At 36.9% G+C, this 144,179-nt stretch overlaps 1 non-coding gene across 1 annotated transcript; it reads left to right on the top strand.

The window, feature by feature from the left end:
- Window positions 1–112,149: 112,149 nt before the first annotated feature.
- Window positions 112,150–112,290, top strand: LOC142870242 (U4 spliceosomal RNA). Its single transcript, XR_012918679.1, has one exon. It is a non-coding gene; the product is annotated as a U4 spliceosomal RNA (small nuclear RNA).
- The last annotated feature ends 31,889 nt before the right edge of the window (window positions 112,291–144,179 follow it).

The raw sequence follows: 144,179 nt of genomic DNA, 5'->3' as shown, positions 1-144,179 counted from the left end.
CACTGAGACCTTGGTTGTGGCCTCATTTTTTTTTTAAATCTCCACAGAAACAAAAGGGTGACTTTCATGTTGTTACTAGTCCATGAATATTTGTTTATAAATTGATAGTATGCACTCAGTGTGTTACTAAGTAGTTTTTAAGAACTGAGGTTTTAGCTTACTTTAGTCCCAGTATTTATCTTTAGTTTTGTTGTGTTTGCTTTTGGGGTCTTAATCATAAGTTCTTTGTCTAGGCCATTGTCCAGAAGACTTTTTCCTAAGTTTTCTTCTAGTAATAACTAGTCAACAGAAAAGGAGAAAATATTCACAAACTATACATCCAGCAACTGACTAATATCTACAAACTATGAGGAACTTAAACAAATCAGCAAGAAAAACTCAAACGACCCCATTAAAAAGTGAGCAAAGACATGAACAGACATTGTTCACAATAATATATACAAAGAGCCAACAAACATATGAAAAAAATGCTCAATATCTCTAATCATCAGGGAAATGCAAATTACAATCACAATAAGATACCACCTTATGCTGTCACAATGGCCATTTTTTAAAATTTCATCATATTAGGGGGTACAAAATATTTAGGTTACATATATTGCCTTTGCTTCACCCAAATCAGAGCTTCAAGCTTGTCCAACCCCCAGACAGTGCACACTGTACCCATTAAGTGTGTATATATCCATTCCCTCCTCCCCTCCTACCTACCCAACACACAATGAATGTTACTACTATATGTTCACTAAAGTGTTGGTCACTTAGTACCAATTTGATGGTGAGTACATGTGGTGCTTGTTTTTCCATTCTTGGGATATTTCACTTGGTAGAATGGGCTCAAGCTCTATCCAGGATAATACAAGAGGTGTTATATCACCATTGTTTTTTGTGGATGAGTATAACTGTATGTTATACATAGACCACATTTTATTAATTCACTTCATGGATTGATGGGCACTTGGGTTGTTTCCATATCTTTACAATTGTGAATTGTGCTGCTATAAACATTCTACTGCAGATGTCTTTTTTTATACAATATCTTTTGTTCTTTTGGGTAGATGTCCAGTAATGGAATTGCTGAATCAAATGGTAGTTCTACTTGTAGCTCTTTGAGGAATCTCCATATTACTTTCCACAGAAGTTGTACTAGTTTGCAGTACCACCAGCAGTAAATGAGTGTTCCTATCTCTCTGTATCCACACCAACATTTATTGTTTTGGGAATTTTTGATAAAGGCCATTCTCACTGGAAATAAATGATACCTCATTGTGGTTTTGATTTGCATTTCTCTGATGATTAAAGATGTTGAACATTTTTTCATATGTTTGTTGGCCATGAGTCTATCTTCTTTTGAAATGTTTCTGTTCATGTCCTTTACCCACATTTTGATAGGGTTGTTTGATTTTCTCTTGCTGATTTTCCTGAATTTTATATAGATTTTAATTATCAGCCCTTTATTGGATTTGTAACGTGAATATTTTCTCCTATTCTGTAGGTTACCTGTTTGCTCTCATGATACTTTCCTTGGCTGTGCAGAAGCATTTTAATTTGATCAGGTCCCATTTATTTATTTTTGTTGTTGCTGCGATTGCCTTTGGGGTTTTCTTCATAAATTCTTGGAGTAGGCCATTATTAAAAAATCAAAAAAACAGTAGATGTTGGTACAGATGTAGTAAAAAGGAAATGCTTATACACTGTTGGTGAGAATGCAAATTAGTACAATTCTATAGAAAACAGTGTGGAGATTCCTCACAGAACTGAAAGTGGACCTACCATTTGATCCAGTAATGCCACTACTGGGCATCTACCCAAAGGGAAGAAATCTTTATATTGAAAAGACTCATGCACTCTTATGTTTATCAAAGCATAGTTTGCAATTGCAGATATAGAATCAACCTAAATGTCCATCAACTGATTAGTGGATAAAGAAAATATGCTATATATGTATCCTATGGAATACTACTCAGCCATAAAAAAGAATGAAATTATACCTTTTGCAGAACTTGGATGGACCTGGAAGCCATTATCCTAAGTGAAGTATCTCAGGAATTGAAAAATAAGTACTGTATTACTCACTAATAAGTGAGAGCTAAGCAATGGTATATATACTCATACAGAGTGGTATGGTAGACTTGAAGATTAGAAAGGGGGAGGTTGGACGGGAGGGTGAGAAGAGGGTGAGGGACAAAAAATTACCTATTGGAGACAATGTACACTATTTGAGTGATAGCTATACTAAAAATACCTGACTTCACCATTATGCAATTCATCCTTGTATCAAAAAACCACTTGTGCCCCTTAAATCTATTGAAATTAAAAGTGCAATAAGTTTGAATGAGCATATTATGTTTTATTTTTTTCTCAGTTTTTTCCTAATGAATTTATGTTGCTTTCAGTTTGGGTTAGGGGAAAATGCAATGTGTTAGTGAACATCCTTGGACAAGCTTTCTTGTATATATACAATACTTTTGGATGTATTTTGTTTCCTTCCCCCTGCATTGGCTGGTCCTTCTCCTATGCTCACTATACCTCCTCTTCAAGACTATAAATAGTCAATTGCCTCAGGTTTGTTACTGGATCTTTCTTCTACATCTCTATCCACTCCCTAAATAAGATCATACAACACTAGAGCTTTAAATATCATTTATATGCTGAAATTACTCCAAATTTGTCTTCCACCTTGACCTATCCAATTGTCTACTTGACATCTTCACATGGAAATCTAATAAGTGCATCAAATTTAATTATGAAAGTAATGTTAATTGAAACACTCTTCCAAACTTGTTCTTCCATAGTCCTCTCTTTGTCAGGGAACATGACCATCACACACCTAGTCACTCAAGGTAGAAACCTAAGAGTAGAGCAACCTCCTAGGAGTAGGGAGCCTATTTCTCTCAAATACCCTTTCTTTTCTTTCTTTTTTTCTTTCTTTCTTTCTCTTTCTTTCTTTCTTTCTTTCTTTCTTTCTTTCTTTTCTCTTTCTTTCTTTCTTTCTTTCTTTTCTCTTTCTTTCTTTCTTTCTTTTTCTTTCTTTTCTTTCTTTTTCTGTTTTCTTAAATTTCAAAATATTAAGGGAGTACTAATGTTTTTGACACATGGCTTGAACCAGGGCTATAAATGCTCCCATTACCCAAATACTGTTCATTGTACCCATTGGGTGGGTTTTTGCCTTTCCCCTCAGCCGGCTTGATTTTCAATGAATTTTACTTTTCTCTGTGTACTTGTGTGCCCATTAGTTAGTTTCAATATATTAGAGAGTACATGTGGTGTTTGTTTTCTATTCTTTAGATACTTTGCTTAGAATAATAGTCTCCAGTTCCTTCCAAATTGCTGCAAAAGGGAGAACAGTGAGGAAAATTCTGTATTTTATTTAGGTGGAAGATGATGACTGTGAGCTCTAGGACTCTAAGCGTAGTAGAGATGGAGAGGATTGCTAATATATTTTGAAGGTATTTTCTATGGCTTTCTGAATGATTAGAGATGATATTTTTAAAATAGATTAATTTGGCAAGAGTTGACATTATTAAACCAGAGACACATTACATTTAAAAAAAAATGATAAATATGGTCTTTGAGACCAAAATCTATAAATAATCTTTTAGGATACTCAGGAAAGACCTGTTTTTTCATAGAAATATCAATTTTTAAGGTTGAATTGGACCCTAACTCACTGGTCCTCCAAACCATGTTCATAAACATATTTCTCTTCAATTTGATTAAGGCTAAAAGAAACAGACACATTTATATTCATCCTCCAGCAGCTACGAGGGGATATTTATGGAGAAAGACCGAAGAGAAGGTCTCAGTATCTATCCAATTATCTCAAGCACTGAATATATATTGACCTATGTAAGCAGTTAATTACTGCAGAGCCAGACAAGCAGGCTTCATCTTTATTTTCTACCATCTATTAATAGTTCATTCTTGATAATGTAGAGAGGTTTACTGATGTTCTCTGTGTAAAGCCTTAACTTGAGGCTTAATTTTTGTCTGGAGAACTATGTCCATAAATTCATGCAATAAAGCAATGTTCTCTAATCTCCTGACCTCTTGGCTCCAAAACACGAGAAGATGCGTATTCAGCTTTTCCCCAGGGGGCTAGCGACCTGCGGAAACACCTGGAGACAATAATCACAGAGTCAAGTTGAAGGTTTTAACAAGTTGTGTCCGCAACACACAGAACAGTGAAGTATGGAATATAAAACATTCAATTCTCAGGAGTTGAGTTTTCATTGCAGATGTTGTGAAGAGATAAAGTCCCTCCCTGATGGTACATTCTTGTCATTGTGGGAGAAATATGAAAATGATATTAAAGCATCTCTAGAACTTTATATTATTTCTATGGACGACGGGGAAATCTCACGTTTCATTCTTTGAAATAAATTGGTTCCTTTAATTTTCTTTTCCACCAGTAGTGACAGATTATTACAAATTTGATCACACATACACTGGGCTGACTTTAAATTATAGCATTGCAAGGAAAATAGAAATGCATTCTTTTTCTTCCCCCAAGGCAATTTTAGAAAACAAATCATTGGCAGGAGTTCACTAATTTTATAGAGAAATGCTAACATTTTTCAATTAAATTACAACAATCTGTGTGTTTTTAAATCTTTAATAAACACTTAAAACTGTATCTCATAATAGCATTATAACATAACATAGACAAACAGAACAAGGATCTGAATGAAATGGAATTTTCTTTAAAAGGAAGCTGCCAGGGAATGAATAAAATAGGTGATAAAATTGAGAAAAAAGTGCAACGCAAATAAGTAATATTTATTATTCTGCTTCAGGTTACTGATATTCATGGCTTTAGACACACTTTCTTGACTCGGGTATAGAGCAAAATGGGAAAAATTTAAAGTTTGGAGGTAAAAGGTTATATATTGCAGGTTATAAATTTGCAAGACATCTATTTGTCCCATATTACTCCTTATTCTCTTTTTTTTTTATTATTTTAAATGGGGGATTTTACTCTTACTGAGGAAAACAGGAGACCCTAAGCAGGGAGAAATCCTTAAAATCAACACTGAGATCCAATCAGGCTAATGTAAAGAATGTCTTATATCTGTCACAATCCTACCCATGTCCCTCCATGAAGGGAGGTTGTAGGTGCTTTGGTTGGTTGAAGGTAAATGCCAGAAGCTTTTGGCGTTTATCAGTTATGCCATTTGTCTCCCATAACTTAAGCCATTTGCTCTTTTCTGGTTCCTAGCCCCAGATGCTCCAAGTCTAACTACAACCTCCACGCATTCTCACTTCCTCCCAAATAGTCTTTCTTCCTCTAATCATCAGATTTTTAAACTCAAAGCCCAACAGAGATTGTGTTGATAAAAATCATCATTAACTGGTGGGTTTGTAAATCACATTAAATTTTTTTTTATTTCAAATCTACCTATTGCATTTGTCACAAATGACCCCTTTTCCTTCTTGGAAACTCTCTATAGTGCCAATGTCCAGGATCTACTTTCTTCTGATTTCTTTCATTTCATGAATACTTCCTTCTCTGCTCCTCCTTTTAGCAAGTCTTGGCCGTCCATACATTACTCCTCTCATAGGCCAATTATGTCCAATCAACCTATCTTAAACATTATATTCTCCAAATATTGTCTTGCTTCTGATTTTCATTGCTTGGTAAACAGAACTACCCAGTTACCTGAGTACAAGGCCAGAAATCTGCTGGGCATCCTCAGTTTTAGCTGTACCTTCAATATATGGCTGAAATAAAGGATATATTAATAAAGTTGTGAGGTCAGATTCATGTGAATCAGAGATCAAAGATACAATTATCAGGTGAAACACAAGGAGGTCTGAGACCATAGGTATAGCTTTCCAGGTCCTTCCTTCTGGCATCAGACACGCTCTCTGGCTCATAATAATAGTTCTAGTCTCTAAGTCAGGTCTATAGGTCACCCCATTCAGCTGGTAGCATTGAAGTTATGAAACCTCTCCCTTTTGTATCCAGATTGTTACAGGGCTTGTGTGACACTTTCCAGAAGGCCGTGACTCATAAGTCCATTGAATCAAGGCTTGTTTCCCATGAGCAACCCTAAACAAGAGACAGCCTTCTGAGAGTATCACATAAACAAGATATCTTCTCCTAGAGAAAGTCATTAGTTTGTTTATTTATTAGGAGGTCAGTTTCCCTATTAACAACAGGATTGCACTGGGTTACCTGCCTTATTTTCCAGAAATGTCTCCCCATAAAAGGAGAAAATGAATCAAAGGACAGCTGTTTTAACTTCTTCTTTTCCAATAATAAGCAACTCTTTATTTTTTTTTTCTTTCAAATGTATTTTGGTCCATCTTATGACTATGTCAAAAAGGCAGAATGTTATAGTACATTCTTTTTTGAAAAAAGGGAATCTTTACTTTGAATAAAAGAAACATATTAGAGAAATCTCACTCCTGGCTGCAGAGAATGTGATGAACTCCTGAGTGAAATCCTCAGAAAGGGTCATGAACTTTTTTAACCCCTGGCGTTCTGGAACTCGGGACTGCTCATTTCCCTCGCATGCACACACCATTTGAGGGACATTTATCAAATTGGCACTGGATGAAAACAGCTGGAGTTTTTTTTTTTTTTTCCATGAGACTACAGACATTTTTTTAATGCTTTCAACTTAGAAATTTTACTCACAGAGGGACACTCTGATTCATCCTCTCCCACCTCACATCCTCGTTTATCTCCTGGCCTTTTATTTTTCAGGATTTAGTTTGCTAATTTTAATTTGCTAACACATCAGAAAGTTATAAATCCAGAGTAAAAGAGCAACTGGTCTCTCAGAACCATCTTTTCTGTATGAAGCTTAAAAATGTGACCTTTAGCTGTTATCTAGTGTTACATTTATTATTCATTTAAAATAATATGAATTTGGTTTCTGCACTTACTGTGAATATCTGTGTGACAACTCAGTTGCTCACATATTTTATCATCCCCTATGTAACACACAACATGAAGGGGGGGGACTTTCAAAATTTAGTATAGGATAGTGTGAGAATAATACTAACAACAATAGGTCCCATTCCTAAGAAGTTCTCTATCTTACTCTTTCTACTAAGAGATTTTCAGTAAACAATAAGTAGACCCTTTTCTGAGCCCAAAGCATGAAGATTAGATTCAAGTATTTCCTTAATCATAACAAATACTTTGGCCCTTCTTGGTAACAAATATAGTCCCTCCTTTTTCTCAACTCTCTTTTTCCTACCTATCATATTAATCTTATGTGCTATTTTTATAAGCTTATTCAATGTCTTATTTGAAAATTGATGGGGTAAAAATAAATGTTAGTAAATTTTTTATACCTTGTTTTCTGTTTTGTGTTTCATGTGATCAGATCAGAGTATAGTAAAAAAACAAACAAAAAACCATAGAATTAGAGGTAAGCCAGTTGGTCTGATAGGAAATATAATGATATACTATTAATTTATGTTGAAATAGCATCTTATTGATTTGTCCAAATGGAAATGTTTGCTACTGCCTCTGTGTCTACTGTTCTTTCTGCTCAAACATAGCGGCTTTCTGTATTTCAGTTGGGCTAAATCAAAGAGATTCGTTGTATTTATCTAGTTTTTTCATTCAAAAATATTCAGTAAATATAATTCCTATGTCAGACCCTGCTCACAACACCAGGAAAAATAAATGAATACTAAATTAGTAGTCCCTGCTTTATATTATAGACGCCTGCATTATGCAAAGAAAGGGCCTTTACAGGTTAACTAGACCAGCAGCTCCGAACATCTGATTCTGACACCTGAGCTGAGTTAGCTCCCCCAAAATCACCTGGTGAAGTTAAACTATAGAGTCCTGTGCCCTGGCAAAGAGCTACTACATCAGAACATTTACATTTAGAGTGGAGAAATCTGATTTATTTTTTTAAATAAAAGCTCTTAAGGTAACTTAGATGAAGAATTTGGGGCCATTGAGTAGCCCTCCCTCCCATGGAATCATGGTCAGATGCCCAAAGAAGAAAATGAATGGACAGTACGAGGAGGGAGAAAGAACCAGGAACTTGAAGGATAAAAGAACAACCTCACCAAGACTCCAAATTCACATGTTTTTCTTCATAATCCCTTCATTACCTACTCTTCTAAATATTTCCTTTAGAGTCTTAAAGATATTTTAAGTATGTATATTAACTTATCAAACTGACTATTTCCAAAGCTCATGGGGTCTTGGAAGATGTGCAAAACAAAGAGGCCACAGTTGTGTCCACCTCAAGACCAACCAGGTCCCACTGAGAGCTCTGAGCATGACACTCCAACAGGGGTGTCATAAAATCATGTCTTGTTCAGAAGTGCAACCAGGATTGTAATGACATTGACAAGTATTGCATTAAGACTAACAAGGATGTTAAAATAAATTTTTTATTCCATGAAGGTGAAAAAAAACAAAACTCACTTGAAGTCAAACCTTTGATCTCCCACCTACTAGATGTGGCAGGCAGCAGCTCCAGCACCTTCCACCTTTTTTCTTCTTCAGACTGATGAACCCATTCCCCAGCTGCTGGGAATATCGAGACCGTGCTCTCAGCCATTGGATATGACATCCTCAAGACTATGTTTTCCCCTAGGGTGAGGCCCATGGCCAGTGTCAAGCTGATGAGGGTACACTTTGGCTCAGCCCCTTTCTCTCACCTAGGACAACTTTGAAGGCCCTCTCAGCCCCAGATCTCCCTGGAGCTTCAGCTGAAACCTTCGTGGGTCAACTCTTCCCTCTCCCCTCCCGGCTGTGTGTCTCCTGAGGGCAATTTCTAAGCAAGCCTCTGCACACAGCTCTCCATCTCAGAGGATCTTTCTGGTAAGCCTAATCTAAAATACTAGAGGTATAAGATTTACCAAGCCAACATCTCAGTGCCTTAGTTTCCTCATCTATGAAACGGGAAACCAAATAGTTATTTGGAGGATTAAGTGAGACAACACATAAAAACAAAGGACACATGGCACACAATTGGGAATTTCTCAATGGCTATAAATTTGTTTAATTTTAAAATGCTTTAACGTATACTTAAAAACAATGCTAAGGTGAATAGTTCCTCAGTCTCTATCTTTTTACATTTTATAGAACGTTAGATCCACGATCTCATTAACAAGCAATGATGTCCTTTGGGAAGATAACAACCTTCCCCTGTTGTGAACTTCCAGAGAGTTCCTGCATATCTCCTCCAGCTGGGAGTGAATTTTGTTGTTTCATGGCATCATTTCTGCAGTTAATTGAGCCTTATTTAGGATTTCTATTTCTTCCAAAGTTTGCATGTGTTATATAAGTGCTGGCCTATTTTGGACAGACAGAAAATAATTGGAAATTATTTGCTACTCTTTCTCTTTCTCACAAGTAAGAAATCAAATTCTATCCACAGGTAAGCAAAGCAAGTAACTTTTTTTCTGGTGTTAAAATGATAAGATGTGTAGGTGACAAAACCATGCATGGGGAAAGGAGTGTGAAAACAGAAGGAAGTGTGAAAATCAAAAGATAATAGTAGAATCAGAAGAAAATGGAATGAACCAGACTTAAAAATTGGCTATAAATCATAAACAATGTTTTAACTGATTTTTGGCTAAGAGTTAAAATGAAAACAATAAGATTAGCTGTCTAAACAAATAGGGAGTGTATTTCATGGGTTAGATGGGTTTCATGGGTTAGATGCACATCAGCAATTAGCTGAATAGTTCATTGCAGAAAATAATACATGAAATTTCCCTGCAACTCCATTCATGAGCGAGTGTTCTGTGTTTGAAGGAATCAACTTACCTAAAATCTCATAACTAACAAAAGACTCAAAGGACCAAGCCAGAATTGAAATCCATGTTCTCCTACTCCAAAACCCAGTGTGGCACCCCACAGATCCGCTGTGTTCATTGTGTAGTCAAAGGTTCCTCCATGATGAACATATTAGCAGGTACAATATTTTTATAGAGTGTATAAATAAAAACAATAAATGTGAAAATGCCTCTCACAGTACGTCAAGGCCAACATACACAACTAAATGTCTGTTAAATCTTAATGCAAAGTTGCATTTAGCTTTCTCATTTCATACTTTGTTGCTACCCTTGCTATTTATTCATACTTAGGTAATTAAAAAGATTAAGTGACCAGCGAGCGATTCTTTGATGTGTGCTTTGTGTGTTAGATCTTTTGAGCTGCTATAACAGAATAGGGTATTCTAGACTAGGGTGTAACAGCAACAGAAATTTATTTCTCACAGGTCTAAAGGCTGGGAAGTCTAAGTCAAGAGGGTGGCAGATTTGCTGTCCGGTGAAGGCCTCCTTGTTGGTTTATTAGACAGAGCCATCTTGCTGAGTCCTCCTATGGCAGAGTGGGTGAGGGCTCTTTGGGGCCTCTCTTTTAAGGCCACTAATTTTACTCATAAGAGCGCCACCTTCATCACCTAATAACCTCTCAAAGCTTGCACTTCCAAATATCGACACATTGGGGATTAAGTTTCAGCACATGCATTTTTTTAGGGGTGTCATAAATATTTAGTCTATAGCACTATGCAACATTGGATTCCAGTTTTAATTGTGATATAGACCACCCTATTAACTGTGACTTTATGACTGCCTTGCTATCTGAGATCCACAAGTTCCTAAAAGTCCAAAGTTATTTATTTTCTTACCTCACAGGACTTTTCTTCTTGGCCCATCACAGAGCCACCAAATCTAGCAGAGAGCTCATGGGTGTGGAGTCGGACATGCCTATGCTTGAGTTCTGGCTCCAAAGCACAATAATTGTATGACCATGGGCAGACCATTTCACTTTTTTGTTTTTAACCTTCACATATAAATAGAAATTGCAATATCACTCTCACACAATTATTGTAAGATATAGGATTAATACAATTCATGGTAATATTTTGGTGAATGTAGCTTTTTCTTCTCTGTTTTCCTAATAGATTTTAAACTTATAATTTTTATTATTTATTTATTTTTATTTTAGCATATTATGGGGATACAAGTGTTAAGGTTACATATATTGCCCATGCCTCCCTCCCCCCTCGAGTAAGAGCTTCACGCATGTCCATCCCCCAAACGTTGCACATCTTACTCATTGTGGTTGTATATACCCATCCCCTCCTCCCCGCCTCCCACCCTCCCGACCCCCGATAAATGCTACTCCTATATGTCCACTTAGGTGTTGATCCATTAATACCAATTTGCTGGTGAGTACATGTGGTGCTGGTTTTTCCATTCTTGAGATACTTCACTTAGTAGAATGGGCTCCAGCTGTATCCAGGAATATGCAAGAGGTGCTATATCACCATTGTTTCTTAAAGCTGAGTAGTACTCCGTGGTATACATATACCACATTTTATTAATCCACTCATGAATTGATGGGCACTTGGGTTGTTTCCACAGCTTTGCAATTGTGAATTGTGCTGCTATAAACATTCGAGTGCAGGTGTCTTTTTAATAAAGTGACTTTTGGTCTTTTGGGTAGGTGCCCAGTAGTGGAATTGCTGGATCAAATGGTAGATCTACTTGTATTGCTTTGAGGTATCTCCATATTGCTTTCCACAGAGGTTTAACTAGTTTGCAGTCCCACCAGGAGTGTAGGAGTGTTCCTCTCTCTCCGCATCCACGCCAGCATTTATTGTTTGGGGACTTTTTGATAAAGGCCATTTTCACTGGAGTTAAGTGATATCTCATTATGGTTTTGATTTGCATTTCCCTGATGATTACAGATGTTGAACATTTTTTCATATGTTTGTTGGCCATTATTCTGTCTTCTTTTGAGAAGTTTCTGTTCACTTACAGAAGGCAGGGCTCAAATTGTAATCATCTTGGCAATAGGGCAGTGAAGTTATCGATCTCTGCTTTATGATTAAGAAAACAAATGTGTGTTATAAGGATTAGAGATAATGTATACAAGGCATTGTCCCAGAGTATAAGCGCTTAAGAGCTATTGTCTTATATTTTAATATATATTCAATAAATGTGTCACACCTATTATTTTGAAGGCAATTGGGTCAGTGAGTCACCATTTAGTAAAAAGGCAATTTCATTGTTTTTCTTTCAGAAAATACAATTTTTCCTAGCAGAAAGAGACCATGTTATTTATCTACATGCTAGGATCAGAGCAATTTTCTTTCCTGATTGTCCTAAAGCTCCAGAGAGGCTTATTGTTTTCAGGGCAACAAGTACCCTCACCTTTAGTTGAAGAAGAGAAATACGTGACTATTGACTGGCCACTTCTACTCCCAGCTGAAAGCCCTAACAACCACCTAAAGCATTCACACTTGGAGCTGAGATCTTACAGCATCGATTTTTTTCACAGCTCAGCAAAAGACATGTAAGAACCATTTATAGTTGTGTTCTCTTTTTCTCCTAAAGTATTACAATGCATTTCTCACTTTGCCAAATTTATTCAACTGTGGGTATCTTTTCCCTTCCCAACTCACAAAATGAGAAAAGAAAACACTTCTAGATGAAGACATGGTTGAAATCTTCAGCTGCTTTCATGAGAACTGTTAGAAATGGTATTGCTAACACGTCTTGCACACAATAATTAAAAATTTTCCCTTGAGTTTTTTACTTTTCTTTGTGCTTGAAGGAACTCTGTGCTCTTTTCAGCCTGAGAAGAGTTAAAACCATACCCAGTTTTCCAAATATGGACATTTACATTTCAAAGTATTTTAATGGGAGAGAAAAATGCAGTCGAGACAAAAAGGGCAACACAATGCCTTGTGTGCCTTGCACATGTCTGCAGTTTGTCTTTTTGTTTGAGCTCTAGAACACACTCTGCCCTTGGCATAGAATAGGAATTAACTTGCTCAAAACTGGGACACAAACTGACATTTGGTGTAGAACCGCTGGACTTATTTGACGCCTCATAGGGGCTACTCCTTCACCAAATATTAACAGAAAGAGGACATCCTGACAGATAATCTGCCCACCCTCTGGAAAAGGTGTCAGCATCATAAACTGGTGATATGGCCATAAATAATGCAAAAATGAAGCCATCTGAGAAGGAAGCAGCCCCTGTACTCTAATTGATCTCTCATTACACAGCTCAGAGGTAATCGGCAGACTTAGAGAATGTTTCAATTAGTCCCAGAAATATGGTCATGTATTTCCTTTCTATATGCGTATATATCTGCAAATAAGAGCAAATAAAGAGGAGTGCTATTTTAAAATGTATGTTTAATTTATACAGTATTTAGTATTTTTCAAAACAATTATTCACATTACATATGCACATAGTTTAAAGAAAAACAAATTGAATAGTGCTTGTCAAAAATAGCAGTGGTCCACCATGCTGTGCACACACCAGCCCCCTTTCCTCAGCAGCAACCACTTTTCAATTCTTTCAGTTGATTCTGCAGTGTTTCTCCACATTTCTCACTAGAATGATTATATTTTATTTACGAATATTTCAGGCATAGCCATTATCTATGGACTCTGCATGATAATCCATTCCTCTTTCACCCTCTAACCCTCTAAATAATGTGTGTATGCTCCTGTTTCCCCATCCCGATTTTTCTAGTACGATCATGTTGTAATTTGTATTGAATAAGTAGTCATTACATAAGTTATTGTGACTAGGTAAACATTGTTCATGGCTGGGATTCATAGTAGCCTACGATATTATTCATTTCCTGTAAAATATTTTGTTTCAGTTTGAATGCTATTTCAGAGATAATAATTTTCTTATCTATTGGCCTTGCTTATTTCCGTATTTTTTATGTCTATGTTAACCCCGATATTTCCCCAGGTATACGCAATTTTCTCCACTCAAATCCAAGCAAGTTAGGTATTCTATGAATATCTGCAGAACCCCTCTGGAATCTTTCCCAGCACATTTGAACTCATTCGATCTGGACTGACCATTCTCCAGCCCTGTCGCAGGGCTGTCATTTGGGAATCTCTCATCACCATTTCCTTGTGGATTGTCCGCATCTCTAATTTGTTTGAGTCAGTGTTTCCTAGATCCCATGTTTTACTCTTTTTGGTTTTATTTCTCCTTTTGGTAGAGGTGGCATGCATCTGGAAGCTTCTGGGGGAAAAAAGTGTATAGCATCTAATTTTTTGACACTCTGAAAATGCGTTTACTCCTATACTTAAGTAATTGGTGGGATATAGAATTTTAGGTTGGGATTTTTTTTTTTTTTTCAGAAATTAGAGGCATTATTATCTCTGATTTTGAGTGTTCCTAACAAGAAGTACATTGCAGTTCTGATACTTGTCATTTGTTTGAGGTGGTTCGTTCCCCTTTCCCACCATGAAAATTAATAGGCTCACATCATTTCTCCTATTGTTTTACAATTTCACAATTTTGTATAATTAGGTTATGGTCATAAATTCACATTTTGAGCTAAGCACCAGCTTGCTTTTTCAGCATGAAACAGTACTGTTTTCCTTTTGAGAAACTACCTAGAAATATTTCTTTGATAACTTCCTCCCTCAAGAAGTTTCTAAAGGCTTATTTTTCTAACACTCAGATAATTCAGATGCTTAACTCCTGTACTCACCCTCTCATTTCCTAACCTTTTTGTTCCTATTTCCAGTGCTTTATTTTTTGTGTTCTATTTTTGGGAAGTGTTCTAAGTCAGTTCCTGCTGCTATAACAAAATACCTACCTTAGACTGGGTAATTTATAAAGAACAGAGGCCGGGCGCGGTGGCTCACGCCTTTAATCCTAGCATTCTGGGAGGCCGAGGCAGGCAGATTGCTCGAGGTCAGAAGTTCGAAAGCAGCCCGAGCAAGAGCGAGACCCGTCTCTACTATAAATAGAAAGAAATTAATTGGCCTACTAATATATATACAAAAAATTAGCCGGGCATGGTGGTGCATGCCTGTAGTCCTGGCTACTTGGGAGGCTGAGGCAGCAGGATTGCTTGAGCCCAGGAGTTTGAGGTTGCTGTGAGCTAGGCTGACACCACGGCACTCACTCTAGCCTGGACAACAAAGTGAGACTCTGTCTCAAAAACAAAACAAAACAAAAAAAACAAACAAAAAAAACAGAACAGAGATGTGTTATAGTTCTGGAGACTGGGAAGTCCAAGATCAAGGTGCTGGCAGATTCAATATATGATGGAATTTCTCTCTATTTCCAGGAGTATTGCCCTTGCCCTCAAAGAGACCCACAAGTGCCTGGGAAGCAGATGCACTCTCTTAAGTGCCATATAGGCATATGAAAGAAGCAAAACACTGATTGTTCATGGAGCTTCCCAGCTCAGCAGAAAGACAGACCATATGATCACAAACTAATAATATTTGCTTCTATGAGAAATAGAAGCCCAGTTAAGAACAAATCACCTTGAGCAACAGTAATCCAAGAAGACTCAAATTAGAATTAGCACTTAAAGGATAGCAAGAATTTGGAGATTGAGAGGAACAAAAAGAACACTCAAGATAAAAACACATTTAATTTGATTCATACCACACACATATTTATTAAGCATATAAATTATGATAGGCATAAGGAAATCACAAGAGATATAAAGATGAATAAGATGTAAATTTTATACAAGAAGATTTCACCATCTAATAGGAGAGAGATAATTACAGACTGAGATGAGACAAATGAATTCTCTATGAATGAATGAACACATGCAGGGGTGAAGAATTTTCTGGAAATTTGGCCCTCCGGGAAGGTCTTGCTCAAAGCAATACAGAATAGTGCAGCAGTAGAGAAAATGATGGCTCTTCAGGGAGCCTCAGAAGCCTGAATCAGGAGGGACAAATGCCAATGCAGAAGGAACAAAGGAGAAGCAGAAGCAAAAGGCAGGAACAGGCTGAGACATGGGTCAAGGAAAGCATGTTGGGAACAAAAGGAGAAGGCACTGGGGGGCTGTTGCCAAGGGAGCCAGAGTGGTCAGTGCGGCTCTTATTGATTGACAGGCTGTGAGATGTGGGCATTGCCTGCCTGCAAGTGAAGAGTCAGGACAGACACTGTGCTGGGTGCATGAGCAGTGCTCTCTGATCAAGCAGAGGGACTGGTCAATTTGTTGGTCAAGGACATAGGAAAGGCTTCACAGAAGAGGTGATGTATTTATTAGCCTTTGAAAATCCGGCAGGTTTCTTTCAGATAGAGACTCAGGGCAGGAAAGGTTGCTCTATGCAGCGGGCACCCTGTGATCAAAGGCTCGGGGGCGTACGAGTGCATGGCTGCATGGGGTGTTCAAGGAAGATGAGCGTGCTGGCATTTTTAGCACATCCCATGTGTGGGAAGAAGCGGTGGGAAATGATGCTTACAGAGAATTTCACAAGACTCTAATTAGATGTGAAGGGGAAAGAGCTTTGTTGCAGAAATAGCATTAAGTTTTTTTCTTAATTTTAAGGTTATAAATATGTTTTATTTAGGTTCAAAGTAGATTTATTCATCTTAAAAAATTGAGTGAACTTTATTTTTTAAAAGGAAAGGTTTACCAAATCTATTGTGATTAATTTTTTGTTTTACTTTAGTCCATTTAGGTGGTTATGACAAAATACTTGAGACTGGGTGGCTTATAAACAACAGAAATTTATTTCTCATCGTTCTGGAGGCTGGCAAGTCCAGGGTCCAGACTTAGGTAGATTTTGGTGCCTGGTGAGAACTCATTTCCTCATAGACGGTGACTTTTAGTGTGTTTCATCTAGTGGAAGGGATGAACAAGCTCTCTTGGCCCTATATTGAAGGGCACTAATCCTATTTATTAGGGCTCCAGCCTCCCAAATGGCTTCACCTTCTAATACCATCACATTGAGAGGTTAGGATTTCAAAATACGAATTTTGGGGGGGACAGAAACCTTTAAATCATACCATGTGCCAACTCGACTGGGCTACAAGGTGCCAGGGTACTTGGTGCAGCATTACTCAGGGTGCTTCTGTGAGGGTGTTTGTGAATGATATTATCATTTAAATTGGTAGACTGAGTAAAGCGGATTGCAGGGGGGCTTCTTCAATCAGTTAAGTCCTGATTAGAACAGAAAGTTTGATCCTCCCTTGAATGAAAGACAATTCCTCCTGCCTGATGGCCTTTGAATTGGGACACCTGATGGCCTTTGAATTGGGACACCTGATGGCCTTTGAATTGGGACACCTGATGGCCTTTGAATTGGGACATCAGGTTTTTCCTGCCTTCAAACACGAACTGAGACGTTGGTTTTTCCTAGTTCTCAGGCTTGCCAGCTTTTGGATTGGAATGACACCGTCGGCTCCCCTGGTTCTTAGGCCTTCAGATTCTGATTGGAACCGCACCACTGGCTTCCACAGAAATCCAGCTTGCCAACCCACGAAGACCTTGGCACTTGTCACACTGCATAAGCACGTGAGCCAATTCCTTCAATTCCTTTAAATCTCTCTCTCTCTCTCTCTCTCTCTCTCTCTCTCTCTCTCTCTCTCTCTCTCTCTCTCTCTCTCTTCTATTGGTTCTGTTTCTCTGAAGAACCCTGACTAATACAAATGCCAAGAACTTCTTGAACCCACTACCCAGGCATTTTTTATCCAGTTTAACAGACCCATGCTTTTAAACACCCCAATTTCACAAGGAGCAACCTGAGATGAAGAATGTGCAGAGCAAGAAATAAACAGGAAAAGTTTGTGTCCTAATCACATTCCTGCCCAGTGGCCTTCCTTTGGGGGATAATTATTGCTATCTCTTACCACATACACATGTATACACACACACACAGTGCCCTAGAAAAACTTGCTCAGGACTTTTAACCTAACACATTTCAGTACAAATTCCTGCTCCATTTTCTACTGCTTGTATAATTAGAGGCACATGACTTAACTTCAGAAGCCTCAATTTATTCTTCAATAACTTGAAAACAATAAGAAAATTTACTTATAGGAGAAAATGAGATGAGCACGCAAAACATTTGACATAGGAAAACCACTAAAGATATCAGTGCCTTCCCGTAGTCCTAGCAAATGCGAGCACATGTTATTTTCTCCTCTTTCCTCCCCTTCGATGCTCCTGTATGTTCTCCCTGATGAGGAGAAATGCATAGTAATTGAAAGAAAATTCCTATCGTAAACCTTCAGCTTTCATTTGTGCTCTAACCACTTGTGAGATCCAATCATTCCTTGGTTTACAGTCATTGGGAGAACTGAAAATAAACTTTCATCATCTGTGGCCAGGTGTTGAATACACCATGTAGTCGTCACCCAACGTGTAAGTGGCTGCACCCTTAGTATATTTTGTTCACCTTTTATGCATAAAGTCATTCAGATAATGAAATCTCAAGAAGAAGAAAGCTAAGGGATCATGAAAATCTATTCCCCAGGAGCTGGGACGATGATAAAACACACACACAAACACACACACACACACACACACACACACACACACACACACAGAGTTTTATAAACATTAACAACTACCCACAAATATGTTTTATGGGCTTTCATGAAAAGCCTCCTTTAGGGGCTTTTACAAAGTCACCTGGTTAATCTCTAAATTAATCTTTGTGCAAACAAAGCCCTTGTAAGCTGTTTAGCAGCTGACCTCAGCCACGGCAGTATATAAGCCTCTAGCAGTCATCCTGGGCTTGACAGATCTTAAATACCCTTCTTTTCTGTTCCCACCAGCACACGGCATGCCCAAAGCTACACTCACTGAGTCCTGGTGTGTGTGTGAATGTATGTGCACACAATGTTTTTTTTTATTTCCTTTTAATTAAAACCAACTTTCCCAACTATAAAAATGCCTATAAAAAGATTTTAGGACCATAATCTATTAGAATTTTAAAGGAAGTTAGAGATCACCTGGCCTGACACCCAGTTTTTAAAATTATGAAAAATAATAAAGAAAATATATTGATATTTGATTTGAAGTCAATATATCAGTGTTGTTGTGCAGCAGGGTTAGAGCCAGTCCAAACTCCTGGACCTGGGAATGGGCTTTGGACAAGCTGCTTGACTATTCTAAGTTCACTCTCTCCATCTATGCCATGTGCATAACAACAGCTTCTATAACATTGTAGGGGGGGGCTCCGTGAAGTGATGCATGCAAGGTGATTAGTTCTCCCTTCAACCTTCCATATTTAACAGGTGCTAAGAGGAGGAGAAGTGGGAAGGAGGAGGAACCTGGTTGGGGAGTGGGGGTGTGGTGAGGTTAAGGAAAAAGGAGGAGGCCCATATGAGCTTTGTTTCAATTACAAGTAAGAGAATTTAAGATGTTTCTATAATTTCAGCCCTACCCTCTTTCCTTCAGAGAAGCTAATGTCTTATTAATTTTGAGGTGGATTTCCTTCACCATCGACGTTATGCTTATTGTTCAAAACATTTTTCACTGATTGTAGAACCACATTTTCAGAGCCTACTACAAATCATCATCACTAGGATCAATAAAACTTTAAACTATAAAATGGGGTTTCAAGGACGGTAGCCTATTTGATGATTGAGAACCAGCAAGGGGTTGGCAGAACAATGAATGTTATTTCACATGGTAGATGAGGTCACTGAGATGCAGAGAGATGAAGGGGGCTGCCGAGGTCACAATCTGGGGGTTCTCAGAACAGTGCTCTGCCCTCCCTGTTCCCTGTGTGTCTTCCCCTTCCCATGTGACCTGGTTAGTGTCTTCATAACTCAAGATGCTGCAAAAACATTTCTTCTGTGAGGACTTTCCATGCAGCCCCATTGCTTTAATTCTAGAAGATCCCTTATCCATTGATCACTGTGATTGTCACACTTGAATGAAACATTCTCTTATTTATTAGATTGTCCCCATTAGACCATGATAACTTGGAGGACAAGGAACATGGTGTGATAATGTAACAGAGAAAGGAATGGGTGATCCTTTCCCCGAAGAAGAGGTTGGTGTGTAATTGTACAAAGGACCAAGGTGGAATAAGGTCAATGTTTAATGTCACACCTGGAGCCTTCATTTATTCTTCAACACAGCCATCATTACTGAGTACTTTCTGTATATGTCTAATAACTTTGATACAGTTCTACTTTCTTTCTCTTGATGGCTTTGATTAGGGACATTTGTACAAGAAATTACTCATGCTTGAGGGAGGTCTTTTCACCCAATCCTGATCAATGATTAATGGATATGACTTACCTTGGTGACGGTGATAATAGTAGCCCAAGTTCTATCACATCTGTTGTCAGTGTAACCTTACAACATCCTTGTGAGCTGGGGACAGAGCCTGCCCAGACCGCAAGGGTTAATCCAGGGAAAGAATTAGTGAGAATGACAATTTAGTCTCAGATAAGAGAGAATTCACATCAGTTTGTTGTTGAACCAGCAATCAGATGAGCTGACAGGTAACCACAAGGTCAAGGATAGAAGCTTGTGTTAGGTGATTTCATTGAATCTGTAAATCACTTGCCACAGGTAGAAGAGGGAAACAAGATCTGTACCTCTCACCACTCACAAAAATCAATTCATGATGGATAACAGACTTAAACCTAAGTCATGAAACTATAAGAATTCTAGAAGAAGAGGTTGGAAAAACTCTTATAGATATCAGCCTAGGCAAAGAATTTGTGAAGATGATCCCAAAGGCAATCACAGGAACAACAAAAATAAATAAATGGGACCTGATCAAATTACAAAGCTTCTGCCCAGCCAAGAAAATAATCAATAGGCAGATAGACAACCCACAGAATGGGCGAAAATATTCACATGCTGTACATCCAATAAAGTGCTAATAACCAGAATCTACAAATAACTCAAGCAATTCAACAGGAAAACATCAAACAACCCCATTAAAAACACAAAAAAGCATGGACAAAAAACATAAACAGAAGCTTTTCAAAAGAAGATAGATTAATGATCAATAAACATATGAAAAGTGCCCAATGCCTTTAATCATCATGGAAATGCAAATCAAAACCACAATGAGATATCACCTAACTCCAATAAGAATGATGTAAACTCACAACTAATGGATGCAGTGAGTGTTGTAGGGGGGAAAAGGGCGAGTCTCAAATCATGCTTAGGATGTGGCAAAGCTATAACATGTAACCAAAGTCTTTGTACCCCCATAATTTCCTGAAATAAAAAAAGATAAAGAAAAAAATAGTCCCAAAACAACAGATCCTGGCTTGGATGCAGAGAGATAAGAACACTTATACAGTGTTAATGGGACTGCAACCTCTATGGGAAGTAGTATGGAGATACCTCAAAGAACTAAAATAGGCCTACCATTTGATCCAGCAAACTCAATACTGGATATTTACCCAAAGGGGAAAAAAGACATTTTATAAAAAAGATACTTGCACTTGAATGTTTATAGCAGCACAATTCACAATTGCAAAGATTTCCACAACACGAGGTCCATCAATACATAAGCGGATTAACAAAATATGGTATATGTATACCATGGAGTACTACTAATCCATTAAAAATGGTGAACTAATACCTTTGTAACAACCTGGATGGAACTGGATCCTCATAAGTGAAGTATCGTAAAAATGGAAAAACAAACAACACACGTATTCACTGTTAAATTGGAACCAAATAATCAACACTCATGTGCACATATGGTAGTAAAATTCAACTGAAATCAAGCAGGTGGGAGGGGGAAGGAGGTGATGGGTAAATTCACACCTAATAGGCACAATACACACTATGTGGGTGATAGACACACCTACAACTTTGAATCAAACTGTACAAAAATAATTCATGTTAACTGAAAAATTTGTACCCCTAAAAATATTCTGAAATAATAAAATAAAAGAAGCTTTTGTTAGGATCAATCTTTGGGTCCTTCTCCTGATCTTGCAGGAGCAACTCCAAGTTGAGATGTGCAACAGCCTTCATAGAGCGAGGTTGGAGGATCCTAAAAAGGCTGCTTAGAAAGACTACCATATTTGTCTTCCAGACTTCATGCTAGTAACCAGTTAATCAAAAGAAAAAAAAAAGTGCACTGAAGCTTCATACTTTAATGCCTATGTGTTATTTGCTATGACATCATGTCTACTTAAGTTTTTCTCGTGACAGGCCAGATCATAGACTACCATGGTATGTTTATACTTGTAATTCTTTTATTAAAGAGGGTGGATCCAAAGAGTTATGAAAACAATAACAATAAAAATTTTAAAACAATTCATTTTTTTCTCCAACCACTGTCTTGTAACATGCTCTATTGTTCTCCCTTCCCTCTTTATTTATGATATTTTAGAAATACCCCATAGATTTTTCAATTACTATTCAGTTATAAGAACACGTCTTATTTTAGAAATGAAGACAGTCTGGATTCAATAAAATCCAATATTTCAATCTCACATTTAGCTCACAACTTCTCATTTTCCCCGACTAAGGAATCTGAGATGCAGAAAGGGAATAGTTGTCTCTTCACTATTTATTTTTTACTTATATCTTCCTTTCTACAGCTTGCATATTTGGGGCAGGAGGAGGTGTAGTTATAAGAAAACAAATAAATGAATTCTATTAGCTGGTGCTGTCTATGATGTTCTCTTGCTTAACAGTGACTAGTCATCATACTCTCTGTGTGACAGTTGTTCAAACACTAAATCTTGATTGGACAGAGCTACAGATTCCTCAGAAATATTTCTGTTCCTTGCTCTATCATGGACACCTTTGCACTGGCAATTCTCTAGGGACAAGTAATACACTCTTCAGACAATTTTCTCATCTCCTCAGATGGCACTGTGGGATAGAGTACATTCAACAAGACTGATGTCAGAGACTGTGTTATTGTTAATTCTGCACCCAATCGTTTCCATTCCCCATGTTATCATACATAGCAGCACCCTCTCTCTGTGTGGGGTGGACTTCTCTGCTACTTGACCTTGAGTTTGTCCATTTGACTTGTTTTGACCAGTAGACTAATATAAAGATGAAATAACATTACGCCAATTTTAGGCTTCAGGAGGCTTTGTATGTTTCTGCTTGTTCTTTTTCTGCTTTGTCATCACCATGAGAAGAATATCCTCAGCCTAGCCTGTGGGCATCACAATGGGCATTACAAAATAGAAAGCAGTACCACCAGCAGCCAAGCCCAGTCTAGATCATCAGACACCAGCTTGCATCAGACATGTGAGTGAGCCCAGCTGGGACCAAAGGAAAGCCCAGCTGAGCCTGGCCTATGTCATCTGAAACCCATCCAACCCACAGTTTCATGATCCAAATAAATGCTCATTATTATATATCACGGATAGTCTGTGGATGCATGCTTAACACAGTAGTCTTGGTGCAATAATTAACAGATGCAATAATCACCTTCTGTGTCATTCAGTTTGCCTACCTGAAACTCCTGCACTTTTATTATATCCAATTAGGAAAGTATTGGCTGTTCCCATTCCTGCTATGCTTCCTTGTCCTGGCATTTTAAGTATCTGCCCACATCTATTCTGTCCTTTTATAGAAGAAGGTGACAAACATTTTCTGTAAAAGTTCTGCTAATAAATTTCTTAGGCTTATAGAGCATAAGCTCTTTGTCTCTATTCATCTATGCCACTAAAACATAAAAGCAGCCATAGAAAACAAAATAAATAAATGATTGGTGTGGTTGTGTTCTAATAAAATTTTATTTATAAAAGCAGGCAATGGGCCATATCTAAAACGTTATCGTATCCTTGCCTGCCTTCCAGACACATGGCACAATATCTAGTCAATATACTATAATAAAAAGTTATTTAATATTGTTAAAGTGAAGGCCACTTTCCTTGGCACTTTTCCCATCTTTTTGCCTGGTGGAGCTCATCTTGCCCCAACAGAAGAGGATGCCCACATCTAGAGGAGTGAGCTCAAAGGAGCCAGGGTCCCTAACTCACCAACCAGCTCAGTCTGCATAATTCTGTCCTTCTCTTATATGGAATTTTTTTCTTGTTTAACCCTTCTAAATTAAGATTTCTCTAATATCTGTAATAAAACTCTAGGTTTTGCAAAGAAATTAGAAACAGACAATAAAATAAACTAAAATAATTTAAGAAAAGGGACTTTTGTTAGCTCTCCACTCATAGGTAGCAAATTACTCCCTCTAACATTGATTTGCCTCCATGTTTGAAGGTCAAGAATTTGGGGCTAAATTAGTGGCTAAATTAATTACCTCTGACTCAAGATCTCTCATGAGGCTGCAATCAAGGTGACATCTGGGCGGCAGTATCAACTGACAGAGGTAGGATCCGCTTCTAAGCTCATTCACCTGATTGTCATCAACACTCAGTCCTTCTCAGATTGCTGAACTGAGAGCCTCTAATTTTCACTGGTTGTGAGCAGGGATCTTCTCTTAGCCATTGGCCAGCTAGACCTCTCCATGGGGTCCCTTAAAATATGGCAGCCAGATGTACTCAGAGCAAGCCAGTGAGAGTGTGGGAGCAAATTTTTGTAACTTGATCTCATCTATCACCTTTGCTGTATTCTGTTTGTTCAAAGCAAGTCACAGATCCATCCTATACTCAATAAGAGGGGACTATATAAGAGCAGAAATACTAAGAGATAGGGAACATTTGGCCATCGTAATTGTTGCCTACCATAGGAATTAATAATGTGAAAAGTTGCAATACAATATGCAACAGAATAGAGTAAATGTAATAGAATAAATGTAAACATTGGAAAGAACATGTTGTCAAAAGAATTTGAAACCCTAAAGGAAATCTATAATTTCCTAGCAAACAATAAGCTAAATTTGCTAGCTCTAATAAAAAGAACCTCCAACAAATGAAAATATGAAGATTAATTATTACAAATTATTTGAAAACCTTGTTTATTGCAATTGTTACCAGGATCTCTTGGATTCAAAATTGAATTGAATTTAGTTTCAATAGAACAGATAATTAAATTGTTATTTAAATAATTTTAAGACATGGGAAAAAATTTAAAGACACTCAATTCCTTTTATAAGAACAGGACATCTTTAATTGGTAAAGATTTTTTTAAAGAAAACAACATAGAATAGTCTTTCTTTTTGTGAATATAGAAGCAACAATTTTAAATCAAGAATGAAACATTATTAAAAAGAACTATTAATACATTTTCAGCACATAATACACTATACCCAAGTAGAGTTTATTCTAGTAGTCCATCAGTAAATTAAAGAAAGATTGTATAATAATAACAACAGATAAGCAATTGTAGTATAATAAAGACTAATGAAAACCATCATTAGTTATTATTCTAAAAGATAAAACACTAAAACCATTTAATTTAAAGTCAGGTACTAGATACTATCACAAAAAATTTTATTCAAATTGTGCCTATTAGGTTTTCAAATATACAATAAGATAGCAAAATAAAAGGTATAAACATTGAAAAAATAAATCTTTTTTCTCTATGTGTACCCAGAAAATTCAGATTCTCTTGCTATAAAACTTTCAATATTAAAAATGAAAGCTAATCTATTTTCTAGTAAAACATTTAGAAAGAGAATTGGTGAAAATATTCCATTTCCTAGCAACCAAAAGTATATGCTAGCCAGAAATAATTTTTTAAGATACAAGGTCTCAAATGAAGCACTACATGAAAACATATTTATGAATATAAAACAAGCTCTGAACAAAGAAAAGACACATCCAAATCTTCATGGTAAGTCTTAATCAAATAAAATGTTAACTTTAATAACATTATATAAATTTAATTCATTTCTAATTAGTACCTTAACATAGTATCTTGGCATTGGAAATAATAATCTGGATTTTTATATGAAAGAATAATTCCCTCAAAATAGACCATAGATTACTGAAAATTCCTATTAAAAAGAGAGAACATGTTTTAGCAAGAAGAACTTTATAAAAATACTGAGATCAATACAGTTTACTGTTTGTATAAGAATAGATAAATGGATCAAAGAAAATAGATAATTGAAAATCAAAGCACAATACATACATGAGAATTTAATATAACAAAGGTAGTGTTCTTATTCAGAGTGAAAAAGATGATAGTAAAAACTACCCTCTATCAATCTGCATTGCCAACCTAAACAGAGAGAGATTCTCCAAAAATGCTAAGTTGATTCAGGAATGAACATTGCAGTGGGAATACACATGGGTGTAATCAGGAAGATAAAAAAAGAAAAGGTTTTTAAAGAAAAAATAAAGAGAGTTACATGAGTTGTTTTGAAACAGTTATCCTTGTCTACCAGGATCAATTAACTAGGGCAGTGCCACTCTGAGGTTGAACGGGCAGTTGCAGGTCAGATGTCCTTGCAGAAATATTTTTTGTGCAAGGTTGTGGTTTTGGCAGAGCTTTTTGTTCTTATTATCAAGCAATCCTGTGTAAAGATCTTCCCTTCATGTCCTTCCCTGGCTCCCTTTTGTTAGGATTTGACACAAGTGACTTCATATCGAGTCTGATGAATTTCACCCTATTAAAGCTATTAATACTTTGGGTCCTATTTTTTGTTTACCACACAAAAAGGTAATAATCAGCAGAGTAAATAGACAACCTACATAATGAGAGAAAATATTTACAAATAATATTAATATACATCCAACAAGGGACTAATAACTAGAATCTGCAAAGAACTCAAATAAATCAGCAAGAAATAAACAAATAGCCCCATCAAAAAGCGGGGAAAAAAAATCATGAACATATTTTTGTCAAAAGAAGAAATACAAATAGCCAACAAGCATGTGAATAAAATCCTCAAGGTCACTAATCATCAGAGAAATGCATATTAAAACCACAGTAAGAACTACCTTACCCTTGTCAGAATGCCCATGATGAAAAGTCAAAAAACAATAGATGTTGGCATGGATACAGTGAAAAGGCAACACTTATACACTGTTAGTGGGACTGCAAATCAGTACAACCTCAATGAAAACAGTAGGAGGATTTTTCAGAAAACAAAGAGTGAACAGACCTACGATTGGATCTAGCAATCCCAGTACTGGGTATCTACGCAAAAGGAAAAAATCTCATTATATCAAAAAGATACCTGCATCTGAATGTTTATCACAGCACGATTCATGAAATTAACCTACGTGCCCAACAACTGAGTGGATAAAGAAAATGTGGTGTGTGTACATGCACACACACACATATATATATAAAGAAATAAAATAGTGTATTTTATAGCAACTTGAAAGGAACTAGAGGCCATTATCTTAAGTGAAGTATCTCAGGGATGGAAAAAAAAACACATGTTATCACTTATAAGTGGGAACTAAACGATCAGTATATATGGTTATAAAGTGATGTAGTGGACATTGGAAACTCAGAATGGGGGAGGCTGGGAGGGTGGTAAGGGATCACAAATTACCTATCAGGTACAATGCACACTATTCTGGTGATGTGTACACTAAAAACCCTGACTTCAGCATTATATAATTCATCCATGTAACAAAAAACACTTCCACCTCCTAAATCTACTAAAATAAAAAACCAAAAAAATACAAATGTAAGCATACTTCTCCCCAAAATAAATAGTCAATAGACAGACAATGGATCTTTTAAATATGCAACACAGTTAGAATATTAATACATATAATATACAAGGAGCTTTTATAAATTTACAAAAGAATACAGATAATGAAACAGATGAAATGAGCAAAAGAAGCCAAAAATAAGAGAGCATATCCAAATGGCAAAGCACATATGATAAAATAATCAAATTCACTAGTATCCAGGGAAATGCAAATCAAATCATCAATAACATATCTCTTTACACTTAAAAGACTGGCAAATTAAAAAGTTCTGTAATACACAGGATCACCAGGACTGAGTCTAAAAGTTCCCCTCACACACTGTGACAGAAATGTGAATTGTTACAGTGTTTTTAGGCTCCACTCTAGCAGCCTCAATGAACATATAAAAGCAAACATTTCCTTTGACCCTTCCACTCTGGGGATTCAATTTCACAAAATGAAAATACAAAGATGTCAGAATATACATAACGAAATTGTTATTGAAACCTTGTTTTTACGGAGGAAAAAATTTACAAATATGGTACAAGTCTATTAACTGGAGATTGTCAAAATAAATCATGCTAGAGTCACCATGGAAATAGTGAATACAATGTAGTCGTTAAAGTAAGATGCAGGAAAATTTATACAACATGACCTTCCCTTGCAAAGCCAGAAAAGAACAGTGATTTTTTTTAAGCTTCAAAGTATACAGAAGGATATATGTGTGTATATCTCCTCAAGATATACATACATGTAAATATATATAGATATATTTATGTACATATGTATTTCCAGGTAATATGGAACCAGGTAGTTTATGTTAACAAACTAATATTAATTTGTTGACATGAATTGTTCAGTTTGTAGGGAAGGGCAATTTTGGAAGTGGGAAGGCGGAAAGCGGGGGGAAGAAATTCAAACAAAATAAAAAAAAGCAAAACTATAATAATAGCAGTATGTACATTACAATCATGTTAGTGCCTGCATGCAATTATATATGCATAGGTGTATGGGAAATTAAATCAGAAACAAATATGAGTATGTACAGATAACTACCTTGGTGAACCCTATTTGGTTCCAAGTTTTAGTCTACAGAGAGAAAAACCGGTTAAGAAAGTCCCCAAAATCAGTTAAGCAAGCACAATTCATGTAAAAGCTGAGATTTGCCTCAGCCTTCCAGCTTGAAAAGTCAAATATTGACTTTTTCTACTATTGAAAGATTGTTTAGTCTTCAAAGGACTACATAAATGTAGCAGAAATCCTCAAGCTCAAAGGCTGACAGTGGAGTTACTAAGGCTCCTTCTTACATCTGGAGAGGAATTATGTACTTTATTATTCAGAGTTTTAAGCTGAATGGAGAGTCCAGTAATTCATTCATCCTGCAAACAAGTTTGTAGCATAGAAGCATATATTGTATAGATGCATTTACTTCATACACAACAAAAAATATATGTACCATATATTACCTTTATTACAGTCTGATGGTCAGCTGTCATTGTTGTTACTGATGGAAGTATACTTTCTTGCATAGCACTAACACTTTATTTTTTAGTAGGACAAGAAAAGCTTTTCAGAGTCTGGTATTATCACTAATATGTTTTCATAGAGAAATACCTTTGTACTTGCCTTTTATTTGCCTTTAAAATATTGAGAAAATTCTGAGAAATAAGGCGCATTGCCCTAGAACACACAGAAACAATGAGCATGTGGGCATGTCTGACCACTGTCCAATTTCAGTACTCAGAGCAACTGGGAGCAGAGGGCAACTGTGCACATTTGTGTCAATCACATGACACAACGGAGCCCCAGACAAGAGAGAGAACACATTTATGCTAGAAAGGAAGCAGGGCTTGTTAGATTAGCATCAAAAGAGACAACGAGAAAGAGAAGAACATTTCTTTAAGCTTTCCCACAATGAAAGAGAGCAAATATGTATATAAATTGAAACACTCATTCTCCATTTTTTGCCAAAGTGGCATGATTCAAATAACGTATTTGCTTTGTTTGCTTGCTAAATTAAAAAAGAAAAGGCGAGGCAATAGTATGAACTACCGGTTACTGAGCTCTTACCACATTGCAGCCATGTTATTCAGTGTTGCAAAGTTATGCCACTGTCGTTTTCACAGCTCATAGTGATGCTGTGCTGTTTGCATTAGCTGGCCCATTTTATAAATGATTAGAGACATAAGGAGAGTAATTTGTTTCAAGGAACACAGAAGAAAGTGTAGCAGCCTGGATTAAAACCTCAGTTGTTGGGATTTCACCTGTGCCTGGAAGCAGGTGGTTTGTGGGGGGCAGGAGTGATGGGATTGCAAACAATGGGGTAAGAGGCAGGAGAGGGACAGAGTGAAGGAGGGAGGCACCAGCAGCGGCAGGAATTTTTGCTGTGGCAAACCTCCCCTCCAAAGCAATTCCAAATCAACAGTGGGAATCAAAGAATATTCATGTTTGTTATACCCTAAAACCTTTTCATAGAATCAATATTTGTTTTTTCAAGCCAGAACTAAGCAAAGGCAAATCTCAGCTTTTACATGAATTGTGCTTTATCATATTGAGAGCACATTTCCTACATTATCCTGTTATTACTTCATAATGGCATGTGAAATCAGTAGAAATTTTGAATCCTCATGGCACAAGTGAGAAAGTGGGGCCCAGAAGGGATTAGTGGCTGCCAGGTATTGCACAGTTAAAAAGAAGTAGCCAGGCCTTAAAATCTTGAAAATGATTGAGACCCAGCACTTATCTTTGAGGAAGAGTGATTATTTTCCTAGAGAGGAGTGAATTTCCCAAAGTCACAGGGGCAATTAGGGCTAACTGCAGCCCTAAGCTCTTTCTTTTCTTTACTAAGGAAGACCGATATTCTAACCGATATACTAACCGATATTCCTCAATACAATGGGAGTACCTGATCTGGGGCCCATGCTTTGAAAGGGACACTCAAACCCTTCTTTGTCCTTGGCTCTCCCTCTGGGACAAGGTGTGTGCTCTGTCAAATGAAGAAACCCGGCCTCGCTCTTGTCCAGTACCAACACTCTAAACTTCTCTATCCAGATGATCTTAACCATCGTCAGGGTCTTCCCAGTTTTCTTCACTTGTCAGTTCTCAAGAAAGCAAAGGCTGCTGGATGTGCTCAAAGTGGGGCTGGTGGATGGGAGCTTGGCAGTGAGAACCGGGCACACTCACAGCCAGGATAAGGCTGGGAAATGGGGAGAGAATGCGTATGAGCTGAAGGCCAGTGACAGGCATTCTGTCTCAGCCCCTCAAATAACAAGAGCGAGCCTAATATTATCTTGAACAAAGTACTCCCTGACGTGGGAGGGATGAAACAGCTGTCTATGTACTCTTATCTATCACTAAAAAAGGGTTTATAGGACAGTTCCCTGGGTGGCCTAGAAATGACCCCGTTCTTGCCCATTCCTTACCTATAGTTCCCAAGAATAACTGTAGCATGTGCTAGAAATGCAACATTTGGAGAAGGGAGGACTAATCAGAAGAGCCCAGACTCTGTTCCATTTCCCCCTAGAATCAAGATGTCCTTCAACACGTTAGCCCAGTTTGAGTCCTGTTGCCCCAGAGTGTCACACCCCAGGGCAGGCTGCTTTCTGGGGTCCCTGAGTGGTGGTGTAAGTGGAGCACGTGCAGGTGAGACTCCTAAGCCTTGGGGGACCGATTCACAATGGATCTGGATCCTAATCTTCTGTTCTTCCTTGCTGCCTATCGGGAAGGAATAAATCCACTTCACGTAACGTGTGCGTGTGCGTGTGCGTGTTCTGCCTCCCCGGGCTCAGACAGCACAGGGAGTAGCTCAGGGGTAGAGCATTTGGCTGCACCAGACTCAGGCTAATCCGTGACCAGTCAGTGCACAGGGAACCTTCTGCACAGGGTTCTCTCCAAACTCTCATCCTGCACTCCTGTGACATCCTGATCTTATGGCTATTACGACATTTATGACACTATAATTAATGATTTTTTCCTTTGTGATTGTTTCTCCAACTAGACTATGAACATCTTTAAAAAAATGGGCCTTCTAATTCTTTGCACTTCAGCACCTATATGGCAATGCTTAACTCTGGGCACGCTGTAAACACATGTGAATGAGGGAACACATTAACAACAGGTAATATGCAATTTGGATTTAATAAATTTCAACACCAATTTATATTATATTTATATTATAATTGGAAGCATTATGTGGTAGCCAACAAAGACCTACATAATATTCTTAGTATACAAAAGACACAACGCAGGTCTTGCATGTTAGCACTGTGACCAAATATCCAATATCTGATTGCTCTATGACCCTTTTCCTTAAAGGCCCACTCTATGTGCCTTGTTATGGGCTGAATGTGCACCCCCCCAAAATTTATATGTTGAAGCTCTAAATTCCAGTGTGATAGTATTTAGAAATGGAGGCTTTGAGAGGTAATTAGCATTAGATGAGTCAAGAGAATGGAGCCCTCCATGCTGATATTAGTGTCCTTACGAAAAGAAACACCAGAAAAAACTCTTTCTCTCTGAGATGCATGCACACACACACACACACACACACACACACACCAAGGAAAGGCCATGTGAACAAGGAAAAAAAAGGCAGCCATCGTCATTATCTGCAAGCCAGGAAACAACCGTGCCTGACTTTGGTCTGATACTTCTGGCCTCCAGAACCGTGAGAAAATACATTTCTGTTGTTCAAGCTACCCAGTCTATGGGATTTTGTTATGGCAGTGTAAGCAGACTTAGACAGACTTTTTGTATTTTGACAAATCTGATAAGAAACCATTAAATTATACAAACAAGAATTTTACTTGATCTCAGAAGTTAATAGAAATAATTATTCATCCTAATGACATCAGCAGCTTTTGAAATCTCAAGCACTGAGATTTACAGAGGCCATTTGGAGTTTGGTGTGCTTCTGGTCATTTCTATCTAAAATGTGTTAATTATATCTTTTACACATGAAGGAATATTAAAGTTCTTCATAAATATGGTGTGCAATTAGGAATTTTATATACACAGACTGCAAGCTCAGCCTGCTTGTTTAGACTCAGCCAAACAGTCCTCACTAAAATATAGAGCTGGGAAAGCTCATTTAGATGTGAACTTTAATATGATATAGGCAAAGAACACTGTACCATTTAAAAGTTTTCATCAAGAGTGACATCGGAAAGATGGCAAAATAGGAAGTCTCAGGCTCCACTTCCCCCAACAGAAAGTTCAGCTAGCAACTGTTCACAGACTAAAACATCCCTTGGAAAACCCCAATACCTGGAAACATGACTGAGGCACCTGCCAAGAGCAGTAGCTCATACCTGCAATCCTAGCACTTTGGGAGGCCAAGGCAGGAGGATCACTGGAGCCCAGGAGTTAGAAGCTGCAGTGATATGTGATTGTTCTACGGCACTCCAACCTCATCAACTGAGACTCTGTTTCTAAAATTAAGGAAGTAATCAATCTATTAATTAAATATTTAATCAATTAGTTAAATATTTTAAAAATTTCATTAAAAATATGAGTTAGGCTTTACAACAACCCTAAGGTTATAGACATAGTTTTTGGTACAGAGCTCCCAGGGAAGTATATCTCCTACTAATAAGGCTCATCTCACCCTAGGGAATCCAGTGTAACAAAATTGGGCCCTTAGATTTCTTTGCATTTGCTATATTATCTGTCCCATAGCAGAGAGGAGAGGAAAGCTACACCTAAAAGAGCTAGATAAAATGTACAGAAATCTGTATTTTTCAATACACAAATTTTCTCATCATAATGCACACAAGTCTCCCAAACCCAGCCCAACACCTGTCTTCAATATCTTGATTTGCTGCTTTTTCCAGGGTCCACACTGGGTTCTGGGATACTCCCTGACACCACAGCGTCACTCAGTCCACCAGTACCAAAACCTCCTCCACTTCCAAACCCATCCCCCAAGCTGTGTTTCTATGAACGCTAGGCACAAAACTTTTGAGATCTAGGGCATCTTCTAACTTTTAATTTCCAACTGACTTTCATACAACTCTTCTATTATAGTGTACTTTGGGATTTCTACAAATATTTGATTTGAATTTTATCCTATATCTCATTTGACTATTTCCAAGTGTTTTAGTATACATTTAAATGTGCTATGCAGTAATTTAATACTTCAGAGACCACCAGAATGTCAAATTGAAACCTCATTGACTAGATTTACAAGGAGTTTCATTATTAACTTGAACTTTCTTCTGGTTTATGCATGTAACCCAGAAATGGCAAACAGAACACTTTTTCAAAGGGCAAACAATCAAATGTCGAATTTACTGGCTCTACTGGAAGGCTCTACTAGAGTCAAGGAAGGTTTTGGCCACCTTCCCTAGATTAGTTGTAAACACACTCTGGTCCTTGTTAACACTAGTTAGAGCTCCGAAGTAGATTCCATCAAATTGGATGATATCTTCTCCCAGGCCCTCTATTTATGCTTGAAATCGTAGTGCAGTGTCCTAATAGTTCACTGTCCAAAGGGAGTGTCTTTCACAGCATAGAAATTATTAAAGTTGTATATTTACCATGACAAATTACTGGGAGATTGCTGAAAAGTGCCTTATTCTAACAAACATCACAGTGTATTAAGACAATTTTTCAATGCATATAAGTAACTTAAATAAGGAGTTTCTCTTCTCCATTCACACTGTAGCAGGTGACTTGGGTGGAGACTCCATGCCACGTCCCCTCACCCCACCTGACTTCAGCACTGTAGTCACTGCTTCCCAAGAAACACCACCTCATGTCTCTAGCCCCTTGAGCTGAAACAGCCTGTGAGTGTATGTTCGGAGAATGATAGTGGCCTACTCACTAGCTATTATCTTTCTTTTGTCTATGTTACAAAGCAGGGCAGAGCGCACTCTAATATCTCCTACTAATAAGGCTCATCTCACCCTGGGGAATCCAGTGTAACAAAATTGGGCCCTTAGATTTCTTTGCATTTGTTATATTATCTGTCCCATAGCAGAGAGGAGAGGAAAGCTGCACCTAAAAGCAGGGCAGCAGTGCGCTCTGCTAAAAGACAATATTCTCCAACCTTCTTTATAGAAAGAAGTAAACACTTAACTCCATTATGACCAATGATATATAAGTAGAGGCTGGGTTTCAGGAAATATTAAAAATGGGGAACACTGATGTATTCTTTTTGTCCTTTTCTACCTCCTCCTTTCTGCTTCTTGAAATATGGACCTGACAGCTGAGTGCCATCAATTTCCTTAGATGGTGAGCTGACCTTGAACATGGAATCCTAGTTCTAACAAGGACGAGCAAGGCAGAAGCAACCTTGGTCTCTCAGACTGTGCTTCCACTCTATTCCTAGAATTCCACCTCCAAACAACTTATATGTGAGAATAAAAACAGACACATGTGCATCGTGTGGTATTTTGGCATTTTAACTGTGTGCTGCTGAACCTCACATAATACAACTTGCTTGTGAACCAAGCTGTGGGACCCATACTGTGTTTGATGAGAGAAGATTTCAGAACCCCCTGGCCAGTTGTAAAGTATAAATACAACCTCCCTGCTGTTTGTGTTGTCTCCAGGCTTTCTGGAGATGATAAATCTGTCCCTGGATCCCAAGACCTATGGCTTAGACAACACCCTTTGTTGTCTTTCCCCCTAATGTCTGTGCAGACGTCTGCTTTAATCCAGCTCTTGTGTTCTTCATATATGGAATTGTCCATTGTAATGTCTATATGCAAACCTTTAAAGTACTCTATCCTTTCCCCGTGAGCCACTTGAATATATTTTAGTTATGTTTTATGTATAAGAATATTAATTAAAACAATTGATATTGAAGAACTACTATATTTTCTGCTACGCTTTGAACCTAGGGGAGAAAGATAAATGAGACATATTCATCTGGCAGATTCAATCACTCTGTTCTTCCTTAATTAATACCTTATATAGATCCTTAACACATCTATTACATTGTATTAATATTACCCATGATTAATGCAGTGTTAATCATTCTATCAACTTTATTAATATTATAAATTAATAAACATTAATATATTTCTATCTTATCTAATACATTACGGGATCCTTGTAGGAAATGTATTTGGATATCATATTTGAGCATTAAAAACAGTTTAATAGACAAGTGCCAGAAACTTCATTCCAAGTATAGGATTCTTTATGTCCAAAAGTATTATGTATATAGAAAAAGAAGGAAAAAGTTTCATTTTAAGAACTTAGATTCAATGTCATCAATAATAGAAGTAAAAGATAAAATACACAAATCATATGGCTTCTTAAAAAATAAAATATGGAGGGAAAAGCAAATAATTAATGCTTAATAAATATAATCATCTATGACTTTCCTCCTCTAAACATTTCCTATCACCACTCTGAGCTAAATTTGCTTATTTTTAAATGGATGGAAATAACTGCACTTACCTTATAGGATATTTCAGTGGGATCGAATTAAATAAAGTGGCACAGTGGTCGAAAGGTGCTTTACCAATTCTGAAGTGTGTGAGTATTTTGATTATCATTTAGAATTATTGTCCTCCATTGATTTTCCTAAGTCATAGAGCGAGTCAATGTAAACTATGCATAAAATTCAAATCCCTTGACTCAGAATTCAGTGGTTGTTAGGATTGAAGAAGAACATTTAGGTATTTATTATGGTTACATCCATAATGAATTGCATATATATTCTCATTTCCTCGCAAAGGAATCATGCTCACAACGTTGGCATGAAAGAATGAAAAGTTATCCAAATATCCAGCTGATGAACACTGCTCCAATATCTAGAAAATTGCCTAACAGCGTTGTCTTCAGAACATGCATCGTATATAGCCTGGAGAAAAAGAAATTCCCAATTTAAACCATAAAACTCCTGGTTTTAGAGCAATGGGGCCAGAAGAAATTTAGTTTTGCTACAGAAAGTAATTGGGTCCCCTCCCTGAGTACCGCACAGGTCCCCAGTGCCATATATTGCTCTGTATCAACACCTAATAACCTTTCCATTTGCCGGGCCAACAGAGAAAAGCAGGAAATGTTCCTTCCCAAGTTAGCTAGAACAGATTATGATTAATGAGACAGTCCCTTACGTAGTTCCAATAGTTCCCCTAAAGAAATTATATTGTTTATTCACATCTGACTTCATATTCCAGAACCAAAATTGTACTTCACTTAGATCTTTTGGAGGCCTTAGCTGGTGTGGTTTCTGTCTGTATATTTTTCTGGTAGAATATAAGCATAGGCAGGGACTTTCAGGCTCATCATAAAGTTCAATAAATACATGTGGGATGAATGAATAAACGAACACCACCTTGAGGGTAGGGTCTTCATCCTCTTCACTTCTGTATCTGTCTTCCTCTAGCCATTCTCTTGTTCCTGGTATAGTACCCGTATAACATGGAAGAAATAATTGCTAAATGAAAAGCAAATCAAAATTGCTTTACTCAGGAGGAATGTATAAAAGAATTGTGATGACCACACTCTTGCTCAGAAGTGCTGGGAGAGAGAGAGAGGAGTAGATGTATTATCATCTCAGGAAAATCTCAAAGTTGTTTTTCACCTTGAAAGGGTGAATTCAGCATGACCTAATTCCCAGACTTGTGTATCACAGGATGCAGGCTCCTGCGGCACATACAGTAGGAAGAAACAGTTTTAATAATGATTTTTTTTTAATTTAAAGGGGAATTTGAGTAACATCATAAACAGAGACTATTTTTCCACATATGGCTACAAAGATCTAATTTAAGAAATAAAAATTCCAGCTCATGCTATTTACTGTGTGTCAAAAAGAGAGCTCAGTCCCTTTTTTTGCATTATTTTACTTAAGCCTCAGAGCAACCTTCTCATGTAGATGATTTATGGAAAGCTTTTTCCAACAGAATTTCTAAAGGATGAACTTTCTATGAACTTTATCTCTAAACCAATGTTTATGAGATTTTCTTTTCTTTTGTTTTTTAACCACAGTGGTGTCCTGGATGAAAGTGATACCCTTGAACTTGGAGTATTGCTCTTTTCCTGACAATATCCGGCAGCAGCTGACTACACAAGCTAGGCAAGCTGTTATGGACTGAATGTTTGTGTCCAAAATTCATATATTGAAACCTAATACCCCACCCAGTGTGATGGGATTTGCAGATGAGGCCTTTGGAAGTAACTGGGTCAGGAAGCGGAGCCCTCATGAATGGACGAGAGCCCTTGTAAGGCCAGGCCAAAGAGTTAGCTCTCCCTCTGTCTCCCATGTGAGGACACAGTGTGAAATTGCCATCCACAACTCAGAAGAGGGCCCTCACCAGAACCCGGTAAGCCATGTTGGCACGTGATCTCACACTTCCAGCCTCTCAAACTGCAGGGAGTAAACTTTGGTCTGTAAGCCACCAAGTCTATGGCGCTTTGCTATAGAAGCCCGTGAGCACCAGATCCATCAAAGCCCGCCGCTATATGCAGGAGCCACCAAATGGGCAGGTCTCTGTCGCACAGAGTGCCGCATTCCCTTTTTATATCAATGATCAGATGAAAACATTGTGCTTTTTATCAGCTAAGAAAATGTTTATTTTCCTATATCTTTATTTCCATCTCCATTTTTCTTTTTAAATTTCTCTTATGGCATCCAACACAGGTCCTTGATTTCTCCTACAGGGAGGCACTATTATTAGTAATTCCATTTTACAGACGAGAAAATAGAAACGCAAAGAGGAATTTAAGTAACTTACTCAAGAACACATAATTATTAAGTGTTATTAAGTTTCCAGATATAGGAAAACAACTGTGGGTTCATGGAAAAGACTAACAAGAGATCTAATTTTGTTCAACTGAGATGGAACACAGACTGCTATTCTAAGAAAATCTGATCAAGGTTTGTTTGTTTGTTTGTTTGTTTATGATATTTTCCCTCTGAAGAAGAATTATGTGTGATTGTCAGAGTCTGGCCATATCTGTGCTATGGAGTATATTTTTTATGACGTAAACAAAAAAGTATAGCTGCAGAACTGAGTTTAAAAGTGTCTCCCAAAAGTTTATGTCCTTCCCATAACCTGAGAATGTGACTTTATTGGAAATAAGGTTATTACAGATATAATTAGTTAAGATGAGGTCCTACGGCAATATGATGGGACCTTAATCCAACGGGACTCATGTCTGTATATGAAGGGGAGAAGAGAGACACAGCAGAGAATGTCACATGAAACAGAGGCAGAGACTGCAGTGATGTGCCCACAAGCCAAGGAGTGCCAAGGCTGAGGGCAATCACGGAAGCTAAGAGAGAAGCACCGAACAGATTTCCCCGAGACCTTCCAGCAGGAACCAAACCTGCCAAAACCCTAATCTGGACTCTCAGCCTCCAGAACTGTGGGAGAATAAATTTCTGTTGTTTTAAGCCACTCATTTTGTGATGCTTTGTTAAAGAAGCACTAGGAAGCTAATACAACTACTCAACTGATTTAAAAACTTTTGTCCACACAAAAAGACAGGGATGAAACCTAAATGCATATTGTTAACTGAAAGAAACCAGTCTGAATGAAGAAGCTACCTACTATATGATTCAAATTAGATGATGTGTGGATAAAGCAAAATTCTGGAGTCAAACGTATGTTTAGCTTAATATAGACAGAGATGGCTACACGCATAAGTATTTATGGACACACGTGAATATGAACAGGCTAGTATACACACATCTATTTCCTGTCTCTGTCGGTGGAGAGGGTTTAAAAGCAATGGCATCTCATTCACAGCAAGCACACCTCAAGCCCAGATCCACTTTCCAATACTATGCTTCAGGAAAAGGAATCAGGGCTCTTTAAAGAAATGACTGCTTTTAGCACTGGGCAGGAATTCCACAAGATGAGTCTGGAGCATTCTGCTTTTGTCAGAAAGTAGAAGAATGCTCAAAAACAATTCTGCAATTATGTTGATATGTCAAAAGAGGACAGGAGCCACGTGAAAAATAATTCCCCAAATTTGAAGAACAGAATACATAAATTAGTTTGGGATTATAACCTAAAGTATAAAATAAAAATCTGTGAGCTCATATAAAGTAAATAAATGAACAAATAAATAAGGAGAAGAGACAAATTCCTTGAGCAGAAGAATTCCAAATTTAGCAACTCCCACGTTGTTCATCAATATTTGAAACTATAGTTAGATTGGAAATTGGTTATTTTATATATTATCCTAGTTCACACAGTGACTTCCTAATGTTGCTTGCTCTGCTCCAAGATTGTTGAGGTCTTTTCTGACTAACTTTTTACTAACCTTCTATATGCATTTAATAAATATTTAGTAAAGGAATGAATGAATGATTGAATCAATGAGTGAATGAAACCCTATGTTACACATAAGTTCATACACACAACTTTACATTTATAAACCAGAAATAATATTTCTGCTTTGGAGGAAAACATTTAAAATGAACAAATTCCCTCAAATGGTAGAAATAAAGGTGATTAGAAAAATACAGATTATAAAAATTACATACTTTAGAATAGACAGATCTGGATGTAGGCAAGACCTAAATTTAAGATCGAGTCCAAACACGTAATAGCTGTTTAACCTTGAAGAAATCTCTTACATCACTGAGCTTCAGTTTCTTCTTCTACGGAAGGAGAAAATAACTTTCATCATCTCAAACTCACAGGGCTTCTGTGAAGATCAAATGTACTCATAGATGTGAACGTACACTAAAAAGGGAATGCGCTATGACAAGTAATTATTGTTGGAGTGCATTGAAGTGGGAAAAATGCTTGACTATGAATAGGAGGCAGTGTCGAGATTGAATAGGCCAAGAAAGATATTAAGTGAAGAACTATATTGAATAAAGATCACATAGATGAACACACACTTGCCTGTGAATACATCAGGCCCATAGTAGCTTTTCACAGGATTCTCACTGGTGGAGCTGAGGTTGGCAGGGCTGTATGCTTACAGTGTCGTGTATCACACTCCTACCAAAGTAGGGCACCATGGGGACAAGGGGCAAGTGACAGGGCTACAGGATGTGCCAGCAGAATGAAGGACAAGAGACACTGTTAGGTCTGATGTCCATTATCCATCTCACTTGGATTTTCCCTCATGAAGAAGGAAGACATCATTTCCCATCATCAAAGCAGATCGTGCGAAAAGGTTTAAAGCATTTTTAACATGGGCCAGTAATGGAAGCTACTACGGTTTAGGGTCACAGGATTTGGGGAGAGAATGGTTTCTGCTAAAGGATGGCCAGCTGAGTCCTGGACATGGAGAACAGGGGACCTTTGAGTGATGTATAAATCTTTGTCTTACAACCCAGGCGTAACATGCTTTACAACTTAGTAGTTCTTATATGTTATTTTACTTTTACAAACATGTAAGGGCACAGAAAACACTGTTATTCAGAATGTATTCTGTCAAAGGGAATATCTTCAGTTTTTAGGAAAAAAGTAGTAAACACAATAAACATAATAATAAAAGATGCTGCTGTCATTTACTAAATGCTACTAAGTTCCAGATACTCTATAAGGTGCCTAACTTCCCTCAGCGCTAATCCTAGTGGCAGGGCAGGGTAAGTGTCCAATAACCATGTAAAGATGCAGAAACTAAGAGTCAGAGAGACTTCATGCAGCATGTTAAAGGTCACTCAGTAGGTGACATTCTTTCCCTTGTACCACACTGACTCAAACATTATTTTCAGAGGGTTGGTAAGGCATATCGTGACTACTGATCAATTTTGTGCTAAAATTCTGGCATTATGATGTGAAAAGAATTAATGTTTAGAGAGCACTTATGTTCTGAACATGTTGCACACCTGTTTTTCATTTTCTCTACAATGCAGCACTTTGAGGTCCATGTCATTATATCCAGTGACACATGAGGAAGCTGCATTTGACGCAGCTTATATGACGCATTTTAGGAATGTGGTCTGTCCTCCAGAGCATGCACTGTTTGGCGGGAAACATTTTAGTTTTAGTTTCTGCCAGAAGCTGATTTTAATCATGTGCACATTCTACTTTACTGATGCTCACTACAGCATGGAATCGCTGCTGAATTTTATCTTCATTGGCTAAACCACCCTCACATATCTTTAACTCTCTATTTGACATTCTATGTCCATTGTATTTCTTCTCTGCACATGAATAATTCCTTTCAAATGAGTGGCGATTAATATTTCTCATAAACTTTTAATATCTTCATTTACTTACAAATGCATGTGTGGTTTGGCCAACTTTTTGCATAATTACATAATAATCACCTTTTGCTTCTTTCCACATGCTTCTCTGTAGTAAGCAGAGTAATCCTGTTTCTCTTTGGCAAATAACACTTTTGTTTGGCATTGTTAGGCTTGGCTTTCTATGTCTCACATAGCTGAACATATGAATTGTACAAATAATGATTGAAAAAAGTCCTATTACTGAGACAGAAAATGCAATGATGTCCATAACAGAAAACCTATGTACATATGAGCAGAATAAAAGAAGAGAGCAAAATAAACACAGGTTACATACATCATTATATACGTACATGCATTCTTTGTTGTAGTAAGTACTTCTAAGCATTCATAGGAGGAGACAAGCATCAGGGAATCTGAAACCCCGAGTGCCCACTGGCTCCAATCTCTTTCAAGTGGCTCAGGAAGATCCTCTCAAGTCTGCTTGAGAGCTACAGAAAATGTTGCTGGTGACTTTTTTTAATAACATCATCTTGGAAGCAGCTTCAGCTTGATTTCCTGTCCAGCTGCTCTACATGGGCTACATTCGGGACCGCAGTGACATGAGACTAACAGGAGGAAGTCATCCAGAATTAGGCTCGCACCAGAGGAACTGTGTCTACAGCAAATGTGGGCTCAAAAGACCAGTTCTTGCCTAAGCGATGGAGAAGCAATGCCGACCTCATCCTAATCTGAGAAGTGTTGATACAGAATGATGCAGTCAACAAACAAGAATAAGAACCAGACAGATGGTGACTGTAGAAATGATGATAGAGAGAGCTGAGTGACTGATCTAATGATTAGTTCCAGATTAAGAAAGAAGAAGTGGTGTCCTCCGGGGATTAGGGGATTAGGAGGTTGGAGGGGGGCAGGGAGGGGGGTGTTGGTAAACTCACAAGTGAGGGATGCAATGGGCTTGGGGAGAGGAGGGGCATGCCTCTGGCCCTTGCTGGAGAGAAGCGAGGATGTGAAATGTGACCAAGATGTTTGTACCCTCATATTTTCCTGAAATAAAAAAAATAAAAATAAATAAATAAAAATGATAAAAGAATACCTATACCAAATACTAAATATGATAAAATAATGTAGGTATTAAAATACTACATAATGGAAAAAAAAAAAAAGAAAGAAGAAGATGACAGTTCTGAGGAGTGAAGAACGTCTGGATCCCAGCAACACCACCCTGTCTCACAATTAGGAAGGCAAAGGGAACAATGACAACAGTAATGGCAATCTGACATGAAGTAACCTCAAACCTCCCAGTGGTTGCAGGAATCATGTGATGTGATATGCATTTCAAGAAACCTGTTTTCCTAGGCCCACCCTGTCACAGAAAAAAAATATGCAGCATATTTGATTTTATGGTTCTGAGAAAGGATCTGGGAATTTGGAGAAACTAAGGTATTGGGTGAGAGAATAACTGAGCAGAACTCGGTTGGTAGTAGGACACTAGAAAGAACTGCTACCCAGCTGAGAATGTGTGAACAGAGTAGAAAAAACCCAGGTATTAGTCTAAACCCAGTGCCGGGTCAGAATATGAAGGGAGAAGTAGGGGCAAGTTAGCTCAAATGGTTTTTGAAAACTGATCTGTGTGAAGCACTGTACTGGGGAAGGACACTTCACTGTCCCGGGGGATTTGCACAACACAGATATAATAACCATGCCTACATACTGAGCTCTCATCGTGTGCTCAATACCTTACATGACTGAATCCAATTAATCCACAAGAAAATACTAAGAGATCATTTGATATTCCTCACCTGGGCCAGGTAAGGAAACTGAACTCAAGTCAGTCATTGAAATCGCTCGATCATCATTTCTACAATGACCACTGTCCGGTTCTAATTCCTGGGGTTTCTGGTCAATACCCCAGATCCACAAATGACAAGTGGTGGAAATACCTCAGCCCTGGCCAGTCTGGTGTGGAGTTCTTGCTCTTAACTGCAATCTTCTCTTCCTCTGGTACATGGGGAAGGTGATAGAGGAAGCACTGAGAGCCAGAAAGGCACAAAGGAGAGGGACTTTGCCTCTTTTTGGGGTAATAGAAGGCTACACAAAGAAATGGTCACTTAGTTCAGGTTGGTATGCATCTGATTAGTAGCAAAAGGGACTCAGAAAAGCAGAAGTGAGGCTGGATGAGGAAGACAATCATTCATCTACTTAGGCTGGAAGAGTGGCTTCATACTAAACAGACTCTTACCAACCAGCGGGGCCCCTCTAATCATTCAGCTCTCTGAGAATGAAAGACATAGGAGTGGCAGAAGAATAAAGTCTCTTGTAGAAATTAATTTCTCTCATAAAGCTCTTTTTTTGAAATAACCTGCTCTTTTCCCATTGCCATCATTACCTTTACAATGAAAAGAAAAAGAAAAAAAAAAAAGAGAGAGAATGCCTCTGAGTGTCTTTTAGAGCCCAGAGAGGGAAGACAAAGTATGATCTTAGTAGGTTCCCTATACCTGGAAGCTTCCTGCAGGAGGCAATTTGGCAAAGGAAAGGAAATCAGGAATCTCCCTCCAGGCTACTAAGAAAGAATGACTCCCCACCACCCTGACATCAGGGAGCCCCTTACACAGCTTGAGGCCCCCAATCCTCAGTTATATACTTAGTTCTGCCCTTAGCCTTGGCTCCTAGTTTTCCTTCAGCCCCTTGGAGCTCCAGCTCAGGAGCAATCATTCCTATTTGCTGCCATTCAGCTCCCAATGCCATGATGCACTGTAGCTCAGCTGCTCTCCCAAGGACTTTGCTATCTCAGTCTGCTCAAGTCACTGTAACAAAGTGCCATAGACCGAACAATAGAAATTTGTTTCTCAAAGTCCTGAAGGCTGGAAGTCTGAGACCAGGGGGTTGGCTATGTGGAACGCTGGTGAGGGCCACCTTCTGGATTTCAGATGATTGTCTTCTCCTGGGGTCCTCACATTATGGAAAAGAGAGGGAGGGAACTCTCTGGGACCCCTTTTAGAAGGGCACTCTTCCTTTAAGGACAGCTCCATCCTCATGACATAAGCCCCTCCCAAAGGCGCCACTCCCTGACACCATCTCTTTGGGAGTTAAGATTTCAACAGACGAATTCTGGGGCAGAATGTGCGACTATTATTATGATTATCAGAGTCTGGCATGTGATCTTCCCTAGTCCTGCTCTATCCTTTGCACACATGTATAGCAATTGTCAAAGTACAAATTGACCCTTTGTGTCCATTTTTTCCTTTCACCCTCACCTCAGTACTGTGTGGGTCAGGAGAAGTAGGGATTCAGAGAAAAGGATGTCTAGCATCTCTTGCTAATTGAGGCATCAAGATGAATTCCAGGGGGGAAGCTGGGGAATGAGCTTGTCATATGTTGTTTCAATGCTGGGTGAAGCCAAATTTGCAAGTTAAATCATCAGCACACACAGTTGGCACTTAGAAAGTACTCTGTAAAGCTTACCTGGATTCAATTGCCCTGTCTAGTCACTTGCAGAAATTGTTTTTTAAGCGTACACACACATTCATGTTACATATATGTTATATATGGTGTATATACACACATATGCAATATATGATATACACACAGAGACACATGCATAGACTCCTGTAGGCTCCTTTATAGCATAAAGATCATGTCTTTTCTTTTTGTTTCTTGCATGTACCCTAGCTCAGTCTAAAGTGTAATATAGTACCCTAATAATATTTGAATGACCAATTATTTTTGACATATCAGTCCGACTATCAGCTCGCATTTCTTCCTCAATTTGCTGCTGATTTAAAGCGTTAGATTATGGATACAAAGTCTTTTCTCCCTAAGTTTCTCTGTTGGTAATTATACATCTGTGTATTTCTTATAATTTATTTCCTAGTTTATTATTGATAAACTGTTCCTTTCTTCCCTCTACTTTGACTCTGGATAAAAAATTTTAAGTTCAGATTGAAATCATAAAAAAAAATTCTCAGAAAAGGATTTTTACTCCCCAGAGGAGCTATTATTATTTTAATTCATAATTATAATTACAGCAGTGCTCATTGGGATAATTCTTCAATACCCTCAAACAACATTTTCTATAAGCGTGTTTGTTGTTGTTAATGTACCGTATATTCCTAGAAAGAGCTAAGCTATTAATTTGGTACATCTGGGTTTATTGCCAGCTGGATGAATTAGTTTCTGATACATTTAGATTATGTTTAATAGTTCATTGATGCTTAGCTGAATTTTAAACTAGAATTGTTTTAAAATTATGAGGCACAGGACAGATTGGGAAAAAAATGAAAGTTTGAATTCCCACATTTCATTTATTTCTGGTTTCCTTTAAATATTATAATTTTAAATCTGAATGTATTATTAAGAATGACAGAAATAAGGGGATGTGTCTTCTACCCTGGATAAAATAGACATAGAATGAAATGAAGAGTAGCATGGATCTCTCATAAACAGATCCTGAAACTCTGGGCAAGTCAAGCTTCTGGTCCTCAGTTTAAATCCATGTATGATAAGAAAATAAGCAAATCCATCTGTATGCTTTCCTTTCTTCTTTCTCCTCATCTTTCTCTTCTTCTACTCCTTCCTTCCTTCTGTAGCAATTACATCAAATGTGACTCATAAAATGTAACAAGACACAACTTTATTTAATCATTTACCATTACTTTAAATTGAGTTACATGGGAATAATCTTTCCACTTCCAGGATGGAAATTTGAGCAGATCACATACATAGTTTTCAGGCTCATTCCTAAGTAATTACACAATCCCTAGACATTTTTCAAGCAAAAAACACATTCAGATTTCAATATTTCTTTGTTTTAATTTATTTATTTTTTTATTTTAATTTTTTCCTAGCATATTGTGGGGGTACAAATGTTAAGGTTACGTATATTGCCCTTGCCCCCTCCCCCCTCTAGTCAGAGCTTCAAGTGTGTCTATACCCCAGTCAGTGTGCATCACAATCATTATGTATGTATATACCCATCCCCTCCCTTCCACATGCCTGACACCCAATAAATGTTATTTCTTTATGTCCACTTAAGTGTTGATCAGTTAATACCAACTTGCTGGTGAGTACATGTGGTGCTTACTTTTCCATTCTTGGTATACTTCACTTAATAGAATGGGTTCCAGCTCTATCCAGGAACATACAAGAGGTGCTATATCACTGTTGTTTCTTATAGCTGAATAGTACTCCATGGTATACATATACCACATTTTATTAATCCACTCATGTATTGATGGGCACTTGGGTTGTTTCCACATCTTTGCAATTGTGAATTGTGCTACTATAAACATTCGAGTGCAGGTGTCTTTTTCATAGAGTGACTTTTGCTCTTTTGGGTAGATGCCCGGCAATGGGATTGCTGGATCAAATGGTAGAGCGACTTGTATCGCTTTAAGATATCTCCATATTGCTTTCCACCAGATTTCAATATTTCTAACCAATATTGGAAGGAAATGAATGCTTCGTGCAGGTATTCATTTATGCTTCATGCAGATATTTATTTCAGAATAAAACTTTACCTTCTTCCTTACTTGTGGTTGCCTGTAGCCTGTCTTTGCAGGGGGTGATCTGCTCTCTCTCAACTAACTTTCTCTCTCTCTCTCTCTCTCTCTCTCTCTCTCTCTCTCTCTTCTCCATCTCACCTCTCCTCTTACTCTCTAATAGTTCTTTCGGATTGCATGGTTGTAACTTGGGACAGAAAGACAGATAATACAATAAGACCTGTCTCACTTGGATGGGTAGCTTTAGATATATACATGATTAACATTGATATTCTTGTGGCCATACTGTGGGTTCTTTGAAGATTCCCTTTTCGGGGATTCTCTCCAACATTTCTCTTAAGCTAGAGTAATGTACCTTTATTTCAGATCCTCTTTCTTTTTTCACACTAAGAATTCATCCTCAAATTCTTGCCTTGAGGTTTGCTCGAGCCTCCTGAATGGTTCTTCAGACAGGACCCGAGATGACCTTGTGCTTGCTCTCCACTACTCTTGGCTTAGGTATGAGCCCAGGGCACACTCACGCTTCCTGGAGCCTGCAGTTCTGGAAGTATGGGGAATCCCTGCACAGTAATCTCTATCCTGCTTCCATAGGCTTCTTTAACTTCAGATGTTAATTAGGCACTAATTCAAAACGTCTTACCAATATCTTCTAAGTCTCTCTGAAGCCCCTTATTAAGTCTGGGGTGATGGAGATGGCAGCCTCTTAGACCACACATTGTGGCAATGGCTCCCTCTTAAGAAACCTATGCATACATTCTCTCTCTTTCCCTGCTCAGATCCTATTTGTATAGTTGATGAGATCATTTCTAGTGTTGTGGAAATATTTCATAAAACCTTCTTCCACCTTATGTATATGGTGATCTGATTATCAAATTTCTTATACAGTATATCTTGGTGGCTTCTAGATGCCTCAGTTTAGATATCCTGTTAAAATCTCATCTTATTTTATTGGTATGTCTTAATGTAAAATTGAAAAAGAGAAAGAGGAATATTTAGTGCTACCAGAAAAAAATATATGAAATTCAAATTTCTGTGTCCATAAGTAAAGTTCAATGAGAACATAGTCATGCTCATTCCTTTATATGATGTCTGTGGCTGCTTTCAGACAACAATATCAAAGTTTAGTTGAGATGGAAACCTTACAACCTGCAACACCAAAAATATTTATTTTGTGGCTATTCACAGGAAAAAAAAATAGCCTACTCCTGATGTAAAGTATTGAAGTTTTAACAAGGAAAGGACTTCAACAAAGTTGAAGATTGATTCTGTTAATATTCCTATTGGGGAAAATATAATGGCTACAAACTTGAGGAAGTTACAAACAGTAAACATATTAAAGAAGTCAACCAACGGAAAAGTGAATGTTATTTGAACCTTTGGGGCTCCAAATTAGTCAAGAACCAAAATATGGTGATAAAAAAGGAGTGTGTCACCATCATCTCTAAGGTCTCTTTTTCACCTGTAGCATTCTAAGATTTTTAAAAAACATGTCAATAGGGACTATTTGTTAGTTGTTTTTCTAAAAGTAAAGAACAGGATTTTTCCCTGTCTCTCATATTATTTTGGTTTTTTTTTTTTTTTTCATATGCTATCGCATGCATTCTAAAAATATAAGTGAACATAATTCCCAGTTCTGACTTCCATTTTGGAGACTTTACTGTCTGCTTAGGTATTTTGTCAATGTGTCAACAAATCATAGTTTTTTGTTTTGTTTTGTTTTTACTGTGGGCCATACAGAAATATCTCAAAATGTATTCTCCATATTAAGTATTTTTATGACCATTTGCCAAAGAGAATCTTTTAGTTAGAGGCAAAGGACAGGAAAGTAAGTATTAAAAATATTAAAACATTATTGATTTTTTGTGAAACAAGTCAAAGGTGATACATATGACATCATCGGATGTCATTCAATATTTTTATAAGTACCTATGTTATACACTAGATAACTTAGCAAAAACATAGTTATTATTTTTTATGCATTTCAGAATACTTGCTGAAGCTACAAAGCTAAGTAAAGAGTGGAACCTGTGTTTATATAATGTACATTTATTTTTTTGGCCTAAGCAGGGGTTTTATATTTACCTATAGTGGCACTTATTTAAATTGAAGTACTTCATCCAAGGAAAAAGAAGTATTGATAAAAAAAAATCTACGGGTACATTTATGGAAGATGAACAGAATGCATTTAACCTTAAGTTTAGTGATTTGAGTTAATTCCACTGGCTTTGGTGTTTTTAAACAAGTTCAGTTCGCTTCAATTTAAGAGACACTTATTGAACACCTGACCTATCTCAACCACTGTGAAAATCAGAAATGCGCATGGACCCTACTCCCAGGAGCTCATAGTCTGTCGGGCCATTTTCCAGAGGCTGTCAGGACTCGTGATTCTGGGCATATCAGACTTGCCTTGTTGGGACTGAGCATAGAACCACCAGACTGGAGGTTCCAACAAAAACCTGGAGCCAAAACAGAGGCGATTTGGAATCTGCACAAGAGCATATTTTAAAATAAATTCTATCTTTGGCAGCAACTTGGATGGAACTGGAGGAATACCCTAAGTGAAGTAAACTAAACAAGCCATCTTCTCACTTAGAAGTGGGAGCTAAGCTATAGGTGCATAGGGGCATATGGAATGGCACAATGGACATGGGTGATAATGGGAGAGGGATACAAAGGACCAAAAATTACCTATTGGGTACAATGTATACTATTCAGGTGACAGATTCACTAAAAGCCCTGACTTCCCCACTATGCAATTCATCTATCTATTAGAAAACCACTTGTAGCCCCCAAATCTATCAAAATAATTTTTAAAAAGTCTAATGTGATAGAAAACAGAATACTTTGCTGAGTAAATACATGCATTAAAAAAAGACTTCTTTTTTTTTCTTAAAGGTAATATAACCAGAAATGCTCCTTTTCTTTGTTTTCTATTTCTGTTGAGAATGGTGATGCCTGCACTGAAAATGTTCAGCTTGGTTCAGGAGACTCCATGCCCAGGAGACTCCATGCCACAGCTGGCCAGGAAATATATGCACAGAATCTCCACTACAAGGACTTAAATAGGGCTCATTAATGGCAACGCTATTTAACACACCTATGGATTGATCCAAGGTCTCAGCTAGAACCCATAGATGGTTCTATGGTCAGTCCAGCAAGGCAGGTCTAATATACCCAGCATCATGGGTCCCACTAGCCTCTGAGATATAGACAAGTGAAGTGAAGGGGGCTTAGGACTCCTTAACCTCTTCCAAAGCAAGGGATAGCCATGTGCTTTACCCTCAACACCCTCCTTACCTTCTAATACCTTAGAGAAAGTGTGGCAGGCCTCTCCATTCCTTCAAAATAAGACCACATAGAACAGTTTTTGCATAAATCTCTAGATTGACCTCACATACTTCTGAGTCCTTTGATTTCTGTTTCTAGTGGGCTCTGATCTTAAAATCACTATCTCAGTCTTAGTTTGCCTCTACTAAGATGCAAAGGGGTGATTAAGCAGATACCATCTTCATTGTTTTGGTTGCCCTTTATGTTTTTGGCTTTAATAGCTTGCCTGGGCTCTCTGGTATTTGGTATCACCTTGTCCCATAGATCTACATCATACTGAATTGAAAACCCTGCTGCATCATTTGTTCTCTGTGTTCACTTCCTCTGACCTACAAAGAGGATGATGACCTCTGTTTCCAACACTGGGTATAGTAATCATGCCTCCCTACTAGTCATGGAATTAAATTGGGAAATTTGACTCAACTCATTAAGTTCTAAGAGACAATGACTTACAACATTTCCAAGGGACACGGGATCCAAAATAACAGGTCCAATATCACATGACCCCAGCTCTTGGTAAGTCATAGCTTGGGCCATGGGCCTTCCTCCCAAGACATACATGTACCCTTCACTCCAGGAGACAGGTGTTTCGCCGTAAACCAGAGAATACTTGGTCCTTTAACGTGTAAGTGATGATCCTGGATTAGCCTTCAGCCATGAAATACAAGTGTCCTTTGTTTTATATTAGACAATTAATAATGCCCTAATGTAATTAATGATAATTAATCATATTACATCACGGACCTTTTTAATGGCAAAGGTGTTTCTGGGAAATGTTGTTGATTGACAGACAGGGCTCACTAGGCTCCAAATATCCTCTCTTTCTTACAGCTTGGCTCCCTTTACACACCCCTATACTGCTGCCCTTGTATACCAGCTCTTTCCTATAACATGCAGGATGTTCATACCTTTCTGACTTCCTACAGAAAGGAGGCCAGATATCTCTAAGTTCTCTCAAACATATTTGAATAGCAGACAGTACTTTCTCTTTGAAAATTAAAAGTTTTCCCTCTCAGAGGAAAATCTATTCTCATTTGCACATACTTTAGTTTAATAATGGTGTTTAATCAACTTAAAACCATGGCCCTTGAAATCAAAAAAGAAAATAAGAAGAGAATGAAATGTTCATTTCAATGAAATGTAACTTAGAAAGTGAAGATAAAATCATGTTTTTTCAACTACTTATATCATCTTTATCAAGTTCACTACGCACTACAGGAGGATTTAATTTGGAAAGATGAAATGCATTGACTTAGTAGTGAGTCTTTGGGTATTTGACAGAGGAAGGAAGCCACTAATAAGAAGCTTATCTTTCATAGAGGTTAATTCTCAATGGAGGGATTTATAGCCTGAAGCTCAGTCTTTGTGTCTTTGTCCCTCTCAAAACACTGTTCAAGTTAAGTAATGTAAAAACATTAATTAAAATCATAGACTATAGCTGTAACTTTTTGACAAATTCATTAAAATTGTGGTGAATGCTAGTGTGATTACAACCTACTATAAAAAGCTTTATTTCCCTTTTTAATTCCCATCATTTTTTTCCAAAACAATTTGCTATTAAAATTAGTGAGAAAATAAAGCAATCATTTGCTTTCCTTCTTTGTAGATTTTTATCATTTCTCAAATTGTCCTGGAAACGAACACACACTGCTTTTTAAAAAGAAAAAAAAAATAAATAAGTATGTTGCTTAACTGTGAGAGAGAGAGTGTGTGTTTGTGTATTTGTGTGTGTGTGTGTGTGTGTGCATGAACACTCAAACATGGGGCAGAGAGGGTTCAATCATATCCCCTTCCTACCAGCAAAGAGCCCTAGAAATGCAGTATGACAAAGCATCTTTCTCACGTCAGACATAAGAAGAGGATTACACCCAATGGTAATAGTCTTCACCAATGAAAACAGTTTGAAGTTCAAATTATTTCCCTAATCTATACCTTATTTTACCCAGTTAAAAAAAAAACATTATTGGTCTAATGTAGACTGTGCTCCCTGTAGGTTTTCACTATGCTTCCATGGGACTTTAGTGATCTACAATGATCTATATGCTAAACGTTTCTCACAGAAGTTTTTTGTTTGTTTGTTTACTATTTGTGTTGGGAGTGGGATAGTAGGTGAGATGAGGAGAATTATTAGCAAATATACAAGCGTTTGCCCCATAGTCTTTAAACCTACATCCAGATGTTTCTTTATGACGTATAGTAAAAGATCACACAACAAATAGCAAACGGACATTAACAGAACGAGGAGGCACCTGCTCACACTCGGTTATAGGGTCTGTTTTATTCATTGAATTTTACGCTTGTGACTTAGATCATATATTTTCATATTGAGAAAGCATTTAATTTTAATGTTTCTAAGAAATTTAAATTTGAAGTAATAAATTATTTAATTTGGTGCTAAATGTTAGTCCATATTATGAGTATTATGTAAATAAGTACATTGTTTATGGTGCCCAGCAGAAAATATTGAACTGCCTGCTGCAGTTTGAAATTCTGGACTAGCTGATTTCAAACTTTCCTTGCAGCTGCCCTCCTTGCATTCCAGAAGTATAATCTCTTCTCCTTTAGTTCTAATTTTAATTCTCTTCTCTTCTACTGCTCATACCCTCAGTTCACGCGAGGCTGATCACAGCATTGCTTTTAGAAAACAAATATACAGGAGGGAAAATGACAAGGAATATCCTTTCAATATTAAAACTTGGAGAGAGAAAAAACATTAAATGTTATATATTCTATGGATATTTGATAAATATTTGTTAGAAAAAATTTATTATGAAAGGTTACATGCATAAATATTTGATACAGGCTATTACAAGATAAGATTTTACTATCATGAGGCTGAGTGATGCAAAAGAAAGAGTAATGCTTAGGGCTTCGGAGAGACTTGAGTCTGAAATTTGGTACAGAGGTCTTCTGGGGCAAGTCGCTGCCCCTTAAGCCTCAATGTTCTCAACTCTATCATAGGAATAATGCTTGCATCATAAAATTTCTATGAGGATTAAATATGACTGTATACGGAAAGCATCCAGCCCAAAGATAGTGCTCAAAAATATTAATCTATGTTTGATGTTATTGTCCAGTGTACAAGTCTGTTTTCACACACTTAGAAGCATCACTTCATTCCACTTTTTCCCCTACCCTTTTCTTCACCGAATGAGTAATTGCAATTATCTATCCAACCAGAATATTCACAGATGATTTGGAAATGGTGATGTCTCAGAAGAATAGTTTCAGCAGAATTATCTCCCCTTACGTCCTTACTTGTTGCTTCTCCTTTCTTCTTTCTATGAAGTGGATTTGGAACTATCTAAACTGAGTTCAAGGGAAAAAAGGCCTCCTATATAGGAATCAAAGCCAATTTATCCTTGCTCAATTCTCAGCAAGCCTCTTCTTACAAAGAAGCATCCCTCAGGGCATCTCATTACTCATTGGGATAATTGTTTCAAAAATCAAAAGCTGCATAATAAAGTTTTTAAAATCTTTATTTTTAGCAAGCTCACTCTGGCTTCACGGCAAAGGACAGACTGAGGCAGGAGAAGAGTGGAGGCAGACACACTGATCAGTGGGTTGTTAGAACACCCCACGTGAAACTTAATGAAGTTGTGAACCAGGCGGAAGATGCCAGAGAAATCTGAAGGAAATCTCAAACTTGCTGGAATGGAATTTAGGTAGAGAGGACATCAACCCACAGTAATATACATAAGAATTAAGTATAAGAGTGCGCTTCTATATGTGGTGTAAGCTGGCAAGGGAGAGCAGAATGAATCTTTAAATCATGCTGCCAAACTAGGAATAATGGTTTCTGTGGATTATAAATAGAATTCCAGAACGATTTTAGACCAGTTGGCCTTTCATTAGTTAGTAATCCCCTAATGACTCACAGCCTGATAATGGCCAAACACTGTTCTGGGAATCAAATGCTCTGTCTTCTCAGCACAAACATGAAGTTGTAGCTCTAGGAATACCCAAGAAATATTGTTCTGGCCTCCAAAGACAGCATTCATGATTTATTGAGTGCATACTATGTACCAAATGCTTATGTACCCTAATGACAAATGTATAAGCAGTAATTAGTTCCATTCTCTAGTTAAGAAAATTGAGACTCCAAATGCTGGAATGATGGAGTGACTTACTTAGGATTGTGCATTCAGTGATTGGCTAAGCTGGAATGCGAAACTGGGCTGTGTCTAATTGCAAATCTGCATATTTTCAATCTTACATAGCTATTAAAATTACATAGTAGAAAGAAAAGTATTGACTTGCATAAATTTTGCTAATTGAAAAAACTTGATTATAAAACTGAATAATGTAATTTTCAAAATAATGTTTTTGAAACATTAATGAATAATGAATAAACATTAATGAATAATGTTTTTTTCAAAAATAAGAAAAAAACCAAGAATATACATTAAAATGCATAGAAAATTGCCTAAGAGTGGGTATACTAAAAAAATTAAGATATTATTAGGCAGTTAATGGTAGGTGATTTTTTTTGTTCTAAAAGTTCTAATTGTTTTGAATGATTCTATATAGCTTGCATAATGAAAAATGATTTTATGTATTTCTAAAAGTGTTTTTCTTGTATATACAGTTTAAATATTTCTTACTATTTTAATCATTATTAACATTAAACACTCAATAAATGTCTATTATCTTTTTAAATTAAACTCTTATTTGAGATAATTGAATATTCACATGCAACTAAAAGAAATAATACAGGGAAATTTTTTTTGTACATTTACATGGTTTTTACCTAATGATAATATCTTGCAAGACTATAGTACAATATCACAGCCAGGATAATGACATTGATAAAATCTACAAATCTCATTCCAATTTTCCTAGTTGTACTTTTACTTCTGTGTGTATGTGTGTGTGTGTGTGTGTGTGTGTGTGCATGTGTGTATTAGTACTATTATGTAACTTTATTGCATGGAGAGGTTCATGTATCCATCACCACTCAAAAACAGAGAAGAGAAGATATGGAACAAGGTGGGATGAACAGAACCTTTTCAGCAATCTTCCCCTGCAGAAACATCAAATTGAACAAATATCCACATAAAAATGCACATTCAAAAAAGCTGAAGAAATCAGATGAAATATCACAACACTTGCTTTTAGCATAATAAGAAAAGATGCATTGAAGAGGGCAGGAAAGACCATTTTGTGTTGCCTAAACTACTCCTCCTTGAACCCCAGGCACAGCAGCACAGAGAGTGGAACAGCCTCCTTGGGGAAGGGAAAAGCAAGTGAGTGTAAGATTTTTCATTAGAATTTAATACTGGCCCCCACATGGTGGAACAAACATAGGACAGGGACCCTGTGGCCCTTGATTTCTGACCAGTGCCTATGGGGGAGCATTTAGATATGCCCCAGGCCACAGGGAACTTTACCACCCAGGTAGAAAGAAGCTGAGTCCCAGCCTGCTTCCCCACCAGTTCACTAACGTAGCATCAGGTCCTGAATAAATTTCAGTGGCAAGCAGGTGGTAGTGACCTCAGTCTTTGAATGAGCCTTGGTAAGCACTGGTCTGAGAGGCCATGGGCTCGGGGAGTAACCCAACACAATATAGCTGCAGGGACCACAGGAGTTCCCATATCACCCACCCAGTCCTAACTCCAGGCAGTGCTTGGAAGAAGGAGACTATTTCTGTTTTGGGAAAGGAGAGAGAGAAGTGCAGGGGACTTTGCCTAAGAAACTAGTACCAGCCCAGCCACAGTAAAATATTGCAAAGGGGAGTGCTTTGTGGCTGAGATACAGCTTCTAGACCTACCCTGGGCCAGAATGGAATCTGTGGTCCCTCTGACATGGCCTTGAGACCTCACTTCACTACTGGATGATTAAGTGGCCTTGGGCTTTGAGTAAATATCAGCAGCAGTCAGACAGTAGTGGCCACAGACATTGAGTGAGTCCTGGTGCTGTGTTGGTCTGGGAGGCAGTGGGCTTTAGGTGTGACCAGAATGGTACTATTAATAGCTTCAGAGCCCATGGGTGTGCCTGTGTCACCCTTCCACAACCCCAGATAGTGCAGAGTACAGAGAGAATCCTTTCACTTGAGTGAATTAGAGAGACAAGCAAAGGAGTTTGGAAACCCAGGAAACTGTCCCTTTTTTTCCCCCAAGTCTATCAAGGTTGGAGAGCTAGGAATCTGTAAGATTTACAGCAAATCAGGGGTTAGGGCACTCTCTAGGGCTGAAATGGCTGCAGTGACTACAGGCTTAGTTAACTCAATATAATCTTCTTTGAAGTTTTGGAAGGCTCTCTAAAGAAAGACAAGTACAATCAAGGGCAAAATGGAATAAATACCTAAGGTCTTCAATGCTCAGACATCAATAAATTTCCACAAACCTGAAAAACATCCAGGAAAATTTGACTTCACCAAACAGACTAAAAGGTGAGCCAGTGTCTGACCCTAGAGAGACTGAGGTGTGTAACCTCTCAGATTGGGAATTCAAAATACTGTTTTGGGAAAGCCCAACAAACCTCAAGAAAATATAGAATCAACACAGAAATTTATCAGAGAAATTTAATAAAAAGAGTGAAATAATAATTTTTAAATCACACAGAAAATATGAAGCTAAAAAATACAATAAATCCACTGAAAAATGCATCAGAGACTCTCAACACCATAATTGATCAAACAAAAGAAGGAATCAGTGAGCTTAAAGACAGGCTATTTGAAAATACACAGTTGGAGAAGAAAAAATAAAAAGTGAAAAGGAATGAATAACACTTAAAGATCTAGAAAACAGCTTTAAAATAACAAATGTAAGAATCATTAGTCTTAAAAAAAGAATAAAGAGTAGAAAGTCTATTCAAAGAAGTTATGACAGAAAACTTTGAAAATCCAGAGAAAGTTTTTAATATTAGGTTCATTAGGGACAAAGCTCACAATAGAGATTCAACCCAAATAGGACTACCTCAGGGCATATAATAAATTCCTGAAGGTCAAGAACAAACAGAGGATCCAAGAGAAAAAATAAAATAAATAAATAACATATAAAGGAACTTCAGTATGTCTGGCAGCAGAATTCTCAGCGGACAATTTACCCAGGAGGGAATGGGATAACATATTCATGTTGCTGAAGTAAATAAAAATGACAATTGAGAAAACTGTAACCAGCAAAACTACCCTTCAACATTATGGAGAGGTAAATATTTTCCCAAACAAAGTGAAAGGAATTAATCACCACTAAACATGTCTAACAAGACATGTTAAAGGAAGTTCTTCAATCTGAAATCAAGGGACACTAAGGTGCAATTAGAAAACATTTGAAGGTATAAAACTCACTGGTAAAAGTAAGTAAATGGACAAATTAATAATATTCTAATACTGTAATTGTGTTATGTAAATCATTCATATTTTGTGTATGAAGACTAAAGGACAAATCTATGAATAGTAGTAATAATTACAACAATTTCTAAAGAGATAGGCAATATAAAAAGATATAAATCAAACAACAAAAAGTAAAAATGGATAGGTGAAGGAAAAGTGTAGTATTTTTAAGTTTTTTCTTTGCTTGTTTCTTTTCTATACTTTGTAGTCAAAGTTAAGCTTTCATCTGTTTAAAATGACTTATTGTATCTATAATATGTATTTTGTAAGCCTCATAACAACAAAACAAAAACTTATGATAGATAACCTAAAATTAAAAGTCAAGGAATTAAAACATATTATTGTGGATACAAAATAAAAAGGGTGGAAAAAATATCTCATACAAATGGATACCAAAAGTGAACAGGACTAGCTGTTCTCATAACAGATAAAATAGACACTAAGTCAACTATGGTTGAAAAAAAAAAAAAGACAAAAGTAATCATGATATAATTATAAAGTGATCAATTCAATGAGAAGACACAAGAATCCTAAATATATATGTACTTAACACAGGACCTCCCAGATTCATAAAACAAATTCTACTAGATCTAAGGAAAGAAATAAATAGTAACATGGAACATAACACTCTGCTGACAGAACTAGACAGATAATGTAGGCAGATGACCAATAAAGAAACAGTAGACTTACATGGAACTCTCGAACAAATGAACCTAACAGGTACTTACAGAAGATTCTACCCCCAAACTGCAAAATATACACTCTGCTTATCAGCACATGGGGGATTTTGCAAGATAGATCATATGTTAGGCCACAAAACAAGTCTCAATAAATTTAGAGAAAATGAAATCATACCATGTGTCTTCTCAGACCACAGTGGAATAAAACTACAAATCAATTACAAGAGGAACTCTCAAAACTACACAAATACATGAAATTAAACAACCTGCTACTGAACAATCCTTGGGATATTTATGAAATCAAGATGAAATAAAAAGAATTGAATTTAACAACATAAGCAACTCGAGCTTCCAAAATCTATGGTATACAGTTAAAGCAGTACTAAGGGGAAAGTTCATAGCCTTAAATGCTTATATCAAAAAGACAGAAAGGTCACAAATTAACAACCTAAAGTTATAACTCAAGGAACTAGAGAAAGAAGAACAAATTGTCCTTATTTGCAGATGATATGATCCTGTATCTAGAAACCTTAAAGACTCCACCAAAATGATCCTTGAATTAATAAATAAATTCCATAAAGTCTCAGGTTACAAAAATCAATCTACACAAATAGGTAGCATTTCTATATACTAAGAACAGTCAATCTGAGAGTCAAACTAAGAACACAATATTTACAAGAGCTGCAAAGAAAATAAAATGCCTAAGAATATACTTAAACATGTAGGTGAAAGATCTCTACAAGGATAACTACAAAACACTGATTAAAGAAATCGTAGATGACACAAACAAATCATAAAACATACCATGCTCATGTACTGAAAGAATCAGCATTGTTATGATGCTCATACTGCTCAAAGTGATTTACTGATTCAATGCAATTCCCATCAAAATACCAATGGCATTTTTGGCAGATCTAGAAAAAATTATTCTAAACTTCCTATGAATCAAAAAAGAGTCCAAATAACAAAAGCAATCTTAGGGGGAAAAAAATCAGGAGATATCACATTACCTGATTTCAAGTTATACTATAAGGCTAAATAACTGAACAGCATGGAACTGGTAAAAGATAGAGACACAGACCAATGGAACAGAATAGAGAATCTACAAATAAAACCATATATCTATGATCAACTGATTTCTGACAAAGCAGATAAAAACACACATTGGAGAAAGGATTCCCTATTCAATAAATGGTGCAGGGAAAATTGGATAGGCATATGTAGAAGAATGAAACAAGATCCCTATCTCTCATCACATATAAAAATTAATTTAAGATGGATTAAAGACTTAAATGTACAACCTGAAACCATAAAAATTCTGGAAGAAACCATAGGAAAAACTCTTCTACACATCAGCTTAGGCAAAGAATTATGATTAAGACCCCAGAAGCAAATACAGCAACAACAAAAATAAATAAATGGCACTTCATTAAATTGAGAATTTCTGCACAGCAAAGGAAATAATCAACAGAGTAAATAGACAACCTACATAATGAGAAAAAATATCCACAAAGTATATATCCAATAAAAGGCTAATATCTAGAATCTACAAAGCACTCAAACAAATCAGCAAGAAAGAAACAAATAACCCCATTAAACAATGGGTAAAAAACATGAACATAATTTTTTTTTCAAAAGAAGATATACAAATAGCCAACAAACATATGAAAAAATGTTCAACATCACTAATCATTAGGGAAATATCAATTACAACCACAATTAGTTTACTTGTCACACCAGTTAAAATGGCTAGTATCAAAAAGACAAATATATATATATATATTAGGTGCTGATGAAATTGTGGCTAAGGGAGATTGCCCATACACCATTGGTGGGAATGTAAATTAATGCAGCCACTATGGAAAACAGTATGTAAGTTCCTTAAAACACTAAAGATAGAACTACCACATGATCCAGCAATCCCACTGCTGCTTATATATCCAAAAGAAAGAAAAGTCATATATAGAAGAGATATTTATACTTCCAAGTTTATTTTCAGCAATATTCACAGTACCCAACATGTGGAATCAACCTAAGTGCCCATTAATGGATGAGTGGATGAAGAAAATATGGTACATGTACACAATGGAATATTATTCAGCCACAAAAAGAATGAAATTCTGTTCTAAGCAGTGTGTTTGGAACTAGAGAACATTATGTTAAATGAAACAATTAAAGCAGAGAAAGACAAATATCACCTGTTCTCACTCACTTTGGGGAGCTATGGAGGTAGAAAATAGAAGAGCAGTTACCAGAAACTGGGATATAGGAAGAAAGGAGGGAATGAATAGAAATTGGTTAATGGGTACAAAAATACAGGTAGGTAGAAGGAATAAATCCTAGTGTTTGATATCACAGTAGAGTGACTACAGTTAATAGTAATTTATTTTACATTTCAAATTAGAGAGTAGTAAGATTTGGAATGGTCCCAACACAAAGAAATAAGAAATGTTTAAGGTGATGAAAGTCCCATTTAACCTGATTTGATCACTACATACTGTATGCTTATATCATAATAGCACCTTCACTCCAGAAATGTGTACAATCATCATATGTCAATTAAAAAATCAACAATGGCAACAATAAAAATGCAGAATCCTTCTATCATCACAAATCCTGATATTGCCACATTATAACCACATCTGTCTCCTTTCTGGTAGTCCCTCACCTCTAACCTCTGACAACCACAATTTATTCTTCATTTCTATAATTCTATCTTTTAAAGAATATTATATACATGGAATCATACAGTATTTGATCTTCAAGGAGACATAATTGCCTAGAGACACAATTGTTGCAATTATCAACAGTTCATTTCTTGTTATTGCCGTGTAGCAATCCATTGTATGGATGTCCCACAGCTGTTTTATCCATGTCCCCTTTGAGGGACCTCCGGGTCATCTCCAGTTTTTGGCTATTACAATAAAGCCACTTTGGATATTTGTATACTGAATTTTGTGTGGACCTAAGTTGACATTTCTCTTGGATAAATGCCTTAAAGTTTAATGGCTGGATTGTATGGTAAGTACATGTTTAGCTTTTTTAAAAGCTGCAAAACTGTTTTCCAGGGACTGTACTCTTTCACATTCCCACCAGTTGTGTAGAAGGATTCAGTTTCTCCACATCCTAACCAGAATTTCATGTTGTCACATTCTTATTTTAGCCATTTGGTTAGATGTGCAGTGATATAGTATGGCAGTTTTCAAAACAATTTTAAGACAAACAAATTACAATGCTCAATTCCAGCAGAAGAAAGGAAAGACTGTCCTTTTCATAGTGTGCTTTTAGTCAGGTTAATTCCATTTGCCATAGTAAATCCACTGTTTGGAATCTACCCTAAAAGTAAGAGAGTCCCCTCATCCTCATTCCACACTCAAGTCACCTCCTGATTATTTAGTGTACCAGGACAGTTTGCCAATACTTAAGGACAGCTCAGGTCATGGGAATGCCAGCCTCCCTGTGTTCCAGACAGTTCTCCTTTTTAGTGCAAATAATTAAATTGGCATTCTGGTCCACAGGTCAGTATCTTTGGGTCAGTCTATGTGAAACTGTCTGGAAGATAGATTTGAGCTGGTGTACTGACAAGTCATTTTCTAAAAACCCACATGCATGAAGGCAAAACCTAGAGCCCTGTGATGTTTGCCAAAATAATAATGCACAACGCAAAGCTATGGCACCAGCCCCTCTCCTGCAAAATGTTCATCCATGCAGGCAATTAATCATCAACTTTTGCAAGAATTATTCTAGTTTATAGGTGAATTTTCCATTTAGAGAAACTTGATATCCATAAATGATATCCCAAAGTCTGAATTTTTTTAAAATGGAAATTCTTATTCCTTGAGACTAAGCTGGCTAATATTTAGTTCTTGAAAATGTTTATGATCTTACTAGCTATAAACTTAATGAGCTGAACACCAGGATTATCAGCAAAGTTACTTCTCTCTAGAAAGAAGTATGAAAACTCACTCATTTTCTTCAAATCAGATTAAAGGAAAAATTGAAATAAGATCTTCAAAATTCTCTCTCTCTCTCTCTCTCTCTCTCTCTCTCTCTCTCTCTCTCACACACACACACACACACACACACAAATGGAAGTGAATTAAATATTAGAATATTCCTATTCGAATTAATTAGAAGCCAATGGACAATTTCTTATCTTGAGCATCAAATATATTCAACCTAAATTTGGCAAAATTACACATGAAAACATAGTTTTGTGTCCACGAATGAAGAAGACAATGAAGAAATGATATCTCATTGGTTTTTCTCTCTGTTATTAGTAAATCATTGGAAGTCACATAATAAATATTTCTAAAATATTTAAAATAGAATTCATCAGATGATAAATTCTTTATGCTCAGTGCCTGTTTCTTACTGTTTCTAAACCTCATTCATTAAAAACAATAATTAATGCTAACACTTTTTGTTTATCAAATACTTTTTTCTTTTTTTAATAACCATCTTCACATGCATTAATCCTTTAAGCCCATGTAATCCTATGTCTTTGTTACTAAGATCAACCTTTCTGAAGGTTGATATAGATGAGATATTTGGGGAATATCTTTCTGGGGAATAATAACTTTTCACATAACTTGTCTACAGTCTTATGGGTGGAGACAGAATCCAAACCCAAACAGCCTATACAATAATCACTGGCATTTCACTGCCTCCCTGGGCCTGGTACCTTTCTAGATATTAGCTAGATGCTATATACTTGCTCAATAATTATTGATAAGTATAAGCAACAGTTATTCCCAAACTTCTAAAATCTCGTTCCTGTGTGAGAGAAATGAGATATTACGGAAAGAAAAAAAAAAAAGGCTAGAAATCAAAGCTAAAGAAAGTGGAGGTGAAAGAATAAAGCCTGTTTTGAAAATCAGGCCCCAGACTGTCCTGAGGGTGTGCAGATTATGGCTGCAGGAAGGTGTCTACACGGGGTGTAAGTGATCGGGGAATCCAGCTCTGCTCAGCCTGTGTCAGCAAGAGGGAGAAGGGCACCTGTGTGGTGCGTCTGCACAAGGAAGGTGCGTTTTTTAATTGGTCAAACCGAGATGTTTATAAAATTGACACAAAGCTCCAGCGGCATATGTGCTGCAGAGGCTCCCATCCCACTCTCAGATTTAATCCCAACTCGCTGAGTGATCTTGGACAAACCTATTTTTAACTTCCTCCGTCCTCCTCCCATATTGATACATTAGAATATGATTCCAGATATTGCATGTAAACTTGTAGAATGAGCTTCGTTTTTATGTAAAGCTTCAATTCTGTCTAGCAGTCTTTTAGAGCAATTTAACAACAGCAAATATTGTTACACACTGATGAAATTTCAGCCCCTACTAGAGAATCAGTTCTAGTCCCTGAAGGCAAAAAAGAAAAAAAAAAAACAAAAAGAAGAAAAGAAGGAAGGAAGGAAAAAAGGAAGGAAGGAAAAAAGGAAGGAAGGAAGGAAGGAAGGAAGGAAGGAAGGAAGGAAGGAAGGAAGGAAGGAAGGAAGGGAGGGAGGGAGGGAGGGAGGGAGGGAGGGAGGGAGGGAGGGAGGGAGGGAAGAAAGAAACTATGGAGTGAAGACCATATTCTCTCAAAATTGTCACTCAGCTGGGATCTGATCCATGAAGGGGAAAAGTATTAATGTGGGACTTCAGAATATTAGTTTTCCTTGCATTTTACAGAAGCAAATCCTCAATGAAAATTCACCAAGAACTGGAAAAAAAAAAGGAAAGAACATAAATCTTATCTTAAAAAGTTTAATTTGTGACTCGAGGGCTTAGCAACAAATCTATCATAAAAGGATTTCATGTTGTCATTGTTTAAAGTTTCTCATATTAAATATGTCATCTCTAATGGTAAGAAGAGTAAATTTGAAATTGATTTTGAATTGAAGAAAATTGGAAGGGAACTTAGTGAAATCATTATGTTGTCAAGAATTCTTCACATTCTCAATAACTCAAAGGTAATTATTCTGTTCTAAGATTACTCAGATGTTGAGTTTGGCATCCTTTTGTGGCTTTTCTCATTTGACCACCTCATTAGTGTCTTCTTTGAAAGCTGTGCAGGGGAATGAAAACGATATTCTCTTCTGGCTTGGTGGGCAAAGAGGATAGGGCTACTGACCTCCACGAGAATTGGTCATAGTCCAGTATTCTAGCTGTCTGTGAACTGACTGTACTTTATAAATCATTAGATGGAAACATAATTGGAATATAAATGCATGAACACATAATTTTTATAAAGATATATTCCATCTTCTCTTAAAAAACACAGATAATATCCATAATCATTAAAAACATCAGTCATGTAGGGTGGCTCATGCCTGTAATCCTAGGACTCCAGGAGGCAGAGACAGGAAGATTGCTTGAGGTCAAGAGTTTGAGAACAGCCTGAGCAACAGCGAGTCCCCATCTCTTCTAAAAATAGAGAAAATTAGCTGGGTGTCATGGCACGCACCTGTAGTCCCAGCTACTCGGTACTCAGGAGGCTGAGGCAATAGGATCCCTGAGTCCAGGAGATTGAGGTTGCTGTGAGCTTGGCTGACACCACGACACTCACTCTAGCCTGGGCAACAGAGTGAGACTCTGTCTCAAAAAAAAAAAAAAAATGGACAAAGAAAATAAAATAAAAACTTATGTAAATTGCATTGCCAAATAAAGTTTCTACTTTTACTTTCTTCCTTCCTATCTCCTTCTCCCTTGGGCTACTAAGTTTTTAAAATGATAGTGCCCTGGGTTGAATAGTGTCCTCCAAAAATTCATGTCACCTGGAACCTGTGACTGTGACCTAATCTGGAAATAGGGTATTTGCCTATGCAATCAATCTAGATGACGTCATACAGAGTTAGGGTGGATTGAATGACTGGGGTGAAGAGAGAGAGATTTGAAGACAGAGGAGACACTGAGGAGAGGAAGGCCATGGGGAGACCGAGGCAGAGATTACTGTCACGCTGCCACAAGCAAAGACAGGAAGGATCGCCAGTAACTGCCAGAAGCTGCAGGGGGCAAAGAAGTATTCTTTCTCAGAGTCTTTGAAGGGAACATGGCCCTGCTGCCACCTTGATTTTGAACTTTTAGTCTCCATGACTGCAGGAAAAGTAATTTTTGTTGTTGTAAGCCACACAGTTGTGAAATTTTGCCATGGTGGCTCTAGGAAACTAGTAAAGATTTTATCTACTGATTTTCCCTTTAGCACAGAGATTTTTTTTAATTTTTTTTTTTTTATTTCAGGATATCATGGGGGTACCAGTGAGGCAAAGTCATAACATGCAGCACAAGAGTTTTTAAGGACATGAAGGTGCCGTCTCCAAACCTTCTGGAAAAGGTAAATACAAAGAAATAAATTGATAAACACAGGGAGGAAGGCTCTGCTTTTGAACTGGATGGATACAGCACCATGTGTCTGTCTGTATTTCCCCTCTTCTAAGCACACCTCTCTTTCTACGTTCTGATTTTTGTTTACCTTGACTGTTTATTACACCGTAAGCTCTAAGAGGCAAGGTTAAATTTGACTTGCAATGGCTGTGCCCCCAGCACCATGGAAAGTGCCTAGTACACACTAATTGCCTAATAAATACCTGTAGGAAGAAGGAAAGGTGGGAAGAAAGAGGGAGGAAATAAAACTCTCTATAAATGAATTTGAATCTTCTTCCTATCAAACTGATTTCTAAAAAAAAAAAAAAACACTATTGATGGTGTTAAGAACATGTAGAAATTCACTGCTATGTTCACAGACTTGCTAATGAGCAAGTCAGCCTTTTATTATAAAATGTAATTTACTATTTGTGATAATAAGGTCATTAGATTTTACAACTTCTATTACATTTAATATTAGAAAAAGGAAATAATAATAGACTTTTAGTGTTAATAAGGACTCTAGGAATAATCTTTTTTTACCCTTTTGTTGTATAAGTGAAAAAACATAGGTCCCGGGAGAGAAATCAGAAGTCCTATATTCTAACCCCCAGCTTTATGTCTCTCCTGCTTTATTATATTGTCAGGACACCGAGGGTAACAGGTAGGAGATTCTACATTTACAGAATATAACTCGTAACCCTTTATGTAATTCCAGGATGCAACGAATTGAAGAATTGAATTTGAATAAAATCAAGCTTCTCCAAGTTATCAGTGACAGATCATCAGAGTTCACAACACCAAAATGGTGTTAGTGTTGGTGTCACATACTCCTCCCAAAAGTGGGCCATGAAATAAGGCAAGACCAACTTCTGCCTCACTTAGCTTCTTAATCAGAATATGACAATATTTAAAGCTCCTGTGTTTTCTAATTTCTTACTTAAGATATTGCTGAGCACCAAATGAAACACTGACTGTTAATTTTTTGTAAAGTAGAAAACCTTTTGTACATGTTCCCAGACCATTATTAGCTAACGTTGGTTTTGTTTGTTTGTTTGTTTGTTTGTTTGTTTGTTTTGAGACAGAGTCTCACTTTGTTGTCCGGGCTAGAGTGCCGTGGCATCAGCCTAACTCAGAGCAACCTCAAACTCCTGAGCTCAAGCAATCCTTCTGCCTCAGCCTCCCGAGTAGCTGGGGCTATAGGCATGCGCCACCATGCCCTACCAATTTTTTCTATGTATGTTTAGTTGGCCAATTAATTTCTTTCTATTTTTAGTAGAGACGGGGTCTCGCTCTTGCTCAGGCTGGTCTCGAACTCCTGAGCTCAAACGATCCACCTGCCTTGGCCTCCCAGAGTGCTAGGATTACAGGCGTGAGCCATCGCACCCGGCTTATCTAAAGTTTTTGATGATCAGAAAATACTTCCCTGTTTTCCAGCGAGCCTCACTTCACACAACTCCTTTCTTGTTCCAGCACGCACTTCATCTCCTGGACTCATCTAGAAATAGATTCTCTCTTTCTATTTCTTCATCCTCACCAGCGAAAACACCATTGGTAGTGTTGAGCTAAATGTCATGTCAAGCTGATTCAGTCCTATATTTTTTTCTAATTTAGAACAAAAATAAATGTTAGTTCACTGTGGCAGACAAACACTCTTCTGGCATATTAAAGAGATTGGCATCTCAAGCAAAGAACTGGCAGGATGTTAAGATTTACAAAATAATTTGCTGAATAGACTACTTGATTTCAACATGGGGATTGTCAAAGTTGACTCCTTAAAAGAAAAATGATAATGGAGTTCACCCTGCAAACAATGATGAATCTAAACCTTATTTCCTGCATCAAAAATACCCTCAAACTTTATAGGAGCCAAATTTATTTTGATCAGCTTGCCTTAATAGCTGGCCCATAAATTTCCTCTGTTTACTGATAAACAGCCATAATTTAAATAACATTGGGATTCATTTTCCAGGCATTTTATTAGCTTCTCTGAATTGATTAATGTTTCATGAAGTCTGTTTGAGAGGGGGAGAAAAAGATAATGATTACATTTTTGGTGTGTGTGCTTTTGTTTGTTCGTCGTTGTGGTTTTAATGTTGCAACTTTACTAATTTATATCACAGTGCCACCTATTGGGCTAAATGTGCTTTTCTCATCGGGAGTCAAATTCAAAACCTGGATGGAACTGGAGACCATTCTCCTAAGCAAAGTACTGCAAGGATGGAAAAACAAATACCACATGTACTCACTATTAAATTGGAACTAACTGATCAGCACTCATGAGCACATACGGAAGTAAAACTCAACAGAAATCAAGCAGGTGGCAGGAGGGAGAACAGGATGGGTGAAATCACACCTAATGGGTACAATGTACATTACCTGGGTGATGGGAACACTCAAGCTTTACAAAAACAATCCGTGTAACCAAACAATTTGTACCCCTGTAGTATTCTGAAATTTTTTTTAAAAAGTAAAATAAAACATAGAAACAAATATAAATGAAAAAAGCATTCACTTCACTGGCTCCAAGAGGACCACCAAATTAATGTATTAGAGGAAATTGTAATGATTCAAAAGAATATTCAACTTCAGCACAGCTTAAAGCTCTATAAAGAATAGGGAGGCATCGGTAGTAAAAAAGAAATAACTTGAGATACTTAGTGCAAATTATTATTATTGTGATGTCATATTAAGATACTGTTTTATAAGAAAAATTTTATAGTAATGTTTCTAGATTTTGGAGTCTCATATTTTCTTGAGAAATGTGTAGTACAGATGATGGAAGCAAATGAGATTTGCAATGATCCAAACTCCCCCATGACCCCAGAAATACCGAGGAGATGTCTGTCCTGGGTCTCTTTGCATCTTGTAATGACACCCATTGTAGCACACGCCTGCAAACAACAACAACAATGTGCAGTTATCATCAGCCTGCATGGCTGTCTACGGGACCATAATGCAGAGTTAGGAGGGCAAGGACTATCCTTTTCCAAATCTGCATTCCAGAATCAGGCACGCAGGTTGGCCAAGCAGTAGTTTCCAGAGAATGGGGAGAGTCTCACAGAAACATAGTTTTCAGGCCTCTCTGCCTCATCAGCATTATCCTTCCTAGTTTACAGGAAGAAAAGTACTCACTGGTAGATAGAGTGGCATATTCAAAGAAGGCAATCATTACAAATCAAGTTTGGATAATGTTTAATGTCACCCTCACCTATATGAAATCACAGGTCTAATTTCGGACCGACAGAATTAATTTTTAAAATTTCCAATCCATGCATTTAATCTTTTTTTTAGTCGAAATCATTTTATTAAGCAATAAATGAATATAAAATTATAATTAAAATTTTACATGCTTCTATAGAGACCATTTAGACCCTAAGATTGCAAAATTGTAATTAATGTACTCTTTGTGGGTTTAATCTCTTTGCTGGTGGTACACCTTTTCTTTATATTGTACAGATCTTAAATAATTGCAATATTAATAGACTGTGCTAAAAGAAGGATCTTGGCCGGGCGCGGTGGCTCACGCCTGTAATCCTAGCTCTCTGGGAGGCCGAGGCGGGCGGATTGCTCAAGGTCAGGAGTTCAAAACCAGCCTGAGCAAGAGCGAGACCCCGTCTCTACTATAAATAGAAAGAAATTAATTGGCCAACTGATATATATAGAAAAAATTAGCCGGGCATGGTGGCGCATGCCTGTAGTCCCAGCTACTCGGGAGGCTGAGGCAGAAGGATTGCTGGAGCCCAGGAGTTTGAGGTTGCTGTGAGCTAGGCTGATGCCACGGCACTCACTCTAGCCTGGACAACAAAGTGAGACTCTGTCTCAAAAAAAAAAAAAAAAAAAAAAAAGAAGGATCTTAATTCCAGCACGCAGATCCAAAGCAGATCATTTTCTAGATCTTTAACTTCCATTGGTAAAACCTCTTGCAAAACATTTTCCTGAAAATGTCTTAAAATTCACAAATAGTCTTTTCTTTAGTAAATAAATTTATCTATCTTTTCTATTAAAAGTTTTACTATGTTGATTTGGCCCAGAATGTGAAAACCTCCAAGTAACCAAAACACTGTATCTTTTAAAGATTATGAATTAAGTTCCCAAAAACTTCTCTTTTGGGGGTGTGGTGAAGTGAGAGATACAAAGCTCAGTAGTGGAAAAGTAATTTGTTATATTCTGAATTCAGACATATGGTGAACTGGTTTGTATAAATACTAACAAAATTCATTTATGATTTTTGCCTATTCTGCCTCCCAAGTTTTCTCAAAGAAAATATTCCCTTTGAGGAGAGGCCCTGAGAGAAAAGAAGAGATTTGCCAAAGCTGAAACATTCTATTCATGTGGATTTTTAAAATATAATTGGAATGTTTTCTTGGACTATTATTATATTATGTTGAATGATACATAAGGATACATTTTCTGTTATTTTCAGATTCACCATATAATGTTCAATAAGGTAGTCAAAAATCAAATCGTATCATAAAAGTTACTTTAATTATAGTCAATTCTCATTTTACTTCCTTTTAAATATAATTCTTATTTCTAACTTCTAAAAAGACAATAATTGTCAGAGGATAAGGCTTTTTTGGCTATATTCTTGTTTTATTAATTGCAATTTTTATAAAGTTTTATTTCATTGAGATAGAGTCTCCACTTACTATCATAAGTATCTAATTCTGTAATATACTTATATCATTTTGTTTAAACAGGTATTACTGATAACAATAATGAGAATAGTTTAACTCAATCCAAAAATATTACAACATTAGGCATCTCAGGAAATAAAAATAAAAATCCCAATTAACACATAAATTTTAATGTAGCTAGGTATGATGGGATTATCAGTAAAAGAATGTCAATTACATAAGAATGGAAACATATGGAAAAAGTGGAGTTGAAATATGAGTTCAAGGATAAATAGGAAAATAGAAGTTTTCTATGCTGAAAAAGAGCTTACTCATGTATTTTTAAATGAATTATGGTGGGTACCAAATCATTATATTTTATTAATTACAATTAAAATAGGAGGCAATTTTATTGCTAAATGTTATTACCTACAATTTGTCAGATATTACATCCCTCCAATCTAATGAAAAAATGTAAATGTTAACATAAAAGATCTTTAAATGGAACATACAGCTCTTCCTTTTGTAAGTATACTGATATAGTCCCCAACCCCTGGGCCATGGACTTGGCAGCTGTTAGGAATCAGGCCATGTCACTGCCTGCGCTCCACCTCCCTGCCCTACCATATAAAAATTATCTTCCCTGAAATGTAAGAATCTGGCTGCACAGTAGGAGGTGAGTGGCAGGTGAGCAAGCAAGGCTTCATCTGTTTTTACAGCCATTCCTCATCACTCAGATTAGGGTTTTTTATTAGACAAGTTGGTTGTTTGCAAATAATCAGTTTTGTTTTGTCCAACTCAAACTTTATGATTCTTGTATGGATTGGTTAGGATCTACAGAACAATGTTGAATTACCATGAGGAAAGTGGACATTTTTATTTTATTCTTGATTTTTAAGAGAAGACTTCTAACTCTGCCTAGTTATTATAACATTTTTGAAGAATTTTTTTTAAAGATAGACACATTTTGTGAGGTTAAGTAAGATGTCTTGTATTTCTAAATTCCCAATTCTGTTTTTCATAAATTTATGTTACATTTTCATAATTTTTTTATTCATTGAGATAGTTTTAGTTTTTTCTTCTTTCATTGTGAATGTAGGGAATTTCATTTTCTAGTATTGAATCATCATTTTATCTGAGATAAAGCCACTTTGATCATGATGTATATATTCTTCTATGTAGGTTTAGTTTTCTAATATTGTGTTTAAAATTATTATAATCTATATTTTTGCACAATTATTGATAACAATGTATACTGGCCTTAAAGAATAAGTTTAGTATCCTCCTTTATTTTTGCATGATATAGACTAGAAATATTAATTTTTTAATAGGGAAGCAAGAAAATGAGAAACACAAGAATCTTGACAATGTTACCTCAAATTGGGGAAGGTAGTATGATAGCATGGAGGAGAAGTATTAATATGTAGAGCTGTACTTCTCATGTTGGTGAAAGGTGCATGGTGTATTTATGCTATTAACAAATAAGCAAATGAAAATATGTGACAATTTAAAGTTCAACCTATTTAAAGAACAGATATTGCGGACACCTCCTTTTTAAATTTTATATTCATACAAATGGATTTATGACCAGTATGATAAACATAAATGTCTTTGAAAACTAAAAATCTCCATAAAAGTGTGAGAGATTTTTATATTAAAAGAAAAAAAAAAGTTGTACTTGGACCACACTATTTATACTGTTGAATTTTTTAAAACAAATACAGCTGTAAAATCTCTATCTACCAATCATCAAATAATCACTTAAGTATAATTAGTGTATTTTTCTCTTCTTGCCTTGGTCTTTAGAAAATTACAAGGTATTATAGAGAGTTTCAAATTTTGGAAAAGTCATTATAGCAAGTTTCTCATATTTATCACTGACGACATTCAAGAAAGAATCCTCTTCAATGTTTTCTCCATCTATTTCTTGGGTACTGGAAAATTTTCTGTCCATTATAACCATATTTTATTAACGTTATTTAGGATGTAAAGATAGAAAACTAAATTCAATAGCTCTAACCCAAAAGTATGGCTTGGGTCCATGCTGACAGGCTACAAAATGAACATTTCTTTTAGTATTTTGGTTTTCAGTTTTATATACATCCATTTGGTAGAAATTACAGAAGTAGGAAAAATATGTAAAGCAAAATGAATTGCTATTGCTGCTTAATTTTAATATATTATATTTAAAAAGTAATATATTATTTTTAAAATTTAACACTTTGTATCACATCTTAAATATTTACATATATTTTATATTAAATTTTAAAAATAAAATAAATAGATAAAAATGAATAAATGCATAATCTCCCAATATCAATTACTATTCATACTTCTCTATATCAACCTTGAAATTAGCTTCCATCCTTTTTTCCATTTTCAGCTAAAAGTAACTAAACCATTTTAGGATTATTTAATAAATTCTTGCTGATAAAGGAAGATATGAGCAACAGTGCATCAGAGATTCTGTTGCTATAGGAACTATTTGTTCATCATCTTCTGTGTTGCAGGTACTGTTTTAAGTACTTAATGACAATAGCTCATTTAATCTTTTAAGAAAGCAAACAAGCTAGATAATTATCACTTTCTTTTTATAAAAGTAAACAACTTTATGTTATTTGCCAAGGTTAAGCAGTTCATTTCTGTGGTAGAACCAAAAATGGAAACTAAGTGTATCAACCTCCAAAACCATACCTTCTTATAAGAAATCAGAAGGAAGATGTCTATAATTATCACTCTCAGTTGGAAGAGGAGATTACTTTTCAAAAGGAGAATAAAGAGAAAAGAAAGATGTGCTCCTGATTGTTGCTTTTTGAAATGCACGACAATTTTCTAAACTAAATGGAATTATTCAAATTGAAAATAAATCCAGTAAGTTGGGTGATAGTGTCCTCTTCTGGTAAAAATGAGAATATCAAAAATATTTGCTAAAAATATTTTGCTAATAAATATTTAATATGATTTTTGAATAAATTATATAAAATTATTTTTTTCTTATATAGATAAGATGCTTCCTTATAAAAATAAAGTCAAAGGATAGTAATATAAATGGTAGATCCTTCTGGGATGGTTTTCTTATATGCCATCAAAATGTTTTATTTTATAAGAAAAGATTATCCCATTGGACAAACACAAGGATGAATCTTATCAGTGATATGATCTTAGGTAATTTTTTTTACTTTTTTCTAGGCCTAAGTTTTTCAATATGAAAAAATAAGGAAAATTAAGGTAACAATAGCAAGATCTATAGCAACCACTATTATTTTTAATGGTCATGTTATGGTTTACCAATAAATGCAATGCATGTTTTCAGAATGATTTTCATAACAAAACTGAAATTCACTGAGTAGGGTTGCAAATCCTAAATTATAAGTGAAGACACCAAGGCTCAAATGTTTGTCGTATTTTGACTGCTGAGTTTTAATGGGGGAATCCAAGTTGTAACCACAGGTCTTCTCTTTCAAAGCCTTTCTACTAGTGACCTTTTTAATGGTGTTCTGACAATATTCACCCTATCAGTCTCTGCAAATGCAAACCTTTGTTAAACTGAGTTCACTATACCTGACATCGTTACACACCTGACATGTGAGGGTAGAAGAATTGAAAGAGTATTCAGTCCAGTGGTTTTCAAAATGTATTTTCCTGTTGATGCCCCATACTCTTTCTGCAAGCATGGAGGGGTAGAAAAGAGACACATTTCCAGTTTCTCTCTCCTGTGCCTGCTTTGTATTAGACAGATTCTGGTCAGGGAACAGGCACAGCACAGTAATTTGAACAGAGAATGCTTAACATCAAGAATTATTGTCTAGTAATATAGGAATAACTTTAAAAGGTAAAGAGAACTTGAAGGAATAAATTAGGAAGCATAATCAAGGAAAAAATAAACTTGGAAGTGAGGAGCCCTCACCAATACTGGGCTTGGGACCTTGTTGTTGTTAAGAAGATGTTGTTAAAGCTGAAAAGATGATGAAGGAGTTCACTGCGCTGTCTTGGGCCAGATCAGGTCCATGGTCGCTGGAACAAGGCTAGTGTTGCTGAAACAAGGCCAGCTTGGACTGGCTTTAGGGCACACGCTTCTATGTTAAAGGTGAGCTAAAGCTAGAGGCCAGGGAACTGCCACTGGGCCAGCCAAGCAGGAAGCACCCCTCTGGGGTGCACACAGACCCAGTGTGGGGAGCTGGAGTGCCTGTGAGGCTCAACTACAAGCTACCCACAGGATTTTGAAACTCAATGGCAAGTCCAAGAGAGTGTGGCTGGAACTTGATTGGGGTAAGCATCATCGGATCTCCCCTAGACATGACACTGGTTGCCATGTGGAAAGAGCAAGAAGAATAAATTGGAAGCACACCAGAACCAGGATGATAAATATCTTTCTCCTGCAAAGACTCTTCAGCACACTTTACTGAGAAATCTGAATGGCAGGCTAGATGCAAGAGGGAAATGCTTATGTGATCAGTTCCATTATCATAAAACAGATAATGAAGGATATATCTGAAGTAAAATGGTAGCAAACTGATAAATAGTACAGGCTTCAAACAGAGCTGTTTCGTTCTCATAGGTTTTACATGTTAGGGACAAAAGAAGTTTGATTTTTACCAAGAAAGAAAAAAAAAAGGAAATAAAACGATTCCACAAATTCAAAACAATGTATTTTGAAAACCAGTGATGTTATTAAATCTAGTCTACTTTGCAGAACAGAAAATTGAACTCCCTAGAAGGAAAATCACATAGCCTAGGACACATTGTTTGTTAAAGGCAGATCCAGGAATAGAACACAAATTTCCAAATGTATAATCCCTAAACTGCAATAGGGCTCTACCATATTATATGGTCTCACTGATTATACAGACAGGATGAAGATATGCTTTTGCATATGTGGGTCTGCTAGGTGTCTAAACAGGGTTAGGTCTTATGGACAGAGTATCATATTAAATGTAAGACCAATAGGAAAATTAAGCAAGTGAAATGCTATGGAATCTCCCTCTATAACAGATAGAACCAATAATGCTTACACTTTGGTATTGATCTATTGCAGTTGTGAGCTTAAACTAGTTGATGATAGAGATTTAGTTATTGATGTGAGAGCAATCTTGCACAAATGAATGTACTTTGGATTAGCCATGATATTGTCTTCCTACCAATGGTAATTCCCAAAGATCACTTTGATCCCCATGAAATCATAGAGATCAAACCCCATGATGAAATTTTAAGGTAAGAAGAAGTTTTGAAACAATCTATAAAGTATGTTTCTTTTGTCCACCAGACAGGAGTCCAAATTCCTTAGCCTGGTAAATGTAACATTTAACTGCATCCCCAGTCCTTCCCATTCGCTAAGGTACAACACAAATCTCACCATTTGAAACCACTCATGAGTATCTATCTATTGGTGATCACAATGATTAATATATGATTATAATGATGCAGATGAAAATAATTACAAAATAACCAATGGTAAGGTGTCTTTTTTGAACTAGGATCCACAGTCACAGTATCAAGGTCCTTGTGTTCAAGTCATCCTTATTTTAATTTAATAATGGCTCCAAAATGCAAGAGTAGTTATGCTGGCTTTTTACAATTTAAGAAACTGAGACTTGTAGAGGTCAATAAATTGACCAAGGTAGCCAGACTAATAAGCAGAGATGTCTTCATTCAAACCCAGACATAAGAAGCTATTTCTCTTTTGACTGGACTAAGAAGTCCAGGTTTTTCTGTTGGGTCATTAATGTTTATAGATATTGAAGTCCTTGAAAAGTTGTTGTAGTCCTATGCCTTGGGCAAAATTTCAAAATTTCTTCCTCTTACATATAGTAGCATACTCCAAGCATTCCTTAGAAATATGTGGTTCAAAATAACTATTTTATTAGACTCATTAATTATTGGAAAGTTCCTATAACTTAGGATGCCATTATTTTAATGTGAGCCTCAATTACTCATACTCAGTCTCCCTCAGCGTCTAAGAATAAATGCCTACATTACTTCATGCTTTATATTTAGGATTGCAAGTGTTGCTCTGAAATAACCAAGGTGAATATTGGCTGAATTTCCTGTGACACGAATAAAGAGATTTTCTTTCCTCTTCACACCCAACCACACTTGCATAATTAATAGGCATCAAATGCCCATTAAACAGAAATGCAGAAGACATGTTTAGGGATCATTTAATACAAATGTTATTTCCTAAATGAAAATTTTTAGCCCTTTGAGAACTGCAAATTAATTCTTTGGTTTTCTTCTTATTTGTTAAACATTTCCAGGCTATCATCATCCTCATTCTAAAGAAAAGAATCACTTGGAGATGCCTTGAAAGCTGAAATTGTGGTTTTCCTGAGCTTCGCAGCCACTGCATTATAGAGCCATCACAGTTAATAGTTCAGAAAATATTCTTGAGCTTCACTGACTTAGGTGTAGTTAAAAGAATTCATTTTTTTTTAAACATCCTTTCAAGCTCAAGCTTACTTCGATTCATGTTTTCACTGGGTAGGATTCTTATGGTCTTGGCCTGCCCTGAAGCAAAGCCAAACAAGTTGGCAGCCTGTAAACTTGTTGAAAAACCGTGAATTTTGTTTTCCTCCTACTCTCAGCTCTAAAGTAATATACCCTTTCTAGAAGAACAAGACACATTTTTAGCACTGGGGGTGCTTACTTGTCTTTTCTCTACTGTATTCCCTTTTGCCTGGCTGGAGGTGGCTTGACCACTTAGCAGTTGTACAACTTGTTGAGGTAACTCTGTCAGGGAATGTTTTCACTTTTGCAAAGTGGAAAGTAATGCATCCTATCAGTACTTTGAGTCAAATACTTCCAACAATCTGCCTTGTTTCTGTGCTGTCAGTTATATCTCTCATCATATAGTAAAGTGAAACCTCTTTGAGGAACCCTGACTAACATCCAAATTGGACTTACTCCCTGTCAGTGTTTTTATTGTAACTGATAATACCTTTTACCAAAGTTCTTATTAAGCTGAATTGCAGTTGTCTATTAACATGTCATCTTTCTCACTACATTATTGATTATTGGGCAAAAGGATTGTGCTTTGATAGAGCTTAGACAGGTTGGGATAAATACCCAGGCTTTCAATTTAGCTGACCAGAAAAAAACCTTTAATGGTTGACTCGCTGTTCAAAATAAAGAATTTTTACTTTAGTTTAGCATAGTTTATTTGATAGTTGTTCTTTATATCTATGTGGAACTGTTTTATTCAAATTCATAGAATAATTTCTTCTTTTGATGATAATTTTTCTTTTTACATAAATTTGTCTCTTACGTCAACCACATAAAAGAGTTTGTAATTTCATATAATAATTTCCTATGTCTCTGCAGGATTTTAATTCTTAATTTTCTTAAATAGTAATTTTCTTCTATTTGTTCAGATGATAAATTCAAATAATGTTTTTTTGGGGGGTGTCAAATCCATGGATATACACTCTACTGGGCTTAACCCCACAGAAGTCAGTGGGATGAGGCCTAAGATATCTAACTAACTAAATATGCTCATCTACACCTGCAGGTAGACTGACCCCTATGGATGTTCAGGTAACATATGATCCTTCCTGCTACAAGTCTGTAGTCCCCCCCCCCATTCCCTCTGTATTTCTATTCTGTTCTCCACCTCCTGTTCCTTCTTGCTTTCAGACCAATTTAGTCCACCTACCTAAGGGATTTCCAATCTCTCCTACCTGTTCCAAGAACCATTTGGGGGAGTTGAGAAGTAACCTTTTCTCACGTGTTTTATCCCCTCAAGCTCGTCCCACAAGCATTTAATAATGAAAACATCTCAATTTTTTTCCAAAAGAAAACAAACATGACTCCATCTTCTTTCCATTGCTCATTAGGCCTCTCCCCATTTCTTTCCCCCCTTTGAAAGCCGTAAAGCCCGAGAGACTCAGCTCCTGTGCCTACCGTCTTCCCATCTACCCCCACCAACAACAATCTTCATGCTGCGCTCAGTGTTCCTCTCAAATTCTTCTCTCTAAAACCATGGTTAAACTCTTCTCATTAAATCCAAAGGACTTTTCTATTTTTGTCATGTTTGTGTTTTAGGCAGCATTTTAAATCAGTTAATAACTCTCTCCTTTTGAGAGTCACTGTTTTCCCACTTCACTTTTTATTGGGTTAAAAACCATCAGTTAAGTGTCACAATCTTAGGCAAAAAGCCCAATAAATTTTAAATACCTGTACATCCATGAAATTGCATCACAAGTCAAAATTTAGCACATCTAGCATCCTGACAGTTGCTCACAGACTTTGTTCTAACCAATATATCCCCAAATTTACACACTACATTGGCCTCTATAAACTTAGATTAGTTTTCCCTACTTTTGAATTTCACATAAATAGAATCATATAGTATTTATTTTTCAATGGGGGCTTTGTCACTATACAGTATATCTATGATTCATGTGTATTGCTGCATGTAGTAGTAATACATGGTGTTTTGTAATTGTCTATCTTTTTCTATGAGAAAAAAACAATTTATTTATCCATTCTGCAGGTAATGGTCATTTAGGCTATTTCCACTGCTCTGAAGATATTTTCTGATTGTGTCTTTGTGGATATGAGTACACATGTCCAGGAGAGAAATTGCTGAATTATAAGTTTTATTTTATTTAGCTTCAGAAGATAATTAAGAGTTTTCAAAAATGGTTACAGCAGTTTTCCCTCCATTCACAATATATGAGATTTCTATTTCTATTATATATTCTTACCAAAATTTGATGTCACCAGTTCTTTAAATAATACATATTCTGGTGGGCATCTCATTGTGGTTTTAATTTTTTATTTTTTTGATAAATAATGATTTTAAGTATATTTTAATATGCATACTGGCTATTTGAAAATTATCTTTAGTAAGCAGTTTTCAAGTCTTTGCCTATTGTTATTTTGATTGAGTTTTCTGTATTTTTCTTGTTTATATATAAAGTTTTATATATAAGATATATTAAAGTAATAAAATATTCATATTATTCATGTGGACATTGAATATTCTCTTTTGAGTTGCTCTTTAAGACATCTGCTCCTTTTATTTTTTTAATTAAGTTTTCTTTTTCTCATTTATTTGTTTTTTATTTATGTGCATATGTAGGTATACATAAACACATCTACATTTATGTTTGTATATACTTAAACCCATATATACTGGATATGAGTCATTTGTCAGATTTATATACTGAATTTATATCTTTTCAGTCTGTGACTCATTGCATATGCCCTTATTATTGCCTTTTGATGAACAGTGATAATGAAGGCTAGTTTATTAACTTTTTATATTTAGTGCTTTTTGTGTTCTACTGAAAAAAAGTTTTGCCTACAACTAGGTTATGAAGATATTCTCATATGTTTTCTTCTAGAAGTTCTATAATTTTGCCTTTTCTAGCTACTATGTGATAGCTATGATCTGACTCAAATTAATTTTTGAGTATGACATGATGGAGCCAAGATTCATTGTTTTTCCAATATGGATGTCTAATTGGCCCACTAAATAATATAACACTGTGTCTTTTGTTGAGCTATTATTTTCATTTATTCTATTTCATTTTAATATTTATACATTTTTACACTAATACCAAATTATCTCCATTCCTATAGCTTTATAATGACTTGATACTTAGTAATGTAATTTCTCCAATCTTTTGTGTTCTTTTCTCAATATTACTGCACTTACACTAATCCTTTGAATCAGTGTATACATTACTGAGATCAAATAGAATCAGTTTTTCCATTTCTACAACAAACTGAATTATTTTGATTGGGAGTGCAATGAACTCAAATTATTTGGAAAGAAGACTTGATGTAAATTATGAGTCATCTATTCCATGGAGATGGTACATATATATTATATTTTTAGATTTCACTTAATTTATCTCTGTAAGATTTTTCAGTTGTTGGTTCATCTTTCATTAGATTTATTCCTACATTGATATTTTTTGTGCTATTGCAAAAAGTATTTTTACATTTTATTTTTATTTTTTTGTGTGTTTTTAGAAATAAAATTGATTTTTATACTGATCTTGTACCTAATGATATTGCTAAATGTATTAACTATAACATTTTAGATTATTTTGGATTTTCAATATACACAATCATTCAGCTGTGAATAGGGAAATTTTTTCTTTTGTTTCAAATGTTATACTTTTATTCTTGCCTCTGTGCACTAGCTATTACCTTTAGTACATTGTCAAATAAAATTGAGGATAGTGGGCATACTTCTTCCCAATCTTAGTGAAAAAACATATGCTATTTTGTCAAGTATAATGTAAGCTCTGTTTTTCTGTTTTTGCTTTTGTCTTAGGGCCTCTAACCTTCATCAGATTAATAAAATTATCTTCTACTGCTAATTTATTGAGAATTTCACATGAGTAAGTGCTGAATGGTATCAAATCATTGCCTATATGTATTATAATGATCATATAATTTTTATCTTTTTTCTCCTAATGTGGTCAATTATGTTGACTGATTTTCAAAAGTTATTCCAGCCCCATATTCCTAGATGAACTCCACATGATCTTTGTGGTGTATTATTTTTATATAAAACTGATTCCAGAAGAGTGAAACCTGCTCCTGAAAGCTGGATTGTGAATCTCAGATGGCCCTGCCCCTATAGACAGATTTTCTGACTTGGTGGGGCCACTTCAGCCCCTCCCTGGTGGCCTGAGAGCTGACCTTTGACCCCTGCTGAGACAGCTACTTTACCAGCTTTTGTGGAGCCTGAGGGCAGGCTCACCTGACCCAGCCTCACCAGGTTTATCATCTTGAAAGCCATGGCACCTGCCATTTTCCTCTTCTAAGCACAAATGTAGAAGAAAATGACAGATCCTATTAAAGATGTCATTGATGCTGGTGCCCAACATAAGTGCTATTATTGGCATAATCAGCAATACCAGCGTCTTTGCTTCTGATGCCCAATATGAAAGCTATTGTGTCTGGCCAACAGTTGTGTAACATAATTGTTGTAGAAACTGCTAGGATACACTCTCAATTTTCTAGATATTTTAGGTTTTAGATACTCTTTTATCAGAACTCTACTTAGAATTTAAATGCAAGTCCCAAGGGATTGGTAAATAAACATTTTTAAGAGACAAGAGTATTGTCTCAAAATTATAAATACTCTCTACAACTCAATGTAATATCCTTTAAACAAACTTTCATACTTGAATGCTCTCTTCCTTAGTCCCAGGAAGCTTTCCAAGTTTCCCTGAAACACAATCTAGGCTAACCCAGCCAATGAGACCTGCAAACATGCCCCACCATGTTTAAATATAGTGGTGAACCAGATTAGATTTAGTTCTGAACCTATAGATTTTGAAAATACTACGATTTCCTCATTTCTGCTTGCCAAATGAGTAGCTGTTACTCGAATCCACAGCCTTGGTTTTGGTTTGTGTGCTGTATCCTTTCACATACAAAATCCAGCCCCTGGCCCCTCCACCAGCACCAGGGCAGCAGCACGACCATGCACCTGCACATCACCCACAGCTCATCATACAGCGTGGCTGATCTGGAGTTGGTTATACAAGCAGATCGTTAAGAACTCCATCTTATTTAATGAGGCCTGACATAGGCTATGCCATCCGCATTAATTATAATCGTAGATCTTATTAAGGAACAGAACATGTAAGATTTTCTCAATAGCCCCTGAAGGACAAATGAAGACCTTCATTTCCAAGTTTATAATTAGCCAACAAAATTCCTTATCTTGGAGAAGTGCTAAACAGTGTTAATCACGTGAAGCAACAAGAGAAATGTCTAATGCTGGTCAAGACATAAGACAAAGCTTAAAGTATGAAAAAGAGCGGGACTAAGAGTCAGATGTTTCTATATATTCAACCTGAATCTACAATCATAAAGCAACCTTAAGTAATACTGTCCATACTACAAACTATAATACACTGCAGTTTTGTAATTTATAAAATAATTATTATTTGAAGCCTTGTTCTACATAAATCAGATAATAAACATAAAGTAACTAGCACAGTGCCTGTATCATGGAAGATATCTAACTACTAGTTGTTGTTGTTAAAACTTTATTGGCTTTGTTATTCCCTAGCCATTACTCGCTAGCCATTAAAATATACCTAAGAAAATTTCCATACCCTTAGTTTTACAGAACATTGAAAAGATACTGAAAAAAATGGTACCACTATTCACTTAGTTCAGATGAGAGGGCTTTCACATGTGCCATCCATAGAATATGCCTAAATGTCAATTTTATATGGATATAATTTTTACCTGAAATTAAGTGTACAAAATTGTATCAATGTGTTCTCCCTAAATAACATCTATAATTATCTAATTTAGTTTCCTAGAATCATAAAATTTAATTGTAATTAAACTCTATAGAACATATATTTCAAAAAAAAGGTCAAACTGTCAAATTAAATACTTTAAGTTGATTCCAAGTTTTCCTTTTAAATATTCATTCACTCTAAATGATGACTTTTGTTACCTGAAAACCCATGTCAGCAGCACATGACTAGTAACAATTATTTTTTATTTAAATGAGCAACAACTAACAAGTGACCAACAGGAATAAAATCACTTTTTTGTTTCTTCAAAGAGATTCTTTAGTAAAGTGGGCTTTACTCACAATTTCTAAAGCCTAGTTCAATGTCCACTTTCTTTTCATCACAGTCTTCCCTTCTTACCAACACCAGGACATGTTCCTTCTCCCTTTATCCAGGAAATACACCTCAGGACATTGCTGTTCAGCTAGATCTTGGTTTTCTCCTCCAAACAGGCAAAGGAAGTTCACAAAATGCAAAGAGCAATGATAAGAGGACAAAATAAGTAAACAATGGGTTACGCAGAGTAACTCCTCAGAAGAGCAATGTTTATAGATCCTAGGTAGAAGGACTTCCTAAGGATTATGATAAGACAAATCAGAAGCTTAAGTCTATTTCTTTGGATTATTTGTGGTTATAATGTTAAATTCAACTAGGTGACTTCTTCACTTTTGATAATTATTATCTAATTTTGTATGTTGTAGCTACTTTCTGTTAAGTCAGATTTAGTTAGAGTTGAAAGGCTATGTTTTCTTTCTTTCTTTCTCTTTTCTTTTAAAATTGTCACATTATTTCTTAATTCTTAGTGGATCCACAGACTTCATGTTACATCTAGTGTAATCCAAGAACTCGTGCTACTTCCCTGCATTTTGTTGAGTGGTGAAGCATGGACTGAATGGAAGAGGAATTTCACATTTTCAGGGGTTGAAAGAAGATTTTTGATATAGAAGAGCCTGTGTGAGTAGGTTTACCTCTAGCAGTGGCTGAGTGATTCCTCACACTGATTCTGAGTCAGAGGAAAAGAGTTGTGCTGGTCACTGCAAAGTAACACACTCTGAACCCCCTCCCCAAAAAAGACAGGACTGTGCTTCTACTTCAGAGATTGAGTTCTTTAGTGGATGAAAAATATTTTGTGACTAATCTTAGACTTCTTTCAAGATCGTCTTTGACAGATAAGGAAACTGAGACCTAATGAGGAAGATGACATGCTTAGGGCCACACAGTGAATTTACAAATGCATTAATTATAGCAAAGATCTCTTGGGAGTTTCCAGTACTTGAATTATCACATACAATTACCAGGAATCTATAGGGAGATCATAGAAAGAGCAGGAGTATGACGGAGGTTTGTAAAAGTTCAGATTTACAAAGATGAGGCCAGGGCTAGGGTGATGGAAAAGAGAGGACCCACTTGAGAAACGCTAAGAAGGAATTCATAAATAAGTTTTCATATCAACTAGAGGTTTGGAGTGGAGGAAAAGAGATTTAGAAGGCGGAAACTGTTGAATTAATGCTGAGGTGACTTAAAGTAACACATATCCACTCTTTACACTCAGTGCAGTAAACCTAGCCATCAAGAGAGTCATATATTGGAATTAAATCAGAAGAATATGTATAATGCTTTTCATGTGTCTTCACCTAGACTTTTAAAGAACAACAGAGAGCATCTTTGTTATCTAATTTTGTTATTTCTTCTAAGAGTATTTATGCTTTTGCAGTAAACTTGAGGAAAAGAGAGTTTAAACCAAAGGAATAAAAGTTATCGTGAAATACAGACACTCGTGAATGGCACATGTAGGTAAAGAGTGCCAGCCATTCTAGGCTCATTGATGTAGTAGGGGGTGAATGGAGACCAGAATGAGACAAAGTGTAATAAGGTGGATAAACCACAACTAGATTAGTGGATTCCTTGACCGTCATCCTTACTAGTTTGAGTTTGGTAAGGACTGGAACATGCGTTAGGGTTTTTAAAAGAAGATCTAATGACATAGACTGATTCAGAAAGAGCACAGTGATTGCTGTTGCCTATCGGAGGATTGATTTGAAACAGCATAGCTCAAAACAGAGATACCATTAGGAGCCAGGTAAGAAATGGGAAGAAGTACCAGAGATTTAAGTAAATAGTGACTTTCCACGTTAAAATAGGCCTTTGAGTGTTGCTGACTCCTTCAGACAACATCTATAATTTATATTACAAAGACAGATCATATATCTAAATTGAGCTTACTATGTAACAAAGACTAGGTTTTCAAAAAGATCAACTCATTTCATGGTCACAATGATGATATGAAGGGAAGTCTCTCATTATCTCTCTTCTACAAAGGAGAAAACTGAGTCAGAGAAAGATTAGGTAGCCCTTCTAGTGTTACATGGCCGAGATTCAGGTCCAGGATAATCTGACTGGAGGGTCTGTTTTGTGCAAGCTTATCCAGAGACACGTATTGTCTTGATTGTACTAATATAGATGAAAGCAGTCTTCTTTCCCGTTTCTCCCCCCCCCGACTTCTGTCTATTCCCTTGGTGTGGATGTTTACCCAATGTAAAGGGGGGGAGGGATCTCTCTCCCATCCCTACACTGAGTCTTTTGACTTTTAAAATTCTTGGACTGACTGAGGTTAGGGTAAAGTTGAAATGGGAGATTCAGATTCCCTAATAAGGCCTCCACCCCACCATCTTGAGCTTACAGTGACTGTAGCTGCCTAATACTACTCAGTATAATTGGTTCAATTTGTTTGATGGTCAGGCCAAGGGAATTTTACACATTATACTAAATGTTCAGAATTGATCTTAAATATTTTTCTTTTCAGGAAACTATCATCTTCCCTTCAACTGAAACACCCAATCAAGAGATTTTTGTTTTTGACCGGTAATATCTGTTCTATATTTGCCTTATGAAGTTCACTTCAAGGAAGTCTTCTATTGCAAAAATGTATTGCAGGGAAAACCTTACCAGGTAGAAAGAAACTAAAACTCTATGTAAAACAAACAAACAACAACAAAAAAAAACAGTTGTTCTTGACTATGATTCTTTAAGAAATGTATTCAGGACACACTCTCAGCGTCTCTCACTGAGCAGGCAGGAAATGGATTGTCAGAAGAACCTTCCGCAACAGGACCAAGTGATGTCAGCAACAGAAAGAGCGAGGCTAATGGAAGGACAGCAGGGATCCAAATGATACCTCTTATCTCAGGCACGGCCATGGTTGGCTGAACTCTATTCCAACCCAGGTAAATTGAAAGTAGAAACCAAACTGAAAGTCATGAAACCAATCTGAAAATAGCTTCTCAGACCCCCTATCCCTCTCTCTTTTTTAAACCTCTCCTTTTCCATTCAATATTCTAATGGTAGGGGATTTCAGTGCCAAAAGAAAGGCCAGCATAGTTCGGTAAGCAAACCTGAATGTAAAGAATAGAAAGATTCATATAATAGCAAAAGGAGCTCAGACACTGAATAGAAAATGAGGACTAGTGGGCAGGGGACAGGATTTGCTTACAAAGCCACTGCCCCGTCGGACCAGGCATCTAGCATAGAAATGGCTAACCAAAATCATACAAAAGTGACAAGAATCTTTTAGCGAGAATGCCAGGAAGAAAATCTATGTGTCATTATTAATAACTATTAAAATATTTAAAAGCCTAATTCCAACAGAGTTAGCAACAAGAAACCCAGAAACCCTTCTATACAAAAATATTAATATATATTATGACAAATTTATGAAAGTAGAAAAGTTTTTTTTCTCACTTAAAAATAAACCTGTTATAGAAAAATTTTGATTAACCATCTTTGCTCATATTTTTAAATTAGCATTCAAGTAATAAATATATGTGTTTACTTACGGCTTTATGGGAAAGATAAGCAAGGATTACTTGAAAATATTAGGATGCTAAAGGCACAAAAATATGTGCGGTATTTTCGTGTGTGTAGCAAAATGTGATTTTAATTTTGAAAACTGTAAACTAAGATATGTGGACACTGTATTTCTGAGTGATATGTTGGTGTGTATTGGGGGATCCTATTTATAATTATAGTGCAGAATGGATGATTGCAAGGAGAGTAATCACTGTTTTTAGTACTTACTATGTGATTGGTATCATATTTACCATTTGACATGCTTCAGTTTACCTATAGAACAATGAAAATAGACCCTGTGCTATCTCTATTTTTTAAGTCTGGACACAGGCAAACTTTTGTTGTGATGGAACACTAACTGCAGAAATAGAATTTTTGTCTTTACCAAATACATCTTTTTGTTTCTCATACACAAAGCTAGTTTAACACCTAGGAAGAATAGGCTTTGGACCACTTCTTGCAAGGAATAGTACTCAATTCTCAACAAGCTGTGGAAAACACGTTTTGCAATGTCATCGCCACTCGTTCTCTAGGCTTCTTGGCTGCTGGCATAAACAAGCTACCTTTAAGATGTCAAAAATGTGCCAATAGTTTAGGCGCATACTTTGATTAACTGTACTGCTTCTTTTTTGAGATATAACAAGCTACACTTTTGATTTGAAATCAGACATTTCATATTTAATGTCCTAATAATAGTTGTCTGTCTGCTATTTTTTTCAATTTCTTATTGAAGTTGACATTTTTCAAGATAAAAGGTTTAGAGACAAAAAACATTAAAAAAAAACAAAAGATGCAGTAAAAAAAAATAAGAACAAAGAAATTGAACTTAGAAGATATAATTTCAGATCTTAAGTATGTTGTTCTTATCTGTGCTATTGAGAAAGGCACAATTCTTAGACTTCTGGGCCTTCAAAAATATAATGTGAGTTGTGATGCTTGTTCTATATATCTTTCTGGTACATTTTCAGGTAGAAATGAGATGATGATTATAACATTTCTTTGCAAATTGTGAAAAGCCAGGAAATGGAATTGTTAATTTCATTTTCTGTACATGCAAAATTCTCTGACTTGCTAGAGTTGCATAAATAGATATTGTTGGTTCAAAATATAAAGCAAGATGCTGGTGTTTATTAAAATTTGCATACATGATGAAGTGTACAGAAAAAAATATAGCAGCAGCTCAATTCACTGCCTTCTTAGTGCCTTGAAATTACATGTATTCTTTCATCCACTCTTAGGCAGAGCAAATACATAGAATTAAGCTACTTTTATTCATTCTACTACATGGCAAATCACACCAAGACTTTAAATCACAGCCATTTACTTGTTCATGATGCTGCAATGTGGAATGGGCTCAGTTGGGTAGTTCTTCTGCTGATCTCATCTGAGGTCACTCTTGCTGTTGCAGTCACCTGAAGGTTCAAATGGGGTGGGATGACCCAAGATGGCCTTAATAATGTGGTACTTCAGCTAAGATGGCTAGAATAATTGGAAGCCTTTCTTTCCACATGGTCTCTCCAGCAAGACAATTCAATTCTTAACATGATGGCACAGGGCTCCAAGGGGGTGACAATGGAAGCTACAGGTTCCATAAGGCCTAGGATAGAAGTCACAAAGTATCCCTTCTATTGCAGACCATTGGTCAAAGTAAGTCACAGGGCCAGATCAGATTCAAGGGAAGGGAAGACTCCACCTCTTGATGGGAGGAGAGATAAGATCACGTTACAAAAGAGCATGCAAGAGGTGGATTGTTGAGTTACTTTTGAAAGTGTCTTCTATACTATTAATAGCCTAGTCCCTTGAGCAAGCCATTAGTGATCTCTGCCAGAAAACCCTCCCTCCTGGGGTCACAGGTCTTTTATGATACAGTGGAACTGTGCACTTCTAGTAGAAAAAAGAGGAGTAGAATCATTCATGCTGATTACCCTTGTTCTTACAAAAATTCTATTGCTTGCTTCTGTGAGGAAGAAAAGTAATTTTGTCTCCTTGTGTTTGACAAAAGACTATTACAAACAATACCAGAAAGGTCACCACCTTTCCTTGGGATAAAATTTTAAAAAAGGAAATAAATAAAAAACAATGTAAGCAGCCCTCTAATGTCAATTCCTGCTCTTTTTCATATATTGGTTCAATAAATATCTTTAAAAAAAAAATTTATAGAGACAGGTTCTCCCTATTTTGCCCAGGCTGGTCTTGAATTCCTGGCCAAAAGTGATCCTCTTGCCTCAGCCTTCCAAAGTACTGGGGTCATTGGGGTGAGGCACCTTGCCTGTCCTGGTTCAATATCTTTATATCAGATGGATAGGGAACACAGGAGAGGAAAAAGTTTGGGGAAAGAAAAATTATGGTTTACTCACGTTGGGTCAAAAATAACTGTGGAATACTCACTTAGATAACTTGATGTTGAAGTTATCATTGATGTTTCACATTTTTATTTAAAACAAACTACTCCCCTAAACAGTGAGCAAAGAACAAGATCATTACTATATGTATTGATCTTCCAGATCAGATTACTCTGTCCAAAGAGAAAGTTCTAATCACACAATTAATCCTTTTACTCTTTTAAATGTAAGGATGCTATAGTCTGTCAATGAAGTATATCAAATACTCTGATATTGGATTCATAAATTATGAAGTGATGTGGAAGGACTTTAAATATTTTTTTGTAAAAGAACATAGACAGCATTTAATTATTGCTTATATTTTGTGCATGTACTTATTATGTTTGTACACATATTTGGCCCTGTCAAGAGTGAGGAGATTTGATTACTAACATAAAAGGAAGCTATGCCCTACCATATGTGCTCCCTTGGATACTTTTACATTGTGTACACAACCTATATAATTTTTTTGGCAACTTAGGAACTTTGACAATCATATTCCAGAATCTTAAAAGCTCAGCTCTATACCAGACTGCAATTTTATTCTACTAATTCAGGGATCACCAAAGTGTGTCAGTGTAATCTTAACTATTGCCTGTTTTTGTAAATAAGTGTTATTGGAACACAGCCATGCCCACTAATTACTCATTGTCTGTGGATGCCTTTGCACTACAACAGAAAGTGTATGTCCTGCAAAGCCCGAAATCTTTACTTTCTGTATCTTTATAGAAAGGGTTTGCTGACTTATGGCCTCTTTAAACGCTATTTTCCAATCTCATTTTCCAGAATTCAATGAATCTATGAATTATCCTGGAGGACTGGGACTTATTGAAGGTGTTTGGGCAGAGGGGAGGCACGGTGACATGTATGTCCTGGAAATATCAATGTGACGGTGTTCAAAGGATGCACAGAAGTGCAGAGAGAACGGTGACAAGAATAACATCTATTATCACAAATTTTGAGTAAGAATTAATTTTATTTAGAAACTCAAAAATAAGAATAAGTAGTCTATGAACAAGACATGAGAAATCAAAGACAAAATTGATCTTATTTAACAATTCTGTTTTAAGTCGACACTCTTTACAGAATTAATTCAAAAAGCATGCCTACCATCACTTCTGTAATATTTTTTCCCACCGTGAATAAGCAGAGGTAGCATAGAGCGGCTGTCAAATTGCGGGGAAAATATATATGAAAATTAAAAGGTAAAGAAATGAATCCTCAAAAGATGCAGCTAATAAGAGGTGCTGTTTATATTTTGCTATTAAGACATTGGTCTTTTCCTGTTCTTGGCATTTTCCTATAATTTTAGCAATCATTAAAGATTACTAGATATAGCTTATCAGTTAATGGCAGGAACAGCTGGGTCCTATCTCCCTTGATGCATTTTAATCAGGTCATTGAAAAGAAACTCAGCAGCTGAAAGCTATCTATTTTCTTTGGGATGCCTGCATAATATAATTAAAAGTATTTTATCAGCATCCCATGGCAGAAGAGAGAAGCTCTATGCACGTGGTCTCATAGATGTGAATTGCCAGCATTTTTAACATGAGGAACTTGTCGTGTAAAATCATTACCCCATACTCTAAGACTCCATTAGCTTTTTCATGCTGATGCTTGCTGGCTAGTTAGTGAAGAGACTTCCAGAAAGTCTCTGGCTTTCAAAATCATAAATCCCAGGTCGAATCTGTTACATTGAGAGCACTCATGCAGTTCAATCTTCTGTGGACAGAACTCACCCCCTTCACTCATCAACTCTCAGAGCTACGCAAAGGTACAGACATGTCCAGAAACATACCACACGGTGCACTTCCCACAAGAGGGAGCCTCTTGAGATTGAAGTCAAAAGAGTAGAAAACAGTCAAAAAAGAGCTATGCCACTTAGCTGCATAAACTGAGCAAGTTGTTTGCATTTCTGAGCCCACTCTCCTCATTTGGCAAACGGGCCTTTAAATTCCTACCGCAGAGCATTTATGTCCTCTGCTATGGGATGCCTTTGAAGCAATGGCACATGTGATACATGAAGGGGTACCTGTTAGCAAACTGAAAAGATTAATGATCCCAACATATTTATGTTTGGCTTTTTTTCACTGCTCTAAATTGAGGTATAATTTATATATACCAAACAGTACAGATGTTAAACATTCAGATGAAAGTGTTTTGAAATTTCATGTACTCATGGAACCTCAAAGGAAACAAGATATAGAAATTTCCACCATCCCAAAAATTCTATTGGACAGTTTCCAGGTAATTGCAGCTGCCTGCCTCCCTGAATATGCAACCACTTTCTGCTTACTGCATTGCCTATTCTTGGTCTTCAAATAAACAGAATTGCACAATATGTGGGTTTTTTGTGTGTCTGGTTTCTTGTTCTCTAAATAGCATCTTTGACATCCACCCATGTGGTTGTGTATATCTTTACTCCTTCTATTGGTACTCAATTCCATGAACATCTCATAGTTTGTTCACTTACTATACTGATGGACATTTGAGCTCTTTTTAGTTTGAGGGTATGATGAATAGGTTACTATGACCATTCTTGAATAAGTCTTTTTGGGCAACTATTTTCATTTCTCCTGGAGAAGAAAAATATCTAGCAGGGACAATGCTGAGAAAGGCAGCTGCTTATAGGACTATATATATATATATATATATATATATAAACTGCCAACATTTTTATAATACTATAATGTTAAATCCCTTTTGACACACCCAGCAGGAATGTATGAGTTCCAGTTGCTACACATTTGACAGCATTTGGCATTATTTGTGTTAATTCAAACTGGAGATGTGAGATGGACACCTCTCAAACCAATTTAGTTCAGATGTTAAGACTGATCATACCATACTCACGTGAGTGTGTAAAGGTTTATTACTGACATAATGAACCTTCCTGTGAAGAGCACACCAGGCTCCCAATCAGATCCAAAAATGGCTCAAGAAAGCAAGGGAAGGGTGACACGCTTAAGGTTTAATGTCTAATAGGCGTGGAGCTGGAGTGAGGATTCCTGTATGTAGGTCAGGACTTGCATGGATTGAACTTCCAACCAGTGTCAAAAAAGGAATTACCAGACTCTCTTATCAGCTTGCCCAGGTGTGGGCCTGAAATGAGGGTGAAGATACTTGAAAGCTGTCAGCAAACATCAAAAATCGAGTCAGACAATTTACTACGCTTTGTAATTTGAAGCTTTCTAGCAGGTGTAAAATAGTATCTTACTTCAGCTTCGATTTAATTTTGCCCAAGGACTAACGATACTGAACAAATTTGAATGACCTATTGACCACTCAGGTCTTCTTTTGCAAGGTATCAATTCAAAGCTTTTGCCTATTTAACTGTTTCATTTCCATTCTATTGGCGATTTGTTGGAAGCTTTATGTGTTTTGTCCTTCACAAGATATGTGTGTGTATATAAATATATAGACACACATATACATATATATGTATACATGCACACACGTATAAAATATTTTTCATTAATTTTCTGGGGATGGACTATATTGCAGTTGACCCATAAACATTGTGGGGGTTGGAGATCCTGATCCTCACACAGTCAAAAATCCATGTGTAACTTTTGACTCCACAAATCTTAATACTAATAGCCTACTGTTGACAGGAAGCCTTACTAATAACATAAATAGTTAAATAACACATTTTTTGTATGTTATATCTATTCTATACTGTATTCTTATTATAAAACAAGCTAGAGACAAGAAAATGTTACTAAGAAAATCATAAGGAATAAAAAAATATATTTACTATTCATGAAGTGGAAGTGGATCATCATAAAGTTCTTCTTCCTTGTCATCTGCATGTTGAGTATGCCAAGGAAGAGAAGGAAGAGAAAGGGGTTAGTCTTGCTGTCTTAGAGGTGGTAAAGGAAGAAGATATGAAGGAGGTAAAAGGGGGGCAGGAGAGGCCGGCACCTTCAATATAACTTTGTGGAAATACATCATAATTTCTGTCTGAGATTTTTGCCTTTTCATTTCTGTGAAAATGTTTCTATACATTACAATCCTTCTTCTACCATTTTCTGTAGTGTCAGGTCCTGTGTCATTGTATATATACCAACCTATTTTATTTTGTCCCACAGATTTTATATATGAAATTTAGCTTTTTACGAATTTACTTTTTTTCTTTTTGTGCTTTAGTTTAGTTAATTTCAATTGACTAGACTTAAGATTCACCAGTACTTTCTCCTTTGTGTCCCGTCTGCTCGTTGGCCCACCAAATGAGCTCTTTATGTCTGACATTGGGTTTTTCGTTTCTAATGTTTTTATTTTGTTATTTTTCATGAATGTGCTAGGGAATAGGAAATTACCTAACTCTTCACTCTTGTTATCTTTCTCCTCCACTATATCTGTTAACATAATTATCATATTTATTTTAAAGTCATTTTTTGATAATTTTCACATCTGAGCCATCTCTGGTCCTGTTTCTATTGACTCTTCTTTATCTTAAGTATGAGTCACATTGTTCATTCCTTTTCCTCGTCTCATTGTTTGTAACTGTGTGCCGAAGATAATATGTAAAAGAACAGTAGAGACCTGAAGTACATGGCCTTTCTTTGGTCGGATTGTCAGTGCAGTGGCTGAATGGATCTAATCTGCTGTGAAGCTACATCTGCACTTTGATGCAGCTTTGATAAGTTTTCAACTTGTTTCAAATATTTTAAAGGCAGGATTATAGCTTTCCATTCAGCATGACTTTGGGATTTTCCCATTGATAAAATTCTAGAGGTTTTTTTTGTTTGCTTTGGTTTGGTTTGATTTTTTTTTTTTCCATTTCTTTCCACTTTAGCTATCAGCTTTCAGTTTTCAGGAAACACTTGCTCTCCTCTATATCCTGCTTGCCAGCTGTTGACTGACTTACCATGCCGTTTTCTTTGCTCTATATCTCCACTTGTTTTCTGTGCATCAAAAGACCTCTCTTAATCCTGCTGCACTGCCCCCAATTCTCAGAGAGCCATTTTGGTGGAGACCTGCTCTGTCTCACAGTGATTTAGCTTAGCTTTCCTGGTCTAACCCCATTTTTCAGAGAGGCATCCATTGTTGTATATTCAGAAAGGCCCTAGACACTAGGGAATCTCTCTCCACAATACTATCCAACCACAGCCTTTGTCTCACCATCCTGAAACACGTGGTTAAAGCCAGAGACTGACATTAAGACAATCTAAAAAAATATTTAAACTCTTTCCTGACTTGGAAATTTCTTTGCTACTCAATAGATATATCCATTTCTGAATTTGTTAGAGGAGGAAATAGTGCTTAACTTGTGTAGATCAAATTAAATAAAGAAAAATGCCTTAAGAAGTATAAAGTGTTATACACAAGCAAGGTCTTATTAGCATTATATGTAATATATTCAGATAAGATCACAACAGCTGTTTCTCAAGGAATTCCTTCTAAGACCAAAAAAAAAAAAAAAATATTATTTGTTTTTTTCTGAAGACTAGAGCACTATGACAGCAGCCAGCAATGTCAAAAATGAAATCAAAACAATTTTTCATTGTTGGGGAATTTGTTTTCCAGTCTTCTCTTTGCATGTTCAGGGTTATGTATAGCTGTGATTTTTGAACGACTATTTTGAGATTTGGTCTCAGACAATTTAATTATGGGACCTTATTCAAATTTGAAAAAAAATTGATAATAATTTCTAACTTTACAAAGGAGAGCATTAAGACTCAAGTATCACATCCAGTTAATATACAAGAGACAGGCTTTTCCTTTTTTTTCTTTTTTTGACAGAGTCTCAATCTGTCTCGCTAGGTAGAGTATAATGGCATAATCACAACTCACAGCAACCTCAAACTCCTGGGCTCAAGTGATCCTCCTGCTTCAGCCTCCTGAGTAGCTGGGACATACACCACGATGCCAGCTAATTTTTCTATTTTTTTGTAGGGATCTCACTTTTGCTCAGGCTGGTCTTGAACTCCTGACCTCAAGCAATCCTCCTGCCTCAGCCTCCCAGAGTGCTAGGATTACAGGTGTGAGCCACCACGCTCAGTCAAGAGGGAGGCTTTAACTTAAATTCTCCTAACTCTAACTTATGTGTCCTTTCTGCCTTAGTATGCTGATATTTTGGGTTTAGACTACAGGATAGTTTTAACCTCTTTTCTCTGTCCTTTCAGATTCCTTCATGATTTTAAAATTCCACTCAAAACATGGAGGTTGTTGTTTATCCTATTTTAACACTATTTTTTTTAATATTACTTCTCTTTGTTAACCGTATCCCTGTGAATGAAAAGTTCATATTTTCCCAAGCTCTTTCTTTTTTCTATTCATGTATATCTAAGTTCCTTTTTCCTAAATGTTCGGCACTATCTCTTACTGTTTATTAAAGGAATTTGTTCTGCAGGGATATTCAATAGAGTTAATGTTTGTCTCTGTAATCTATAATTATTAGTGAATTTCCTCTACCGCCTCCAGGATGCCATCTGTAATTGGTCTTTGTTTTTTGTCCTAAGGCAAGACATCTGCTGGTGACCCGTTTTCTCCTTTCTGAAATTCCTGTTTCTCTGAAAACACCCTGGTTCATAGAAAATTTAGTGCACACACGCATATGCGCACACATCACAAGTGATTTTTAACAAAAACACAAACGTTATTTTGAATAAAAGGTGGTTTTTTTAAACACTCTCACTCTTATCATGGTTTACTGCTTTTCTTTCTTAAATCAACAATTCTTCTAAACTCTGATAAAAATAATCCAATTTTATGCTTTGCCAAGGCTCATGGAAATTCATATGGAAACAGACCTAATTCATTCCTGAACTGCTTTAATTGTGGTACTGAAAATGAAAACATTCTCAGAATACCTTCAGGAATTGGGATCCTTGGGGATACTCCTAGCTAATTTATGTTTTGTGGGAGTTTTTTGTTTGTTTGTTTTTGCTTAACTGTGGACTTCTAGGCGATATACATAGCTTCAGTAATTGTGACTGAATTGAATTAGGCTGTATAACTAGTTGGAGGATGTTGGATATTTTTCATTACTTTATTTTTGGTTTGTTCTGTTGGTTTTCTACTTATTGATCAAGGAACTAGCCCAGCATCCACTCAATAAATGCTTTTGGAGGCATAACATTCCGGTTTAACAACAGGAATGTGCATTAAAATCATCAATGGAAGTTTTAAAATTGTAAATGCCTTGCTTCAAGCCCTACAGTTTACGATGTACTCTGTGGAATGGGAGCCCAGGTTGAAGGGATGTGCTCCCATGGGTAGGGGTGTACGGGGGCCATCAATCATCTTTTGAAGCACGAGGAACAGCTCTGGGCTCAGAGAATGCAGCAGCAAACACTGTCAAGTCTTAGCTGTCAATGTACTGGATGTTTCTGCAAGAAACAGCCACGTGAGTGCTCAACTTAAATCTGATAGAGGACGCGCCCTGATGATGTAAGGAGTAGGGGATGTTTTTGAGGGAAATGATGTCTTAGCACTGTTCTAAAGAGAGGCAGGACTTACCCAGGTGAGGAGAGGAGGAAAACTATTCCAGACAGAGGGGTCAGCATAAGGAAAGAGCCAGAGAGGAGAGGTAGCCTCCAATACTTAAGAAATTTTAAGTACAAATTGTTGATGAGAGTGGATGATGGGAGATAAGATCATGTAAGGTTATGGAAACCACGTTAAGTATTATCTTGTATTCTTATTGCACAGAGCAGAGTTCCAAAGTGCACAGTATAAAATATGCATCTTACAACCAGATATACTTTATATCACTTACAAGCTATGAAGCTTTTGGCAACTCACGTAAATTCTCTAATCCTCAGTTTTCTAATCTCTTAAATAAGACTAGTAAAACCAAACTTTTGTGCAGGTTAGAAACACTATTACAAGTAAAAAGTATCTCTTTCAGTACTTTTCTCTTAACAGAAGGACATTCTCAGGCAGTTTTCATCTCTTTTAAATTGAACGATCCAGCTTCATGCTGCTTAGAGCCAAAGCTCAGCAAGGGGCAAAGACAGGCCACAGCAGGAGTAGGTCTGCTGAGAGCCACAAGGAAGAGACAATACAGGTGGCAGCCCCTTACCCAACAATGACACGTGCACTTTACTTAGATGTTTAGAGAGAGATGGTTCAAGGAGTGTTAATTAGCTTTAAGAAACAAGATTTTGGTGGGTGTCATTGTGACTCTCTTGATCTTTCATGGTTACAAATTGATGGCTGTACAGCACCAACAAAAAGCTCCTTACATAAGCATCACTAGGGGAAGGAAAGAGCAGTAGCAGCAGAGAAAGACAGAGAGAAAAAGAGATACATATGTGTTTCAATACATATAACACATATGTGTATATATACATATATATGTAAATATATGTGTATATTCCTTTTACCCCCAACTTTTTATTTTGTGAAGAAAGAAAACCTTACCTAGAAGGCTTCCAAAGATGGACCTTGATTCCAGTAACTTATTCATTTAACCCCATTATTCAGTGGGCTTAGATAAGAGAACTGGGGTGAAGTAAATGGTGTATACTCAGCATGAATATTAGAGCTGGGGGAAGCACCTTCCTTCCTTTTACATCCTTCTACTCATCTGATGTCTGAACAAAATTGGGCTTTTGCGATCAAGGAAGAAAATGAATAATGGCTGCTAGTCAGCATATAACACTTTTAAACAGGTTAGACCATGTTAGAGCATTGTGAAAGTAGAAGGGAGTTAGACCTGGGAGAAGGCCAGCAGGAGCAGTGAGCCAGGGGCTTGACGATCGGAATTCTAGTACCCAGAGTATACAAGGATCTCAAACAACTCAGCAGTAAAGTAGAGAAATAATTCCACCAAACAGTGGGCAAAGGACCTGAATAGGCATTTCTCAAAAGAAGACATACATATGCCCAACGGGTTTATGAAAAAGTGCTCAACATCACTAATCACCAGGGAAATGCAAATTATAACCACAGTGAGATATCATCCTACCCCAGTTAGAATGATTATCATCAAAAAGACAAAATAACAGATGCTGGTGAAGGTGTGAGGAAAGGGACGCCCATACCCTGCTGATGGGAATGTAAATCAGTACAGCCATTATGGAAAATAGTATGGAGCTTTCTCAGAAAACTAGAAATAGAACTATCATATGATCCAGCCATCCCAGTACTGAGTATTTATTACAGTTAGATTAGAGAAATAAGTTCTAATGGTCAATAACACAGTATGGTAACCACAGCTAGCACCAACGTGTTGTATATTTCAAAACAGCTAGAAGAGAGGACTTGAAATGTTCCCAACACACACAAATGATAAATGCTCGAGGCGATGGATATCTTAAACACCCTGACATGATCATTACACATTCTGTGCATGTGACAAATATATCACATGGACCTCATAAATATGTACAAATGGTATGTATCAATAAACAAACAAAAAGAAACCAAGTGTAAACAGGCACATAGCAAGAACGATCCTATTTCAGGCAGTTGGGAAACAGATTATGAACATCTTCAGAAATCCAGGGCAAAGAAAACAGGAAGGTTAAACAGAGCTGGGCTATTATAGGAAACATCTCTAATCAGGTAGAAGAAAGTGAAATAGGGCGACAGACACAACATTCAAACAATGCTCCAAATACCAGTGGGCACTGCAGGTCTGTCACACCTTCTTCCTCCACGCCTGCTTGAGGGATAATGGGGGACTTGGATACGAACCTTCCCCTCTGCAGCCTAGAGCTGGCATATGGGAAACTGCCCTGTACCTCGCCCACGTCCAGCCACACTATGGGTGTCTTTAAATGGAAACAATTTTTATTCAGAAAGGGGAGAAGCTAAAAACAAAAATCCTAACCCTGCAACCTCTTCATTGAGAATAAGTAATAAAAGTTTTAAGATCTCCACTGATAAAAGACAGTGGCAGCAAGGCAGATCATTTTTAAAATGTCCTCTGGCTTAGTAACAGTTCAGATACTTTTTCTTTTCTTTTTTTTTCCTACAGATGAGTCACCTTCCTTGATTTCTTTAGTGATGAGAAAAGAGGTGCAGAATGCTTGAGTAAACACCAGCGTTCTGGCCTAGTGGACAGTTATACCAGCAGCAGTAGCAACAGGAATAGGAAAAAAGAGACTCAGTCTGTTGTTTTTCTGAAACCAGGCTTGGAGCTTGTGAGAGAGAGAAAGACATTAAGAACCTAACATTGAGTGTCTACCATGTGTTAGGCACATGCTAGACATATTACATACATTATCTCCAACCCTCTTCAAAATCCTGTGAGGTCATTGTCATTATCTCCAATTTACAGGTCAGAAAACACATTCAAAGGGGTTGAGAAGTTTCCATCAAATCCCATCCAAGTCTGACCACCGGTGGCACAGCCTAGCATCCGCCCCAGCTGGAGCCGGAGTCTGTGTCTTCCCGCCACATCACACCGGAGCCAGGAAACAGCTTGGGGTATACAGCGGGGACTACGTAGGCAGGGGTGTGACACACAGATTCACTGCAAGCCACAGCCCCGTCGCGTGCAGGAGCCTGCTGCAATGCTCTCATTCTGAAAAGCAGCGCTTTCCGGTTATGCAGCCCCCTCCCTCTTCCACAGAAAAGCCAAGAATCCGCCATGCATCAGGGTGACGCTGTGATACTACGTATGCAGTGGAGGGCTTCCGCGAAGGGCCTTGGCACTGGGCTCCTGCCCTTTCCCTGCTCTCGGTCTCTTTTTTTTTTTTTTTGAGACAGAGTCGCACTTTGTTGCCCAGACTAGAGTGAGTGCCATGGCGTCAGCCTAGCTCACAGCAACCTCAAACTCCGGGGCTCAAGCGATCCTCCTGCCTCAGCCTCCCGAGTAGCTGGGACTACAGGCATGCGCCACCATGCCTGGCTAATTTTTTCTATATATATATATTTTAGTTGTCCAGCTAATTTCTTTCTGTTTGAAGTAGAGATAGGGTCTTGCTCTTGCTCAGGCTGGTTTTGAACTCCTGACTTTGAGAGACCCTCCCGCCTTGGCCTCCCAGAGTGCTAGGATTACAGGCCTGAGCCACCGCGCAGGGGCCCTGCTCTCATTCTCTGTACGCCAGTGACTGGGCCTTAGGAAGATTATAATGAACCAAAACCAGATCGATGTCACCAAAACAAGTACCTGAATGATCTAAAAAAGGATTCTCTATGAGATTCATTTGGCAAAATTAAAATGTATTGAGTTATAGGCTGGGCATGGTGGCTCACGCCTGTAATCCTAGCACTCTGGGAGGCCAAGGCGGGCAGATTGCTTGAGGTCAGGAGTTCAAAATCAGCCTGAGCAAGAAAAAGACCCCGTCTCTACTATAAATAGAAAGATATTAATTGGACAACTAATATATATAGAAAAAATTAGCCAGGCATGGTGGCACATGCCTGTAGTCCCAGCTACTTGGGAGGCTGGGGCAGCAGAATTGCTTGAGCCCAGGAGTTTGAGGTTGCTGTGAGCTAGGCTGAAGCCACCACACTCACTCTAGCCTGGGCAACAAAGTGAGACCTTGTCTCAAAAAATAAATAAATAAATAAATAAATAAAATGTATTGAGTTATGGTACCAAATATTTTAATTCATAGTACCAGCTAGGTAAACATACTGGTGTATAGTAAACATATATGTATATAATGTGTAGTATACAGTAATCATGTATATAAACACACACAGAGGCAGATTTATATACACATATATAAATTTTTTTTCTTTTAATTGAAACATGTAGCTCTGACTCGGTCAGGGAAAGGCAATATATGATATAAGTAACCTAAACATTAGTACTCCTATAATACACTGAAATAAAAAATATATATTAAAAAAAAACCGCTATCTCTGACCAACCCCTTGTTCTACCAATGTGATTACTTCAAGAGTTGAACATATTTTCTCTGTGTGACTGTTTCCCAAATAATCCCTTATTTAAAATTTAATCTGTGAATGTCACTAGCCTAGGCAATTGCTACCTGGTCAGTGTTTAGCTTCTGAAGCTCTGAGGGTGTTTTCTCCACAACTATAACAGGAAAGAAAAAAATGCTTTCAGTCTATAATGTATAGATTAATCCATTTTAGAGACTTTCTGTTTAATCCTTCAGGATGTGCAAGACTACATTAGTAAACCCCAGTAATATAAAGTAGAGATGTACTAGTCTTTTGTTAGCCTTGCAGAAACCAATTCTATGTTGCTACTTGTATTTGTACACATTTCCATTTTAATGTGGTTCTATTCTGATCTTTGAGATCTTTGTTAATCCCTTGTAGTGTTCAGGAGTGACATAATCCAAACCGGAATTAAATGTATCATTTGAAAAAATGTGCCGTTGTCAAATATCAACTACACAGTTTTGTTGTTATTCATAAGAAATCAGGCTGCACAGTCTGCCAGCTAGGGGGCGTCCATCTGCTTTGTGACCCTCTCCAATTCAAGACGTGACAGTACAGGTGCATTCTTCCCCCAGCCCTTTAAGACCAGCTGTGGGGGTCTTTGGCAGAGTGCATGGCCTGAGGGGTCTCCACTAGTTGGCTAGTAGCCCACTAGCCAACCATCCTGGGCCTGCCAGTGCTGTGTGACCTGGCCCTGCCTGTGTGAGTGTGGTCAATGACCCACCTCTTAAACGTTCCTACCTCTCACTGGTCCAAAATAGATTCTGACTTTTCAACTGTGGAAGGAACACTTTACAGAGAGGTGTTTCCAGATACCCAATTATCAAACCATCATTATTTACAGGGCAGTGAGGTATATTCAGCAGAGTTTGGGCTTTGGTGTTATCTGAGTAGACCTAGGCTAGAATCCCAGTGACCAGGACCTTGTCTAGAGACCTTGGGTTACTCAGCCTCTCTGAACCATCCTGTATCCATCGGTTGGGATGAAAGTCAGTTGTTCGGTGAAAATTTTGATAAGGCGATTCCAAAAGGTTTCCCCAAATTCCTCGATCATAACATTTACTTGGAAACTCTGCTCTAATTCAGATCTAGAGCTTTCTCCAGAAAACTTTGTTATTTTGAAAGCAAGTTTGTGAAACATGAAAATAATTTACAAATGTGAAACACTGAATTAATTAGAAAAATGTTTATTCTTACTTTTTCACACAACATTTAAAAATCATTAATGCCCAAAGGTTAACAAAAATCTAAAATGACAAAATTTTTCTGCACCCATTTATCTGTGCAGACTTTTTAAAAACCCTGAATGTAACCAGTGTCCCTAATGCTCATGTGTCCATGCGAATGTCTGACAGAGACTCGTTCTGCTGGAAATGTTTGCCACCCAGGCTTGAAGGTGAGAAGCAGATTCCCTACTATCCTACTCATTACTGGCACTCTGTTTTTACTTACCTAAATAATTCTATTGATTCTATTGATTCTATTGAAACCAAACTCACAGGAATGATCAAAAAATATTCACAAATCTGAAAAAAATCTACATTTTATCTGTCTGATTTATCTGGACAAAGTATATATATATATATATATATATATCCCTATTTTTTTTAAGATTCAAATCTCTCCCAAGGAGGACTGATAGCTTTTTGAAGTGTATTTCTCCGACAACAACAACAACAACAAAAAATCACTATGGTGAAAACCTTAGCATGGATGTGATAAATATGCTTCTCAACTGGAGATTCCCAGAGTTTAGAGTTAAATCTAAAGGCCACAAATTTTTCATGAAACCTCAGCTGTTTCTTCCGTGTGGATTCTGCCCATGAATTTCCAATGCCTCACCACCCAGCCCCCCGAGGGCAGTAAGTCCAATGCCTTGATTCAGGGCTCAGGTTGCCATCAGCCCTCCTGAACTTTCTAGCCCTGGCTCTTATATCTGGCACACCCAGCCAAACACAGGAAGGACTTCCTGAGCTCACTGGCCTTTATACTCTTGTACACTGCTTCCTTCCTCCTTACACGGCCTTTCTTCACTCTTGGTCATCAAAATGTTAACACTTATACAAAGTCGCCTCCAAGGTCTTTCTGACCTTTCAACTATCCCTACTGCCCCCCAGCCCACAATTCGTCACTGTCACGTGTACACTTCTATAACATCCACTCCGTACTTCTCCTGTGAGAACTGCCCGCCTCTGGGTTGTGGTCAACTCAGTGGGTGAGAAGCCCACCCGAGGGCAAGCTCACTGTGGAGTGGACATGGCACTGTGTCTCTCTCCCTGTCTCCACTAATACTGCCTAAAGCCCGACGCACAGCACAACAATATTTGTGGGTGCAAACTAAAATCACCAATTAAAAATATATTAAAACAATTGAGCTGTTTCAAGGAGTCAGAGAACAGCTTAGTCAATTTGGTTTCACCCTGGCTGGAATTAGTTTCGGCAGCTGTGTGAATGTTATTTTTAAATGTAAATACCTGGGTTTCTTTGTTCCTGTTTTTTATGACAGAATGTCCTCTGTCTTCTCCTACCATTCCCTGAACTACAGCTTCCATGCTATTAATTAATCTTTCAAATTTCATGGAATCACTAGATGAGCCTTCTTCCTTTTGGACGATGTTTTCCAGAACAGCGTCTATGGCTGGTGTTCTTGGAATTACCCGGAAAACTCTGGAAGGAATCACCAGATGGCGCTAGAGCCACATTAAATGCGCCTTCAACGCCCATTCCCAGGAATAGGGTGTGTTTGTATCTCCAGCACCAGATGGGTTTGTGCTTTCTCTCTAGATGTTCCATCCAGGAGAGTTCTGGAAATGATCTTGATCTTATCTATTCTCATTACACCATACCTGCTCAACTTCAGCGGGCAGAAAGAGGATTGCCAGTCACCAGCTGCAGGAACTGATTCCCACTAGGAGGAAACAAGAAATTCAGTCTTTCAAGCCAAGAAGCATTTATAGAAAGCCAGCTACGTGCTTGACTCTGCTCTTTCTATTGATTTAAAAAATCTAGCATTTCACTGCTGGAAAGGAAATTAGAGTTCTACCTATCGCCGTCCCCAGTCCCATCAGAGAGAGGCTCAGAGAGGAAAGGGTACCTACCACCATTCAGAGAGCTGGTAGCAGCAGCCGTTAAAGACCAGACTTCCCGACATCAAAACCACCCCCCTCATGCTCAGTGTTGCACACGAGCAACTGGAGTACAAACACCATGAACACACAAACGTGGTCCTATTCTTTGAGTTTTGGTGTAGTGAGACACTTTTGCAGGTGCTCCAGAAGATGTGTGGTCACTGATAGATGAGTAAACCGGCTCTACTCTTGAAACTCTGATGTAGAAGGGTAATTATTTGACCCAGAAATACCAAGATTTTTTTCTTCTTTGTGGCTATTCTGAATTTGAAATCCGAACCAAAATTTTAGATAGAGTAAAACTGAAGCTTCCAAGAACGGAAGAATAGTCTCCTAGAAATCATATTTAAGGGCTCATTTTGAATAATAACCTCTGGAAATCATATTTAAAAGCAAATTATGGCTATGCTGAATATCAGAAGTGTTATTAGAATGTTTAATTCTTGCAACACTGAGGGTTTTTCGTTTGCTTGCTTTCATGGAGTGCCAAAGCATAGATACCGTGGGGATTCACTCACTTATAATAAAAAACTATTCATGGCGTGCCTTTTATGTGGCAGGCTCTAGCCCAGGGGATGTAGCAGAGAACAGAAATGACAGAATCTCCAGCCTTCACAAACTTAAATGTTGATGGCAGGAGGCAAATAATAAACAAAAAAACAAATAAAGCACCATAGTATGTGGGACAGCCATGGCAAAGGAGCCAAGGAGGGAGGGAGTACAGGAAGTACTTGAAAAGAAAGGCTTCAAAGGTATAAAAGATAAGTGCAGGAAGGACATTCCAGGCTAAAGCAATGGCCAGGGCAAAGTATCTGAGACAAGAACTTGCCTGATACATTGGTGAACAGCAAAAAAGCCAAGGTTTTTGGAAGGCTTTGAGCAAATAAGAGAATGCTAGCAGAGGAAGCCAGAGATTGCTGCAGCAGGTTTTTCTTTTCTTTTTGTTTTGTTTTTTTGTTTTTTGCAGAGCCAACACAGGGAGACTTTGACTAGGCTCTGCAACAGGCTCAGCTTCTATGAAAAAATACTTGGCTTTCTTTTTGTCACTGTGGAAAGTATATGAAATGTCCAGGTCACTGATCAAGCCTCAGGACTTGGCAACGGAGAAAAACTGTCATCTCCAAATCACTGGGGATTGATTAATATCAAAATAATTTCCACCTGAGACTGGAAATTCCACCTATCTACTGGAGCTGACAACTGAGATTGATCACCCAAGCCAAGTTAATCATAACAAATGAAAATGTTGAGGCACCTGTAATTAATTGCTACCCAAATGAGATCCCTATGTTTGCTAGAGATAGCCCCGGAATATATCAGGTCATCTATCTTTCAGTTTCTTCTACTAGTTTCATAATTTCATTGTCCTGTGGGTTCCCTACACAATCTGCCAACCGTCTTACACAGGCAGTATGGTTTTTCTTCGGTTTTTAAGATCACAATATGCAAGAAATATGAATATAAAGGAAATGATAAGTACTAGGACAATTAGCATTATCCTCTCCTGCATAGAAACCGGTATTTGTAAATGATTTTGAAGTTCATGATCTCTTTCCCACATTTTGTCTTTTTGATCTCCCCCCAAACACTGTGAATGGGGCATTTTTATCATCATTAGTATTACCCAAACCTTGCCCATGAGAAACCACAGTCAAAGTGCTTAAAAAGCTTCTCAGTCCTCTTCCCCAAGCCCCAGTGCCACCAAACTGCCTGTTGGTGTCATCTGTTTGATGTCTTAGCGTTCGACTTGATCTCATTGACTATTTTAAACCCAGAAAAGAGTTCTGTGCCAGCCACATACCGTCAAAATAAATGTTTGTTGAATAGAATTGAATTGACCTTGATGGGACATGTTCTCATTGCTGTGCCCCCGGTATTCATGTACTTGCCTCAGAGCTTAGATGAGATGTCTTCATTCTGGGGAGACGTACCTGGAAAGCAAGGAGGCCCCCCAGCCCCTGTGCTGCCTCTACACTTTGTCCATTTATTGGTACTATACCATGATTCTTTATAAATAGAACTTATATTTACCTCAACAAATATTTAATGAGAAAAGGTGTTAATAAGGGTCATCCATCATCTTTAGAAGTCTCCTAGAAGACACCAAAATCTAGAAATAATGAATAATAATAGTGTATGATAGGCCCTGTAAAAGTTCCAGAGGTGGAAATGAGGCAAAGGCAGTTGAAGTGGCCAATAAAAAGTTGGAAAAAAATCACTTCAGCTCTGCAGTCACTTACAGTCTAAGAACATGTTACAGTTCTTAGTAACATGTTAGCTAAAGGAGATACACAAATGGAAGAAAAAATTGTGGGGAGTGCAGAGAGAGGCAGAAACAAATTTTGTTGGCAGTTAAGGGCTGGAGAGATTAAATCTGGTTGGTGATCTTAAGAAGATAATAATGGAGGGAAGAGCATTTTAGATACCTTCTGCAGAAAGAGAAAGTCATCAATACACAGAGATGCCATCTCAGGCTCTGGGGTTGTGGATGGGGAACTCCAGGTCCAAGGACGAGGAAGACCAAAAGTATGGTGATGAGATAGTTAATGGTGGGGCTAGGAGACAAAAAGAGAGAGGAAGAGAAAATGTAGCAGAAGTCAAGTTGAAGATGTGGTTTGCAACATGGTCTAGCCACGTACCTCCTGACCAAGGGGATGGTCTGTTTTAAAGATCAAGAAGATGGTAACTGGGATGGCCCACTGATGTTGTGGACAGACAAGGAAGCAGCCAGCCTTCTGGAGACTGATTGCCTCAAACTCCTGCAGGAGGCAGTACACCAGAAGGGAAGAGCAGGCTGAGTGGGGGCTCTGCAACAGAATTCCAGCTCCACCACTTTGTGTCCATGAGCAACTTCTCTGAACCTGTTTCCACACTGGTATGTACGTAACTATTTGTTTTCTTAAGTGCTGATCTTCATAGCAATCCAGCAGAATAAGAATCTTTCCTGCCAGTTGTACAGATGAAGTAAAAGGTTGTCTAGATTACTCAATAACAAGAGGCTCCACACTTTAAGCTTCTCCATGTGTCTGCATGTTTATTCACACAAATAGAAGCAAGTTGAGATTTGCAAAGTTCTTGAACAAAATGTTGGACCTTACTTAGAATCTAAACTTGACTGCTACCCACCTAAGCCCCAGGCCCTTTCTGGACTTTTTCTTGGTTCTATCAAGGATCTGGGTTGCATAGACACTCAACACTGACTTGATAATTTGCATTGATATGAAACCAATATCTAACATAAAATAAATATAAATGTAAGGATGTTTATGTTCATATTTGTATAATTACAATGTTCTATGTTTATGAGGTTTATAAAAACTTTCACATGTTGTATTAGCCAAGTACATCAAAGCTCTGAAGTTGGCAGCTACTTTCCTTATATGGGAACTCAATCAAGTTCTTTTGCTACCTCCCTCATAGGTGTCTTATGAGCTTTAAATGATCAATATTTGCAGTTTATAGCACAATATCAATAACAAAGTATGTGCTCATCAAATGTGATTGTTGTTATCTGTATCAACAGCATTGTTATCATTATATTTTCTCTTCCATATAGCTTGGTGGAGTCATCAGGGCACGAGTGGTTGTCTTAGTTTTACAGAGAGGGGCACCTGAGGCTTGGGAGGAATAAATGCCTTAGTTTAACAAACCTACAAGAAGAATTTAGCTTTTTTTTTTTTAACCTCCTAGTTCAGTGACCTTTCCTTTGCCATCATGCGTCAGCATATCCGTATTAGTAAATTCTCCCAGTTGGGAAAAATGTTGGCAGAAAGGAAAGTTTATGAGATGAATCATTTAGATGGACAGATTGGAAAAATGTTGTTCCTTTTGCATGTTAGGTTCTTGCCAGAAATCAAGTAGGTAAAGTGTTTGAAGGGTAACCAGTTAGATAAATATGGTGGTTTAGAACAATCAAGTTTAGAACTATACTAGATATATTTAACTATTTTAAAATTATACAATTCAGGCATGATGCTGAACTCATTGAGCTTGGCTCACTGCCAGATTTCTCTCGTCAGAAGTAATGACATAAAAGAATGGAATTGGAATGTTCCTAACAGGAAGAAATGATAAATGCCTGAGGTGATGGATACCCCAATCACCCCAATTTGATTAGCTCACACTGTGGGCCTGCATCAAAACATCACATGCACCCTACAAATATATACAGCTATCATGTACTCATAATAATTAAAAATAAAATTTTTAAAAGAGTAATGACATAATATGTTATAAATACCACAACCCTATATAATAAAACACACATTATTCCAGGAAATACTTTCCATTTAAGTCACCTTTGCAAAAATTTAAGCATTAACTAGGACTATAAATATCCAATTCAAACTCCACTAGCATAAGGAAAAAATTTAAATGTTGCTACAGCGATTCAGTGGCAATATCCTCACTATATGCAACATTTTATCTGCTCAGAGGTTACTCTTCCCTTCGCCCTTGTCTACAGCTGACACCAGCCTCCATAAGAGAAATGAGGCCCCACCGGCAATTTTCTGTCTTAATGAGATAAAAATCCTGGTGATCTGTGCAAGAAAGTAAAACTAAGATAAACTAGTGTCTGCTACTAATAAATATTTAACAGATGTGGTCCAAATCCCTCTGCCAGTTGGAGGAAGGAAAAAAAGTTTTATTTCACAACTCGGATGTAATTATTGGCCACATTTCTCCAAGCAAAGACAGTGACATTGGCTCACTCCCTAGGAGCATTTTCTTCTGATCTTGCCACTGCGATATTCTTTTCTTTAACAGATTGCGGCAATATACCATTCACTTGACCCAGCTCATTCATTCAAAAGATACCTGGAGCCAAAACCATGTATGAGGACTAGAAAGAGAAGAGGCAGGCACAAGCTGTATTTCTGTACCCACCAAGGGATTACAGTGAAGCACATATGTCCCAGTCACCACTGAATGCACCTGTCTGTGTGTCAGCAGTAGACCGGATTGATCCGGCCACCGATCACTTGACCCAGCTTGTTCATTCAGGAATTAGAAGAACTCGTCCCCAGACCCCATTTACTTATTGGATAACTTCACAGACAGTTGTTATTGTTCCAAGTGTTTTGTCCCTGTCACTCCTAAACAGACCCTGTGCAGAGAGTTTTCCTAAACATCACAGCTGAGACTCCTTCCAGTAACAACTCTCACCCATCATCGAGATGGCCAAGCAGCTGTTGCATAATGAGCAGGATGTTTTGACCAAGTTCGCTGACCTGGCCATTTGGATCCCACAAATGTTTTGCTCCAAAAATGAATTCCAGAGCTTAGGTGGGTAACATACCAAAACTATATTCATTTCCTCCTTCCATTCTTCCTCCCATGTAATCCCTTTTCTAACATAAACTGAAATAATTTTTCTAAAACACTAATCTGATCGTGTTATTCTGCTGCTTCGAAGCTATCACTACCTCCCTATTACCAACAAAAAGCAACAACAGGCCGGGCGCTGTGGCTCACGCCTGTAATCCTAGCTCTTGGGAGGCCGAGGCGGGCGGATTGCTCAAGGTCAGGAGTTCAAAACCAGCCTGAGCAAGAGCGAGACCCCGTCTCTACTATAAATAGAAAGAAATTAATTGGCCAACTGATATATATATAAAAAATTAGCCGGGCATAGTGGCGCATGCCTGTAGTCCCAGCTACTCTGGAGGCTGAGGCAGAAGGATCACTGGAGCCCAGGAGTTTGAGGTTGCTGTGAGCTAGGCTGACGCCACGGCACTCACTCTAGCCTGGACAACAAAGCGAGACTCTGTCTCAAAAAAAAAAAAAAAAAAGCAACAACAACAAAAGAGCACTGCATTCTGATCCTACTTGATGTGCCTTTTCTCATCTCCAATTCTTCTCCTTATGTAATCGGTTCCTTGGTGGCCAAGCACATCCTGCATGTGCAATCCCTTCTACCTCCAAACACACAGCATATATATTCAGTCCCAGTAATTTGTACGCCATCATTGTCTTCTGCCTGCCATCTCCCTACTAGTTAATTTACATTTTTATTCATGAGTACATATCTATCTCACCAATACTTGAGAGCAGAGTCCACATCCTATTCTAGTTAGGGCAATGTGGCCAGGAACCTGATACATTATTGATTATGAGAACAGGTGGAAACTGCCAGACTTCCACTTCCCTCTTCACTGTGTGTCTGGATCAAAGCTGTGTGGCCCACCAAAGAGGACAGAAAAACCTGTCAGACGGGGAAGAACTTGTCCAGAGTATGTACATAGTTTCATTGTTTAGCTAGAAGTCTAACTCCTGGATGATCTACACCTTCCTCAGAGTGCCTGGACCTCTGCACAACCAGAGTTTTTGGTTTGATTCCAATCTATTGGAAGGCAAGACCTAGATAGGAATAAGCAATTGAGTAAATAGATATTTGCCCCATGGAATCTACCTTTTTACAAAAAAAGATTAAATCAGACACTGACTTATAGTCAGCATGAGGATAGGGTGATTTTATTAAAAAAATTCATGAATAATTTTATCGTAATTTAGACATCAATGAATATGGGATGTATATGGTCATTTTCTAAAAATTTATTATGTCATCATTTTTGAGCACTTATGCTAAGTCTGAAGACACACAGACTGGCAATGCCGCCCCTGCTGTTGAGGAATTCCCTGCAAACATTTCAGAGCTGGAACAGCTCAAGCTCAGGAAGGTCAAGCGACCAGCTGGCTGTCAGAGATCGGTTGCCATGGACTCCACGGAGGCTCCTCTGATTTCCTATCACAGCCTCTTTCCACTCCTTTTGCTGCTTTGCAGCTCACATTCAGGGCGTGACTCTGCTCTGTGGGTTTCTGAAATCTTGTCTGGATGGCTGTTGAGCTTAGAATAAAGATAGAATGTGAGGAAATAAGGCCCTATTTCTCATAGGACTTGAAGGAGACAAGGAAAGCAATCCTGCTGAGTTGTGCAGAAACACTGTGTGTGGCTCAAGCAGCTTCCCAAGGAGCATAGAGAAGTTCCTGGTCCCAGAAAATATCTGCGTCCCTTCCCCACATTCCCCCACCCCCCTGTTAGTTCACATTTCAAAATGCTTCTTTCCACTTGCACACAGTGGTCAGGAAGATCTCACAGTTTCCCTGGGATGTGGGCCAATTTGATTACCTCCTTTTTCCAAGCTTGGAAGCTGCTATGCAATAATCCTTTTAACCTCTGCAAAGCCAGGAAAAGTGTGACGGCAAAGACAATATTACTACTTGAGAACATTTTCCCATTTTAGATAAAATTTACTGGTTTAATAGAATGTAAAGAGGAAGAAATGTCCGTCGAATGTACATACACGTTGGTGACTACCATTAACGCTGCATTGTATCTTTGAAATTGGCTAAGGAGGTAGATTTAAGTTTCCTCACCACCAACAAAGAAAAAAGGTAACTATGCCAGGTAATGGATATGCTAATTAGCATTACCGTGGTGATCATTTTACAATGGATACAGATATCCAGACATCAAGCTGTACACCTTAGATAAACTTGCAGCGGCTCCCATATCAGCACTTGCTGGTTCATCTTCCACTTCGGTGTCATGGAGAGGGCTTCTTTTTTAAAACCTCATAAACTATCCTTTAGCTTCAATCTTTTCTTCTGCAGATTCCTCACTCTCTCAGACTTCACAGAACTGAAGAGATTCAGGGCCTTTCTGTGAATTGAGCTTTGGCTTAAGGGAATGTGGTGGCTGGCTTGATCTGCTATCCAGACCACTAAAACTTTCTCCATATCAGCAATAAGACTGTTTCGCTTTCTTATCATTCATGTGTTCATTAAAATAGTATTTCAAGTTTTCTTCAAGATCTTTTCTTTTACATTTGCAACTTGGCTAACTGATACAAGAGGCTGAGCTGTTGGGCTGTCTCAGCTTTTGACATGCCTTCCTCGCTGAGTTTAATCATTTCTATCTTTTGATTTAAAGTGAGAAATATGTGACTTTTCTTTTTACTCGGACACTCAGAGGCCATTGCAGTTATTAGTTAGCCTAATTTAAATAAAGTTGTATCTCAGGAAATAGAGAGGCCTGAAGAGAGGGAGAGAGATGTCAGAACACATAAAACATTTGTTAAATTCTCTGTTTTACGTGGGAGCCCTTCATGGTGCCCTAAAACAATTACAATAGTAACATCAAAGATCACTGATCACAGATCACCATAACATATATAATAATAATGAAAGAGTTTGAAATACTGCAAGGATTACAAAAATGTAATGCAGAGATATGCTTTTGGGAAAAGGGTGCCAATAGACTTTGCTCTACGCAAAGCTTCAATTTGTAAAGAAGGCAGTATCTGCAAAGTGCTATAAACTGAAATGCAATAAAATGAGGTATGCTTTTATAGAATAAGATTTACAAGTCAGAAATTTAGGAATATGATCTAAGCTGGAGTCCTAGATTTCAGAATGATTTTATAAATAGCCATGAGAATGATGATATCATCCCATGTGATTGTGCTGAGCAGTGGTTCTCCCCAGTTATGCCTTGTAGAGAAGGCTTAAAAAATAAGAATAAATGGAGTTTTTAAAAAATTTCTCTTGCAACTTTGTGCAGTGGCAATATCACAGCCAATGAGGTTTATCTAAGGAGCGATTATTGCTCATTGAAAACTTTTCCCAATACTCCACCATGACGACTTGAAATATAGTCAGCATTGGCAATTTTTGACAATCTCTGCAGAGATTGAACTTAAAAACAAATAAAGTAAAAAAATTCTCCTTGTCACAATGATTAGAATAGGACGTTTATATCCTTTAACCAAGTATGCCACTGTGTCAAGGGAATGAAGAACAACAAGCATCATTCATGATTATTATAAAATTTCATTTAGGAGGAATAAATTCCAGAGATCTATCACATACAACATGGTGACTATAGTTAATAGCATATTGCATACCTGAGAATTTCTGAGAGTAGATTTTACATGTTTTTATCACAAAAAAATAAGTATGAGAGGTAATCATGTTAATTAGCTTGATTTTGCCATTCCACAATGTATAGATATTTCAAAACATCACATTGTACACCATACATATATATAATATTTATGTATCAATTCTAAATAATCATACATTTTTTTAAAAAAGTGAAATAGTGTTAGTTCACAAATCATATCAACTTATGTAATGAACATCAGTGTGCTTACTGACTATATTCCTTTTCTGAAGAACTCGCAACATTCTATATCATTTCTTTGGGTTATAAATAACAATATTACTTGTTTTTGTTTGTACAATAGTAAGTCTTATTATTAACAGGGTAATTATTAAAATGCTGATTCTGATAATTTTCTTGAAATAATAAATTTTCCTCAAATAATCTGAAAAGAAACAGAGAGAACTTTTTGATTTTATTTAGTGGGCATAGGTCAAACATAAAATATATCCTGCTAGACAGTAATGTTGGTGAAAATATATTTATAATTGTCTGAGCTTAGGACCCAATTCATTTTGAATATAAATACAAAATTTATTTTGTAACATTTTAATATGCATTCTGTTTTCCAGAAATGAAATTTTGTATAATAGAAAACATTTTATTTAGTTCTGTTTGAATATTTACTAAGAGTTATTTACTATTTGGGGATATGAAAATGTGTAAATAGATGATATTTAAGTTACTAAGAGCATACATCTATATCAATTAGAAATTGTAGCTGTTATCACATAAATATGACACAGATTTGGAACTTCTTTTGATAGACTTAGAAATGTTGAAAGTACAATGATAAAGATTAATTGGAGATTACTACCATGATTTTCTCTTATACCTGAGTTTCCTATTGTATTCAATTTGAATATGATACTCTCCACAGGGGTTTCATCCATGACTTCTCTGTAAAATCCTATGTTACTGTTTCTTTTTCCAAGACATTCGTTATCACCCTCTTTCTATCAAAGAGTATCATCTTCAAGTCATTTCAAGTACTGGAAACTGAATTTGAGACAAGCAGTATGTCGTCTGTGATAATTTATTACTTCATTCCGTATCATATAATAGGGAATTATTTTAGCACTAAATATCAGATTTCCTCATTTTATCCTATCAGATGATCTGTAATTTATATTCATATGCTATTTCTACTGAAATTAAGGATATATTCTTTTTTAAACATCATGGACAAATTAGTCTGGTTTGTATTTATGTTTCTTAACATTATTTTCAATCTATCCAGTATCTAGCCATATATCTAATTTTTTATTTCCCACACTTCTTGATCACAATGTCTTCTCCTCATTTTAATTATCTTAAATTCAAATATTTGCATTGTTGCCACATAAACTCTTTAACCCCCATGATCCACTTTTTGACATATATTGCCAGCTTTTTTTTCAAAATCTTAACTGGTCAAACTATATTTTTCTTGTCTTTCAATGACTACATTTATAAATAGGAAGTTATTTTTAAACAGTCTATCTTGTAAACAAGCATTAAGAGATATAATTCATCCTTAGTGATGGAGACATTTTCTAAAATTTTATTTCCTTGGCAATTTTCAGGAAACCATGCATACACATTTGAATTTTCACTTTTTGAAAGTCTTGTTATTATATGAACAAGTGATTAATGACAACCCTAAGAGACTATAAATAAAAATATTATCACAGTGGAATGGAGTTTTATTGGTCACTGTTCAAAGAGATAATTTTATTCTGTCGGATCAAATCTCATCTTCCAAATGCCATTTTCTATAAAAGCTCATTTTTTCGCTGTCTCTTGGACTGTGTGGGCACCAACCATTTCTACTATAAATACTAGAGGAACAGTATGATTTGGGGGAGGGTTGCTCTAATAGAAAGCCTGTTCTTTCTTTAAGGGTCAGAGAAATAAATGGTAATCCCAATCCCATGAAGGAGAACACGCACAGGTAAGATGACATAGATAACAAATTAGCATTTAAAATCACATTATGTAGTTACGAATGAGTTTTCCCCTCCTGTCTGCTACTTGCGCTGTAAAATAAGTTACACGTGGACTATGTCTTGCTCTCTGCTTTGTTCTCAGCCCTTAGAACTGTGTCTGGTGCATGACAGGAACCAAATAAACGTGTGTTTGAATGATAACGATAGCTAGCAGATTAATACAACGTATTAAGGATATTTTGCGTGCCTTTTATCTCACAAAGATTGAGAGAGTATAGTAAAAAAAAAAAACACTCAAGGCGATAGCAGGCACAGTCAATTAGTAATTTCAAGGCTTATGTTTCCTTGTATCTGTTACCAACTAGAAATATGGTGTGATAGGAGTTATTTTTCCTTAAGAATTATTACTTCCTTATGTAAAACAAGAAGGTTAGAATAAATCACTATTTTAAAAAACATCGTGGGAATACATCATTCTTTGAGTATTTAGTGAAATGTATGGACTGTTTCTTCAGAGTAAAATGCATTATGTGCACAAAAATTTGCAGGGATTTTCAGGGGTCCTGTGACCTCAGGCTATTAAACCAGCATTTCCTTCAGATCTGACAGTTTATAAATTTATGATTCAAGAATTATCATTGTGGTCCCCCCACAATTGATCCTTAAGACATGTGAGCAACAGAATATTCACACCAACCAATCGTGAAAATTGTCAAAAATCAAACAGTCCCTTAATGGTGGAGCTTAAATTTGCACCAAGCTCGTTTTGACTCACTCTAAAAAAAAATCAATTATTTCCACTCTGCCATGCTGCTATTACATGTACTTCCACAGACATTGGATCTGTATATCATGATTATCAGGTAAGAACAAAACCAATATCTATCGTGGCAATAATATTTGCCTTATGCATTCTTTTAACTATTTTTAATTACATGCAAAATACATGAACACTGTACTACTTATCCAGAGCTAAACAAATTACTCCAAAATTTAGTGGATTAAACGATAAAATTTTTATTTTATTTTTTTTTAAGATCTGCTGGTCAGGAGTCTGGGAATGGCTCAGCTGGGTCCTTTGCTTTGAGGTCTTGCACAAGGCTGCAATGGAGGTGTTCTCTCAAGGTTCAACTGGGGCAGGCTCTGCTTCCAAGCTCACTCAGTGGTTGTTGGAAGGAGTCAGTTCCTTTAGGGCTGCGAGCCTGAGGGCCTCAGTTCCACGCTGGCTGGTGGACAGAGGCTGCCCTCAGCTCCTTGCCAGGTCGTCCTCACCAGCAGAACCGGCATGTGGGAAAAGCCAGGGAGAGAACACCAGAAAACCATGATCTTTTATAACCTCTCCATAAAAGTGTCACCCCATCACTTTGCCATACTCTCTCCATTAAAAGCAAGTGCCTGTGCCCACCAGGTTCAGTGCACACTCAGGAGCATGAACAGCAAGAGAAGAGGTTGGGATTATTGGAAACCATCTCAGAAGCTGCCCACCACAAATAGATTCACATCACATTGACTTTTTAAAACTCAAATCTCGTAAATGCTCTCAAGAGCATCTCGATTGGCAAATGCATGTGGTTTTCAGGAGGTTTGTTTATGTATTCACTCCAAACCATAGAGTATCTGCCAGACCCTGAGCTAAAGCACAGAAGGTAGGGGGGGCATCCTCCTCCTTGCCCTCAAAGGGCTCTTTCCCAGTCGGGAGAAAAATGTATAATCCAGCATGTGAACGAGGCTGTAATGAAGGGAACAGGGAGGGGCAGGATCGTTCCAGGCTAGCACAGCCCCTCTGCAGTAATTTCTCAAAGCACATGGCCTGTTGTTAACCAACCAGCCAGGCAGTAACATTTTTATGCTTAAAATGTGTTTTATTCAGTTCACCAAGCTGCCGTCCTCCTCACTCTCTTATAGTGAAATGGAAAAAGGGACATGGGAACAAATTAGCAAAATTACAATGTTATTATACAAGTCTGGACAGGTGACACACAAAAAAATAGTCGCATTCATGCTGGGAGCAGTGAGGAAAGGTTTCCTCTCACAAGGGAGACAGAATTAGACTCTTGAAAGTCAATATCCCAGTCCTACGACTGAGTGCCTGTGTTTGGCGGTGGTACAATTTAGCAAGGCAAGGGACACTTCAAAAGAAGCAGGCTTAGATGCGGTACAAAATATTATCTTAATATCGCATTAGTCTGGGTTCAATTGAAGAAAATAGAATGCACACTCTTTAGTTTTTAAAAACAGGACTTACTAAAGGTAATTAGGTGCTTATAAGATTCTTAGAAGGGCTCAAGAAGCTGGCTTTAAGCCAAGTTACCCTAGGACAACTTTCTAATGAGAAAAATAAATGTCCTTTATGCTGTCTCTTTGGAAATGCCACACGTGACCAAATTTTCACTGGTTTCACATCTGTAACTGTAATTATAAGGAAGTCTGGGAAATGCCATCTTTGGTTTCTCCAACTCTGCTAGAAGGGGATTGAAATGTTGGGTGCCAACTCTCAGGATTAGTCACACTGCTATTTCAATATGTTGTTGACATGCATGTGGGACACCTTTGTGGAGATGACCAGTGAGCACTGGATATATAAGTTTAAAGATCAAGGACAACATACAAACAAGACATCTGTTGGTAGCTGAAACTGAAAATACACGTCACCCAGAAAGAGTGCAAGAACAAAGAACCAAGGCTCCTAATAATTCTCTTGGGTACTATATGTTCATTTTAGAAGGAGCCAAGAATGCTAGAAACTCAAAGTTATCAAATACCAATTAGAACATATATTTCAACTTTCATCTAATATGTGAATTTGATTGTCAATTTCCCAGCCACATTAATAGGTAATGATGTTGCACTAAATGGATCCTAAATCCACCCATCTCATTGCCAGACAACTCTGCATGAAGCTTCAATGCTAGATTCAGCCAAAATCATCTTGCCTATAAATTCAACCCATATTTTTCTATATTCTGGAGTCCATCAGAATGTGTTTGTGCTTATTTCCTGCAAATGTTTACCAAAATTTAAAGAGAGTTTATGAATCTCCGATTGGGATCCCAAGCCATAAGTTACTCTGAATACCTGGGGAAAGTTCTTGTGAAGAGACAGACATCTTAGAGGAATCTGTTCCCTAGTATTTTGTGGATTTCCCCTGCTGAAAGAGATTTATGAAGCTTAATCACCCCCACTCTGTCTTCCCCACCTCTACCTCTCTGTGCCCGACCAAGGCATCTGACTCTCTCCAATGTAGCTGGCCAGGCGCCACCTCTGCTTGCCTTGGTGGGCCAGTCATGCCGCAGACTGGTCTTTGCATTTTCTTCCTTAACTCTCTGAAAAAAATTCTGCTATTTTCTCACCTCAATGTTCTCTTCTGAAGTGCCACCTTTCCTGGACAACATTAGCAGGCTTAGAGACAATCTGATGCCCATAATTGAGTGACCTCTAGGCCAAATAAATGTAAAAAAAAAAAAATAGATGTCACTATTTCATATTAAGGATATAATTTTGGATTTTAAAATATAGCTAGCAAGGTCCAGGAACACTTAAGTGCCTGATGCTCAGGGTAGACATAGTAAGAAAAGGCGGCTGCAGAGATCTAGAAAGCCAGTTGATATTAGGTCACATTTCATTAGGAGGAACTGCTTTGCTTAGGAAATCTCATAGCATAGTAAGACCAACAATGTTTTTAATCTACCATGCACTGTAGGTACCATGCTAGATCTTGCATTTATTAGTTTTATTCTATACCTAGAGGAGGGTAGCCCTTGTTTTCCCTTTTTCATAGATGAGAAAACTAAAACTCAGAGAAGATAGGTAACAGGTCCCCATATTAACTAATTAATTAATTCAAGCAGTGTCGTTTATGACATAGCAGTCAGAGAAGCAAGGTGAGGTGCTAAGCTAAGATGTTTTTTGGTCTGTTCTGATACTCAGTGGATTAACATGACTAGAGTTAGGATGGATTCTTAGGATGAGCCAATGTTATATTTGTCTCTTTATTTTCTCCAGGTCATAAAATAGCTTCTGTCCATAATTTCATCTATAAATCTCTACCCAAAATGTAGAGGTTTTAATATGTTCCAGGTAATTAACTTGCTGAGACAATTCAGATATTGTTTAGAAAATGTGGTTGCATTCTCATCTCTCTAAAGATTGGCTGCCTATTTGTTGACTTAAAGACCATTGTAAGTTCAGATCTGGAGTCCAGCAGCTTTGGCCTAGTTCCTGCCAGTGTTCTTCCTTTTGCAGATGAAAGAATTGAGATCAAGAATGATTGAATGATGAGGTGTCTTTTCATAGTCACAGAGCAAATCGGCAGAAGAAAATGGTCCAGAACTCAGAACTATGGAATCTTATATTCAAACTGATTCCCCAACTCCAACTAGATCCTTTTCTTCCTTCCTGAGAAATGGCTCCCTTCAAAGGAGTGCATCACGGATGAGTAAGCATCTGATGAAACAACCAGCGCCTGGTTTGCATTGAACATGCAGTGGTGATCGCGGCTCCCTTAGAAACTCAGATTTCTAGAAGGGGGTTGGGGTACTTACTCATTTTCCTACATCACAAGCTTCCATCATCTTATTTCTCCCGACCAAATGGGACATTAGACCACTTGGAACAATTTTTCACAAATGCATATTGTATCCATGTGTGCAGTACAAACCCTGCTTCAAATATGTATATACATTGGCAACCTCTCCTGTTCCTTTCAGGAAGTTGAAAACAGATGTTTCAACTAAACTAGTAACTGTGCTTCTGTATTTGTGTTTGGAATTCAAAGAACTTCTATCTAGTGGATTAGAGTCAAATTCGTACAGTTTGCTGATGAAATGGGAGAATAACATTTCCAATAAATTAAAAAAAAATTGTCATTGGAAAATATTCTTCATTCATTCAAAAAAAGTATTTGAAGAGATATGTATGAACGGAAGACTGAAATTCCACTTTGCTCAATTACTATAACAAATATCTCCTGCTCTGTATCATTAGGACTGCTACGGATTGAACGTTTGTGTCCTACCCTCCAAAATTCATATGTTGAAACTTGAATCCCAATATGATGGCATTAGGAGGTGGGGTCTTTGAGAAGTAATTAGGTCCTGAAGGTAGAGCCCCTTTGAATGAGATTAATGCCCATACAAGAAGAAGCCAGAGAACTAGGACAAAAAAGACTGACATTTATAAAGCAGGAACATGGCATTCACCAAGACTCCAATGATGCTGGTACCATGATCTTAGACTTCCAACCTCCAGAACTGTGAGAAATACATTTCTGTCATTTAAGCAACCCAGTTTATGGTAATTATTTTAGAACAGCCCAAGCTGACTAAGACAAGGACCCACTGACATTTCATCTCATGTTGCTTTCCAGTGTCTTACCTGATGCCTGTCTTGTCTTCATAAAAAGATACCAGTCTTTTCAGACACCAATAGACCATGGTTTGTTCTCTGCAATGTCTGGGAACAATCACGGCAAGGAATTCATGTTTCTGCTAAGTGTGCACCAGATACATCTTTCTTTTTTTCAGTAAGCATTAATGATCTGTCACATTCCAGGCTCTCAGAAAGTAAAATTAAGTAAGAAATGGGTTCTCACCTTTAAGGAGCCCATATTTTTATGAAGGATACACACATGGACTCAAATAATTGCACATAATACAATCTGTGTGCACAGGGTCATCTGGAGTGCAAAGACCTTCCTGTTTTCTCCCTCTTTCAGTCCAGTGAGAGAGGCATGAATGTCCCATCATGACAGATGAAGAAATCGTGATTGTCATTTAGCTGGCGTCCCACAAGTGAGCTGCAACACGTATTGGCATCCAAGCTTTCTGATTTCTTGTCCTTTGCTGACCAACCCTCTTCACAGGCCTTCGAAGTAGGAGCTACGGCTAAGAGAGGCAGGTGTACACCAGAGCCGGAGGGGCTGGAGGCCTCCTGGAGGAGGTGGGGGGCATAACGGGAAATCTGCTCTGTCTTCATCTTGTAAAGTCCTCCTTCTCACCCTCCCATCAGCGAGAGAGGGAGATCTGTGAAGGACATGTGCTGTCATCCAACTTCCACACCCGAATGAGCAAAACAGCTCACCCCTTCTCCTCCCTGGGGCCTCGATTCAGTCATTCTGCTTATTAGGTTTGTTTTTATTTATTTTTTAAACATTTGCCTATAGCATGTTTTCGTCTCATAAAGAAAGTTGAACATCATGAAAATTGCCATTCATTTTTCACCTGGTGATTTTATTGACCACTATGTTTTAATCTAACGCTGACACTTGGCTTGCTTGTTTTCTCTTCTCTTGACCTTGCCTCTTATTTGGTCTGAAAAATCCAATTAAATTAGCTGGGCACTCCCTGTTCTGTGGTAAAGCATGCTGATGCTTTGCTAGTGACTCTGGGATCTATTGTTTGTTTCAGTTGTTCAAATTTAATCCTGGTTCTCTCTGTCTTCAAAATGTAAGGGAGGCCATTCATTCATTCAACCATTCATTCTGCAAACTTTCACTGGACATCTCTACTTATATCAGACTTTATGTTAGAGGTTAGAGATATAAATATTAATATTAATAAAATTCAGTCCCTGGCTGGGAAGAGGCAGAGTGACTATGATATAGAGTGATGAGTGCTTGAATAGAGGTATACAGACTGTGCTGTCAGGGCACAGAGAAGGTAGCAAGAAAAGATACCTGGAAAACTAGGTTTTATGAAGGAGATGGAATCTGAGCGAATGTCTTGAATAATTATAGATGAATCAGGTGGATTATGGAGAGAAGATGGCTTTTCCAGGTTAAGGAGAATGGTCTGTGCAAAGGCTCCAAGGCATGAAAGTGCGAGTGTCCCAAGAGCCCGAAATGGTGCACCGTCCCCCCAACATAAAGAAGGTGCAAGTCAGGCAGAGTGAGAAGGGCCTGCCCTAGAAGCTAAGGGGTAGACAAAATAGTTTGAAATAAGCTGAGTAGGTGGATCTTCATCCCAAAGGCCAATGGATCTGGTCTTAGGGTTCATGTACTGGTGTTAAGTGTCATTTTGCTACCTAAAATGTCATATATTTTATCTACATATATATACATGCAATTATTTCAGGAAGGAGGCAAAGAGGAAGACAACAGTACAAAACTGTGCTGAGCTTTTCAAAGCTTTTCTTTGCCCCAAATATTTTGCAGCCATTTCTGTAGGCAACAATGCATCATTGTAGATTGTTAAGAAAAGAAGGAAATAATCAAGTCAGTGCTTTAGAAATTCTTAACATGCAATTAAACCATTCATGTTCCATATAGTTAATATGCATAAATGCAATTGTCATCTTCACGGTAGGCAGAAAAATGCTCTTTGTGGCAAACTAGAAGAATTTAAAGATTTTTGACCAGATATGCACACTCTTTCTTAAATTTTGGCAACATCTCTATTTATTTCGAAAATTGGCAATCTGGGGAGTCTTGAAAAAGGTATTATTTGAAAACAAAGTACTCTATTTGAAAATGCTTACTGACTCTTGTCCATAGGCTGCCTGGCATTTCAGGAAAGGGCGTGTCGCAAGGTCTCTGGGTCTGAGGCCGCCTCCCTGAATGGAACAATGACTGGCTGACGCACCCACTGGCATTAGCCTGGGCATTTCCATATTCATAGCTTCTACATGATTCTTAAACAAATGTCCATATTTTCAGCAAAAGCAAAAATGCAAAGCCAGGAAGCCCCTTTAGAAACTTATGCAAGGGTTTTAAACAAGATTTGAACCTTGAACTTCTTTTACGTCTACATTGTATTAATGATACAAATTCCCCAGTTTGGGAAAATGTGACACACATTAGTAATAATTACAATTTTGGCCACCAAATAAACACTGTATTTTTCTGATGAATAAATGAAGCAAAATATCCAACAGAGTCATTGCTATGTGAAACTTGGTTCAGAGTGAATGAAATGGCTATTTTTCAAATGACACATTGAATAGAAAGAACCAGGAGGAAAAAGATATGACCTGGCAACCTCTGGATTCAACAGACCCATTTCAGGGCCCTCGTTACAACCTAGGGTAGTTAAATGAAGGTAAGGTCTAGGAATTCATGCTTGGATGTTAAAAGTAAAATTTCAGGTAAATGCTGGTTGGAGTTCGGTGGTGTTTATAACTAATTGATCACAACCAGTTACAGATTGCTTTGTTCCTTCTCCAATCCCACTGCTTCATTTGGCTAGCAAAAAAATAAATAAATAAAATAATTGCAGTTCAATAGACAAGTTGAAACAAGAAAGGCAATGTCCAAAGCAACTTAATTTGGGCTTACTAACTGCAAGTGCTTTTTTCTAACTATGATTTCACTTAAATCTCACAACTCCATTATCATGCTGAACTTCTCTTTAGAGATTAAGAAAAAAAAAAGACCCAGAGTTGATAATTGAGTGGCTTGAGTTAATCAGTGGTGAACTTGGATTCTGTGCATCAGCTTTGTAATGACATCTACTAAACAAAAATCCCCAAATTTCAATGACTTTAATCACAATAGAAGTTAATTTCTCCCCCATTCTCCAGTCTAATATGGATTGTCCTGGTGGTCAGAGATTCTTCATCTTCTTAATTCTGGCATTTAGTTCTTTCTAGTTTGTAGCTGATCCATGCCCAAAGTCTAGCCAGGGAAGGCAAAGGTGGAGAAAGCTTACCAACCTTGCAATATTCCAATGCTGAAAACTGCCACATCATCTTCCTTAGTGGCAAGAAGGGTTTGACAATGTAGTTCCAGTCACATCCCAGAGACAACTGCATACCATAGAATAGTAGCTCAAATTTTTGGCAGACAATTAGTGGTCTCTGTCTGAGTTTCCATCCTAGGTCCGTTTATATCAAGTGGTATTCAACCCTATCACCTCCAAATGCCCCTGTTTTATAACAAATAGTGGAATGATCCCTCTATCCTCTGCAAATAAAATGTATAAATTACATTACCTACCTACACACCACTTTTCAAAAAATAAATAGAATTTCTCATGTAACATAAAAGAGAAATAAATTAAAATGCAGCATTGACAAAATAACAGATGTTTCAAGATATAAATACTGGAAAACAACAACTACCTGAAAAGACATACATGCGTATGTGTGGAACCACTACGTATGTGATAGCTACAAACACAAACTTGACTCCTATGTTCTGCATTAGACATACACATTTCATTAGCACAGATGCCTCTGGTCACATGATTTTCCAATATAAGGAGCACGTTTTAGTAATGTTCCAAACAAAAGAATTTACAATCTTTTCTCAGAATATAAAAGAAATGTATTCATATATTGCATATTTTACCATGAAAACAATACTCAGTATTGATATGTAAAATGAGTTTGGGTTTGTATTCCCAAATAATTTTAAGTAGATTTTTTTAACCTACATGAATACCTGGGCAGGTGGTTAGGGGCAGAGAGATTGTTTAATAGTTTTACAATAACCAATTATTGTTAAGGACTGTCCTTCATACTGCAGAACATCTAGTAATCCAACCTGGTCTTCAGCCCACTAAATTCGAGTCAATGCCCTCCCAACTATAATAATAACAGAGGTACCCTGAAAAATTTATAAAATGTATCTAGGGACTGATACCTCTCTTATAAAAAAAAAAAAAAAACAACACAAACACTTTAATAAGTCATATTGCCTCCTTGAGTTTACATTTTCATTAGTGTTTGTTTTTGGAATAGTTTTAGATTTATAGAAAAATCATAAAAATAGTACAGAAAATCCCCATACACCTTACAGCCGATTTCCCCTGTTATTAACATCATATATTTATATGGCACATTGGTACAATTATGAGCACAAGTGGATATATCATTTTTCATTTAAGTCCAACTTTATTCAGATTTCCTTAGTTTTTACCTAATAATTTTCTTGTTTTCTTTTCCAAGATCCCAACCAGCGTAATATCTTACATTTAATTGTCTTTCCCCTTAGGCTTGTCTTCAACTCTGACACTTTCTCAGACTTTCCTTATTTTTGGTAACCTAAACAAGTTTGAAGAGTTTTGGTCTTTTATTTTATAAAATGTCCCTCAATTAGGATTTGTCTGATGCTTTTCTGAATATCAGACTAGGGTTATGGGGTTCGGGAAGGACATCCATGTAGGTAAAGTGCCATTCTCGTTACACCACACCACGGGGACATTCTACCACATGACTTATCACTGTTGATGCTGACCTTGGCCACCTTGCTGAGGTAGTGTTGATCAGGTGTCTTCACTAAAATTATTCTCTTTCCCTTCTCCATATTGAGCCCTTGGCAAGGAAATTCCTAAGTGTGCTTCAGACTTAAGTTATGCTCCACCTCAATGAGAGAAGAGTATCAACGTAGATGATTTGGAATTTCTCTGCATGGGAGATTTACCTTTTCTCTGTGATTTTTAAATTTATCCAATCATTTATTTATCTTTATTCATATAGCTATGTATTCATAAGTACATACTGATAGAAAGAAATATAAAGATTGAAAATAATAATCAAAATATAATCAACTAAGCATAAAAAATAAATTAATAAAGAAATAAATTTAGAAATCATGGAGTAGAGACAATTTAGCTTATAGTTCAATAATACTTTATTACTTTTGTTTCTCAAATTGTTCAAGTTTGGGCTATCATTGCTGCTTCAATTGGCTATTGTGTCTTTTTGACATACTCATAATATTGTGGGCTCTTTTTTTTTCTTTTTTCTTTTTTCCTGAGTACTTCCTTACTTGCTGACACTACAAGGTACTCCTGTAGTACCTTGGCTCATTCTGTATATTTTCTGATCCAATCCTAGAATCAGCCACTTCTCCAAGAACCCCTAGTTCCTTTTATTGGAGAATCATATTAGAAACCAAAATCTGGATGCTCAGTGTGCTCATTGCTACTAGGGTGTCGTGGCTTCTAGGTCCTCTGATCTTAGCTAACAGTATGAAAAATGTGTGCATGTTAAACCCCATGTATATTAACAGATCTTTATTCTATATGCAGCCATCTATATTAATCTAAATATGAGTTCTTAACTGATGTGGGCAACTCTACTCCATTACCACGTGGATCAGTTTAACCTTCTCCTCCTGCTTCTCTGTAACCTCCCAGTCGAACAGTGGGAAACTTGGCTTCCACTATCCTCCATCCATTTACTTATTTATTCAATTCCAGCATAAATGTATAGTGGTATCAGAATTGTTAACCTGTACTCCATGAGGAACAACTTTATCAACTAGAATACAGAGTTTTTTCCCTTTGCCTTTAGTCCAACAGACTTCAGTTATTTCTATAACTTTCCCCCAGCCTCTTCAATGAGATTATTTCATACATTTAAAATATAGTTAGGTTATTTTGCTGAGTTTTTATCCCATTCCTGAATCCCTCAGTCTCCTAAATATTTTTTTTAGTTGACATACATTAAAGTTGACCTTTTTCTGCTATGAATTTCAATAGGCTTTGAAAAACACAGGATGTCATTTATCTACCTTTCGCATGCCATACAGAATAGTTTCACCTCTTTAAAAAATCGCCTATGTTTTACCTATTAACTCTTGAAACCACTGGTATTTCTACTGTTCCTATAGTTTTTCTGTTACAGGATGCTATATCAATAGGATCATAAACTATGCAGTCTATTCAGATTGGTTTCTTCACTTAGCAACATGCACCTAAGACTCATCTATGACTCCACGTGGCTTGATATTTTATTCCTAGTATTCTGTTGTATGGATGAACCGCTATTTGTTTATCCATTTTCCTACTGAAGAACATCTTTGTTGCTTCCAGTTTTTGATAAGTGCTGTTATAAACATTCATGTGCAGGTTTTTGTTTTAATGTAAGTTGTCCAATCAGTTTAGTAAATTCCTAGACACGGAATTGCTTAATTATATGGTAAAAGTATGTTTAGCTTTAGTAAGACTAGGATGAACTGCCCTTAAAAGTGGCTTTGCCATTTCACATTCTCACTAGCAATGAATGACCTATACAATCATAATAATATTCTATATTCAGTATATCTCAATTGGAGCATTAATGCACTTGAGTGGAGAAATTTTTCAATTTTCAAGACTGTCTTGTATATTGCAAGAGGTTCAGCATTCTTGAGCTTCTAGTGCTACATGCCAGTAATATTCTCAGTCACTGTTACAACCAAAAGTACCTTCATACACTTCTAATGTGCTCAAGCAGAGGGAAAGTGTACCGTCCATGCTAAAATACATTGACCTCTATGAAGAGTTTATTATAACCTTTAAAAGTTTATGTCATAATAAGAAAAAATGAGGATATAAAACTTTCTCATCAGTGTAAAACAAAGGCATACACATTGTGTTAAAAGTTAGAATGAAATTTACAAATATACCAAGGGCAAACAGCTCTAAGTTTGCAGCTATAAGTAATTTTCTCCTTATTTACTCTTTTAATTTTTTAATAGTGAGTAGTACTCTTCTAAGAGAAAACCAAAAAATTTATTCAAAAATATTCTAATAGTGAAATGATTATTAAGTAAGTTTATTATATCGGGTGAATTATTAACAGCTTTGTCTAAGAGAGGCATATCCATATTTCCTAGACATACTTCTATTCTTTTCCTGAATCAAGGCCAATGTTCTTCTCACATACTCCCTTTGATTGAAAATGGTGACAAGACGAAAATGAGAGACAGGGAAAATGACAGAAAACAGCCAGAAGGTTTTTTCTCCCCCATGTTCTATGTGTGTGTGTGTTTCCAAATGGATTCTGCAAGGATAACAGACCATCTTGAATGATCACACCTTTCCTTCTCCAATGGTTTTAGATCTGCAATTACAATTTAAAACATCAAAGCTTTCCTTTAAAGATATAGATTTTCTTCACATTGCATTTCAGAGGGGGAAAAAATGAGCAAGGCTAACAATACAATGCATGTTGAGAGGAGAAGACTCTTTAAAACTGTTTTAACTTCTTAACAGACAGGCAATTTTAGCATAAGATATTTTGCCTGGCAACTGTCTCCAGTGGATTCTGAATGTTCGGGGAGATTTCATAGAATATCATATCCTGGCTATTTTCCACTCACTGATGAAAACTAGTTGGAGACATTTACAAGAGCAAAATGATGTCTGTAGGGGCTGCTAAGAACATTTTCAGCTGAGTTTAGAAAAAGAATGTACTTTTGTGCCAGACAGATCTAGGTTACAAACCCTTCTCAGCTTCTTTCTAGATCTGCGACCTCAGACAAGTGATTCAACCTCTCTGTGCCTGGATTTCCTTATCTTACAATGAAGATGCTGCCTGGGTTACTGAAAAATTGAAAGACACAAGAAACCTAGCATCCTCGCAAACATTAACTTTGCTTTATTAATATTTTTCCAGGACCTAAAATCAAGAGATGGAATTAATTTCATCAGCAGCAAAACAATGTTTTCTGCTCTTTTGGAAATTGGCTTCTCAGGAATTGAGTGATTTGGTTTTTTTTTTTACTTTAAGTAAGAAAACAAATTGTATTTGATGCACTTTACATGTACATTATATATCCATTGCTTTATAACTAATTGCCCTAAAACATAGTGACTTATAACAATAACCATTTTATTATTTCTCATGGTGCTGTGGGTTGGCAGAGCAGTCTTGCAGGTCTTGCCTGGGTGTGACCATGCGTCTGCATTGGAGCAGAAGGTCAGGTAGAGCAGAGATATTCAAAATGGCCTCATTTCCAGGTTTGGCAATTGATGCTGGCTGTTGGCTGGGTTTCCTGTTCTCTCCATATGGCCTTTTTTCCTCCACTAGACTAGACTGTACTTGTTCACGGGGTGGCAAAGCATCCCAAGATGCAAGTCCAGAAGCCACGAGGAATTCACACATCACTTTTACCCCATTCTGTTGCCAAAGTGAGTCACCAGGAAGCCCAGATTCATGAGGTGAGGAAATCGATGCCATCTCTTTGTGGAAGGGGCTGAAAATATTGTGGCCACATTTTTTTCAGTCTACAACAACACGTTTCAGGACTTTTTAATAATCAATTATCACAAGAGCTTTGTGAGGTGGACATTATTATTCACATTAATTAAATATGAGCTAGCAAATTTAGAATAAAGTAATATATAGTGGTTAAATGTGAAAATGCTGGAATCAAATTGAATTGGTAAGAATTCAGGCCTTTTCTATCCCCACCCTTAAATTAATTGTGTGACCTTGAGTGAGTCACTTCATTTATTCATTTCCTTTTTCTATTCTAACAAATTACCAAAAACTTAAGAGGCTTAACACAGCACAAGTTTATTTTGTACAGTTCTGGAGTCTAGAAGTCCAAAATCAGCCTGAGTGGGCTAAACCTGAGGTGTTAGCAGGACCAGGTTCCTTCAGGAAGCTCTAGACCAGACTGTATTGCCTCACTTTTTCCAACTTGTGAAGGTTGCCCACACTCCTGGACTTGTGACCCCACAGCACTCTGACATACACTCTTACTATCATATATGGTCTCTGACTCTGACTCTCCTGTCTCCCTCATCTAAGAACCCTGAGGATTATATTGGACCCACCTGAATAACCTAAAACAATCTCTCCAACTCAATATTCTTAATTTAATCACACCTGCAAAGTGCCTTTTGCCACATAAGGTAACATCTTCAGAGGTTCCATAGATTAGGATGTGGACATCTTTGGGTGTCCACACCTGGACAAGTCAGCCTATCAAACCTGGGCAAGTCAAGCTCCATGCCTCAATTTCCTCACCTGGTAATGGGGATAATAATAGCTACATCATAGTTTTATTCTTAGGAGTCCCTGAGTTAAATGTACATGGTGTTTACAACTGCGCCTGCCACTGAGGAAGTTCTCTATGTGTAGTAGCCATTTCTACTCTCATTATCAGTACAGTTTCACCCAGTTTACTAAATGGGGAGTAAGCATCCAAACTCAGCTTCCTGAGTTTGGCTGCACATGAGTTCTGAATAAATCATGCATGTGTTTTTATAATTTATAATTTTGGTGCATTCTAAGTCACTGATTCATTTCTGCACAATAAACACATTGAATTATCAAGAAACAGTGTCTGGTAAGAAACCTGGTTGAAATAGTTCAGTTGAAGAAAAGGGGCTCAAAATAAATGTTTTAAGAATATACACTATGAAAAACAATTTTTAAACTTAACAAAACATGTCCTGTGTGTTTACTGGGTGTCACTACGTTGCCTGCTTTTTTTCATATGTTGTTGCACTTATTGCTGCCAAAGTTCTTCATTATTGGTGACTTCATCATCAAGGTACACATTATTATTTTCATCTTACAAATGAGAAAAACAGAACTCAGAATGGTTAAGGCTACTCAGATCCAAAGCAATTCAAGTTAGTCCCACTATGAAAATCCTCCTCTTATCCAATCCAGTTTGGCTGCAATAACAGAAATTTTTATTAAATGACATTCAACACATATTGCAGTTTATATTTTTACTTGCCTTGTTTTCGTATAGGAAAGTTGTAGTGCTTTTCTTTCCTCAACTTTCCCAAATAAATTAAATAGAGAAGGAGAAATCCAGTACAGTCAGGATGGCAATCTTACAAGCACAAACTCTTCATAGCCCAACCTGGAGGGAGCCAGAAAAGGCAATCCTATAAAAGCTCTGAAAATACTTAGGCAAGTTTTAAAGTTAAACAAGTTACTTAGTCCAAGCGGCTTAATTGCATCTTAGACAAGGGAGCATAAAGAAAAGGTTTATTGGTGGGCCCAAGGAGGGCGGGATGGATAGAAGCAGATTTTCTCAAAGTGGGCAGCTCCCAGCCTGGGTGGTCCTCACAAACACAAATATGAAAGCCACTAGATCTGGGTTTGAGTGCCAGTGCTATTGCTTACAGGATCCTCTGGGGTTTGGAAATGAAGGAAGTGAAATGAAAAGTAAATCCAGCAGATATTGGGAGAGTGGCTGGGAATAGTAAATAGTGGGAACATTCTTTATATTACTTTGCTATTTGTAAAATTTCAGAAACCAATGGAGTTGGGAATTCAGGAAAAAGTGCAGATGGCTATATTAAACTTTTTTATAGTTTAATTCATACAATGAGACTCAGTATTAAGTATTATCCCTATTTTACAGATGAGAAAGTTGAGACTCTGAGAGAATAATGAACTTTGCCATGATCACAAAGCTGTTAAATGACAGAACTAGGAATAAAGTCTAGGTCCTCTTGCTCCAAATCTAACACAATTCCAAAAATATCAAATACATGTTTCCCTCCAAAATGCTGACCAGTCTTTCTTATCATGGTGACATCTGCAGATACTGTTCAAAGGGTTGAGCAAAGGGTATTTAACGAAGGGCTTATTTACAGACGTGGAGGCAGAGTTAACGGAACCAATGAGGCACAACTACAGGCCTCCATCCTTCCTCCAGAGCATGGCAATAGCTGGGAGCAGCTACTACCTCTAGGTCTGGAGAGGAGAGAGGAAGAAACAAAAATATGGAACCCTGGAAAACTGGAGCCATGGCCGGGGGTTGCCCAACATGCGAGTGTTGGTGGAGAGTAGCTACTTTTAAGCCACTGGCCGGATGGGGGCAGAGGAGGCAAGGGTAAAGCCTCAGGCCTCTCTTCCCCACCCACAACCCCAGTGGTCTTCTAGGTTCTTGGCTGAAGCCACCCCCGTGCCAAGAGTCAGTTCTGCAGAGTGTGAGTCTCCTGGGACATGATGAAAGAAGAGATTGTGAGGAGTGAATAGAGAACATCCAGCTCCTGTCATTCTCTGTACAGTTCTCTGTGGCCCAATTTGAGAGCATGAGTCAAGTTCCATTTTGCCCAATTCCTTACAGATCATATTTTACCCGTGAGCTTACCCGCTACTGAATTTGCAGCTGCTAACTCTTGTGTAAGTGAACATCTATCCAGTTCATGTGACGATCACTCTGATTTCTACCCCATCTGCTGAAAATGACAAACTGAGGCTGAATCAACGCTGAGTACATGTTCTGGGAAAAGCTTGGAAAATGTCTAAGAAGTGTGGTAATAATTACTTTGAATTGGAAAGCTTTATGGCTGTTTATGTTATGCATGGAAGATACATCAGGATTATAAGAGAGAGAGAGAAGAAAATGTCTTGACTGCGTCCAGGGGAATTTTTGCAAAGGGAGCTCACTGAGGGATGGCAGATCTAAGTCTGTCTTCATTCCAAACATTACTTGACAACTGGCTATTCATGCATTAGAGTGTATGTAGAAAAGCCTAAAGGTAGAAATGGTATCTAAGAGGTAGAAATGGTATCAAGAAAGAAGACTGGTTAAATAATAATATGGGGAAATTAATGCAGTGGGAAGGTTCATGTACTAGTTCCAGAAATCCAGAGTATAACAGAAGGTATGTTATTTTTATTGGACATTTCAACAAATAAGTATGGGTCCCTCAGGTCATATTGCAATGCTCGATTACATTTGGCCTTCTACATGTGGCTTTCCTTGATTGGACAAGTTGCATGCACCACAGTATGCTGCATGTATCCCATTCATGATGTATTGCATTTCCCCAGAATTGTTATTATATGCCATCACTCCCTTCACCCATCCTCCTCATTCCAAGCTGTGTGATCTTTCTACCTTGCAAACCTATTCATGTCAAGGACCAGCTAATAAATGGCAAAGTTGCATCTTGGGCCAAACATAGTGACTGTTAGTTCAGCCTGCTTTATGTTAAATATCTCTGAAGTCTTGTTTCAGTTTTAAAATTCTGAGTCTGTACTTCCAAGATTTATTTGAAAATTAACTTAATGATACCCCTAAACCTACATGAGAAATAATAAAGTACTTTCCAGGTTGAATACCTAAAATTTCCATTTCATTTTATGCCTCTTCATGTATGGATATATAACTAGAGTGCTATTTGGTCTACTGAGATATTTTCTTAATACTCTGTTTTAGTTTCTTGTTTATTGTTTGCTTCATTGGCAACTTTATTTTTGAAACTGGGGATAAACCTGGCATTCAATTCAACTTCAGTGTCAAAGGGAATTAGAGAATGTTTAGTAGGATGATCTTTGAAAACTAATATCTTAGAAATATAGAAATAAGTATCATATATTTTGTTACATTCTGTTTGTATGCAAACAATATAAAAATCACCAAATGAGATTTTTATATTTGAATTATATACAAATTAATGTAGTCACTTGATTTAGACAACACCTTTAAGAAATAAGGCAAAAAAAATTTTAAAATAAAATTGCTCATAGATTGGTAATATACATGATCTAAATGCTGGTTGTACAACAACAATGCCAAGCTATGCAAGCATATTCAAGTAAAATATATTTTTCCAGCTTTTTGCCTATCCTGCAGTAGTACTTTGTGAATTTGATGAAACAGCCATTTGCAAAAAATGTAAAAATGGATATTTGAATTTGTTTGCTAATTCAGGCCAAATCGTTAATGCAGTAGTACAACTAAATATATAAAGTGAAGCAGACCACATTCTTTGGATTCTACACTTGAAGTAGAACAGATCATATGATATGATAATTGTATGCAAATATCTAAAGGGATATCACAAAGAAAAAAAGGGCTAAGAATGTTCTCTTTGGTTCAGGAAGTCAGGGCTACAGCTAACAAGTAAAAGTTATAGGACATTAGAGTTTAGATCCTTGCAAGCAGGGAATGACCTAAAGGAATTGTTAAAAGCAGAACTAACTGCCCCTGGAAGTGCTGAGTTCTCTACCATAGGAGGTATTAAAACAAAACACAGATGTATCTCCTTTCATCATTTACATAATTTTAGTTTTGGAGACAGCGGTTGAACTGCCTGAAAAAAAATGTATTAATCACTGCTCATTTTCTTCCTCATTGTGTTCCAAATATATAATTAAACTTGTGCATTAACAAGCAAAGGACTTTACAGAAAAAAAAAAAATACATCTCTGAACACAGAGGAAACCAATTCAACAGCACTCAGAGTGAGAAGGCAACAGACATGGTGATCTCATTGTTGTATTTCTAGGAAAGATGAGTCATGCAATCTGTTCAAATTCAGGGTAGCTGGAGGGAAGCTGGACATCAATGATGCTTTCTTCCTTTTTAATAAGGACCAGAGTCTCAAGTTTCTTTTAAAATAAAAGGGAGGAAAGCACTGAGAAATTGGCCCAAATCAAGAAAACTTCACTTGAATATTCTGGAAAATATAAATATAAATAAATCTGTTTAACTGGAAATTAATTGAGTGTGGGCGTGAGTGGGAAGGAGGGCTCATGTAAACCATCCTAACTCACAGGCTTTCCTGTTTCTAACTCCAGCCAGACATCACCCCCAGCTCAATTTCAATCTCCCTTTGATTAATTAGCAAGGACAAAGAACCCGTTCAGAGAAGTGAAGGGTTTGGAGGAAGAAGAATTAGCCAGAGGCAAAGCTGCATCAGCCCCTACAAGTTCACTTGGGCGGAAGTCTGTGCTTTTTTCAAGAGAAACTTTTTTTGTCAGTTGGGTAGCAGAGTATGGTAGCAGTGGGTCTGGAAGCTGCTTTCCTTTTAAATTGCCCCACACTGTAGGCCATGGGTTTATGATTCTATAAACTAGCACTTACTAAATATCTGCTGTGGACTGGGCACTGTGAAACAGATTTATGGATGGGAAATTGTTATACTTCTTAAGTGGCACCCAGTGTCTACATTTTCAGAGAATATTTCTTTCTAGTGATATTCTGGGCCACACCCTTTCTAAAACGTTAGAGGCATTTCCTCTGTCAATAAGAGGAGAAGGAAAAGGTGGGAATATTGACCTTTTATGGAATGTGGCAAGATGTGAAAGTTATATTTTTCTCAAGACTCCATTTTATCAAATTTATTGTAACAATAAAACAATTTGGAAGTATATTTCAGATTTTTCTTGCTTTTATATCATTCTTAAGGAGTTAAAACGAGTGATTAAAAACTTAATATTGAAAAACTGCTTCTGTATAACTTTGCACTGAAGTCAGTAAATGTTATATTAAGATTAATTCAATTTTACAGTTTTTAAAAGGATTGTAATCTACTTCAATTCTTCCCTTTTCTTGAGTTAGTAAACTCAAATCAAGCAAAAACAATGACTTGTTCAAGATCTTAGAGTTAGATAATTAGATAAAAAGTAGAAGTACTGATATAGTAGGGTGTTCAAGATACTTTGATTATATTATCTCATTCAATGCTTTTAAATTATTTTTTATCAAAATCTTACTTGCATGCAATTGAAATTATTGAAGAGTTCCATAAAGCATGCTAGAAAAAATTATTTTTAGTTCTCAAAAATACCCAATTTTAACTCTCTTAATTGACTTGTTTTTAAACTACTTTTATAGCTCTAAAATATGTTAGTATTTCTACTATTAAATTTGCAGTCCTAATATTTTGGCCCAAGGCCATACTCTAATAGCTTCCTGAGGTGCAACAAATAATATTTTTGGGAAATGAGATTCTGAAAGTGGCTTTACTGTATACTCACACAATTGATATTTGGTTTGAACATTAATTTGAGGGTGAATATCAACTCTCAAAAATGTCAAATATATTCTTCACTTTATATTAGCTTTCAATATTATTGGTGAGGAAAAAATTACATTTTGATTTTTGTACCAATTTTTGAAATCCATTTATTTTTCTACATGGAAGCTTACCTTATCTTCTTTGCCATTAATTCTGAAATCTCAGATGATAAATATTGAGGAAAGCTATGGGTTTATTTTCATCCGTTATTCTGGATGCCTAATGGGCTTCATCAATATGAAAAATTATTATTCAGTTCTGACAATATCTCCTGATTTGTTCCTTGGATGATTTCCTTACCTCTGTTTTTCTGGTCTCTCTTTCTGAACCCCCTGTTATGCAAATGTTAGAAACTTGATACCTGTCCTATACTTTTCTAATCATCTTCTATGTTCTACTTTGATTTCTTTGCTCTAATTACTTAGAGATTTCTTATTATTATCTAATCTTTCTTTGGAGTTTTCATTTCTGCTACCATGTTTTTAATTTTCAAAGCTGTATTTAATTCTCTAAGAGTTACCTTCTAGAACAGCCTATCATTGTTTTCTGAATACAGCACTTTAAAAAAAATTCTCTAATAATATTAATCTCATTTTTTTTTTCATGTTTTCTTTGCCTTGCAAGGAATCATAATTCAGTTTTTTTCTGATTTGCTAATATTTTTGCAAGTTTGTTTTCTTTTCATTTCCTTTTAGATGCTTTTCTTAAAGTCTGGTGATCCTTAGTTATTTATTGCCATTTAAGATTAGTGAACTGAAAAATAGAATGGAAGTTCTGTAGTGGTCTGTCTGACAGTGGTCTTGCTCTACCTTTCTCATCTGGAGATTGTATGAGAAGCCCTAAGCCTTAGGCATCTGTTTATGTAATGAATTAATTTCTCCTCTATGAATCTAGAATATGCTATACTAATAATACACTAATAATTAATATTATTAATAATATACGAATTGGCCATGGGAAAGTTTAAAAAATAGGCACTAAACTCACCTCTGGGGTCAGTGGTTTAGATGATAAAACATGATGGAAATGATAATCTGACCGGGTCATGATCATTTTGAGGGGATCCTCCATTGTCAATATCTTTAGTCATTTTCTCTTAAGTTGCTCAGATTCCCCATAGGAGCCTCTTGAAATCCTCCTGAAGCCTTAGTCTGGGTTCCTAGCATCCTGGGAACCAAGAGAAAGAAAAGCTAAAAATCTAAACGTTGTTTAATATTTACTTAACTCCCAAATATGTGTATATTATTCAAAACTATCTCATATCCCCCAGGCACAAGACTGTCTGCTTTACTTCTACAGAGAATAACTCACTTTCTAGGGTAGGAGAGAAGAGAAGTAAGCAGGATCCAAGAAGTATGAGATAGCCCAAGATCAAGGCATGTCTGGTGTGTGTGGGGGTCCCTACCTCCTGGTTTTCTGATGGCCACCTTCTCAGTGTATCCTAACAGGGAAGAGAGAAGACAGAAGAAGAATTAAGCTCTGTTGTTTCGTTTTATAAAGACACTAATCCTATTCATGAAGGCCCCACCCCATGACCTAATTACCTCCCAAAGATCCTACCTCCCAACACCATCACATTGGGGGTTAGGATTTTAACATATAAAATTGGAAGAGGACACAAATATTAAGTTTGTAGCAGGAACCTAGAATGTCATGTGCATGTTTAAGCTTAGCTGCATGCTAAGAAAAGACCTGAGAAAACCCTAAGCTTTCACCTCTGGCTGACTTTTAGGTTTAGTATAAGCAAGAAGAGAATGCTAAGGCAGAGTTGTAAACAGACAACTGGATAAGAATAGATAAAGTGCCCTAACTCAGAATCATTCTGCAATGAGCAACAAATTTTCTTTCTTTTTCTTTCTTTCTTTCTTTCTTTCTTTCTTTCTTTCTTTCTTTCTTTCTTTCTTTCTTTCTTTCTTTCTTTCTTTCTTTTTCTTTCTTTCTTTCTTTCTTTTTCTTTTTTTTCTTCTTTAGTTCTTTATTTCTTTTTATTTGTATTCAAACATTTAAGGAAATCTCTTTCAAATCACTACTTGACCCATTAAGTTGACAAAACAGAGACTTCAGTTGCAACACACAAAGAATAGTATTTACAAAAGCAGTTTAGAAAAATCACTAAGCAAGCAAACAAACAAACAAAAACTACAATATCAACAAGGAGCAAAACAAACCCTAAGGAGAGGAGAGAATTGGATTTCCATAGTTACCACGTTTTAATGTTCAACATGTCCAATTTTTAACAACAAAAATGAAGAAAGAAGAAAGTATGTACCCTTAATGGGAAATAAATTTATAGAAATTATTTCTGAGAAAGCCCAGATATTCGATTTACTAAACAAAATATTTAAATCAACTTTCTTAAATATGCTCAAAGAGCTAAAGGAAGCCATGAACAAAGAACTGAACAAAATCAGGAGAGTGAAAAAGATGTGTATGAATTTAGATAGGAGAAAAAAGTATAACATATTCCAGGAACATTATGTAGAGAGATAAGGGTGGTGGCCGGGCACAGTGGCTCAGGCCTGTAATCCTAGCACTCTGGGAGGCTGAGGTGGGTGGATAGTTTAAGGTCCGGAGTTCGAAACCAGCCTGAGCAAAAGCGAGACCCGTCTCTACTATAAATAGAAAGAAATTAATTGGCCAACTAATATATAGAAAAAAGTCAGCCGGGCATGGTGGCGCATGCCTGCAGTCCCAGCTACTCGAGAGGCTGAGGTAGGAGGATCACTTGAGCCCAGGAGTTTGAGGTTGCTGTGAGCTAGGATGACGCCACGGCACTCACTCTAGGCTGGGCAACAAAGGGAGACTCTGTCTCAAAAAAAAAAAAAAAAACAGAGATAAGGGTGGCATGTATGATATATTTATAGAAAATGTAAGAAATGCATTTTGGAAGGGGGAAGCAATAGTCAGATCACAATGGTATAATGGAATTAGAAAAGGCTTGGATGTAATGTATCTTAACAAAAATATAGAGTGGTTCAATAAAATAGAAATGGCTTTAATATTCTTGGTATTTCTAGTTTCTCCTTGAGATGGTACTTTAGTTTCTCCTCTCCTTGAGGAAAGAGGATTTTTATAACCCTTACAAGAAAAAAATCAGACAAACTGGAAGTTCAGTACTTTTCTTGAAACCATCTGAGGTCACAAGGCAACCAACCAGTCTGACATCTCAGGAGAGAAAGTTTGGCTGCAGGGAAAGATGGGACGCAAATGTTTGCTTACTTGGGAAGCTGAACTGGGCACCCGTACGAAGAACTTAGAGTCATTCACGAATGCATGGGGGCCATTTGTGGGCTGGTGACAGAGTGTGTCCACAGATAGTGGTAGGGGTGAGGTTCATCCACTCTCAGTCTCTTTCCTGCATCGTTCCTCTGGACATCATGAGGCACCCACAAAAGAGATTTGTGAGAGTCCTAAAAGCAAGTGTCCCTCATGGTGCAGACATCCGGGAAAGGCGTAGGGCCTCTCATGCCGATTCGTATTTCCCATTTTTCCCACAGAACAAAAACCTAACTGTGAAAGGAAGGGCAGCAGACACAGTTGTCCTTAAAGCACTGGTGACAATATATGGCAGCTGGTGGGAAGGAACAGAGAAAGCCCTCTAGCCTTGGGGAAGGACAGAAATGCACACTGGTCCCAGGTTTACTCACAGGGATTAATAGGGGATTTGCCATGTTGGAACATTAAAAAATCCACACTCCTGAGGCAAAAGGACACAGTTCCCGCCTAAGATTACTCAGAACAACAACAAAAACCCCTGTGTCTAACAAGCTCTGAGTAACAATTAACAGAAGGACAGGAGAGAGACAATGGCTTGAAAAGAGACACTTTCTGAAGCACAACATAAAAAGAAAATCTAAATCTGAGGTTGGGGTAAACATTGACAATAGCTCTCTGGAAAACTACCCCACATTCTAAACACAGGTATTTTAATAAGAATTTAAAGCCTGTCGTGCACAGAGGGTAACCATAGAAACAATGAAAACAAAACCAAATTGAACTCCTGATTAGATTTTCTTAAGCTCTCACACTAAACTCATAGTAGAACAAAAGGAATGCCTGTTTAAAGACAAAAAAAAAAAAAAATAACCTAGTTACATCACTATTTACAGTTTAGCTAAATATTTCTGACTTTCAAAGAAAAGTTGCAAGTCATACAATACAAGAAAGGAAGAAATAACCCACATTGCTAAGGCACTAAGCAGAAACAGACTCAGATGTGACATGTATTTTAGAATTCTCAGACATGGAATTAAATAATAAAACTGTAATTAATATGTAATAGATGAAAATATAAAAGGTAGACAATGTACAAAATTAGATAGGCAATTTGAGCAGAAAGACGGAAAGGATAAGAAAATAATAAAATCAAAACAGTAGAAAGAAAAGGCACAGTAATAAAAATGAGAAATTTGTTTGACTACATCACCAGTAAACTCAATTTGACTGAGAAAGGAATTCAGGCCAATAGAAATGACCAAAATTGAAGCACATAGAAAATTTTGAAAAGGAAGGAAGGAAGGAAGGAAGGAAGGAAGGAAGGAAGGAAGGAAGGAAGGAAGGAAGGGAGGGAGGGAGGGGGGGAGGGAGGGAGGGAGGGAGGGAGGGAGGGAGGAAGGAAGGAAGGAAGGAAGGAAGGAAGGAAGGAAGGAAGGAAGGAAGGAAAGGAGGGAGGGAGGGAAGGAGGGAGGAAGGAAGGAAGGAAGGAAGGAAGGAAGGAAGGAAGGAAGGAAGGAAGGAAGGAAGGAAGGAAGGAAGGAAGGAAGGAAAGGAGGGAGGGAGGGAGGGAGGGAGGAAGGAAGGAAGGAAGGAAGGAAGGAAGGAAGGAAGGAAGGAAGGAAGGAAGGAAGGAAGGAAGGAAAGGAGGGAGGGAGGGAGGGAGGGAGGGAAGAAAAGAGAGAACACAGTATCCAAAATGTGAGGGACAGTTTCAAATGGTCTAACATACATGTATTTGCAATCTCAGAAGGCGGCAAGACAGAAGATGGCAGTAGAAATACTTGAACAAAAAGCAGCCAGACTTTTTGAAAATTAATATCAAACCACAGATCCAAGAAATTCAGAGAACACCAAGCAGGATTTAAATCCAACACCCCTAGGCATTTCTTATTTGAACAGATTAAAACAAAGAAAAAAAGAAACTTTTGAAGCAGACAGAAAAAAGACATTGCATACAACAGAACAAAGATAAGAATTATAGTAGAGCTCTTGCTGGAAACAGCTCAAGCCAACAACAATAGTGATATATTTAAAATCCTGGGAAACAAATGACAATTTCAACCCAGTATTTTATACCCAGTAAAAATATCTTTCAAAAATAAATGAGTAAAAACTGACTTATACAAACAAAAACTAACAGATATTGCTCTCTCTGCCCTTGCTATAGACTGACTGTGTTCTCTCAAATTTAATATATGCTGATATTATAATCCCCAATGTGATGGTATTAGGAGTTGGGGTCTTTGGAAGATGATTAGAATGTGAGGGTAGAGATCTAATTCTACCTTACTAGATAGCTTGCCCTCTCTTTCTCTCTTGCTCTCTGCCATATGAAGATAGGAGGAGGAGATATGCATTTGGAAACCCAAAAGTAAGCCCTTATCAGCACCAGGTCTGCTGGCACCTTGATTTTAGACCTCTCAGCCTCCAGAAGTGTGAGAAATAAATGTTTATTGTTTAAGCTACCCAGTCTATAGTTATTTGGTATAGAAGCCCAAATTAAGACAGACTTGTCCACAAAAAGTGTTACAGAAATTATTCAGGTGGAAAGAATGTGATATAACACAGAAACTCAGACCTACACAAAAAAATGACACATGTGGAAATGGAATAAATGATGGTAAACAAAGAATTTGTTTAATGTTATTTTTAATTGTTAAAAATAAACTTATTCTTAACCCAATGTAGTAATAATGTATTCTGTGTCATAGCATACATAAAAGTAAAATGTAGACAATAGAACAAAGCAAAGGAGAAGAGAGTTGTAAATATATGCTTTAAGGTCCTTATACATGAAATGATATAATATTATTTGAAAGTAAGTTATGATTAAAGATGAGTTTATGGTGGAGATGAAATGAGATATTAAAGATGTTTAACAAAGAAAAGGTATAAAAAGAGGAAATAAAGAGAAAAATAGAACAACCAGAAAAAACTTACAAGTTGTTAGATTTATTCCAAATATATCAATAATCACATCAAATATAAATAGTCTAAACACACCAATTTAAAAAATTGCCTGTAAGGAAGCCACTTTAAATATAAATGTATAGACGAGATGTAAATACGTAGAAAAAAGAACCATCAAAAGGCTAGTCAAAAGTAAGCTAGAGTAAAAATATAATCATTGGAAAAAGTAGACTTCAGAACAAGAAATATTGCCAGGAATAAAATGGGACAGTACATAATGGAGGAAAAAAGGTAAATTCTTCCAGAAGAAATGATCTCAATGTTCAGGGATGTAACAACAAAGCTTCAAAATGCATCACGTAAAAATTAAGAGAATCAAAAGTAGAAACAGAAAAATCCACAGTTATAATTGAAGACTTTAACAATAATAAATAAAACATGTAAACAGAAAATAAATAAAGATATTGAAAATCTGAACAATCCTAATAACTTAATTGACATTTGCAGAGCACATATTCTTTTATTTAAAATTTAATTTGATCTGCTCACATCCTATACAACATTTTACCCAAAATAGGCTAAAGACCTTGCTAATACTATTAAACTTTTAGAAGAAAATATAGAAATAACATTGTTGGGGAAAATGAAAAATTGGACTACTATAATACTTTGGAAAACAGTTTGAAAGTTTCTTAAAATTTTAACGTACATCTACCATTATTAACCAGTCATTCCAGTGCTAGGAATTTCCCCACACACACACACACAAAAGAAAGCATATGTTCACATGAAGATTTGTACAAGAATGTTCATAACAGATTCATTTTAAACAGACAAAAACTGGATTCAACGAATTTCCATTAACAGATGAATGGAGAATACATACATTGTATGAAAAGAATGAAACTACATGCAACATCATGGCTGAATCTCAAAATAACTATGCTGGGTCAAACAAGATGTACAAAAAAGAGTTTACACTGTCTGATTCTGTATAAATAAAACTCTTGAACAACAACAACAACAAAACATAACCATAGTGACACAAAGACCAATGGAATGCAACAGAAAAGCCAGATATAGAACCACACAAATATAGGCAACTGGTATTTGCCAAAGATGCAAAAACAATTTTATAGACAAAAGCTGGTCTTTTAACAAGGAGTTCTGGAACAGAGTGGCATATATTTTGAAAATTTTTACTATATATAAATTAAACATATCCCAAAACAGGTCTTAGTTAACATATGTCCACTTATTTAATTAAAATGTGTTAACTAGTTGTAAACACATTTTATTTGGACACTATATATGAACAAAAATGTTACTCTAAAAATAATATCAAGCATGCAAAATGCCAACACATGTTCTATTAATAGCAATAATTGTTGATTAGCTCTTTCATTTTAGGAAGCTTTTCTATATAAATAATCTTCTAGTATGGTGAGGTAATTATTAGTGTGATCACATTTTTTTTTTTTTTTTTAGTTTGGAAACTTGTGGTTTACCCAAGACTCATCAGGCAGGAAAAGCTGTAACTCACGAATGGAGTTCTATTAATCAATCTCCCGCTCTTTGTTTCTTTTATTGTTAAACTCCATATTTCCATGTGGGAATGAGGAATGATGCCTCTCTACTGTTTCTTTGCTCTGTCATTTCTCCCTAAATCGTGATATATTCAAGGTATATGTGCACCAACTACCTGACAAAGTTCTCTAAAAAGTGCTGGAGTTGATCTTCAGAGTCAAGGTGAGTAGAGGCCATCAAGGGCGTGTGATAGGAAACTTCCAGAAATGCAGGGTCCCTAAGCTAAACTGACAATTTATGAGTTTTTGAAACTTTGATGGGTAGAAACTAAGGAGAGAAAACAAACAAACAAAAAGACAACATTTAATCACTGTAAGCATCTTTACTATGAACGTTGAAAAGATTTCAATTCCATTTTTGAAAAGCAGTTTTTTGTTTTGTTTTTTGTCAGAATAACTCAAGAAAACAACAATAAAAACAAATGCCAAGTGGGACTTCATATTGTATCAATGTAAAACCAAAGTTCTTAAGCATCAAAAGGTTTTAGGTTTCAAGGAGCAAAACTGTTCTGGAGGTGAAAATTTAAAATATTTTCTGTGTTGGAGGCTGAGTTGGTTCTCTGTAAAAGATGTTTTGGGATATTCATCTTGGAAAAAAATAATGTTTCTTATCTTAGGATGGACTCCAGAGTGAAGTCATCAATGGCAAATGTTTCCAACTGGCTCCTTGGAGTAGATGAGGGCTCTCATGTCTTAAAAGAAAACTTTACAGATTTTATGACTCTGAACGCAGGAAGGGTTACTCTGGGCTGAGTGCGGCAAAACACTGTGCAAGGTCCACCCTCCTGTTTCCACAGAGAATCCAGAACAAGTTTCCCTTGAGATTGAAAACCACAGGGATCAATGTATCTTTCCATATTTTCGAACAAATTCTTTTTTGTGCAAAAGTTAAGTTTTTGATTTTAATATATTGACTTTTTTGTATCTATACATCTTATCAAACTTTTTAATGTTCTCATATCAATATTTAGTTTATTTTAGTCATACAATCTTATCATACAAAAATAATGATAATTTTGGCAGATACTCTCCAATATATACTACTTTTATTTCTGCATCTTTACTAGCTATGATGTAGTTTGGAAATAATAACGGTATTAATATTTGAGTAGCTTGTTAAAGAATGGATTTCAGAATTGAGACAATGGAGTTGAGAGCAAATAGCAAAACTATTGTAGCTTTTAGGTAAATAGTAAATAATAATAATGTGATAATTTTCAGTAATAGAATGATGGCTAAATACTTGAAAGGAAAGAGATGTATGAGTGAGATATTGGAGTTGCAGATGATAATTTTAAATAACAAAAATAATTCAAAACGTGGTTCAGGCCAAAGGGACCAAACTATTTTCTATGTTCTCAAAGAGATTAAAAAATGTTTCTATGACTATGAGTAAAAAAGATTTTCATAAACAAAACACACAAAAAAACCACTTATCATCAAGAAAGAAAGATAGAATTAATTGCTTTAGATAAAGAATTCTGTATACTAAAAAAATCCCTTTAAGAAAGTGAAAAGTCAAACCATAAACTGGAAGTGGTCGTTGTACATTTTTCTCTGACTTA

The sequence above is a fragment of the Microcebus murinus genome, chromosome 3 (assembly GCF_040939455.1).
Source record: "Microcebus murinus isolate Inina chromosome 3, M.murinus_Inina_mat1.0, whole genome shotgun sequence".
In the NCBI taxonomy this organism is placed as follows: domain Eukaryota; kingdom Metazoa; phylum Chordata; class Mammalia; order Primates; family Cheirogaleidae; genus Microcebus; species Microcebus murinus.
The sequence above is the reverse complement of the archived record's forward strand: the minus strand, read 5'-3'. Positions and strand labels throughout refer to the sequence as shown.